Source organism: Parasteatoda tepidariorum, chromosome 1 (genome assembly GCF_982258835.1).
Source record: "Parasteatoda tepidariorum strain Cologne lab strain chromosome 1, Ptep-v5.0, whole genome shotgun sequence".
NCBI lineage: Eukaryota > Metazoa > Arthropoda > Arachnida > Araneae > Theridiidae > Parasteatoda > Parasteatoda tepidariorum.
Genome location: NC_141755.1, coordinates 107,702,051 through 107,846,229, shown reverse-complemented (window position 1 = coordinate 107,846,229; position 144,179 = coordinate 107,702,051). Strand labels below are relative to the sequence as shown.

Sequence of the window (144,179 nt, the reverse complement as noted above, 5' to 3'; positions counted from 1 at the left end):
TTTCTAAGTACCGAAAACGTCAGAAATTTTCTAAGTACTGAAAACTTCTGAGTCTTTTCAAAGTACCGAAAAAGGCAGAAATTTTCCATGTACCGAAATCAACAGAATTTTTCTAAGTACCGAATTCGACAGAATTTTTCTAAGTACCGAAATCAACAGAATTTTTTTAAGTACCGAATTCGACAAAATTTTTCTAAGTACCGAAAACTTCTGAGTCTTTTCAAAGTACCGAAAAAGGCAGAAATTTTCCATGTGCCGAAATAAACAGAATTTTTCTAAGTACCGAATTCGACAGAATTTTTCTAAGTACCGAAAACTTCTGAATGTTTTCTAAGTATCGAAAACTTCTGAATGTTTTCTAAGTACCGAAATCGTCAGAATTTTTCTAAGTACCGAAAAGGTCAGAAATTTTCCAAGTACCGAAATCGTCAGAATTTTGTAAGTACCGAAGTCGTCGGAATGTTTTCTAAGTACCGAAAACGTCTGAAATTTTCAAAGTACCGAAAAAGGCAGAAATTTTCTAAGTACCGAAATCAACAGAATTTTTAAAAGTACCGAAATCAACAGAATTTTTCTAAGTACCGAATTCGACAGAATTTTTCTAAGTACCGAAATCGTCTGAATTTTTCAAAGAACCGATTACGTCAGAAATTTTCTAAGTACCGAAAACCTCTGAATGTTTTCTAAGTTTCGAAAAAGGCAGAAATTTTCTATGTACAGAAATCAACAGATTTTTTCTAAGTACCGAAATCGACAGAATTTTTCTAAGTACCGAAATCGACAGAATTTTTCTAAGTACCGAAATCAACAGAATTTTTCTAAGTACTGAAATCGGAAGAATTTTTCTAAGTACCGAAAACGTCAGAAATTTTCTAAGTATCGAAAACTTCTGAATGTTTTCTAAGTACCGAAATCGTCGGAATTTTTCTAAGTAAAGAAATCGTCAGAATTTTTCTAAGTACCGAAATCAACAGAATTTTTCTAAGTACCGAAATCAACAGAATTTTTCTAAGTACCGAATTCGACAAAATTTTTCTAAGTACTGAAATCAACAGAATTTTTCTAAGCACCGAAATCAACAGAATTTTTCTAAGTTCCGAATTCGACAGAAATTTTCTAAGTACCGAAAACTTCTGAATGTTTTCTAAGTACCGATATCGAAGGAATTTTTCTAAGTACCGAAAACGTCAGAAATTTTCTAAGTACTGAAAACTTCTGAGTCTTTTCAAAGTTCCGAAAAAGGCAGAAATTTTCCCTGTACAGAAATCATCAGAATTTTTCTAAGTACCGAAATCGACAGAATTTTTCGAAGTACCGAAATCAACAGAATTTTTCTAAGTACTGAAATCGGAAGAATTTTTCTAAGTACCGAAATCGTCAGAATTTTTCTAAGTACCGAAAAGGTCAGAAATTTTCTAAGTACCGAAATCGTCAGAATTTTTCTAAGTACCGATAACGTCAGAAATTTTCTAAGTACCGAAAACTTCTGAATGTTTTCTAAGTTCCGAAAAAGGCAGAAATTTTCTAAGTACCGAAATCGTCGGAATATTTCTAAGTACCGAAATCGTCGGAATTTTTCTAAGTACCGAAATCGTTTGAAATTTTCTAAATACCGAAAAGGTCAGAAATTTTCTAAGTACCGAAATCATCAGAATTTTTCTAAGTACCGAAAACGTTAGAAATTTTCAAAGTACCGAAAACTTCTGAATGTTTTCTAAGTACCGAAATCGTCGGAATTTTTCTAAGTAAAGAAATCGTCAGAATTTTTCTAAGTAACAGAATTTTTCTAAGTACCGAAATCGACAGAATTTGTCTAAGTACCGAAATCAACAGAATTTTTCTAAGTACCGAATTCGACAAAATTTTTCTAAGTACCGAAATCAACAGAATTTTTCTAAGTACCGAAATCAACAGAATTTTTCTAAGTTCGGAATTCGACAGAATTTTTCTAAGTACCGAAAACTTCTGAATGTTTTCTAAGTACTGAAAAAGGCAGAAATTTTCTAAGTACTGAAAACTTCTGAGTCTTTTCAAAGTACCGAAAAAGGCAGAAATTTTCCATGTACCGAAATCAACAGAATTTTTCTAAGTACCGAATTCGACAGAATTTTTCTAAGTACCGAAATCAACAGAATTTTTTTAAGTACCGAATTCGACAAAATTTTTCTAAGTACCGAAAACTTCTGAGTCTTTTCAAAGTACCGAAAAAGGCAGAAATTTTCCATGTGCCGAAATAAACAGAATTTTTCTAAGTACCGAATTCGACAGAATTTTTCTAAGTACCGAAAACTTCTGAATGTTTTCTAAGTATCGAAAACTTCTGAATGTTTTCTAAGTACCGAAATCGTCAGAATTTTTCTAAGTACCGAAAAGGTCAGAATTTTTCTAAGTACCGAATTCGACAGAATTTTTCTAAGTACCGAAATCAACAGAATTTATCTAAGTACTGAAAACGGAAGAATTTTTCTAAGTACCGAAAACGTCAGAAATTTTCTAAGTATCGAAAACTTCTGAATGTTTTCTAAGTACCGAAATCGTCAGAATTTTTCTAAGTACCGAAAAGGTCAGAAATTTTCCAAGTACCGAAATCGTCAGAATTTTGTAAGTACCGAAGTCGTCGGAATGTTTTCTAAGTACCGAAAACGTCTGAAATTTTCAAAGTACCGAAAAAGGCAGAAATTTTCTAAGTACCGAAATCAACAGAATTTTTCTAAGTACCGAAATCGACAGAATTTTTCTAAGTACCGAAATCAACAGAATTTTTCTAAATACCGAATTCGACAGAATTTTTCTAAGTACCGAAATCGTCAGAATTTTTCTGAGTACCGAAAACCTCTGAATGTTTTCTAAGTTTCGAAAAAGGCAGAAATTTTCTATGTACCGAAATCGTCGGAATATTTCTAAGTACCGAAATCGTCTGAATTTTTCTAAGTACCGAAAAAGGTAGAAATTTTCTAAGATCCTAAATCATCAGAATTTTTCTAAGTACCGAAATCGACAGAATTTTTCTAAGTACCGAAATCAACAGAATTTTTCTAAGTACTGAAATCGGAAGAATTTTTCTAAGTACCGAAAACGTCAGAAATTTTCTAAGTATCGAAAACTTCTGAATGTTTTCTAAGTACCGAAATCGTCAGAATTTTTCTAAGTACCGAAATCGTCTGAATTTTTCTAAGTACCGAATTCGTTTGAAATTTTCTAAATACCGAAATGGTCAGAAATTTTCTTAGTACCGAAATCATCACAATTTTTCTAAGTTCCGAAAACGTCAGAAATTTTCAAAGTACCGAAAAAGGCAGAAATTTTCTAAGTACCGAAAAGGTCAGAAATTTTCCAAGTACCGAAATCGTCAGAATTTTTTAAGTACCGAAATCGTCGGAATGTTTTCTAAGTACCGAAAACGTCTGAAATTTTAAAAGTACCGAAAAAGGCAGAAATTTTCTAAGTACCGAAATCAACAGAATTTTTCTAAGTACCGAAATCGACAGAATTTTTCTAAGTACCGAAATCAACAGAATTTTTCTAAATACCGAATTCGACAGAATTTTTCTAAGTACCGAAATCGTCAGAATTTTTCTGAGTACCGATAACGTCAGAAATTTTCTAAGTACCGAAAACTTCTGAATGTTTTCTAAGTACCGATATCGAAGGAATTTTTCTAAGTACCGAAAACGTCTGAAATTTTCTAAGTACTGAAAACTTCTGAGTCTTTTCAAAGTACCGAAAAAGGCAGAAATTTTCCATGTACCGAAATCAACAGAATTTTTCTAAGTACCGAATTCGACAGAATTTTTCTAAGTACCGAAATCAACAGAATTTTTTTAAGTACCGAATTCGACAAAATTTTTCTAAGTACCGAAAACTTCTGAGTCTTTTCAAAGTACCGAAAAAGGCAGAAATTTTCCATGTGCCGAAATAAACAGAATTTTTCTAAGTACCGAATTCGACAGAATTTTTCTAAGTACCGAAAACTTCTGAATGTTTTCTAAGTTTCGAAAACTTCTGAATGTTTTCTAAGTACCGAAATCGTCAGAATTTTTCTAAGTACCGAAAAGGTCAGAATTTTTCTAAGTACCGAATTCGACAGAATTTTTCTAAGTACCGAAATCAACAGAATTTATCTAAGTACTGAAATCGGAAGAATTTTTCTAAGTACCGAAAACGTCAGAAATTTTCTAAGTATCGAAAACTTCTGAATGTTTTCTAAGTACCGAAATCGTCAGAATTTTTCTAAGTACCGAAAAGGTCAGAAATTTTCCAAGTACCGAAATCGTCAGAATTTTGTAAGTACCGAAGTCGTCGGAATGTTTTCTAAGTACCGAAAACGTCTGAAATTTTCAAAGTACCGAAAAAGGCAGAAATTTTCTAAGTACCGAAATCAACAGAATTTTTCTAAATACCGAATTCGACAGAATTTTTCTAAGTACCGAAATCGTCAGAATTTTTCTGAGTACCGATAACGTCAGAAATTTTCTAAGTACCGAAAACTTCTGAATGTTTTCTAAGTACCGATATCGAAGGAATTTTTCTAAGTACCGAAAACGTCAGAAATTTTCTAAGTACTGAAAACTTCTGAGTCTTTTCAAAGTACCGAAAAAGGCAGAAATTTTCCATGTACCGAAATCAACAGAATTTTTCTAAGTACCGAATTCGACAGAATTTTTCTAAGTACCGAAATCAACAGAATTTTTTTAAGTACCGAATTCGACAAAATTTTTCTAAGTACCGAAAACTTCTGAGTCTTTTCAAAGTACCGAAAAAGGCAGAAATTTTCCATGTGCCGAAATAAACAGAATTTTTCTAAGTACCGAATTCGACAGAATTTTTCTAAGTACCGAAAACTTCTGAATGTTTTCTAAGTTTCGAAAACTTCTGAATGTTTTCTAAGTACCGAAATCGTCAGAATTTTTCTAAGTACCGAAAAGGTCAGAATTTTTCTAAGTACCGAATTCGACAGAATTTTTCTAAGTACCGAAATCAACAGAATTTATCTAAGTACTGAAATCGGAAGAATTTTTCTAAGTACCGAAAACGTCAGAAATTTTCTAAGTATCGAAAACTTCTGAATGTTTTCTAAGTACCGAAATCGTCAGAATTTTTCTAAGTACCGAAAAGGTCAGAAATTTTCCAAGTACCGAAATCGTCAGAATTTTGTAAGTACCGAAGTCGTCGGAATGTTTTCTAAGTACCGAAAACGTCTGAAATTTTCAAAGTACCGAAAAAGGCAGAAATTTTCTAAGTACCGAAATCAACAGAATTTTTAAAAGTACCGAAATCAACAGAATGTTTCTAAGTACCGAATTCGACAGAATTTTTCTAAGTACCGAAATCGTCTGAATTTTTCAAAGAACCGATTACGTCAGAAATTTTCTAAGTACCGAAAACCTCTGAATGTTTTCTAAGTTTCGAAAAAGGCAGAAATTTTCTATGTACCGAAATCGTCGGAATATTTCTAAGTACCGAAATCGTCTGAATTTTTCTAAGTACCGAAAAAGGTAGAAATTTTCTAAGATCCTAAATCATCAGAATTTTTCTAAGTACCGAAATCGACAGAATTTTTCTAAGTACCGAAATCAACAGAATTTTTCTAAGTACTGAAATCGGAAGAATTTTTCTAAGTACCGAAAACGTCAGAAATTTTCTAAGTATCGAAAACTTCTGAATGTTTTCTAAGTACCGAAATCGTCAGAATTTTTCTAAGTACCAAAATCGTCTGAATTTTTCTAAGTACCGAATTCGTTTGAAATTTTCTAAATACCGAAATGGTCAGAAATTTTCTTAGTACCGAAATCATCACAATTTTTCTAAGTTCCGAAAACGTCAGAAATTTTCAAAGTACCGAAAAAGGCAGAAATTTTCTAAGTACCGAAAAGGTCAGAAATTTTCCAAGTACCGAAATCGTCAGAATTTTTTAAGTACCGAAATCGTCGGAATGTTTTCTAAGTACCGAAAACGTCTGAAATTTTAAAAGTACCGAAAAAGGCAGAAATTTTCTAAGTACCGAAATCAACAGAATTTTTCTAAGTACCGAAATCGACAGAATTTTTCTAAGTACCGAAATCAACAGAATTTTTCTAAGTACCGAATTCGACAGAATTTTTCTAAGTACCGAAATCGTCAGAATTTTTCTGAGTACCGATAACGTCAGAAATTTTCTAAGTACCGAAAACTTCTGAATGTTTTCTAAGTTCCGAAAAAGGCAGAAATTTTCTAAGTACCGAAATCGTCGGAATATTTCTAAGTACCGAAATCGTCGGAATTTTTCTAAGTACCGAAATCGTTTAAAATTTTCTAATTACCGAAAAGGTCAGAAATTTTCTAAGTACCGAAATCATCAGAATTTTTCTAAGTACCGAAAACGTCAGAAATTTTCAAAGTTCCGAAAAAGGCAGAAATTTTCTAAGTACCGAAATCAACAGAATTTTTCTAAGTTCCGAAATTGACAGAATTTTTCTAAGTACCGAAATCAACAGAATTTCTCTAAGTACCGAAATCGACAAAATTTTTCTAAGTACCGAAAACTTCTGAGTCGATGGGCAAAGTTAGCCGGGGCGTACATCCGCCCCTTTCGGGCGGAATACCCCGGCGACGAGGCCTGTTCGATTTGGAGCACTCTAGGGGGCGCCTAGACCGCGCGCTCTCGGCTCCGAGTTCAACCCTGTGGGTGTGATGCACGGGTGCCAAATCGTCTGTAGACGACTTAGGTACTAGTCTGGATGTTGTACGTAGTAGAGCAGCTACCATACTGCGATCTATTGAGACTCGTCCTCTGACTGGAAGGTTTGTAAAGCTTCATTCAAGCTTTAAAACCTTAAAAAAAAAAATTTTTTTTAAGACCTTATTTGATCGTGTGTGCGAATTTCGTACTTTGAATCGAGTCTTTCTAATCATTAAGTAAAATTTTTTTTTACTTTAAAAGACAATATTTGATCGTGTGTGCTGATTTTGAACGTTATTTGATCGTGTGTGCGAATTTCGAACGGTATTTGATCGTGTGTGCGAATTTCGAACGGTATTTGATCGTGTGTGCGAATTTCGAACGGTATTTGATCGTGTGTGCGAATTTCGAACATTGACGCTTTTGTGGAGTTTTGGGGGCCTTTGAATAATTTTGATTTCAAAAAGCAGTTCCTTTCTTGCACAAGTAAGTAAAAAAAAACTTTTTATTTCGTACACACAATATTTTTTTTTTTAAAAAAAAGGGGTTTGCTTATAAAACACTTTTGTGTTGGCAATGGATGGGTGATCGGGTAAAGCTAAGGGTAGTGGCGCTAGTGGTTAAATTGCTCTCGCAAGACTTCCGGGTTACTGCTTCCGATATATTTTTAAGCCGCAGATTGAAAAAACGCGCCATCATATTATTGCATCATATCTTTTGCAGTATTTCACATGTACCGAGTTCTTTCTTTCAGCCTTTAAACTTCAGCATTATCACATTAATATTATAATCATTAGAATATTTTCTAATTATGCTAACTTAAAAAGATATTTTTGGCGACATTTTATTGAAATGTAGCCAAATAAGAGATAAAATACAAAACATGGCAAACCTTAAGAATTATTCACAATGAGATATTAACTTTCCAAAAATTTTTTTTGCCTTACGACCTCTGAGAATCAATACATTTCTGACAGCTCTTATGAATGGTACAATTATGTTTAGATTTGAACCCAAATTACAATAACAAAACTGCATAGAATATTAAGCTTGTTCACACATCGCCTCGTAGTCATAACATAAGCGGAGGGATACACCGGAAATTTTCTAAATTTCTTCCGGTTTAAGGACGCTTGTTATTGTTTACATTAGCCGCCATCGCTTTCTTTGCAAAGCTTTTTGGGGTGGGGGGGGCGCTTTGACATCACGCATTCTTGACTCGATATTTTTAGCATTATTTAATTTTGAATAAATAGAAAGAAATTATTGATTAAATGCTTGGAATAGATCTTATTTAATGTAACTTTTTAATTCAATAAGTGTAAAACTTTAGTAAAGTATATATAAAACTTGGACTTAAGGATCACCGAAGCGCATCATCGGGCGCGGTCAGTATTTGGGAGGGTGACCGTCTTTTTCCATTCATTGGAGCTTTTCATTTTATTTATTAAATTAACTTAGGCAAGGATTATTATTTTATTGCTTCAAATTTGAATCTGTGTCATGTGCATTTTTAACAACAAATATTGTTGTTATTTAATTGTTATTAAATGATAGAACTCACTGAAAGTACAGTCGAAAAGCATAGTTTTTAAAAGTGGGCGAGGCTACAGGACACATTTTGAAAAGAGCTGAAAACCTTTTTTTTTTTAATTTCAATTTATTCAAAGTAAAACTATTCTTTCTTTGGTTTATTCTTTGTATTATTTAATTAGAAGATAAATCAATGGAAACATACAAAAATATAGATTATTACTCAATATTATACTCCTTAAGATGCCTAGCCGACTCTTCACTATAAATGAATTTGCACTCAGTGAAGCTAAACAAACATACAATTAAAATAAAGTACTCTTCACTAAAGTAACAGTAAAAGAGAGGTTTCTATCTATTTAATATGCCTTTGAAATAAACACTGAATTTTCACAACTGCTGATTGACATTTGAAAAAAGTATATTTTAAAATAAAGACAATTAGTTTCTAATTTAATAGCTAAATACACGAACTCTTTACTGAGAAAGAATTTGGATAATGTGGTTTCAGTTGCGAATTAACATATCTCGTGGTTTATTAGAAGTGTTGTAAGAGGCACAAAATTTTGATGACAAACTCCTTAAAAACCGAAGTCAAGCATCATCGGGCGCGGTCAGTACTTGGGAGGGTGACCGCCTATTAAATTCTCTTATTCTAAAGTGTTTAAACATAAAATTCAGGTATATAAATTCGTTAATGGATATTCGATAAAATATGATTTCTTTTTTAATACTTCGAGAATTTTTTGCACTCATGTTTAAAAAGTGTGCGTAACATTTATTCATAGTTAAATAATGCTTTAAATATAAAATGTTTGTTTTCAATTAAATTGCGCAGCATGTGCAACAAAAATATTTTTTAATTAACACAAAATCACTTGTTTCTTTTAGTTAAATGATTTTGTAATGCTTTATTTTAACTGTTTTAAATAAGTGATGAATAATTTCCACTTTTTATTACGAAATAAATAATTTGAAAAATTTTCAGTCGAAAATGCAATTTGCATACGTTCCCTTTGGTCGATTGTGCAAGTTGTATACGGTCCCTTTTAATAGTTACCCTTCTTTTCGCTACCCCTCTTTAACAAGTGCTGGCCTTAGCTGGCTTCCTATTGGTCGTCATCTACTCACCCTTCGCTCCTATTGGCCGTTGCTCAAAACCCTCTTAAAATATCTTAAAATGCTGATAGAAACCGCCTGATAGAAACTGCATTTTTTTCATTTTCATTTTCCTATAACCGAGCTCTCACAAGAAGCGATCCCGTAGCGGTTTTCTGTTATTATACAGGCTCCGCGAGAAGCGATCCTGCGTTGTTGAAGCAGACGTGCAGTTACTGAGAAGATTTTGGAGCCTCAGTGGTAAATATAATCAAGGATCTCATTTTTGAGATGGAGAGGAGAAGTAGCGAGAGTGGTAGCGGAAGAGTGGCCGGCGAGTGCGTCGGAAGCAGCGGTGGCTTGCCGCTGGGCTTCGCGGCGGTACCCGGTCTAGACGTAGCGGTTCACGCATCAGGGGCAAATGCGATGAACGGAGAGAGCGTTAGGCAATATTTAGAGGCTATCAAGAACGGCTGGTTACCTCCAATGAGTGGGAGTAACGTGAGTGTAGTTAAAAGTAGCAGTGATGGGGCACTGGCTAGTATGGTAGAAGAGTTGAAAGGGTGACGATAAAGGACAACGATAAGTAAGCCACTGAGAGAAATCCATATTAATGGATTTACAGGAAAAGTATTCGGGGATATTTTGAAACTAAATTTATCGTATGAAGATGACTATAGATGTGTTACTCGATATTTCAGAGAGATTAATGTAAAGTTTCAAACTGCAAACAGAAAAGCCGCTTAGGGTGGTCCTAAAAGACATCCCTGCGACCACAGAGGTAAGCGAAGTAGAAAGTGCTCTTATTGAACAAGGATTCACCTTACAAAAGGTAAAGCAAATGAAAAGTTTCAGAGATGGGGCTCTCAAGAAACTCCGACTTTTCATAGTGACGATGCCCAAGACAGAGAAAAGCAAAGAGATATTTGATCTAATTTTCCCCATGAACTTAAAGATCAAAGTTGAATCGTACAAAGGCAGGACCAACCATGTAACCCAGTGTTACAGATGCCAAGGATTCAATCACGTGAAGGATTCTTGCGATCAAGACATAAAATGTCTTAAGTGTGGAGAGAGGCACTTCACACACTTATGTGAAAAAAGTAAGAGTAGCCCAGCAAAATGTGCAAACTGTGGGGGCCAGCACCCCTCAAACTTTAGAAATTGTCCTAAATACCCAAAAGGACAAAACAAAGGACCCCGTATGGGGTACCAAAATCGGACCACAAATAGAGATCATGATACTGACAATCTGAACACCTTAGGTGATGCTCGACTAGTAATGACTGAGCTTAAACGCTTGGTAAATTCGATCAAAAAAGAAGGCTTAATTGACCTGTTAAAAACCCTGAAATCCATAACTCATGATGAGTAGTACAAACACAAGGAAAAGCCACTTGAATTTGTTCAACTGGAACGAAAACGGACTGAAAAATAAGTTAGTGGAGCTTAAAGAGTTTATAACAGAATACGATCCCGACGTATTTGTTATCACAGAAACTCACCTTAACAAACAGTAATATCAAAGTCCCTAATTACACAACATATAGATGTGACAGAAGATACAGAGGAGGTGGAGTAGCGATCCTAGCTAAGAACAGTCTGAATCATAATGAATATGATCAGATAAACGAAAATGGTATTGAGTATGTATCTATCCTATTAAACTACAACAATGATACAATTAAAATAGCGTGTCTTTACAACGCACCCACTCATACCATATCAGAGGCACAGCTAAAATGCATGTTTAAAGGTGGCTATGACACAATTGTAGCTGGCGACTACAATTCCAAACACACGATATGGGGCTGTAACAAGTCGAATGTAAATGGAATAAACTTAAAAAAGTTGGTCAATAAATACTCTCTCACAGTGGTAGCACCTTTAGAGCCCACATACTACCCAGTAATGAGAAATCAGATTCCCGACATATTAGACTTTGCTTTAACTAATATGAAAGTACCAATGGCTGCAAGTACGATAAATGATCTATCATCAGATCATCATCCTGTTTTAACCTCTGTTGGCGTAACAATTGAAAAAAGCCCAAGAATGATTAATAGTACTAACTGGAACCTTTATGAAAATATCCTAAAAAGAAACAAAATAGCAGAACAAAATCTAGATACAACTGACTGCATTGATAACGCAATAAGGCACTTTCAAACTTCCAAACAAGAGGCTCATACTGAAGCAAGTACCTCTAGAGAGTATAAGGTCAACTTCCTAGGGCTCCATCCAGAAATTAAATACCTTATCAAACAACGAAACTGGTGTAGGAAGAGATTTCAAACAACATCAGATCCTCAATTTAAGGAGGAATACATTGACCTTAATAGACAGATAAAGAGAATGTGCAAAAACTTTAAAACGAGGCAGTGGAACGAAAAAGTAGTAAGTCTATGTGTGAAGGACAATAGCATTTGGCAACTGGCGAAAGCACTGCGCACGGACCCTCAGAAAAATAAGCCACTAAGAACTGACAACGGCTTTGTATGCAGAGAAAGCTGAGGTATTTGCGGACTGTATGGAAGAACAGTTCTCATTAAATCAAAATTTTAATCCTCATAACGATAGGATAGTAAACGAAAGCGTTGATAAGTTTTTGAGTGAAAATAGAGAACCTCAGCTGATAGATAGCACTGACTTTCAAGAAGTAAAAGCAATAATAGTAAAACTGCATAATAGAAAAGCCCCTGGTTTAAATAATATAAAAAACAAAATGATCAAAGCCCTACCAGATCATTACATAGATTATCTAACCAAGATATTTAATGCATGTTTATTGTTAAATTACTTTCCGGCGATTTGGAAGACTGCAAATATTATTCTATTTCCTAAACCAAACAAAGATTTACTATCTCCGACTAGCTATCGACCTGTAAGTTTGCTATGCACTCTTGGGAAGATACTAGAAAGAATAGTATATTCTAGGCTCAAACCATACTTAAGTTGTTTACCGGACGAACAGTACGGGTTCAGGGCGAAACTCGATACTACTAAACAGTTGTTGCGCATAGTTGATTATGTTGGCAAAGGATTACATCTAAAACAGACTTCGGCTTTGTTGATGCTAGATATTAGTAAAGCGTTTGATAGAGTGTGGCACAAAGGCATTATTTACAAACTGATAGAACTAGAATTCCCGAAAGGCTTGATAAAATTTATTAACAGTTATTTGGCAGAGAGAAATTTTCAAATTAGAATGAAAAACGTATGCTCCACGGTGAGGAATATTAGAGCAGGCGTATCGCAAGGTAGCATACTCGGACCAATTTTGTATATCCTTTTTACACACGATTTTCCGTCCGCAGCGAATCTTCATCATCGAATAAAGAATACACATCTATTTATGGTGCTATTGAAACTATCATAGAGAACAGTGGAATTCCAAGGCGGTATTTTCCACTACCGACTTACTTCTCACTTGTGTCTCATATTATGAATCTTGAGAACTACCCACGTAGTCTGGACATATACAAAAGCGTTAGAGATGTGCCTCTAGATTTCAAAGATGACCCAGCTAAAAGAGTGCGGACTTACTTCAGTAATCTCTACGAGGCCTCATCCAAAGTTATAGAGGATAAAGAGAGACAAACCACAGAGCAAGAAGTCATCTTAAACACCATAGCTGAAAAGATACCCGAACCAGCACAAACGTCCGACTGTAATGCCTCAGTTCCAGCCATAGCTGAATCATCTGAAACACCAGAGACTGTACAGATAATGGAACAAGAAGAGACTCCGGTCTCTAACACGGAACCCCTATCTGACCCCCCAAGTGAACCGCCTAGGAAGAAGAAAAAGACTGACAATGATGCTAAAGACTACATGACTACTCCGAACCAAGACTGCTCTCCTTCAGAATCTTCCGCCCAGCCGGAAATCACGACTCCTACCTCATCGGAAACGGTGCCGGCAGATCCAGACCTAGCTCCCGCCATCCTAGCGGACCCAGTCTTGGCAGACCTCGAGGCGAAAGCCGCTTCTGTTGAAGCCACTCCCACCACAACTATGGGCACTCCCCCCAACAAAAAGCTGAAAACCCTCATCAGAGGACTACAAGCAGATACAGATATCCCAGTCTTGGAAAGATATCTCATCGAATTTGGACTTCAACCCGAGAAAATTATTCAGCTTAGAAGAAGAAGTGGGCAGGAGCTTAGGCCCCTCCCACTTTTCCTCATCATCCAAACTGACACGCCCACCAGCAGAAATATCTTCAACATTAGCTCCATGTTAGAGAAATCTGTTACAGTAGAAAGATTCAGAGGAGGACGATATCAAACACTGTGCTTTAAGTGTCAAAAATTTGGACACACCCAGCGTAACTGCCAAGCCACCGAACCAGCCTGCATGAAATGTGCTGAAGCGCACTATTCGTACATGTGTACGAAACCCAGATCCACTCCTGCTAAATGCATAAACTGTGATGGTGAGCACCCGGCCTGTTTTTCGGGCTGCTGTGCAAGAGCCTGGAAAGCGCCGAAACCAAGGAAATCTCATCCCGAGAAAGCTACCGACAAAGCCACCAGATTTTTACAGCTCTTCAAGGAGATGAAGGAACTTTTGAAGGACGAAGAGCTTCTTAAGCTTCTACGTTCCTTACTTCCAGAGTCCCAAAACTGATGAAGGACTCTTTTTGTCCCAGGATTTTATCTATCCTGACGTCACAGCCCTTGTCTTGTCTTGTTGGTTAGCCGAGGTGCCTGAGGCCGGAACGGCCCTTTACCCCTTCATCGTGAGATGAGTTCCTGGAGGTGTTTCCTTCTGGTGCTGTAAATCTGGTGCTCGTCCGGTAAACAACTTAAGTATGGTTTGAGCCTAGAATATACTATCCTTTCTAGTATCTTCCCAAGAGTGCATTGCAAACTTATAGGTCGATAGCTAGTCGGAGATAGTAAATCTTTGTTTGGTTTAGGAAGTAGAATAATATTTGCAGTCTTCCAAATCGCCGGAAAGTAGTTTAACAATAAACATGCATTAAATATCTTAGTTAGATATTCTATGTAATGATCTGGTATTGCTTTGATCATTTTGCTTTTTATATTATCTAAGCCAGGGGCTTTTCTATTATGCAGTTTTACTATTATTGCTCTTACTTCTTGAAAATCAGTACTATCTATCTGCTGAGGATCTCTATTTTCATTCAAAAAGTTATCAACGCTTTCTTTTACTATCCTATCGTTATGAGGATTAAAATTTTGATTTAATTAGAACTGATCTTCCATACAGTCCGCAAATACCTCAGCTTTCTCTCTTTCTCTGCATACAAAGCCATTGTCAGTTCTTAGTGGCTTATTTTTCTGAGGGTCCGTGCGCAGTGCTTTCGCCAGTTGCCAAATGCTATTGTCTTTCACACATAGACTTTCTACTTTTTCGTTCCACTGCCTCGTTTTAAAGTTTTTGCACATTTTCTTTATCTGTCTGTTAAGGTCAATATATTCCTCCTTAAATTGAGAATCTGATGTTGTTTGAAATCTCTTCCTACACCAGTTTCGTTGTTTGATAAGGTATTGAATTTCTGGTGGGAGCCTTAGGAAGTTGACCTTATACTCTCTAGAGGTACTTGCTTCGGTATGAGCCTCTTGTATGGAAGTTTGGTAGTGCCTTATTGCGTTATCAATGCAGTCAGTTGTATCTAGATTTTGTTCTGCTATTTTGTTTCTTTTTAGGATATTTTCATAAAGGTTCCAGTTAGTACTGTTAATCATTCTTGGGCTTTTTTCAATTGTTACGCCAACAGAGGTTAAAACAGGATGATGATCTGATGAAAGATCATTTATCGTACTTGCAGCCATTGGTACTTTCATATTAGTTAAAGCAAAGTCTGATATGTCGGGAATCTGATTTCTCATTACTGGGTAGTATGTGGGCTCTAAAGGTGCTACCACTGTGAGAGAGTATTTATTGACCAACTTTTTTAAGTTTATTCCATTTACATTCGACTTGTTACAGCCCCAGATCGTGTGTTTGGAATTGTAGTCGCCAGCTACAATTGTGTCATAACCGCCTTCAAACATACTCTTTAGCTGTGCCTCTGATATGGTATGAGTGGGTGCGTTGAAAAGACCCGCTATTTTAATTGTATCATTGTTGTAGTTTAATAGGATAGATACATACTCAATACCATTTTCGTTTATCTGATCATACTCATTATGATTCAGACTGTTCTTAGCTAGGATCGCTACTCCTCCACCTCTGTATCTTCTGTCACATCTATATGTTGTGTAATTAGGGACTTTAATATTACACTGTTTGTTTAGGTGAGTTTCCGTGATAACAAATACGTCGGGATCGTATTCTGTTATAAACTCTTTTAGCTCCACTAACTTATTTTTCAGTCCGTTTGCGTTCCAGTTGAACAAATTCAAGTGGCTTTTCCTTGTGTTTGTTCTATTCATCATGAGCTATGGATTTCAAGGTTTTTAACAGGTCAATCAAGCCTTCTTTTTTAATCGAATTAACCAGATTGTCAGTATCATACTCTCTTTTTGTGGTCCCCTCTCCACACTTAAGACATTTTATGTCTTGATTGCAAGAATCCTGCACGTGATTGAATCCTTGGCATCTGTAACACTGGGTTACATGATTGGTCCTGCCTTTGTACGATTCAACTTTGATCTTTAAGTTCATGAGGAAGATTAGATCAAATATCTCTTTACTTTTCTCTGTCTTGGCCATCGTCACTATGAAAAGTGGGAGTTTCTTGAGTGCCCCATCTCTGAAACTTTTCATTTGCTTAACCTTTTGTAAGGTGAATCCTTGTTCAATAAGTGCACTCTCAACTTCGCTTATCTCTGTGGTCGCAGGGATGTCTTTTAGGACCACCCTAAGCGGTTTTTCTGTTTGCAGTTTGAATGTGTGAAACTTTACGTTAATCTCTCTGAAATATCGGGTAACCATCGATAGTCATCTTCACATGATAAATTTAGTTTCAAAGTGTCCCCGAATACTTTTCCGGTAAATCCATTAATATGGATTTCTCTAAGTATCTTACTTATCGTTGTCCAGGTTTGGCTGTTATCGTTTATTATTATCGGAGGGACTTTCCGTTTTTTGTTCTTTTGAAGTTGGAAATTGCTTTCCAACTCCATATCTTCCAAATCACTTTCTGAGGCCGCTTCCTCACCTTCCACCTCTTTCTCTAACACTTCCACAACCTCTTTTGCTACTACTTTAGGTTTCTTTGTCTGATTACTATGTTTGTCATCGCTATCAGACGATACCGTGTTTACTTTCTTATCATCACCATTTAAGCCAACTTTTCTGCTATTGTTAGCCTTTTTCCTCTTTTTTGAGGCAACGTTTGCATAGGTTTCTTTTGCATTAGCCGTCGTTTCTTTGACCGGTTCTGTCATTTTCTCTTTTACAGTAGGAGTGGGCATCTCCTCTCTCTGAGTCAACGCTTTTGGCAAATGTCTATTCTCTTGTCTCAACTTCTCATTCTCTGCCGTGAGATTATCAATCTTGCGATTTAACTCAGCCATTACTTCTCGCAACCCTTACAACTCTTCTACCATACTAGCCAGTGCCCCATCACTGCTACTTTTACTTACACTCACGTTACCCCCGCGTTTTCATTCTCATTCAATGATATTTTTTTTACTTACCAAGTTTAATTTTTGGCATTACAAAAAAAGAAACCAAGTTTTCTGATGAAAAATTGCATGGTTTAAATAAAGTATGGTCTGGATTTTGTTGAAATTTACCTGATATACCTGAAAATGTCAGTGAATTTTTTTTTCTGAGATTGAGTGGGAACCCTGTATAATTTTAGATTGATCATGTTTTGTACTAGGTTTATTATTCATTACTCAATTTTAAAGAACCTTCCATTATTTTGGCACATCTCCCTCCCCCATGTCAGGGCCATCCTCCTTTTTACAGCCCAGTACAAGCTAGCTTTTGTTTAATTTTTCTCAAGAGTTGAAACATGTTTTTCAAAGGGGGGTCAACTGTCAAAGGGTAACTTTGGCTGAATTCTCTGCTGCTATGGCGGGTGATTAGAATATTTACACTGTTCATTTATTTTAGCAAATAAGATGTGTAATATTTCATATTGTTCTTTGGTTTCTTTTCAGTTAAATTTTTCTTGAATTTGCAATTAGTGGATATTTGAAATTTATTTCTTCATTTCAGGATGAGAAAACACCAACTGCCCTTTTATCTGAACCAGTTAATGAGTGGAATGCTGAGCAAGTAGCTCTTTGGCTGCAAGCACTTGGTTTTGATCATCATGTTCCCCAATTTTTAGCCTCTGACATAACAGGCCAAATTTTGCTGCAGATTGATAGTTCACGATTAAAAGTAAGTTTTAAATATCTTATTGATGCATTAATTTGTTCTAAAAATAACCCTTAGAGAAGATTTAACAATTATATTGCTGGACACACACTCTAAATATTCTGAATGGGCATGCATTTTTTTATTCTTTTATGCCTGGCTAGGAGTAAATATTTAGTCAGAATTGCCTCAGAAAACACCAATTTAGTGCCTTTTTCAGAGTATTTTATAAATGAAAATGTATGAAATTAAATTATCTTATTTTTTATTTATTATCTTAATTATTATTTTTTTTTATTAAGCAAAATAAACCCTAATTGCTGCAAATAAAAAATAATTTATATAAAAGTTGAAATATGAAAGCAAAAAGGAGAGTGTTATAATAATTCTAACTAAATATCTGCATCAAATCTTTTATGAAATTCAACAATGATTCTTTTTACTTGTAAAATCATGATTAAAATCCGTTCCTACTTAATTTCGCATTTCCTTTTACTGTTTTGTCTTTCTGGTAAGTAGGAAGTAATTGCAATAAGTTTCTTAAAATGAACAGTAACATTTATGTTTTTATTAAAAAGCATTCTCTTTTCAGCCTTGCTATTTTCGAGTTTTTCAAATTGTTAAATAAGAAAATATAGAGGGCATTATGTCATTATTCTTATGATATACTTGTTTTAATAATAAGCTATATTTATCTGAATTGTTAAATTTGGGCTGATTTAAATTTTTAAAAATTTAATTAAAAATTGAAGCATTCTACTAAAAGTTCCGTTTATTGTAAAAAAAATGTATAATTATCCTTAAAACTACATAAAATTATGGCGAAGTAGTTTTTATGTAAGTTTAGGTGAGAAAAAGTAGTATAATGGCAAACAATATAACGTGTTTTAAAACTAATGTACTGTACAATAAAAACATTTTAAATTACCCTAGAACAAGTATTAAAGACATATACAGGGTTGCCACAGACTACTAAAATGCGACTATTTGCTATATTTTCGACCTTAGACGACTATGGCGACTTTTTTACTCTTAGCGAAGTTTTTTCGCAAAAATGAACGTTACTTTTCAGTCCCCCACTAACACATACTTATTGCCGCCTACCACGTGCGCAGTGCAGTTAAAACAAATAATTTTTTTAAAAAGTAAATAAAGAGTTTAGTAATGTTTTGACGCTTTTTTATAATTTAACATTAGTACTTGAAGTATTTTTTTTTTTAAATTTTTTATTAAAATTCTTTCAATACTTGTTTGTTTTATAATTTTTTAGATTATCAGTATCATTTTTAAACAAATAAATCTTTAGTCGATTTTATTTTCAAAAAAAGAAAATAATAAAGAAAAAATATTTTTGTATTTATTAAGTTCAGAATTTGACCATTAGTCAATACTACTTTTTATTATTTCAAATAATTAAAAAAGAAGAGGGTCTAATGATGTTTCAAAAGCATAATTTTTTTTCAACAAATAATTTAAAAAACATTTTTTTTTTCTAAAGTGAACATTTCTTTGGTTTGTTTTCTACTTTCGTTTCTTTCTTTTAATTTTCAATTTATTTATGTAAAATATTTTGTTACAGTATTATTATTTTTAAACCAGTAAATCTTAAATCATTTTTAATTTAAGAATAATGAAGTAAAACTGGGGTTTGCTTTTACTTTGACTTCTTTATTATTTTAATTGAAAATATTAAGCAATGATATTGATGTCATAGTGGAATATGTTTAGAGTTAGTATTTTCTTTTGTAATAGATTTATTTCTTTTTGATTGATTTAAAGACTTGCCATAGGTAATTTTTGAACATATGCTAAATTGCGATACATCGTTATATCGCGATGTATCACGATTTAAAATTTCTGACATCACCCAGTCCTAATCATAGTATATGACAAATAAGCTATAATTTTAGTTAGTTAGCTACTATTTTTGATAAATTTTTGACCCTGTTCAAGCAACTATTTTCGTAGTTTTAGGCAACTATTTTTCTTCTTGAGGCTACTAAAAGCAACTATTTTTGCTCCTTTTTTGCTGTGGCAACCCTGCAAAAAGACGTTTCAATGCCAGATCAGTTGTTACACGAAAAAAAGGCAGGCCGAATTTGAGATGGATAGATGGCTTAAAAAAAGACCTTTTGGTCTTAAAAACTAAGGACCAGAAAACGGTAGCAGGAAAAAGGTTAGCCTGGAAAAAAACTTCGTCAGTAGGCCAAGGCCCACGTTGGGGTGTCGAGCCATTTGTGATGACGATGAACGTGATCATTAAGGAAAAGTGGTAGTACAATGATGTCGTTGGATAACCCAATAGGTCACAAAGTGTGAGGTTTGGATAAAGTGGTATCACCAAATTTGGAATAAGGTGAAAACTAAAAATAATCAAGAACGTAGATAAATAAGACAATGCCCTGCTATATCCAGATACAAGCTCATCATTTAACATGGTGAGATGTTTTCAAAGGGAAGTAAAACAGGTATTCAAAACAATTACATAAAGTACTCACCGCATAAAAAAAATAATAAAAACCATCACCAAAAATAATAAAAACCATTACCAAATAAAAAAAATAATAATAAAAACCATCACCAAAATTAACACAAATAAAATGGTATATTCACACAATCTTTTCATTCAGCACAGCATTTATATAGAACAAACTCTCAATTTTACCAGTAAAACATATCTTTTGATACAATTTTAACAGAAGGATCATTAAAATTAAAGGCAAAGAAAAATGATGTTAAAAAAAAAAAGAGTAAATTCTATCGATACGGACCGAAAGTGTTAAATCTTTTTTTAAAAATTCGTTAATTGGTATAGGCTCGGAAAAGGGATAGACTACTAAATTTAAAGAGAGGAGAGTTTGCAAATCGGACTAATCAAATTGGTTAAGCCCCCCTTAAGAAATAAATGAAGAAAAAAAAAAGCGTGATAGAGGGGTACCTCTCTCGCCCCAGGAAGTGCAACGACCAGTGAAGAGGGGAGAACAGAAAATTAATATTCTTTATAATAAGAAAAGTGAAATTTTGCCAAACAAGATATTTAAAAAAAATATTTAATATTTTATTTATTTAATTGTATTTAAATTGAGAAGACAAAACCCTAATTAAAATCAGTTGGAAAATTTCGCTTAAAATAAATTTACATTGTTATATAAAAAAAAAGGAAATAAAGGTTTCAAAAAATTGAAAGATAATATTTAAATAAAAGAGTAAATTGTTAACATTTAACAAAGTGTTAATGTGACAGTAGGTGACACATATTCATCGACTGAAATTATTTATAATATTTCTTTTTCTCCATTTCTTAACTTTGTTAGGCGTTATTCAATGCAGTACGCTAACGGGTTCGACCGTCTTTCTGAATACTTTTGGATGCCATTTGTGGCGCGTGTTATCTACATCTGTATCAAGAACATTAAATATTTTTATGGCCAAAATAAGTTTAGTGCCTTTCTGAAAGTGAAAATGAACTTTAAATTGGACTTCAAGCACGGTGGCTCAGTAGGTAGAGCGCTCGTCGCGTATTAAAGTGAACTGGGTTCAAATCCCAGCTGTCTAAAGTCTGTCTTATTCGAGTTCAGCACCAGTCTCGCACCAACCATATTGCTGACGTAAAATATCCTCCGTGATAGACGGATCATGGGTTAGAGTCCCCTTGCCGTCAGGCTAACTGTGAGTGGCCTTCGTGGTTTTCCTTTTTATGTAACGCAAATGAGGGTTAGTTTCATCAAAAAGTTCTCAACGAAGGCAAATTTCTCCCAATACTCCATCCAGGAGTTCCCCTGTCTTCTGGATTGGGTTTAAAATTACAAGGCTACGGAGTTAACGGAGGATAACAGAGTTACAAGGCTATGGAACCTTGGTAGCCTTAAACAGAAAATTCGGTCGGCTGTTCAACGACGGTAATAATATAAAATAAAAATATAAAGAAATTGGACATTGTGTTCAAATTGTAGCTCATTGTAGGAAATAGTTAGTGTACCCACCAATTATTTCCAACAATGGTCCACCAATACTTTGTTATATCGGCTAAAAATAACGGTGGATGCAGTTTCTTGTTAACTTTTTTGTTAAGTAAAAATCCACGATTTTCAAAGTGAAATTTCAAATTCAACGTAATTAGCCCATATCAGTGTACCGTAAACCTACGTTTGGCACCAAAAACTTTCATTAGCTAACCAACTTAAAAAAATTTCTGTTTAAAACAATTTTTTTTTAATATGCCACGATATGCAGATGTCACTGCGATAATGTTGAGAAGAATTAGCTTAGGCGTTTACTCGGAGCCCACCAAGTCCAAATTAATTTGCACCAACTTGTCTGCAATGTAAAGAGTGGTAATAGGTTGCCACTCTACAGGTCAAAACCTGGAAAATACAGGAAATTTAAAAATCACCTAAAATAACGGGGAAAAGGCAGGGAATTTTGAGTTTTTCCTTAAAAACTGGGAAGATACAGGGGATTTTGTTTCTTATTTTTGTCTTTTAATAAGTGGTGACCACTGAATGCGCATTTTATGGCATATTTAAGGATGACATTTCTGCTATACTAAACTATTTCATTTACTATAGCATTATTTGTTTTAAATTGGTTAAACTGTTCCGTATTTCTTTAAATTTTTCCAGTAATTGAAACTAGTATAGTTAGACTAATATAGATTAGATAAGAGCAGAGTGATTGTGAGTTTTCTCTTAATATATTGTGTATAATGCGCACAGGGGGAACACGAAAATATATTTTTTTTTTCAGATTTGAGTGTCGTTGCATTAGTCGCGAAATTGTAGATCCTTAATCTCTATGTGCCAAGGGTCACACGGGAATGCTTGATTTTAACCTACCTTTTTTAAAAAAAAATGACATGATAACCACGGGAATGCTTAACCTTTTTTAGCCAAAGCAATTTTTAGCTGAATAAGCTAATTTTTTAATCAAAATTCTTCAGTGTTAGTTTGTTAGAAATTACTATTTTATCTTAACCCACCAAAATTTTCATTAAGCCACCCATTAAAAATAAAAAATACCGCAGCAAAAAGAGGTTTTAACTGGGTTAAAAAAATAGTTTAAATATTGTATTTTAAAGTAATTTATTGTAGATAATTGCTAAGCCACCCGCCAAAAACAGTTATTGTCAAATTAAGATATATTTTATAATTTTATTACTGTCGTTGAACAGCGGACCCAATTTTTTGGGTCCGCTGTTCGACTATTATTGTTCAACTACGTTATTACCCAATTACGACTATTATTGTTCAACTACGTCAACTTGTAATTTTGAACCAAATCCAGAAGGCAAGGGAACTCCTTCATGAAGTATTGGGAGAAATTTGTCGTCGTGGAGAACTTTCCCGATGGAACTAACCCGCATTTGCTTTACATGGATAAGAAACCTCCCACAGTTAACCTGATGGCAAGGGAACACTAACCCATGATCTGTCTACCACTGAGGATAATTTATGTCAGCACTGTGGTCTGTGCGATCCAGGATCGTAATTCATATAGACAAGCCTTCGCTAAGATTTGAACCTAGTTCACCTCACTGATAAGCAAACGCTCTATCTCCTGAACCACCACATTGTTCAACTACGTCAACTTGTAATTTTGAACCCAATCCAGAAGGCAAGGGAACTCCTGCATGAAGTATTGGGAGAAATTTGTCGTCGTGGAGAACTTTCCAGATGGAACTAACCCGCATTTGCTTTACATGGATAAGAATATCTCCCACAGTTAGCCTGATGGCAAGGGAACACTAACCCATGATCTGTCTACCACTGAGGATAATTTATGTCAGCACTGTGGTCTGTGCGATCCAGGATCGTAATTCATATAGACAAGCCTTCGCTAAGATTTGAACCTAGTTCACCTCACTGATAAGCAAACGCTCTATCTCCTGAACCACCACATTGTTCAACTACGTCAACTTGTAATTTTGAACCCAATCCAGAAGGCAAGAGAACTCCTACATGAAGTATTGGGAGAAATTTGTCGTCGTGGAGAACTTTCCAGATGGAACTAACCCGCATTTGCTTTACATGGATAAGAAAATCTCCCACAGTTAGCCTGATGGCAAGGGAACACTAACCCATGATCTGTCTACCACTGAGGATAATTTATGTCAGCACTGTGGTCTGTGCGATCCAGGATCGTAATTCATATAGACAAGCCTTCGCTAAGATTTGAACCTAGTTCACCTCACTGATAAGCAAACGCTCTATCTCCTGAACCACCACATTGTTCAACTACGTCAACTTGTAATTTTGAACCCAATCCAGAAGGCAAGAGAACTCCTACATGAAGTATTGGGAGAAATTTGTCGTCGTGGAGAACTTTCCAGATGGAACTAACCCGCATTTGCTTTACATGGATAAGAAAATCTCCCACAGTTAGCCTGATGGCAAGGGAACACTAACCCATGATCTGTCTACCACTGAGGATAATTTATGTCAGCACTGTGGTCTGTGCGATCCAGGATCGTAATTCATATAGACAAGCCTTCGCTAAGATTTGAACCTAGTTCACCTCACTGATAAGCAAACGCTCTATCTCCTGAACCACCACATTGTTCAACTACGTCAACTTGTAATTTTGAACCCAATCCAGAAGGCAAGAGAACTCCTTCATGAAGTATTGGGAGAAATTTGTCGTCGTGGAGAACTTTCCCGATGGAACTAACCCGCATTTGCTTTACATGGATAAGAAAATCTCCCACAGTTAGCCTGATGGCAAGGGAACACTAACCCATGATCTTTCTACCACTGAGGATATTTTATGTCAGCACTGTGGTCTGTGCGAGCGTAATTCGTATAGACTAGCCTTCGCTGAGATTTGAACCCAGTTCACCTCACTGATAAGCAAACGCTCTATCTCCAGAGCCACCACTTCTCAAATTAAGATACAGTTAAATTATTATCTTCCATATCTAAATTTATTTCACCAGCAGCATTTTCTGATTTGATCAAAAGTTTTAATTCTGTTTCCAAACGTTGGCACATCGTAGAAAATTATAGCCAAAACATCTTTTAGCTTATTTCTGATCTAGAAAACACAAGTTTGAATTTTACTTCAAACGAAGATCCATTTTAAGAAATCTTTACCTTATGCGCCTTATTGTTATAAATCTAAACAAATTTTTGCCGACTTCTGATGTATTAAAAGGTAAACAATAGTGAAGGCCAATAGTAGGCAGCTGCAGGAAATAATTATCCAACGTTTGCCCACGAAGGTTTTGTTGGCATTTCGTTAGCTCACTTTAGCGGGGGAAAAATCTTCATTAACCGAACCAGCAAAAAAGTTAATCAAATGCATTTTATAGCTAATTTCTGACCCACTAACCACAAGAATGAATGACGTTTCATAACGTTAGAACATTTGCGGAAATATTCACCCAGGTTCACCAATCGAAACTTTTTGTTGAAATTGTGAGAAAATTTTTTTTATTTTGGGAATACTTATTTTTAGGTCATTCACAAAAACAATTTTTCAAGCAAGATTGAGTGAATAATAAATTTTTGATGACAGTTCTTTTCACTTTCAGTCCTAACAAAATTCGTTATAGAAATAAAAGTAGCAATGAAAAACATTTCAGATGTCATAAATAACTTCCTTTATTCTCGAATGAGCTGCAAATTGTGTACAAAATTATTTATAATCTTCAAAAATCTTCTTAATCTTCAAAAACCAAATACATGGGACTAAAAATGAAACAAATGTGAAAATAAATGAATGAAAATACATATTATATTCAACAGAAAAACTTCACACTTTAAGAATAAAATTTGCAAAATTTTGAATAAAATTGTTTAACATCAATAGAATTGTGGGGAGAATCATATTGCTAATGTATTGTCAGTATTCATCTATGAGAAGGTATCACAACATGGAAACGAGTTACTTATATACTAGTGAATTCAAATTGTATTTTGTAGTGGTAAACATACTACGGTACTAATTCTCCCCCACCAGAGTTTTATCTGTGGTATAATTCAATTAACACATACCACTAGTTGTTTCTTTCCGTTTCGTGAGAAGCCTTGAGAGTTGTAATAAGGTCACCGTACTTTTGAGGGCTGATCGTGAGAGCTGTAATAAGTTCACTCTCCTGTATTGCCATTTGAAGTAAAGTATGCACAGACCGACGTTGTGTGTGATCGAGACAGAGTAGCAACAGCGCGAGAAAAGTTAATAATGTCGCAGTCACAAGTAGCAAGTCAACTGTTCAATGTAGACGATCCTTGCGAAGAAGGCGTGTTCAGAACAAAGTGGTAGTTTCTGTGACGAACAGGTCACCAATGTGGGGAGAGTGATATCGACAATGTCAACATCCATTTATGAAAAGGTACCCCAACATACAGTACTAGCTCTGTCGGTTGGTCGGGGTGCCCGAGGCCGGAGTGGCCCTTTACCTCATGAATTGAAGGATCATTGTGGTGGTTCCTTACGGTCCTCGGAGCCTAAAAATAAAATTAGAAATCATATCGAGAAAATCATAGAAGCCAACATAGAATCGAGTTAATATTTCTTACATACCAGTGAATTGGAATTGCTGTTTTGTATTGGTAGACGCACTGCGGTATCGCAAACATAGGTGGCAGCTAAATGACATTTTTTTTACTTACAAGAGCACAATAAACATTATTAATCTTGAATGAAAAAATGATTCTGGACTGAAGATAAAGAAATATTACCCCTCGAAAATTCGAAGAGTAGTTTTATCATTCAGATGTAAAGATTAGCTAAATTTAAATTTCCACTTGAGTAAGTTTAAAAGTTTAGTCCGAAGAAGTTTGAAAGCGAAAGAATCGCCTCCAAGTCTAAGACGTGTCTCAGATTTAAAAAAAAAAATTTATATTCAGGCCTACAGTTCAATTTTTCTTCCACTTAATCTCTTCATATTTATAGATTTAGCAAAATGTTTCATCAGCAGATAAGAAAACCCTGGGCAGTGCATAAAGTTACGTATTGTATATCCTATAAGTCATCTCCATAAAAATTGACAGCCTGTCTCTTTTTTTTTTTCTGAAGAATCTGACTAAAACGAAATATAAGTAAGAGAAATCAAACATTTAGCAAAATTACTATATAAAAAGTCACATGCATTGGACCAAGATCCAAAGAAAGAGCATCGTGATGAATGCGATATTCGATACACAAAATTATCACCGGAAAAATTTTTTTTTTTTAAATATTTGAAAAAAATCATTTGAAAAAGTAAGTAAAAGACACAATTGTACCATCTTTTTAAACTGTTTTGATGTCCCTCACACGCGTAAAATATTAACCTTCGATAACTCAAAAACTGAAAGAATAACTTTTGTTGTGGAAACAATGAATTTGCATCAACAACAGACCATTCTGCTTTCATTCAAATCTAGCAGCTCATACCTTGATAAACATCTGTTCTAATAATCGGAATTATGAAAACTAATAAGTGTCGGTCTTAACAGCTCATAAGGGTGAACGCTAACTAATCAGTGCTAACTATTGACAAATTAATATATATTAATATATATTAATTAATTATGTTATGAATCAAGCATAACACACTCTTTCAGAACTTTTGTTAACTTTCGTCAAATTTTAATTATGTTTTTTATAACAACCAACAGTTTCTAAACAACTATCTCATGGTGCGTAGCATTTTTAGAAAGTGCTTAAATGTGCTTATATTCGATTTTCGTTTTTCAAAAGCCCTTAAAGGTGTTTTTTTCATTGGGTGTCTTTAAAAAATGCTTGATATTCCCTTTTCGAAAATAGATTTTTATCTTTACAATGTCTATTTTCGGCACGTATTATGCAAGAGCATAGTTTTCGCATTGTTCTGTACAACGTTTTAACAATTCATTTTACCACAATCCATTCCAATCAGTAGCATATAAAAGCAGCTATCATTTTACATATTTGATGAAATACTTGCGAGTCCGCATGTGCGTCTGCTGAGATGAGTTTTGAAAAATTTTAGCACTCTCATGTGTTGCATTTTGCTCGATATTCTCAATTTCAGGCTTCATTTTCCATCCTCATTTTTCGAACCGAAAAACCTATTAATCTTTTTATGGTGGCTAATATAATCAACAAAAATAGTTCTTTGTCAGAAACTTGTTATTTTACAATGATCATGTAAAGTCATGAAAAGTACAGATTCATGATTTATTTATTTTTATCTTTAAGATTGTATTGTATTCCCGTGTGTATACACCTCCCAGCTGGACAGTGGGAGCAGCAAACTAACACATCATAAGCATATTATTTACAACTGTCTTTCCAAAACTGATGTATGATTGTATAAAATTCAAATTAAATTTATACAAAAAGTTTTTGCAAAACTTTAATTACATTTAATATTTTCAAATTCTGCTAATTATATGTTAGATAAATCTTAGTTTTCCCAACAGTCACTGCTTGAATGCAGTAAAGTCACAGGAAAATTTGAACTTTTGAAAACAGTTGTAAAGGAATTTGAAAACTTTTTATTTACCACTTTGTACTAAAATTGAAGTACAAAGTGGTAAATAAAAGCAGTCAGCCAAAGTAGAAAAAAAGGAAAGGAAGGTTAGCAGATTATGAAAGCATGACTGCACATGGGAAAAGTGCAAAGTTTCAGAACAAAACGAGATTAGACATTTTGCAAATGGATATTTAATGTACAAATAATGACAGGTAATGAAACGGAAGATTTTTGTGTGATATAACATGCAGTATCTGCAAAACTAGGGGTGCACAGCTTAAGAAAATGAGATCCTAAACAAAATGAAATTTTCAAAAAATTATTCAAAAAAAAAAAAAAAAGAGAATGTGTAAAATTTTAAATCGCACTTTTGAGTCATCACTTTTTGACGCCCTTAATTTTCACAGATTTTATAGTAACTCTATGTCATTCCTAAAATCGCATTTTCAGCAGTTATTGTATGGAATTTCACAAGGTTTAAAGAAACCCAATGTTTTAATACGATAATGATATGCTAATTTAAAATTTTGGTGATCAGTTTTTGAGACCAGCTTTATTTTTACCAATTTCATCATAAATCAACGAGACCTTTCGATCTTACAAATACCGATATGTGGAGTTTTTCTTTAAAATGTTGATAGTATGAATACGAAAATATTATGAATTTCGAAGTTGAATCACAAATTTAAATAATCACATTAAACGCACTTTCTTTAAGCCAATTTTATCGGAAATCCAAAAAAAAAATTTAAACATGTAATGCCTGGTTTGCCCGAAAGAGGGAGCTAGGGAAAACTTCACCCATGATCCTCTCGGATTCTTCTGTAGAACGTTTTGTTTACAAGTAGATGTGTATATGTAGTACGAAAATGTTGTTTGATATTTGTTAGTGTTGTGTTTGTATTTTTTATATTAATTAAAATGTTATAAAAATAACATAGAGAGCTAGCCTGGTTTATTATAGTGGCGGCCCACCTATGGGGCCCGAAGTCGTCATTTTTATGCCTTCGGTCAAGAACCGAAAATAGTGATGTAGTGCAAATTTGCATCGCTTTCGTTTTCGTCATGATTCGTTTTCAAAATAGTTTTCGTCGAAATACCAAAGATAGGTAAACGTATACCTAAATCTGTTGCTCTTATGAAGTTCTACAATGTGAATATGTTCAATAAGTTAGATATTTCCGAATTAGAAATCCGAAGCGGAGATTTCGAAAATAATGATGCAGAATCAAACCTACAATTATTAAAATATGCAAGTAATGTTAAATATTTAAATTTTGGGCCGGCCGGCCAAACCAAAGTAAAGTAAAAAAAAAAAAAAAGGTTTTGTTCAATGAGTATTTAGTTTCATAAGTTTGTGTTTAAATTGTAAAGCAAAGCGCTTGTCATAGTTTTCAGCAAACATTGAAAAATGGTTTATAATATTGTTCTATAAATATTTTGTTTCATACTTTATATGTTCTAGATAAAAGAAGTGTATGTTAAATTTAGAAATATTTTGTGAAGTATTTTCAATATTTTATGTGAATGCTATTCTGAAGATTGTTTTTCTTTAGTTACATACCGAAATTTAAATTTTCTGTTTGAGTGTATAAGTAGTAATTAATTCCTCTCGAAAAGGAAGTGTGTAATTTGATTCTGGTATTTATTGCCTTAAATACATGGCGTCGTATTCTATTTCTTTCAAATCGAAAGTGCGGTAGATTTTAATTTATTGCTGAAATGAATATTCTTTTTGATTCTTTTGATGTTCTTAACGATTTATTATTCTTATTTTGATAAGTAGTATATATATATAAATAAAAAAAAGGAAGATAGGTTCTTTTTTTTTCAGGAGAAAAGAAAGAAGAAATATCTATTAAATAAAAATTTGCGGTTTGTTCTTTTGAATGATGACGTAATGTTTTTGATGCTTTGTTTTGAATATTTAAAAGAACACTAATTTTAAAGGAAATTTATTTTGTAGATTATTGTTATTGATTCTATTGATATTGTTGCTTTGATATTATTGGTATTATTTTGTAGATGACTGGTATTTATATTGTTGGTATTGATATTATTGGTATTATATTTGTTCATTATTGGTATTGATATTTTAATTTCTTTAAGAATTAATTTTATTATGGGTACTGTTTATTGCTATATAGTAGCATTTAGTTGTTTATTATCTCATGATAAAAGTGTGAACTGTTATATAATGCACAAAATTATAAATTTTATATGGTAATTAATATTTAAATGAATATTAATTAAGGTGTTAATTTAAAATTTTGTTAAATATCTTAATGAGTGGTATAAATTTCACCTTTTATTAGTAAAAAGTAAATAATATTTTAAGCACTGAATGTTTTATATCATGTATTGAAATAGTTAACGAAGCTCATGGGTGAAGGTAAGTTTTAACGAATTTTTAGTCTTTTTCTCATGTTGTTGTTAGAGGATTTTTAGGGAAAATATTTTTTTTTGTCAAAATGTCTGAGATTGACAAGGCGCGTAAGGATATTTTATATCAAGTAGCACTTGAGATGGAATTGGACGTTCAACCAACCATGAAAGTTGCAAAATTGCGTGAGCTTATAAAATCCTCCCCTCTGTTTAAAGACGAGGTCTTCGTAAATTCACTGGTCAAAAATATAGTTGAATTACGTGAGGAAGAACAACGTAAGGCAGACACCGAATTGGAAGAGAAACGTAGACAACAAGAATTCGAGTTAGAAAAACAAAAGATGGAAATGAATTTTGAGTTGGAAAAACTCAAACTGCAAGCTTCAGAACCTAAAGGTGCGGAGACTGGAAGCGTAGTACATCCGACATCTTATTCTGAGACCAGAGTAGATATTCAAAAGTTACTGCCTCCATTTAAAGCCGAAACTGATGATATTACCCTATTTCTGATATTGCTGGAAAGGCAGCTAAAGTTAGCGAAAGTGCCTGAGCAACTTTGGGTTTCCCACCTGTTAAGTCTGATACCAAGTTCGATTTCTACCCTCATAGCCCGTGAGTCTGAAGAAAATGCTTCAAATTTTAACTATGTAAAAGATTTGCTTCTCAAGCGTTTCAAATTGAGTTCCGAGAAATTTAGGCAATTATTTTTTGCTCATCGCAAGCAAAAAGAAAGCACCTGGCGTGATCATTATTTTGAACTGAGAGCTTATTTCGAGAATTGGTTGAATGAGCTGAATGTTACCACTTTTAAGGATCTTCAGAATCTGATCATTGCGGATCAAATAAAAAGAAGAGTTCCTCCTGATTGCAAGGAACATCTGTTGGATGAGTGGGAACAATTAAACTCGCCAGATACTTTAGCTGATAAGCTTGACGCCTACGACAACCTTAGATCCACTTATGTAAGGAAGGATACTGCTGTTAAAAGTAAGAGAGAAATCTTATCTCAGGATAGTTACTCGAAATTAAATAAGCCTAATTATGCAGTAAAAAGAAACGAGTTTTCCTCGAATAAAGAATCGAAGATATCTTGTTATGGTTGTGGAAAACCAGGGTTTATAAGAAAGAAACGCCCTAATTGTTCCGTTGCAGAACAGAAAGAAACTGTTGAAGCAAGGAAGGTAATGCTCTATAGTTGTAATACTTCGACCGGGTCAACTCCGAATATACCTATTACGATCTGCAATAAGGAGGTATATGTCTGTGCAGACACAGGAGCAAACCGTTGTATTGCAGGTGAACGCATGTTTGAACTATTCAAGGAAAATCAAGTAGCATTGAAAAAGCACACTCATAATGTTACATTAGCTGATGGTGTGACCCAATCTAGAGAAACTTTGTCAGCTGTACTGCCAGTAACTATTGAGGGTAAAATTATTGAAACAGAATTTATAGTTTTACCTGAAGCTAAAGGTAACAGAACCTTGATGGGTATAAATTTTTTAAAGAAGGCTAATATAGTATTAGCAGCATCAACCAAGTCTTGGTATTTTGGTGATAATCCTAAGAAAAGGTATTCACTAGTTGAGGATTGCGAATCCACTGAACGCATTCCTGTAGCGAAGGTTGAAGTTAACCAATTTGCTTTGCGTAAAGATGAAGGAAAAGGTCTTACGCCTGATCAGAGAAATCAAATTAATGCTCTTCTTAAAAAGTATGAAAGATGCTTTCAACTAGGGGGAGAAGTTACTCCATTCGCCGAACATCATATTGAGACGGGAAATAATCCTCCTGTTGCAACGCCACCATACAGAATGACGCCTGTTAAAAAGGAAATTCTCAGGAAAGAACTAGACAATCTCTTGGCTCAAGGTGTCATTGAAGAATGCGAGTCACCGTACGCTTCACCTGTGGTTCTTGTGCCTAAACCGGATGGTAGCATGAGGTTATGTATCGATTACCGCAAACTTAATTCCCTCACTGTACCAGATACATATCCTTTACCATTAATGGATGAATTATTGCATGAGGCTAAGCATACACCTTATATGTCAACATTAGACCTTAGATCTGGTTATCATCAAATTGCAGTTTATCCACCAGATCAGGATAAAACAGCATTTGTTTGTCCCTATGGAACTTTCCGGTACTTAAGGATGCCGTTTGGTCTACGAAATGCTCCAGCCACATTCCAAAGGTTGATTGATCGTTTCAGAAGAGGCTTGAAGGATATATTAGCTTTATCTTATCTTGATGACATCTTTGTTTTGTCGGACACTTTTGAGAACCATCTCTCCGATCTTCAAGCAGTGTTTGAGAGGCTCATCGAATTTAAACTGAATGCTAAACGAGAGAAATGTCACTTTGCTTGTGAAAAAGTAAAGTACTTGGGACACTGGATAACGCCTAAGGGATTAGAACTTGATCCTGCTAAAGTGGAAGCTATAAACAATATACCCCAACCGAAAAATGTAAAGCAAGTGCAATCCTTTTTACAATCTTGCTCGTGGTATCGACGTTTTATCCCGAACTTTGCTGATATTTCGCGGCCACTCAGTAATCTAACAAAGAAGAGAGCCATTTGGAATTGGGGAAAAGCAGAACAACAAGCTTTTGAAACTCTCAAGAAATGTCTTGTTACTCCTCCAGTATTAAAACAAGCTGATTGTAAGAAACCATTCACCTTAAGAACTGATGCTAGTAACTATGCCTTAGGAGCGGTGCTTTTACAAGGAGAGGATAAGACAAATGAACATCCTATAGAATATGCCAGTCGACTTCTCACAGCAGCTGAAAGAAATTACTCAACCACAGAAAGAGAAGCATTAGCTGTCGTGTGGGCGCTTGATAAATTCCGCGGTTATATAGAAGGCCAAGAAATCACTGTGGCGACGGACCATCAACCATTAAAGTGGTTGATGAATCTGAAGTCACCGTCTGGAAGATTAGCCCGCTGGTCTTTGAAAATTCAATCTTATAACCTAAAGATCGAATATTTTCCTGGAAAATCGAATGTAGTAGCTGATATGTTGTCTCGACCTGTCTGTGATACTAAAGTAAACAATACAGAAATCTGTAATTTTGTGAGCGTAGATATGCCATCTAGAAGTCCTGCTAGCATTCGTGATGCTCAGCTAAAGGATGAAAATATTAAGAAAATAATCGAATGTTTTGAAAATAATAAGAAGGATAAAGATTTTGTGAACTGGTCAGATAAAGGATATTTGATGAATCAAGGGATACTCTATAGATATGCCCCAGACTCCGATGCAGAAGAAGCTCAACTTGTAATACCTTCCCAAGAAAGAGAAACTATCATGAAATTGCATCACGATTCTCCTACTGCTGGTCATTTTGGAGAGAAAGGAACTTACCAACGTATTTCTCAGAGATACTATTGGACCGGCATGAGATCTTATATTGAAAATTATGTCAAGAAATGTCCTGAATGCTGTCGTTTCAAAGCAACCAATCAAAAACCTGCTGGACTCTTAAGAACTCCAGCGTACGCTCAACGATTCGAGACTTTGAGTATAGATTTATTTGGACCGTTACCAGAAAGTAAAGAAGGCCACAAGTGGATCTTTATTATTGAAGATTGCGCAACTAAATGGGTGGAACTGTTTTCTCTTGTCTCAGCCACTGCACATGAGTGTGCAACTAAACTTATTGAAGAAGTTTTCCTGAGGTACGGAATCCCAAGGAAATTAATTAGTGATAATGGCCCACAATTTGTTAGTGCTGTGCTGCAACAGGTTTGTTGTACACTGGACATTGATCAAATCCTAACTCCACTTTACCATCCACAAGCAAATCCAGTCGAAAGAAAAAATCGAGACTTAAAACCTCGTCTTGCTATTCTTGTGGGAGATTCACATGATTCTTGGTCTGAAAAACTACCAAGCATTCGTTTCGCTCTTAATTCTTCTAAATCAGATACAACTGGACATACTGCTGCATATTTGCAGTTTGAGCGTGAATTGAGGACAATTGATGATGTAGCCTACGATCTAAAAGCTGTTCTTGACAATGATAACTTTGTTCCGGAAATTACGCCGTACTTGAAGAGATTGGCCTCAATCTCTAAGACTGTTAAGGAACGCGTTGAAATGAAACAGGACCAGAGAAAGACGTATTATGACCGGAACCGTAAAAAACTGTATTTTACTCCTGGCCAAAAGGTTTGGGTTGCTTTACATCCAATTAGCAGAGCTCACAACAAAAAAACAGCAAAATTTATGCCAAAACGCGACGGCCCTTATGTGATCCTAACTCAAAGATCACCAGTTTCATACGAGGTGGCCAGTTTGGACAGTCCTAACACACCTATAGGAACTTACCATGTTTCGGCATTAAGTCCGTTCGTTGAAATGGAGACTACTCCAATTGCTCCTCTGCGAAAAAGAGGAAGACCGAAGAAAAATGCTGTTTTAAAAGCGAGACGCTAATTAAAACAGAGGGGGAGGATGTAATGCCTGGTTTGCCCGAAAGAGGGAGCTAGGGAAAACTTCACCCATGATCCTCTCGGATTCTTCTGTAGAACGTTTTGTTTACAAGTAGATGTGTATATGTAGTACGAAAATGTTGTTTGATATTTGTTAGTGTTGTGTTTGTATTTTTTATATTAATTAAAATGTTATAAAAATAACATAGAGAGCTAGCCTGGTTTATTATAAACAGTAATTTCTAAACTTTTCCACATGATTTGAAAATCCTGTATTTTTACGTAGATATTATTACGCCAGTTGAGATTCAAATTGCACATTTAAGTAATAAATTTTTGATGTACTATATTTGTGCTAATTTCCTCGAAAATCCCTAGTTATTTTTCAGCAGTGAAAACATCGTATTTTCATAAAGTTATGAAAATCTTGATATTTTTAATGTGATATGAATCTTGAAGTTGAATCCCAACATTAAATAATCTCCTTTTTACACGTTTTGTGCCGATGTTAATGAAAACCTAAATGATTTTTTAAGCAGTTATTTTCGTTTTTCGAGTTGAGATATCACGTATTTCAAATTCTAATATCACGTATTTTTATTACAATATTATTACCATATGCGAATTTCAAATCTCCTATTTAAATAATAATTTTTTGACACACATTTTTAATGCCGACTTCATTGTAAATCTAAGTAATTCTTTATGTTTTATTGCAATTATTTCTTTCTATTTTTCAAAAATTTTTTGGGGCAATTGTGCTATGCATTCCCACGTAGTTTTAAAAATTCAAAAATTTTTAATACAGCATTCAAATTTTTTATCGTCCTTTTGACACGCTTAACTTGTGCTTATTTCATTCTAAATTTAAGTTTTTTTCTTCTTCTTTTTTACATAATTATTTCTATGTTTTTCCTCATGATTTTGATCCTATTATTTTTACTACTATGTTATTACGACATATGAATTTCTAAGCGTGCATTTATATAAAAGCAGCATAGCAAAATCAGCACATCACATCCTATACGAATGTGATGCCCTCGCCCTTACGCGCCTCACTACCTTAGGCAATCCATATCCTAAAGAGCTTCACCTTAATTCCATTAAGGGACTGTCAGACTATATTAATAAAGTAGGCGACCCGAGACAATGGAACTAGGAAAAATTGGGCTTGGAGTATGGTACAAAATGCAACATGTGCAGAGGTGCCACATATCTGACAAGCTCAAGCAAGAAGAAGAAGAAGAAGAGCATAGCATCATTTAAACCGCAATTTCAATGCTAAAAATAATATTTCCGGAAAAACCTATTTATGAAACAAAGTTAAAAATAAAGCCTATCAGAAACTCTATTAAGAATGCTGTGCTATCATAAAAACACCAATAAAACTAAATATAATATATGAAAGCGAAATAGAGAAAATAAAAATCTATCTTAATTCTCAAAAGGGAATTTTAAAGTAGAAAATCTCAGTTTTCCGATTTTCGAGAAAAAATGTTAATGAAAATCTAATGCCGAAAAACTTAACTTTTTCACATTGCCACATTTTTAGAAAAAAAGAAATTGCTACAAAATAAAGTTTATTGGAAACGCTCTTTAAAAAATGCTGTGTCATAATAAAAATGCTGTTAAATGAAAATAAATTAGAAAGAACAAAAGAAAAAAATAGGAAAACAATTATTCTTAGTTCCCAAAACAAACATTAAAAATCACAGTTTTCTATGTTACCGTTTTATATACATTACAGTACAGGAAAAAACTGACAATAAACAAATAGTCTAACTGAAACGTTCCGTTAAAATGCCACACTATAATAAAACATGCAAGATGAAACAAAAAAAAAAAACATCTCAATTATTTGAACTAAAAGTGTCTAAAAAATGACGAAATTGACTATAGTTAGAAAATGGGGAAGAAGTACGAAAAAGTATGGTTTAACATAAAGTAATCTAGTTTCAATCCTTCAAATTTCATTTTTCTATTAATCTTCCAGAAAAATTTACAAGCACATTAATTTTAAAACTTTACAAATATGTGAAAAAACTACTATGTCTAATAGAGTTAAAAATACGATTTCAGATTTTTTATTATGTCTACACAAATTCCAAAAAAAAGAACTTAATAGAAAAATACTTTTCCAAAAAATACTCTGCTGAATATTCGGCCAATCATTCTTGCAATTACATTTTTGACAAAAGAGCATAATATTTGTTACATCCCTAGCTATATTACAATATTATTACTAAGTTGAAGGATACAATATTATAATACAATATTATCGCAAAGTGGAAGAAAACGTGAATTTTAACTGCTCACTGTTTGTAATTTTGATCTCAATTTATTGTTGCTTAAATGATTTTATAAGGGAAAAAAATAAAATATTTACTGCATAAAAAATCTAATCATTCAATAGAAAGAAATAATAACTAAAGTTTATTACCAAATGATTATTGAATCTTATTTTGAACAATAAAGTTTTGTTTTTATTTTAGGCTTTAGCTTAAACCTTATGAACTTTCTTCAATTAAGATTACGCAATATGTATTTAATTTTTTTATACTTTCCATTTGTGAGCATTTTTTGTTATTAGAATTAATTTTAAATTGAGCTTTTGTATTGCGTGATAAAATAATATAAAAAAATTTTTAAACAAACATTTTTCTTTAATGCTTATTTTTTTTAATTTTATTTATTTATTTATTTTTGATAAATCTATTTTTGATATAAAAATTATTTTTTTAAAAAAAAGGTATTAATTTTTTTTGGAACAAATTTTAATAATTAAAAGCATTTAATTTTCTGCAAATATATTACTCAATTTACTGTGGGATGGAGAGAGGTCGCACCCCGAGAGGTTCCACTGAACATAAAAGAATACATTGTTATTACCAGCATTGTTTGCAGTAACAGAGTGATCTGAAACTGAGACATCTGATGAGTTGCCTTGAGATTTGACAGATGGATTTTGTTGACTAGATGTAGAATACAATGATGACTGTGAATGAGAAACTTCACGACTAAAGGTTGTTTCTACTTTTGTATAACTTTCAAATGAAGATTGAGATATTACTTCGCAAGACTGTGATGTCATTACTTGGGCGTGGTTAAAATCAAGTTGATCAAACATGCATATGTCATCTGAAGAAGCACTTTGATTTACTAAAACATACAAAAGAAATGCATATAAAAATCATTTGTTTAAAAAGAAAATATTAATATTAGCTAGTAAAAAATTTAACATTTTAGCAAATAATGCATTTTAAATTTGTTTTTATCAGGATTGGACGGGTTAAACTGAATAAAATTTGTCAACAAAAAAAAAATCTCGGCAGATTTTATAGAATTTTCTGATTTTTGTATTATAAGATTTATAACATAATTTTTCAGTTAGGCCTTATTCTTAAACATAAAATATTATACTGCCATTTAAGATTGAAAATAAAAAATGTTTTTTACAAATCCAATTTTTTTGGAAAAAAATATCAAGCCTTAAGGCACCTCAAACATATATTTGTTCATTTTCCAAGAAATTTTGGGCATTTCAGTTGAATATACTGACATTTATCCTAATTTTACACAATGATAAAATTCCTTGACTTATTTCTTTTTGGTGGTGACCCGGGAAAAAATTACCATAATTTTACCCCACAAGTTAAATATTTTTTGAAATAATAATAAGAAGAATGCTGATAAGAAACTATAGAAATGTTTTTTAAAACAAATTCACTAGTTTGTAAATATTATTCAGTCCTACATCATTTTCTACTAACTGAATCAGTAGGCAGTTTTTTGATATTCTTATGTGTCTAAGATGCTGAGCTAAATTGCCCTAAAATGATGACAAAAATCTTTCAAAAATTTATAAAATCCTAAATTGCCAGAAAGACTGTGAAGGCAAAACACTAATTAATTTGATTGATCATTATTATTTAAGAAACTTCTTTAACTATAAGTTGAATGGAATTATTATTAAAATTTTAAAACTAAGTAAAAATGGTGTAAAATTAAAAAAAAAACCTAGTTTTTAAAAAATACTTTTTTTGTAAATTATATATGTTATACTTTAAATTGCAGTTTGTATAAATTTTAATTTAAAAAATTGAATTTCAGAATCTTGAAAATACAATGCAAGTGCGAAAATATCCATTTCATAAAAATTAACTTGAGCTTAATAACATATTTAAAAATCATATTTAGACAGCGGTTTGGCTACTGATCATATTGTTTAAAGAAATAATATAGTGAATTTTCTCAGAAAAAAATTCTAAAACTTTTACAATTTTCATTTTACTATTTAAGATAATAAGGTTTGACTTTTACATGAACAAAATACGACTATAAATACTTTTTAGTTAAATAAAGATAAGGAACATAACAGTGGCCTCATGAACACTTTTCACCACTAATGCTTGAACTTTTTTTCTTTCATGAAAATATTTCATGAAAAATATTTTGACACTATCCAAGGGAAGGTTATATATTGAGAAAAGAGAATGTCACATTAACAGACATATAAAATATATAATAACTATATTAAAACCATAATAAAAAAAACCTACAGTTTTAAAATACAGGCTGAAAGGTGTGATTGATGACGCTGTTGCAGAATGATTCAGTGGTGAATGGGTGCATTAATTAAAGAAACCATATTTAATAACAAACAAATTTAATAATAGTAACAATAAAAAATATATGATACGAAAAGGGGCTCTCCAATGAGCCATCCAAATCAATCCATTGCCTGCCACATAAGTGTTTACAGAATTATAATGAGTTAGTGATTACAACGCCCTCTTCTGGTCAAGCAGAAATTTGTAACACTCCCCACCTGAACTCTTTTGAGTTCACTTACCATAAATTTGCAAAACAAATTTTTTTCAAGAACAATATTAGTTGAAATATAAAAAATTTATCCTTAGCAGAAATTCTCAATAATAATAATTAAATGAATGTTCAATAATAAAGATAACAATATAAAACAATCAATTATAACATATGCATATAATCAAAATATATATTTTACACATTGCAATAAACATTTTGTTTAAGGGTTAATTTCTAAATTACTTACAAGTTGAACTGAGCGTCTTATATCTCCTTTAGGGGTTTTTATCAAAAGAGATCGAATGTTCCCATCTCGCCCCTGATACACTTCCAAAATTCTTCCCAGCATCCACATATTTCTGGGATAACGCTCATCATTGATTAAAACAATATCATTTACCTTAAATGATGTTATCTTACCTGGTGGTGAAGAAATATAAGCAGATCTTAGATGCAGTAAATATTCCTTCCTCCACCGATTCCAGAAATGATCCAATAGTGTTTGTTGGTATTTATACCTTTTAGTTAATGAATCTCTATTTACAATCAAATCATTTGGTTTATACTTAACAACAGGTAAAGACATCAATCTTTTACCAACTAAAAAATGAGAAGGTGTAAGTGGAGAAGGTTCTAAGGGTTCGTTATATAGATACGTAATAGGCCTTGAATTTATAATGGCTTCAATTTCCAAAAAGACAGTTTCTAATTCTTTAAGAGTTAGAGAAGATTTACCAATAATTTTCTTTAAACAAGTTTTAACAGTACGTATCTGTCGTTCCCAGAAACCTCCCCACCATGGACTTTTTTCTACAATAAATTTCCAAACAATATTTTTAGATGCAGACATATTTTTTACCTGAGGATCATTAATTTGATTCCACCATTTTTTCAGTTCATTATTTGCCTTTTTAAAGGCTTTTGCATTATCTGAATACAAAATCGAACACAATCCTCTACGAGAAATAAATCTTCTAAATCCCAATAAAAAAGAATCAGTATTCATATTAATAACTAGCTCTAAATGCACAGCTCTAGTAACTGCACAGGTAAAAATTAACAAATAACACTTATTATTAGAGTCAGTAACAAAAAAAGGTCCAGCAAAATCTACACCAGAAATATCAAAGGGAGGTTGTTCTTTAATTCTGTCAGGTGGTAACGGAGCTACCACTTGAGTACCAGGTTTTACCTTATATCGTCTGCATATTAAACAGTTTCTCAAAACCTTTTTGACAAATTGTTTACCTTTGATTATCCAATATTGTTCCCTTAAGTGAGTTAAAGTAGAATCTACACCTAAATGACCTATTTTAACATGAGCATCTAATATAACTAATTCAACAAATTTATCATTAGAAGGAAGTAGTACAGGATGTTTTGTTTTCACATCATCGCTTGAGAACTGCAAACGTCCCTGTAAAAATAAAAGATTATCATCATTAAGTTTACAATAGAGATTGAAAATTCGTGAATGTTTACTCAAAGTATTTTGAGAGAGGAGTTGTTGGATTTCACTCTCGTAATGCAAGAGTTTAACAGTTTTAATCTAGGAATGCAAAGCATTCTGAAGTTCAAAAGCACTAATAGGTCCTTTCAACTTCGAAGAATTTGGCTTGGCATTATGGGCAAACCTTTTTACTCAAGCTGTTACTCTCAAAAGTCTAGTAAGATAGCTGTACTTGTTAATATCAATAAACTTTGTAAGAGAAATGTCAAAAGTCTTGTTTTGAGTCAAAGCGTTCACCACAACAGCTCGTTGTTCTTTCTTGACCACATCACTGGCATCAGGCTGGTTGCAAAACTCTACTGCAGGCCACAAGTTGACCGGATGGGATAACCAAACTGGACCGGACCACCACAGGGAACTCGACACGATTTTAACTGCAGATTCTCCCCTTGTAATGAAATCAGCAGGATTTTCTACACCGCTGCAATGGTTCCAACACTCTGGAAGCGTAAGTGTCTGCACTTCTGCCACTCGATTAGACACAAATGGTTTCCAAAGCTTTGAAGATCCTTTTATCCAGTGGATAACAATTTTAGAGTCACTCCAATAGTATATTTGTTGAGTGAAATTAGGAAAAACGTTTCGTAAATATTTCCCTAACCTAGCACCGACGAGAGCTGCCATCAGTTCCAATCTAGCCAAAGTCAAAGTTTTTAATGGAGCAACCTTGCACTTAGAAATAATGAATTTAACTTCAATATGTCCTTCAATTGGTGTATAACGAAGGTATGCCACGGCTCCGTAAGCCTTAGGACTTGCGTCAACAAATATGTGAAGAGAAACATCACTAATATCCGCCGTTGAACATAGTTTTCGTTCTATTATAACATAATTGTCCAAATCAGCAATTTCAGAACACCATTTCTTCCACTTTTTTACCAAATCGCTAGGTAAGTCTTCGTCCCATTTTAGACCTCGCTCCCAAATTTCCTGCATAATTATTTTAGCTCTAACTACAAATGGACTAATGAATCCACATGGATCAAAAATTTTAGAAATTATTCTCAACACTTGTCTTTTGGTGGTTCCTGATTCCAAGGAAAACCTTAACTCCTTTAAATCTAATTTAATTTTATCTTCAATAGGATCCCACTTTAATCCTAAGAAACCTGCTCCTTGCCCAAAATCAGTGTTTTCCTCATATCCGTTTTTACGCCAAAGTTCATTTAGTTCCATACAATTAGTTTTTAATTTCCTTAAATTAAATCCGGTGGCGCGTAATATTTCAATTGCCGACGAAGATAATTGATACGCATCCTGAATAGTTTTAGCACCATAATACAAATCATCTACGTATAGAGAATTCAACATTTCATAACAATTCGGTTGATCTACCTTAAATTTCCTAATATGAAATTTTAATACGCAAGCAAGAACAAATGATGACGTAGTTAATCCGAAAGGAAGGCGATTAAATTGAAGTATTCTTTTTGAATTATCTGTTTCATCCGAAACCCATAAAAATTTTAGATAATTTCTATCCTCTTCCGCAATTTCTATCATATGATAGGCCTTTTCCAAATCTCCGCAAAATGCGACTTGATTTTCTCGAAATTTAAGAATTATATCCAATAAATTTGGATAAAGATTAATTCCCGATTCAAGAGAATCATTCAAAGATTTTTTATTTTCATTTGCCTTACTACTACAATCGTAAACAATACGAACGCGACTTGTTTCTTTGTCATTCCTAATTACTGCACAATGAGGCATAAAATATCCTGAATTTAAGTTTTCATTTACACTATTCCCAACAATATTGCATTTTATTTGTTCGGAAACAATTTGTTTATACTGATCTAAAATTTCGGGATTTTTATTTAATTTATTCTCTAACGAATCAAAACGCCTTTTTGCAACCTCATAATTAGAGTCCATTTCCAAAGGAGGGCCTAAATTATCCTTCCACATTAATTTACATACGTAACGTTCTCCATTAAATCGCAAAGAATCCTCGAAATTTTTTATCAATAGATTATCCTTTTCTGAAAGACATATTTTTTCATTCGGAAACTCTTCTATTTCCCAAAATAGCTTAAGATAAAATAAAATAGAAGTAGAGTCCATAGTTAAGCATACATTCTCACAACTTTCGGCTGAGTCATGACCCAATTTATTATACCCAGAAAGTAACCATCCGAAATGGGAATTAATTAAACTTACATCTTCGTTTAATTTCATCCTTTCATTATAAACAATTCTCCAAAAAATACCACTCCCTATCAATAAATCGCAATTCGTGGTGTGAAATGAGTCAGCGAGTTCATATCCTTTAGTTTTTAACTCATTCATTAAGAGCACATCTGGCTTGTTCAAAGTTAGATTCGTAATAAAATTTGTTACTATGCAATCGATTTCGATCCACTTAGAACTATCACTTTTATTTATGAGCTTTAAGGAGATTATAGGATATTCTTTTTCACAAGCTTTAGTTTGGCCGAAAGAATAAATTGCTATTTTTTCATATCGTACGGGTTTTAATTTTAATTCCTTAGTTAATTTCGAGCTTATAAAATTCCTATGTGACGCATTATCCAGAATGGCGTTTGCCAAAATCGAATTTTTATCCGAACAAGCTAATACAGAACATGTTTGTAGAAAAGCTTTATCTTTGCAAAATATATTATTGTGTGAAACGGAAATATTCTCTACATTGATTTTTGAGTCAGACTGATATTTATTAGAGTTAGTATCGTTCTCCGAATCTTTCGTTTTTGTTTCATTAGCTCTATTTACATAATTTTGTGGTTTAAAAGTTTTCCTACAAACTGATTCGTGATGGTATTTAGAATTACATATTTTACATACAATTCCAGATCTACATAATTTACTGTAATGGTTTCTTTTGAAACAAACCCAACATCGTCCGTCAGACATAAGTTTACCAATTTTTGTTTCAACATCCAATTTTTTACAATCAACAGAATCATGCGAATTTATCAAACCACAAAAAATACAAATATTTTTTGACTGAGTATGCAAAGTTGAGGCTGTTGCTACGTTTTTAGGTTTAGAGTAATTCTTTTGATAAGTTTGTCCGCTTTGATAATTTTGAAAGGGGGTACGTTTAGATTCGTAATTTTTGGGGCTACTCATTACAGATTCACAAATTTCTCTAGACTCGACCTCGTTCCTTAAAAATGTCATTATTTCCGAAACTTCACAATTTTTGTTTTTATCACGTTTCCTATGAAATTCGAAAACTAATTCTTGGGGCAATAATTTCAATAACAATGGGTTTAATAAATGACCATATGATCCCTCGGTAACATTTAAAGCGCGTAAATTTCTTATGTTTACCTCTATTTCATCATATAGTTTACGCAAACCTTTAACGTAAGATGAGTTTCTAACCGGCTCCAAATTTAGTAATTTAGTCATATATGAATTTATAATGAAATCTGTTCTACCATAACGCTGTTTTAATAGTTCAATGCAAGAATCGTAATTTTTATCGTTTAATTCGAATCCAGCAACAACATTATAGGCGGGGGGAGAAAGAAGGGATTTTAGGTACTGAAATTTTTCAATTTTAGAAAGGGAATCATTTGTACCTATCGCGCTATTAAAGCAGTTAAGGAACTCCGTGAAATTGGAATCACCAGGAAAACGAGGAATTTCTAATTTAGGTAATTTAAGGGCCGAAAAGGTGTGTTCTACAGTTTCAGTAGAAGTATTATGACTTAATTCAGCTACATGATTTATTTCCTTGTTCATTTCTTTAATTTTACTTTTTAGCTTTATTTTAGTTGAAAGAATTTTTTCATCGTACTCTTCTGATACCTTAATTTCAGTTTTAAATTTTTCTGGATCCGTAATGAGGTCTTCTATATCCGAATCATGTTTTTTAAGAATTTGTTCTTTAGTTTCTAAAAGTTCTAGCAGTTCTGCAAGTGGCGTATCAGTTTCCGCTTGCTCTTCCAAATTTATTCTTTTAATTAATTTCGTTATACCGCTTCTTATTTCTGTAAGTTTATTAATCTTATCCATTTTCAAATAGTAATATATATAATATATAAGTGATAAAGTCTCCTATCTTGCAATCCAAATCCAAATAATGTGCCAAATTCAATAATGCAATAGTCCAATTATGCAATAATGTCCCAGTTTTGCAAGATCGGGAGTAGTTATACACCGATATTATAATTCCTCTTTGTACTAACAACCTTTTGTCGTACAGTCCAATTTTTATTTTAGCGATATTCCCGGCCGATGCACCATGTTGCAGAATGATTCAGTGGTGAATGGGTGCATTAATTAAAGAAACCATATTTAATAACAAACAAATTTAATAATAGTAACAATAAAAAATATATGATACGAAAAGGGGCTCTCCAATGAGCCATCCAAATCAATCCATTGCCTGCCACATAAGTGTTTACAGAATTATAATGAGTGAGTGATTACAACGCCCTCTTCTGGTCAAGCAGAAATTTGTAACAGACGCTATACCCCTGCCACACCTGCTTCTTTTCAACCTACTTTTGTTTGATTATCTTGTGCAAACTTGCTTTCTCTACCCTGCTAATCCACTCCTTTGTTTCTTGTTATAACATGTTTGAGATTTTCTGCTGCATCTCAGTGTTTCTTTCATTCTGTGTCTAACACCGAGTAAGTACAGTATGCCTGTTAGTGGCATATTATTTGTGATATTTTCAAGTAGTTTAAACTTCATCCATTTAACAATATATTTTAGTTTCAAATTACTTGTGAGAAAGTATAAATATAACATTTAAAAAAATTGTTTTATTCTAACACAATTTAAAAACTCAATTTTCAACTAATTATGATTTAAAAAAAGCCAATAAAAAAGAATTTAAGAAAATTTAAATAAAGAGTAAGTATAAAAAAATATTCTTAAATATTTCAAAATAAGAAAGTAATAGTTTTCCAACAAAAAAAAGAATTTAAGAAAATTTAAATAAAGAGTAAGTATAATAAGAGTAGTAATATTTCAAAATAAGAAAGTAATAGTTTTCCAACAAAAACTTTGAATAACATTTAATGTGTTAAAAAACTTTTTCTAAAGTCATAGATTTAAATTTATAAATTTCAAATAATAAATAAAAATACAAAGATATGTGTGTAAACAACTAGCATTTCCTAATATAATTAAATCCATTGAAAATTTTTCAATTGAAAATATTTCACTGGGAATGATTTTAAGTTAATCAACAAATAATATGGACAAAATTTCATAAATCCGCAGTAATTTATGTAATGAATAAATCCTTAAAAAATCAATATCTTTTTTTATTAAGTGTAGAGGTAGTTTAGTGGTTAAATATAGTATGTGGAGGGGGGAATTCAAATTTTGAAAATACTGAAATCCTAAGAATAGGTTAGAATTTACTTTTAACAGTTTTCAGTAAAAAAAAAAAGATTTGTAACCAGGTTTTAGAAATTTCCATGCAATATTAAAATGCTTTTTATAAATCATATAAAATGTCACAAAATGATTTTTACAAGGCTTGTTCCTCAAAAACAACAGGTAGCATTACAACAAATGATTAAGTTGACTTCGATATAAAAAAAAAAACTTTCTAATTTGTCACATAAAAGTGTAGAGTTAATTTAATTACATAAATACGATATATTCTCAATAATAAACTGGCAAAATTATATTCGTAAGCATAAACTGTCTGCCATACAAAATTAAATTATTAAAAAATAGATCAAAGTAGCTTAAAAATTAAAGGTAAAATATAAGTTACAGTAGATTTTTTAATAATCTCCTAAATAAAATAAGTAATTAATGTGGTAAATCATAAATTAATATAACCAAATCGTGTGTTTATAAGCTGTTATATTATCATACATTGATTTCGTTTCACGCAATCCAATTATATTAAATAATAATCCCAAGAAACTGAAGCGGTAAGATATTGCTTGATTAAAAACCTCATTCACTTCAGAAATAAAAGATATGAATAACTGACAAGTCCTGAAAATTGACACCTTTTTTTGAGCACTTAAAAATGTCGAATATTATCCCCAATTTGTATACTTTTGAAGTGAAGTTTTTAATCAAGTAAAATCCAATTATGCGTTTGATATTGTTATTTTGTTGAAAAATGTGACAATTATAAGATATTACTAGCTTGTTAATTATTTTTATCAAGGAATATGGAATAAAACTAATGATTTTAATATTCTAAGAATGAATTAAAAATAGTGGATTTAATGCAAAAATAGTAATTTAAACTTTAAAATTTTTTTTAAGGAATCTCAAAATCTAAATTAATGAGAAATGCCTTATCTGAAAATATTGAAATAAATAAATGCAAAAAGTTGTGAAAATGCAAAATAATTACTCAAACATTAAATTTATAAAAGTTAATTTTTTTTAAAATACAAAAAAAAAAAACAAAAAAAAATTTTTTTTTATAATACAAAAAAAAAAACAACAAATTAATGGTATTTTTCTGATATACGTGTTGCTTGTAATAATTTTTCATGTTGCTTGAAATAATTATTAAATGTTAATTATGATAGTAATATTCTAAGAATGAATTAAAAATAGTGGATTTAATGCAAAAATAGTAATTTAAACTTTTAAAAATTTTTTTAAGGAATCTCAAAATCAAAATTAATGAGAAATGCCTAATATGAAAATATTGAAATAAATAAATGCAAAAAGTTGTGAAAATGCAAAATAATTACTCAAACATTAAATTTATAAAAGTCAATTTTTTTAAAAATATTTATACAAAAAAAAAAACAAATTAATGGTATTTTTCTGATATACGTGTTGCTTGAAATAATTTTTCATGTTGATTGAAATAATTATTAAATGTTAATTATAATAATTATTATAGAAATATAATGTTATTAAAATCATAAACATTATTAACTAAATTTGAATTCAGAAGACTACAGGAATTATTATTTGTTTAAATATGTTATAGTTTACTTGTTTTATGATATACAAAAAAATCTAAGTACTACTACTATTAGAATAAGTTTATTATTGTATACAACAAGAAGGTTGTACTAGTTTCCATTCCTTTCATTAATTTTTATTTTTTTCAGTATGTGCTGCCTTTAAGTGTGCTTTTTGTGTGAATCTAAAGTTTAATATATGAAGCAAAACTTTTACTTACTGGAAACTTTCTTAAGGATTGATGAAGATATCATAGACAGAATTTCTATCAGGCGACTGGAAAAAATAAATCATAAAATGCAAAAATAATTATTTTAAAAAATATTAAAGAATAATTTAAAGCAAATATAAAGTAAAGTGAACTCTAAGATGGATCATGTTACAGAAGTTTAACAAGATATACTTAGTATGCAGTGCACAAAAACAAAAGAAAACAGACCACCATGAATAACTTCAACTAAATGACTTCACATTCTGGGACTTAATCTTATTGGTTCTAGGGGGTGACTTCAAATATGATAATTATTTAGTGCAGACGATATTTTTATGTTGCAAAATCAGACACAAAAACTTACTTTCTCTGAATAAATATACTTTTTTTTAAAACAAATTTGGATATCTAATCCAAAAAATGCAGGGGTAGCCGCACTCTGGAAAATATGGTCCTAATAGTTTAGTCAGAACAGCGGTCCAAACTTTTGACCCCTTAATGTTAATTTAACTTTTTGCATATTCCGCCATATCACGAGAATTTTTTAAAGGTATTGAAACATTTTTGGATACAGTTATAAAATCTGTTCATCTAAAGATAATCCCATGCAATATTTTTCACTATTTTATTTAATAATAGTCAAAAAAAATTTGAATTGTAATGTATAAAATTTTTTACACCATTATAAAGTATCTAATTTTAGTTGGCAAAATACAAAATTGAGCGAAATCTCAGGAATTATTGAAACGATTGTGCTCAAATTTTGTAGTTTGCCATGTAAAATCAGATATTTTAAAATGATGTAAAAAATTTTAAACCTTACACTTCAAATTTTTTTTGACTACTTTTAAATAAAATATTAAAAAATAATAAATATTTACTAAATTAATTTTTTGCATGGATTATCTTTAGTTAAATTAATTTTATAATTGTTTGCAAAAATCTTTCAATTTAATTTCTCGAGAAATGGCGAAATACGCAATAAATAAAATGAACAGTAGGGGATCCAGACTTTGAATCACTCTCCTGACCAAACTATTAGGACCTCATTTCCCAGAATGTGGCTACCCCTTTTATTTGGGAGGGTGGCAGAATACTAAATCTGCGAGAAAAAAAAATAGGTTTATTCAGAGGAAATACATTTTTGTGCCTGATTTCGTAACTGAAAATATCATCTTCACTAAATGATAGTATATTTGAAATCATCCCTTGAACCACTAAGATAGAGTCTAAGAACGCGAAGATCTGATCATTAGATCAAAAGTTATTCAGTGTAGCCGGGTTGATTTTCTTTCTTTGGCACACTATACAAAAAATGAGCAAAGTATCCTCCAGAAAAATAGAAATTTGATAAATTAAGTATGAACAATTATGAATAATGAAATATATTTCAAAAACAAAATAATTATTTAAAATACTGATTACAGACGTAACTTACAGAATTAGACAATGATTGCTTCTTAATAGACGGGGACTGTCTGTTAGCTAAACTGCCTTTGTTTGCCAATTCAGCCTTTGCTTTAGCTGCACTTGTATCAAGTAGCTTAGTGTGAGGAACAGCTGTATCAAATAAAATTTCACAATCTGGTCGTCTTTCTAATGTGGCACGTTTATCACAATACTCATCATCCGGACTAAATGGGGACTACAATTCACAATCTGATGTTTCACCATCAGACAGATCAAAGCACTGAACTTCTAAAAAAATAATCAATCCTTCTGAAATCAGATGTAAATTTCATTTTAGTAATTATTAAAATCATTCACAAGAAAAATATACATATAAAGTATTGCTTCTTTAAACTGGATATTTTTTTCAATAACGTTTAAATAGTTTGCTAAATACGGCGGTATTATTTAGCCTACCTCAGACTGCATCTCTTCATGTTAGTATTAAAAGGCAGTTGCAACATTTATTTCACACTAATTACACAAAAGTTAATACTATATTGTACCTCTATTCTGATTAAGTATAATTTCAATTACCATAGAATAATTCTTGTATAATTCTCAATTATGCCATATTTTTAATATGATTCATAATAGTTCGTTATTCTAAACTAGTATACTGAAATAAGTTATTTAATGTTTTTTTTTCCTTCATTCCTTAAATAATAATTTTTAGAATTCAAAATTTAACCTCCTACATCAAAAGAAACACATTGTTATATAACTGCAACTATGTTACAGAGTGAATCATAACTGAGCTGAACTTTTAGCTATAACATTCTAACAGAACTATAACATTCTAAAACACATTATAAAACATTAGCTAAGTACATTAATTTCAAAAATTTTATTGCAAAAAATTATTTTAACATATATAAAAAAAATTTCTCACTATTTCCAGTAATAAAAATAGAATAAAATTGATTGCAAAAATAAAAAATTGAAAAAAGATGGACGATATTTTATTTTTTGAAGAACATGTCATGCTATAGTTATTATCGAATTATTTCAAAATCAAAGGGAAAAAATTAGTCTTTTCTAACTAAAAATGTCTAACTGTGATGAGCAAATAACCTCAAAATAATACATATAATAAGTGCTTTAGAATAATCATTAAATATACTAGAGACTACAATTCTAATTCATTTGAACATTTTACTAAATTTTCCACAGGATAATTGGGTTGCCTTGCATAGTTTTTTCCCTATTTTGATGTAAAATATAATCTATTAAAATTAAATAAAAGTTTAATATAACAAGAAAAACACATTAAACGAAGTCTACTATTAAGACAAATTTTCAAGTCATTGTCAAAATTATAATATTAAAAATACAAAATTGGAAAGTTTTTAAGAAATTAAAAATTACTAGCCTTCCCATGACAAATTTTTTAGGGAAATCTATTTTTATGTTTAAACGAGAAATATAATACCAAAAAGTTTAAATAGAAGAAAACTTAATTATTTCCAGTATTGATAGAGAAAAGTGAAAAGCTTCTTTCTTACAATCTTAACCCCTTATTTTCATAAGGCAACCATGCACTAGAAAGGAAAGTTACTTCTTTTATCACATATCTATAATGCCCCTTTTTTCTCTTCTTGCCAGCTTACTATTAAAATCAACATTTACTTATATCACTAACATTAAAACTGTTTGTGTATTTCATTTTATTTTCACTTTGCAAAAACTTGAGGCAGTTTTCAAAAGGTACAATTATATTACTAAAATTTATATTCTGTTGTTCAAACAATCCTGTGGTATACATTCCTGCCCTTTCCAAAATGCAAAGCAGTGTCATTCAGAATACAGTCTATATGCAAAAACAGTCTACTCTAGATACATATTTTAAATCTACATTGTTCAAAACAAAAAAAAAGAGGTTAATATGTCTAATTCATTTTAATTGCTATTTTAAAATTAAATATATGTATTTGGTTATAACAAGGATTTCAGCTACTTTTCTGAATTGTTCATAGAACAGACTTTTACTATACATTAAAAATATCTTTTGATGTCGAAATTCCTATCATAGCTTTATGATTACGCAATACTACAAGATCATATTACTTGCACTACAGTGAAAATACTATGGTGGGGAGAAAAATACAGCAGTACGAGGAATGAAAGATTAATTATAAAGTGAAAAGAGAAAACTGAAAAATTTGCTTAAAAATTTAGGTGGGCTGACAAGATTTCTACATTGTGGAGTGATCTGCTTTAAAGGTGTATTATAAGGAAGACCAGTTGGAAAACCTGCTTGCTTTTGAGTCCCCACAAGAGTCTGTTCAAGCAATATTACCTGAAAAATATTTTAAATTTCTTTTAAAATTTAACAACAAATTTATAATAAAAAAAAAGATTTTTTAATACCTAAATACAGAAACAAAGCAGTAAGATCTTATTCCATAAAAAATTATAATAAATCAAAATTCTAGTACGACAGAAGTAAATAACTAAAGTAAGCTTTATAACAATAAAATACAACTAATTTATCACTTTAAATATTTTAAAAGTAAAATAAGCTATCTACGTGATAAATAAGTAAATAATTTTAAATTGAATTAAGTGTCATTATAAAAATTTATATATTATTGATTATAGTTTTAAGCAATGTAAATCATACCCTGTCCTTTAGAGCTTTTACCAAAGCATTATATTCTTGATTTTTCTCTTGCAGTTGTTGAACATGATACTCTTGCCACTGAATAAGCTCTTTTTCTCTGTAAAAATAATTAATAAGCACTGAGCACGTCGTGTATAAAAATTATTAATAATGCCTTTAAAATAGACTTTTATTTTCTGAGGAGAATAGACCTTAACAACTAGGACATTTCAAAATAAAGAAGAAAACTATTTTTATTCTAAGACTTAAGCACTAAATGCAAGGAAAAAAATAATGTTTTTTTACCAATTCTTTCTGAAAAAATTATCAGAACTAAATAATTCACTCTACATAAAATAGTAAAATAATTAATACATTAATAAAAACTATAGTCAAAATTAGAGTTTAATTAAAAAAAGCTAAACCATTACTTATTTTAAAAAAATCCATAAAAAAAACACAGCTAAAATGGATATTTAACAAGATGGTCACAAATTTCTTTAAAAAAGAAAAGAAAAACCTTTATTGAATTTAGCATAAAAAGTATATTTTTATAAATGTTAATAGTGAATGCTATATGTTTAATCATAAAAAAATTAACAAATATAAATTTAAAATTTTAAAAAAGAATAATTTTAAAAAATTCTGTAAACTTTACCTTTTTTGAAACTCTTTTATATATTTCTTGGCTCTGCTGTATTTCTTTTCAAGTGTTGAATATTTGCATTGTAATGCATCTAAGTCACTTTTGCTTTGCAACAACTCTTGTTCAATATTCTGTAAACTAAGACTTAGTTCTTCAACTTGACATTGAGCCATGTCTAACCATTTTATGTAGTCACACTCCATGTGCTCCATTGCTTGTAGCTTTAACAAAAAAGTATTTAAGAATATTAAATTTCAAAAACTTTAATGGCAAGGAATACCCTAGAAGTTTCTCAGATCATAGCGAAATTCATTGCAAGAAAACAAATGAAAAAATTACTTAAAAGTGATGAACAGCAATTTAATTCAAAACAATGAAAACTTTCAGATAATACAATATCATTTTTATTTATTTATGTGTTAGTTCATTTTTAAAACATAGTTCTCCAAAAGACTAAAAAATATTCTTGAAATTTTTATTACTCAAAATTCTCAGATTTTCTTTAAAACCCCAAATCACTACAAACCTATAAGTCACATATCATATAATCACCTTTCAATGTGAGTGTTCGTTAACAAAGATTTAAGCAACTAACAAATTTGCTTGAGTTACCCAGCACTTAAAAACCTAGCCATGTGACTAACATTGTTACTATATCAAGAAAAATATATTGCAAAAGCATAAAACTGACAAACCTGAAAATTGTATTATACAGTAGTTATTTGCAAAGAAATAATTACTAGATGTAAAATATAATTTTAACTTAAAAATGTAGCTGTAGCATTTTTTTTTAAATAGTTTTTTTTTTTTTTTTTTTTGTCTGGTTAAATTTTTACGAATCTTGAATAGAACTTTGATAATCAGAAACAAAAATGTAGATTTGTAACTCAAATGTGTTGAAAAATATATCCAATAGATTTGCCTTTTTGTAATGCAGTTTATGTAGTTCAATCTTACCTTTTCATTTGCTTTTTTCAGTTCATTTTATGTAATCACACTAATAAAATGGGCCTAAAAAGTACTGAATCAGTTTGATAAAATAATATAACTGATATTAAATTATAAAGACAGAAACTATTTTTTAACAAAGTCAGTTTTGAAATGAACGTAAAAATTTTATTTCGCACATAAAAAATCAATGCATTTAAGGAGGGACATTTTGTTTTTCCTAACTACACAATAAAGAGAGTACTAAATTAATAACTAAAATTACATTCTAAAGCACTGAACTTACGGAACTTACCGAGTTTTAATACTAAACTTATAAAGTCTAACTTATAAGAATTAAACTTATACAGTCTGAAAAATAAGTACGATGAGGGGTTCCTCATAAGTTCTATAAGTAGCAAATAGTTGTATAACTAATAAGCTAATAACAAAGTAGCTAATAAGCACTAGTGAGTAGATAATATTTTTTTTTAACAAAATCCATTTTAAACGAAACATAAAAAATTTATTTTGCATACAAATTTTTTTTTATAAAATCAATATATTTAATGGGCCATTTTGTTTTTCTTAATAATTCAATAAAGAGAGTACTAAATGAATTACTAAATTTAGAATATAAAGCACTGAACTCACTAAATTTACCAAGTTTTAGAACTAAACTTATAAAGTCTAAACTTCTTATAAGTACTAAACTTATATAGTCTAAAAAATAAATGTGATGATGGGTTTGTCATAAGTAGCTAATAGTTATATAAAGGTTAAATACGACAAAATTGTAAATAGTTAGATAAAATATGAATATAAACTGAAAATAAGTATTCTGTATAAAATAATAAAATTAATTTGTAACGAGCGTAACTTTAACCGACTTTGTAACTTTAACCGAAACTGTTTGAGCCACCCCATGAACTCTTCAGTTCGCGGAATGATACAGTCAGAATGGGATGTTAAGTTTTTCTCAAATCTTTTAATTTCTCTCTAAAATTTGTTTTCCTTTTTATAAATATTCCAACTAACTTATTTTTTTTGTTTAAGTTTTAATTAAATATATTTTGTCCATTAAATAAATTTGTTAATTAACTGCAGTAGAATTGTTTCTGCTTCTTTCTTCTTCTTTTTTTTTTTTTGTGCCTCTTTAAACTTAAGTCACCAAAGCAGGCACAAATTCACATAGAATATCCTTTTTTTCCATTTCATCGTTAAGACAAGAGTTAAATCATATATATCTATGAAAAATATCAGAGAGAATTAAATTGTTTCATTCAATGAATACTAAAAAGTATCTTTAAAATGATGTTTAGTGGGATTCCCAATCACCTTGAAAATTAAGTAAAATAATGTTATTTAGTACTACCTCTTTCATCTAATTCGAGCTTGTGAATTAAATAGGAAGTATTTTAAACTTGAAATAAAATCATTAGCCGAAAATGGGATCCCTAGATAACAACAGACAAGGAGATAAGAAAAAAATTTGCTTAAAGAAAAGAAATGCAGTCTACCTGATATCAAATGAAATATGAGGAAATAGCATTGATAAACTGAAAACAAAATTTATACAATATTATTCTAATATGTCATTCAGAGAACATACATTATAAAATTCATTAAAAATGAGATATGAAAGAGTGAGTATAAAATTAAAATAAGAATTTTTAAAAAATTAAAAATTAAATGAACAAGATCAATATATAAATTTGTATACAATAAAAAAAGTATATTAATTGAACATGATAAAAAATATATCAATTTCATAAATAGAAAAGATATGTTTCTTTCTATCAAAATAAGGCAAGAACAGAATTTTTTTCCTTCTTTTAATTAAGATTTAGAATAATGAAGAATTTTCAGTAAAATATGATAAAACTAACATAGAGGGGGAAATGAAAGTTGAGCGTTAAAATAATTGCTACATGTGCATCTTACCTTGCATACTACATTTTATCTTGTTGATAATTTTTCTTTATATTTAACTAAATATAAATATAAACACAAAACTTTTTTTTTCATTGAAATAAAGCACTGTTTTTTAGAAGAAAATTTTTTTTAAAAATCGAGGCAGTAACATTAAATTAAAGACTTGCGATTATTAAAAATCGAAGAAACAAAAATAACTCCTCACTAAAATCAATAAATGTATATTAAATTCTGAATAATAAATTGCGCAGTGAAACTAAAAACTATACTCACTCTATTATCAAAAGCAAAGTCACTACTGGGCCGTTCAGTTTCTCCTTCACGGTCAGCTACCAGAGATTGAGAAATTAACTGTGTAATTTCACTTTGAATTCCATCTTTTTCACGTCCAATAACAAATTTAAACTAAAAGGGAAATTTAAACTAAATAAAATTAAAAAGAGACATCAATTGCAATAATTTTTAATAAAAAGAGGCAAAAAGGATAAAAGGTTAAACTATAAATTTTAAAAGTAATTATCTCTTTTTTTTCTTGGAATATAACAATAGAATTTTAATATTGCAATTGCTCTTATTTAAACCTTTCACTAAATAATTATAGATAAGTTTATACACAAATATTTTTCATTCATTAACAAAGAGCCTGAGGAAATTGATAAAACATCCAAAAGCAGTGTTTACTAATATTTAATAAACGTTTGGACCATAAGTGAACTAAAAAAAAACAAACTAACAAGCAATAACTTCAGAAAGAAATAAAATAGCTTGCAAGAATGCCTTTTTTTCCAGAATAAATCAATGATATGTGAAAACATGTCAAAATAAATGAAATACACAAGAAAAGTGTTTAGGTAAATAAAAGATCATTTATTAGGGTTGCATAAGGAGGCTACATAACACAGCTATCTTTTTAAATGCTGTTGGATGCTATAGTTTGTTAAATAATTCTCACCATACGTCCTGGAAGTGTCTATAGAAAGTTCCCATTTTTGTATAATTTTTAGGAATCAAAATAAATGTTTTTCTGGTCACTCCCCACACCAAAAAATTCCAATTTTTTTTTATTTACCATCTGTAAATATTTAATATGCAAGAGTAAGAAAAAAAAACAATTTTCTTGCTGTGTTTAGGACAGCTAAACATTTATGCAGCTGTAATAGGCACACTTAAAGGTTTTTGAAAACTGAAGAGTAGAAGGAAAAAGCAAAACGTCAGTGAGAGATATAAACTATGAATATTAATGAAGGTAAACATTAATACTATTTTTAAAATAGTATTAATGTTTACCTTCAATAAAGGCAATAGGCTTTATTTTTTTTGTTTTTTTTAATTATTAAAAATGAAAACCATTTAAAAAAAAAAACTTTATTTAATTCTATTGCTTATTCAATGTGTTTTTCATTAAATAGGATAACTTAATTTAATTGTTTTCTAATATTTTTATCAGAATATCTTTGCTTCGAATTCTTCATATGAAATGTTTTTATTCCAGAAAAAAGGAAGCTTCAACTTAAAATTCTGCTTGCGTTTTACCTCTTTATTTTAATCAATGGCTTTTATTTATTCTTTAGATGATGAAATCTAATTTTAACCAATAACTAAACAAAATATTAAAACTGAATTTCGCTATTTTTTATTTCACTGACACATTTTATTAAATGATGCATGATGTGAGCTTTTTATATCTTTTATAAGGAAAAATCCATTGCCAGGACTTGCCATAGACCGAATGACTAATGATACAGGACAATCCACTGCGCGATTAAATTTGAACTACAGTTTGCTTTCTATTATATTTTGCCTTAAAATATAGAATTTATCAATTTACCCAAAATAGCACCGCTTTCCTCAAGGAATGTCAACCGTCGACCCAAAATTTTTAAAAGGAAGCGATTAGGCATGAGCCTATTCACAGTCCATGATAATTAAATTCTAGACTAGTAAGAAGAGTATAATCTTTCTTTGAAGTAGGAACGTAAAGAATATTTGACCACTATTCGGTATTCGACTTATTCGGCCCGTTTGCTGAATATTCGGCTGACCGAATGTTTGGCCAAATATTCAGTAAATTATTTCTAGGAAAAGAATTTTTTGACAGTTCTTTTAGAAATAAGAAAGATTAAAAAATTATATAAAATAGTCTTTTTACTTTACATAATCAGAAATAGTTTTTACACAAATTTATTGAGTTTTAAAATTTATGAGCTTGCAAATTTATATTCTAGAAGACAAATGGAAAAGGAAAATTTCAAAAAATGAAACTAGATTACTTTATACTGAACCACATGTTTTGTATGGCTGATTTTTTAAAAAATTATATTCAAGCAGGTCAATTTTATTGCTTTTTCAAGACCTTTAGTTTTATGACTTTTTTTGCTGTTTTTCTGTTTTTTTTTATAGCTCAGCATTTAATCAGAACATTTCTGATAGATTTTATTCATTTCTTGTTACTCTTTCTTGTTTTGAAAGACAGATAGCAGGTAACAAAAAAGCCGTGATTTTCAACGTTAAAGTTATATTTTAAAAAATAAGAAAATTTTTTATTTGTTTCTCTTTTGCTTTTTATTAACTTTTTTTAGCAACGTTTTTATTATGACAGCAGTTTTTAAAGAGCGTTTCTAAAGAGCGTTTCTAATGTATGTTATTCTTTTATTGTCACTTCTTAAAAAAATATGGCAATATGAAAAAGTTAACTTGAGAGTTTTAATATTAAATTGTCTGTTCAAAAACTAAGAATTAATTTTGTTTTGGTTCTTATCTTGCTTTTTCTTTTTTCAAAAATCAACGCTTTTATTAAGACGCAGTAATTAAAAAGGGTTTCTATTAGACTTAATTCTTTTCTTTCTTTTTTTTTTCACTTTTTCTTGAGAATACTATAATTAGAAAACAGATGTCCAACTTTAAAATTTTCATTAGATTTAAGATTTGATTTTTATTTTTTCTTTCACTGTTTATATAAACTTTTTCTTTGGGCATTTTTATTATAGCGTAGCATTTCTAAAAACGTTTCTAATATACTATATTTCTTTCAACGTTCCATGGATACTTTGTTTTCCGGAAAAAAAATATTTTTAACATTCAAGTTTTGTCTTAATTAAAAGGATTTTTGTTTCTATTTCTCTTTTTCTTTTTTCAACTTCATTTTTTTCATAGCTGTTAGTCAGTTTTTTATTTATCCTAAATATTTTTAATTAATAACTATTATAGCTTTTTTTTACCCCAAACCAGTAATATAGCTAAGTTTGATTAATTTCAAAGTTATTTATAGATAAAAAAATTTTTATTAATTAATTTTTTTAAAAACAAAATGTTGCTATTTGGCCGCTTAATATTCAGTAGGCCGATTTTTTTTTGGTCAAATATTTGGTATTCTGCCAAATTACTATTCCTTATATCCTTACTTTGGAGAAAACATTCTAAGGTCAAAAAATAACAATAGAAATAGAAATAAATAAAAAATATCAACCACTGAATAACACAAAACAAAATGTACCTCACTGGTCCTGAAGTATTTCTTAATACAGTGGCTGCATAAGCTTGAGTTACACCAACAAGGGATTTTTAAACTTCAAAAGTAGTTTTATTGTAATACTCCCTATCTGCATTTTTTAAAAACCAAAGCACATTTTATTAGAAAGTTATAGTAAGATATTGGAAAAAACTCTTTTGATTATCTCGGGCGATTTTCCAGAAACCACATTTTTTTAAATTTGACTAACACATGTAATTAACACATAAATCAATTCATATGAAATTTTATTATGTTGTTATCAAACATTCTTATGTGAATTGGTATCCAGTTGATAGCTTCATTAAATGAAGCACATTTCTAATTAAAACTGACAATACATGCTAAATAAAATAGAAAAAAAAGTGCCAAAACAATCTATATAAAATAACAAGCAAATCATATTTTACATCAGCTTAACTTGACTGTGCTCAGGGCCGGATTAAGAGCATGCGGGGCCATTCTTAGATTACATTTTTTTTCTCGTATATTTTTTTTATTCAAATATAAATGTATCTATATATCTCTTCAATTAAGAAAGCATATTTAAAATTAAAATAAATAATAATAAATTAGGTTTTACTTCATTTCGCTACATTAGAAGTAAAAAAATTATCGTATTTTATTAATGTATAATTGAAATTGATTTTTTTAAAGAAAATTTTTTTAAGGGGGCCTCAGGCCATAGCCTAGTCTGGCCTAATGGGTAATCTGGCCCTGTTAAAAGCCTTACACGTGTTAATCAGGAATGTCTATTTAAATATATGTTGTAATTTGTTAAAATTAAAAGGACTATCAATAAAGATTAAAAAAAAAACCTATTTGGATGAAAATTAACAATTTTTTATCTCACTTTCAACTTAATGATAAATATCTGGTATTATTTAGCATCATTTAAGAAGAAATTTGACCCACAATTATCAAAATCAATAGAATTCATATTTTTAAAACTAAATCTCTTTTTAACAGACATTGCAGCAAGACTGAAAAATTTTAATACACTTTACAAAACTTATTTCAAGGACATAACCTTTCACATCTTTGAGATTTTATTCTGAAATTAGAGCTGCAAGGTGAACTTAGGGTAACTGAACAAAATGAAGTGCTTTATTTCTATGCTCGAACCAAAGTATTTTTAATAGAAACTATTGTAAGAACATCTCTATGGAAAGAAGTACCTTCCATCTCTATCAGCATTTGGAGTAACTGTTTTCACAAATATACCAAGTTTTTCCACTCCGGCATCAGCTCCAACACCTATTCCAATAATACTTAACCCTAAACCTTCTGGACCTAATATAAAAATTAAGAATTAAAATTTTAGTTTCAAATAAAATAGTTTTATTTCAAAACAATTTAGTAAATAAACGATATAAACACCCTGCACAAGTTGAACCAGTATTTATATTATTTTAAAGTTATGTGACGGGCGTAACTTTCAAATAATAAACTGATTAGCAACTGGTTGGTTTGAATAACAAACTGATTAGTATTAACAATAAACGAAGAGAAATAAGAATCTGATTAAAATAATAATTAGAAGAAATGCAAGAATCTGATTTTAGGAAAAATGACAACATACCTAAACTTTGAAATAAATACCATTTTACTATATATGAATAAAAATATTTAAACTAATTAGAATTTTAAGTAATACTACTTTTCTGCTATAAGCATAGATAACCATATCTTGAATTAACAGAGGGATTTTTATATAGGGTATTTCATATTGACAACCCTAAACAGATATAACAAAACTTCTATAAGAAATCGTCTTTATACATCTTCTTCATTCTGACACTGATTTTTTAAACTATCAATTTAATGTTTAAAAGTCTTCTAGAAGAATTAAGAGTTTAGTCTTCTAGAAATTGTATTGTCTTTCGAAACAGTAAAGTAAACAAAGACAAATTCCAACTCACTTAGAGGAGCGAGTTTAGTCTTCTAGAAATTGTATTGTCTTTCGAAACAGTAAAGTAAACAAAGACAAATTCTAACTCACTTAGAGGAGCTTTTATTCACATTTTCAGCAACTGACCTTTAACTACAGCTAGTTTAAAGTGTTTACTTACCTTCTTCATACCTAGTGGCACATAAAGCAATCATAACTGGTGCAAGAAGAAGACAATATTATCACTGGGGCAATAAATAACAATTACGGTACAAGAGTCTGATGAAAATAAGATATACACTAATTTTAGTGCTTATTATTATTGCAAAGTTTAACTATTAATTTGAATACATTATTTGGCTAAACTTTTATCAAGAGGTGAAAATTCTAGAAATGATCTGTTATCTTAATGACCAATTTTGCACACAACAGTGAAAGGTAACTAGATGTTTCCCTGTCTTTTTAGAATCATTGTCAAAAAAAATTTACGTAGACTTTGGAGACTCCAAAGTGGTATTAAAATGGAAAAAAAGCAAAAAACCAATCAAAATCTGCCTAATAACTAATAAGAAAAGTAGAGTAAAAAATATAAAAATAAATTTGATTGCTAAATAAAACTTAGAGATGTTTCTAAAAGACACCATTTATTTCCATTTCCCTCTGACAATCAAACAGTAAGACAAATACAAGATTACAATTTAAATTTAAACTAAAAAACTTTGCATTAACAAAATAAATAAAAAATTCATAAAATAAAAAAATATCATTTAAAACTATTTGTTTCACAAAAAGACATTAATTGAAAAATTACCTTTAATAACATAAACAGGAAAAACATCAATTTTTTCAATTCTTTTCTCTAACTCATATTCAGCAGATGCAGATATCGGATCAACGTCTTCATTCCGTCTATCATAGTCTTCCATAGAATGAGTGCTATAAACCTAGAAATAACAATACCTTTAAAATTAAAACTGATATGGGAATATACAATGTTAAGGGCAATAGTTATGACATCAAGAAAAGTCTATTAAGAGTTTAAAATGTATAATATGTAATTTTTCTGTGAACAATTGCTACATTCATTACACATAATCTAAAACCTAACTGAATATTTTACATCATTTATATCATTTAATAATCACCACTTGGAGATGGATACTATTCAAAAAAGGAAAGTCAGCTAATTGGCCAAGTCCATAGGTTAACTGGTCAAGCCATAATTAATTAACCCTTTATGTACTGACAGGACTTTTAAGTCCCACTAATAATGTTCTCTTACAACAATGCAACAGAACAAAATATTGCATTAAAACTCGTCTGTACCTGTAATATGACTTTTCATTTAACATTATTAGTTGCAAACACATGATTATTAGAAGTTGAACATCAACAAGGTACTATTTAGTTTTTGATATCGTGTTTGAGGATGCCATTTTATAACTTCTCAGTTCTCTATCTTGATCAATTCCATAAATCTTTCATACTTTTTCATTGATTCATTAAAATTTAAAACTAGTTATAAAACAAAGTGTTAAATGTTTCACTTTAATTAAAATTTTATATTCATTATATTTATTATTTAGCATGTTAATCTTATATTTTTTTTAAAAATATTCGTCAAAAGTGCAAAATAATAATTAATTTTCAGCTAGACAAACCAAATTCTATATTGCTTTCCAAACTGAATCCCTAATCTAACAAATAAGCAATTTAATTCAGACAATAATGTGAAAAATGAACATGTTCTGACAGAATTAAAACTTAATCCTAACCAATTTTATTTTAGAAAGTTAAAAATGATGTATATATTGGATAGAAAACATCAGAAACCTTAAGTTAGTTTGAAAGAAGGTTGAAAAAACCCATTCTATATTAAATTAAAGGTGTGATATGCAATTATACTAAAGTATTTCAACTAATAACAGGTACCATTACCAGCTTAAAGTTAGTTGCATAATATGCAGAACAATACAGTGCACTTTTGGAGCCTTGCCTAATATTTCAAATTTTAAAAGGAAATTCTAGTTATGCTTTGTTATATGGTTTATTACAACATTTCTTCCATTTCCATTACTGTTTCATTTAAACAGTAATTAGCAAACTTTACATCTAAGCTACTTAAATGAACTCAGAATACTTAAAAAGCATTAGAAAAATGATTAGACAATTTTTACACAGAAAGTTTTAAATAAAACTCATAAGTTAGAAATTAATCGTAAGTTATCTTTTGCCATATAATTTTTTTCCATAAAAATTTATAGCTTCTTTTTAAAATTTATTTTATCAATATTATTCTTGCTATATTAAAACCTATTAATCTGTGACTCAAACAAAGATGAATTTTTAAATAAGAAAATTTTATAAATATATATATTCACTACACATAGCAATAGCTATAGTAAAAATGGGTAGGTACCAGGGCTTGAAAATTACATAGCATGGCATATCTCAGGCATTCTGATTGGGCATATATCCTTTTTTTTACAAGCCGGGCATGTAAATATTTTATCAATAATTTGCTAAGACAGTGATTATGGGTCCCTAAAAGTTTTATTATGAATAAGAATTTATGTGAGAGCAAAAATAGGAATGATATCATTATAAGAACTCTCAACTTAACATCTACTTTAAATCTTTAACCAATTTTGCATTGCGCCCTCTTTTTTAATATGAACAAAAGTTTCCAAAGAAGTTCGAAAATTCCCTACATAACAGATAAAAGTAACCAATTAACAGAAGAAAAAAGGAAATTACTTTAATTGGATTCGTGCTAAATGATATTTTTGTAGTTCGACGAATTGGGTGTTCAGGATCAGGTACGTCATTCACAGGTTCTAGTAGGCAATTATCTTCGATCTCTGGAGGAGATAAACCAGGACATTCGAAATAGTAGTGGCCATCTTCAAGAAAATGATATTCTGTACCATCATGTATGAGCGTATAATGAAATTCGCCTTGAGTGAATGTGGCATTCAATACCTCCTTCTTGCAATTATCATTTAATGTTTCTTAAGCCACATCTTAATGACTTTCATCAGATCTAGATAAAAGTAATACTACTTCTCTTGCCTCCTCATCACTTAACAATGCCGGATGTTCCCTAGATAAAAAAAAGACAGTTAAAAATATCTTAAAGAAAACAAAAATGAAAATTTATCAAGATGGGATAAAAAGTGCAAAGACTAGATTAACGTATACATTATTAAAAGTAAGTTAAAATTAGATATACAAAAAGCTGTTAATTGACTTTTTTACGTAAAAACAGTGTTTTATTTGCTACTTAATAACTCAGCAGCTCCATCTTTAGTCAGTAACAACAAAAAATAAATTTACATACTTAACTACAAAAACTAGATTAAAATATACAGCTTAAAATTAAGCTAAAATTAGATATAATAAGCAGTTAATTGACTTTTTTAGAAAAAAAACAAGGCTTTACCTGCTACTTAATAACTTAGCAGCTTCATTTTCAGTCATTAGCTCTATATATCCAAGATTGCTATTTTTTGTTGAGCTGGTATCCAAAGGCTATAAAACATTTATTGAATTTCATTATTAGAGAAGAAATATAATTTGTAAGTAATGGCTGTTTATACTCTTAAGTTTTTAAAACTTCAGGCATTTAATCCGGAAAAAAAAAATTCCAATAAATATAAGGTTTTAAATATTACAATGAAGTACCACCTTTTAAAAATGGTATTCTTTACAAACAATCAAAAACTCTTAATAAGTTTAGATATTATAAAATAAAAATATTATTTCAACTTCAAAAAAGATATTTAAACTTTCTGAAAGGGATAAAAAGGAAAGTTTAAGCTTTAAAATGAATTGATTTTATAAACAAGTAATATAAAAAAAAATTAAGTAAATAACTTCATCTCTTGCAAAGCTGACAAACAATTAAAAGAAAATTGTTACAAATTACAAACCTGGTTTATTTAATTTTGATTTAAAAAAGTTGAATTTAAAATAACAACTAATAAAGAGAACACTTACTTGTCAAATTCATTTTCACACCAGTCAGGCTCTCTAAGTTTTTGTTCATGCTACGGATAAAAAACCACATCTAAATCCCTGCCAAGAAAAAAAAAGAGAATAAAAAAATTCATTTCATTTATCATTACTTTGAAGAAATAATTTAGCTCAAAACACAAATATTTCCAAATGCTGTGAAAAGACTAAAATATCTTATAATACAAAATACAAAAAAAAAAAAAATTTAAAAATTAAATTCAATAACTTTTTAAGGACTACAAGTTGCACTACTCTGGTACAAAGTTTTCTTTTTATAGAATTGATGGTAATGTAAAAAATTATTAAAGATTATAAATTTTTAAAAAAGAAATATTAAGTTCATAACATCTATCATGCCTTCTGCAATATAAAAGTTGATGCATTTGTATACAGTACGTAAAACAATAACTAACTGTCATTAGAAGCATTTTTTGTCCTGAAAGCACAAAATGATTGCCACTTGTTAAGGCAGTGACGCTAACTTGGCCCCTGGCCTGCAGGCTGGTAGAGCCTCATAGACATGTAGTCAAGTGCAATCTTTTAGTCAATGGTCCTTTAAATCAGTAACTAAATACTCTTAATTTTTCTTCTTCTAAAGAATTTAGACTAATATTAGTAGCTTTATATAAAAAGCTACAGTATAGTGTGCAAAATAAAAGAATGAGCACCTCAATATCTTTTGGCCTAATTATTTTATCTTCATGTGCTAAGATGCTAAATTAATAGAATTATTAAGATAACATCTTAGTGTAGTGGTGCACAACCTGCGGCCCTTCGACTACTGAAGTGCGGCCCGCGAGAGCTTCCAAACACAATAAAAAAAATTTAAAAAATGGCAATTTTTAGTCGCACTTTTAAGTCATCACGTTTTGACACAATCAATTTTAACAGATTCTTTAGTAAATGTACGTTTAACGCGCTTACTTTAAGCCGATTTTATTTAAAATATAAATTATTTTTTTAAAACAGTTATTTCTACTTTTCTACGTGATTTCAAAAATCCTGAATTTTAATTACGACGCAAGTTTCAGATCACCCATTTAATTAATCACTTTTTGGTGCACTTTATTTGTGACGATTTCATCTTAAATCTAAGTGATTTTTAATCCCTTTTTTTCAATCAATTCTTTCTGTTTTTCAACAATTTTTATCGGCAGTTATTGCTATGAGTTCCCAGGTATTATAAAAAATTCCAATTATTCTATTACGACATGCAAATTTTAAATCGTGCATTTGACACGCTTTATTCATGTTGAGATCAGCATAAATATAAGTAATTTTTTTCTCCCATTATTTCCATTTATTATGATGTTATTACGACACGTGATTGTTAATCGCGTAATTAAATAATCACTTTTTGATACGGTATTTCGGTTCAGTTTTATCGTAAATCCTAGTTATTTTCTCTTCGTTTTTTTTCCGCAACGAACATGATTTGGTCGAATGTGGTAATGAATTGTGATTTGGTCAAAAACCAAATATTCGGCAAAAAAAAAGAAAGAAAATCAACTGAACACCGTACACTTGGGGCCAAATAGCAAAATCTTTTAGCAGCATAGCAACACTAAAACTAAAATTTCAATGCTCAGAATAATATTTCCTGGAAAAACGTATTCATAAATTAACTCTAAAAAATAAGGCCAATCAAGAACGATTTTGAAAATGCCGAAAAGCGAAACAGAGAACATAAAAATCAATCTTAATTTTTGAAAGAAAATTTTGAAGCTGAACATCTCAGTTTTCCTATTACCAGAAAAAGCCAAGAAAAAAGAATTAAGTCAACAGAAATGCTATTAGAAATTACTGCGTAATAATAAAAACGTCTAAATAAAGTTTTTTTTATTTAAAGAAAATAAAACGTTAGAAAAAACGTTCTTAATTTTTTAAATGAAAATCTTATGCTGAAAATCTCAATTTCAATTTGTCTCATTGCCATAATTTTCGAAGAAAAAAACTTGCTATAAAAGAAATTTTATTAGTAACTTTATTTTTAAAAAAAATGCTGAGTCATAATAAAAATAACTAAAAAAAGAAAAAACAAATTTTTCTTAGTTCCTGAAACAAAACTTTAATACTGAAAATCACACTTTTCTATGTTACTGGTTGTTTATATTACAGTACCGGGAAAGAGTGATAATAAATCAATAGTATGAGACGTTCTGTTAAAATGCTGGATTATAGTAAAAACAGCAAAAAAATGGAAAAAAATCCTTCTCAATTCTCAAAGTATCGAAAAAATGACAAAATTGACTTGTCTGATTATAATTTAAAAAACAAAGTAATATCTATAAAAATTCAAAAATTAAAAAAAAACTGAAAAATGCATTTCTAAAAAATATTCTGCCGAATATTTGACTGATCATTCAACCAACTGAATTTTTTACAGAAGGGCCAAATACTCGTTGCATCCTTAATTTAAATGCAATGTTATTGCAACTTGAGAATTCATAAAATGGCGGAAAACGAGAATTTTTATGCTGCTCACTGTTTGTAGTTTAGATTTAAATTTTTTGCTGCTTAAGTGATCTTTTTCGTTAAAAAAGAAGGAAAATGCTTACGATATAAAAAAAGTCGAATGATTTATAAAATGAAATAATAAAATACATTACAAAATAAGCATTGAATTTTATTTTGAATTATCACAGTTTTGTGTTTATTTTAGGCTTTTGTTTAAAACCTATAAATTTTCCTCAATTAAAATATTTAATTTGAATTTATATTACTTAATTATGACTAAATTTTTTCCTACTTTCATTCTGTGGGCATTGCAATTTTTTTTTATTAGAATTTAATTCTAAAATGAATTTTCGTATTGCATGATATGGAAAAAAAAACATTTACTTTCTTCAATGTTTATTTATTTTGATAAATCTATTGTTCATATGATAAAATCAGCAATTTTTTTTTGTAAAAAAAAGTATACGTTTTTATTATTTTTGAATGAATTCTAATAATGGAACACGTTTAATCTTTTACAAATATATTACTAAGCTCATTGATAAAAAAATAGAAAGCTACTGTTTAAATAAACATCACTACATTTGTCATTAACATGTCTAAATACATGTGCGGCCCTTCCTTATCCAACCTGCTGTGCAAAGTGGCTCTTCACTCAAAAAGGTTGCGCACTCCTATCTTAGTGCATGAAAGATTATAAAGGTGCTCGCTTCCTTATTTTGCATATTGTGTATAACACACTATTGAAAAACAAATTAATAAGTATTTAATCTATAAATTTATGAAGGATTCACAATAGGAACTCACTTGTAATTTTTACTTTTTTTTAAGGAACTTAGACTAATGCTTGCAGCCTCATTCCTAAAAAAACAATATTAAGAAACCAAACACTTCAATATTTTTTGACTTAAAGATTGGATCTTCATTTACTAAGATGCTATCTTAATTCGATAGCCTCTTAGAGATTATCTTAATGACTTGATTATGATTGCTACTTAGAGCATGAAAATCCAGCTGTTAGATCAAATGTTATAAAGGTACTTGCTTCTTTGTATTGCACAAATTACACAGAACACTGTATTAACAAACATTTAATCTATAAATTTATGAGGGATTCACAATAGGTACTTACTTGTAAAGAGGTAACAGAGACTGGTAATCGGAAGGTGAAGTGGTCTCAGGAAAATAACTGCGTATTCCCAGGCGGTGGGACAGTGTTTCTGCTCCCATATAAGTGAAAAGCGTTGCTACCGCTTCCCAATTAGAGTGAAAAGCAAACTGAATGGTCGCTTCCAGGTCACACTGGGCTCGGAATTGTTTGAAAAACTTGGGATCAAAACGCTATTGTGCTGTCACAGTACCACCTAGAATTATCTAGAGCGAAAAAAATTACTTAAACAAAGTTAAAAGCTTGACGATGCTCACATACATTAATTAAAATAATAAACCACAGCAGCATCTTGCAAATTTTAGCTAAAAATTTGAAGCACCCTTAATTGATATTTTATTGTATTCTGATTGATTCCTAGGTGGTATTCCTCGGTCAGGTAAATCCTAGGTTTATGGTATTCTTAGTCTAATATATTTACATACCTAGACATACATTTTCTACTTAAATGAAAAAAAAATTCAAAATTAAAATTTTATTAAATAATAAATTTTTTTTTGAAATCTAGAATATCCAGGGCAATATAATTTTTAATTCTTGAGGCCCATGCTCATAAGATATTCAGGAGTTGTTGGATGGTACAGGGCAAAATTAGGAAACTTTAGCAACAGCCAGTTGTAGCATTTTTTTTTTAACAGTAGAAACTTTTTCAAAAACAGAAAATTTTAAATGGTTAAAAATTGTCAAAAAATAATAATATGAGGCATTTCTTTTGAAGCTTCTCTCAAAATAGGGTAAATGCTACAATTGTAAAATGAAGAAAAATTTTAAAAAACAACTGTGAAATAAAATAATTTCCTAAGTGTTATGACATATTCATATTAATTCCATATTTATTTAACAAGAAAACCAATAATAAAGTGCACATGTTTCATATTTTTAATGAAAGGTGGCGACTGACAAACAAGTTTTTAATCACTATTTGTAATAGTTAGCCACCCTGTGGCGATCCTTAATTTTGACGTAAGTCCTAACTCATAATCAAAGATAAAATATTATTGGCTTAATAGTTGTTAAATTTTGATTAATGAAAAAATTTGAATGAGACATCGATTGAGAACATAGTGAATATTTTATCTTGCATTATAACAGCGTTGAACAGCGGACCCAATTTTGGGTTTACAATTACCAATGTTCCGTAGCCCTGTAATTTTGATCACAATCCAGAAGACAAGGGAACTCCGGGATCAAGTATTGGGAGAAATTTGCCCGGAGAACTTTTTTTGATTGAATTAACCTGAATTTGCATTACATGAGGAGAAAAACCACAAAATCTCCCACGGTTAGCCTGACAGCAAAGGGACTATAACCCATGATCCATCTATCACTGAGGATATTTTACATAAGCACTGTGGTCGGCGTGAGCAGGGTGCAGAATTTGCATTGACCAGCCATTACTGGGATTCAAACCGGGTTCACCTCATTGGGAAGTGAGCTCTCTATTCCCTGAGTCACTGTGGCTATCTTGAGGTGCAATATTCTAAACAATAAGTGCTGAAAATATTTTAAATTGCAATATCAAACACTAAAGGGTTACAAACCAAGATTAAACATTTCTCTATGACATACAATGATGCCATCTTTGTATCATCATTATATCATAAGATATTCAAGGTGAGTAGTTTTTGTGCTCCGTACTTGAGCTTTATATTATTTCAGAGAACTAATTTTGCCCTTTCTTAAACTTTAAGTTGCCCATATTCTCTCAAGAACTAAATTGTCTGTACATTATTTATCAAAGTAAAGCAGGAAACAATATGTATGGCTTTGATTGGAATATTGAAGCTTAGAGGCTCAAAATGAAAATGACCAGTAAAACAAAGGATAATAGAGGAATATTTTATACAAAATTTGCTGAAACATTTTTAGTCATTTACATTTTTGCAGTAAATAAAAAAAATTTAACTTGATTCCTCTATTCTCGAAAGGAATAAATATACATAACTCAGCTACTGTAAATATAGCTAAATCCTATAAGGGATTGGCAAGTGAAGAGTACAAATTCTTTTTATTTACTTCTTACGCTATTTTCATAGCAGTCGTATAACTAACAATAACACTTAATTAACAATTGCATTCAAAAGTATATTTCAATATTAAATTTTGATAAAATGTAATGTCTTTCAGTAGAAAAGGGCTCAATTTTATTGATCAGAGCAATCAAACAATTCAAATTTAAAAGTCAAACTAGAAAAGTTATATCATTCAACTTTGTAGTGCTAATTAAAAGATTTTTTCAAGAATTTTAAATCCTTAGTTTATTTATTTTAAAATATTGACATTGATTATTCTTGCATTAGGCTCTAGGCATAACATGTATGAGTATAAATATTAGTTTAAAAAAGCAGAAATAATATGCTTTGAGTAATGTAAACATGTGTTTAATTGCCTTTAAACTACAAAGAAAAAGATAGAAAAAATGCTAAATGAAAACAATAAAATTTTATTTTAATCAAACATTAAATGAAACTTTAAAATTTATGAAACTCTTTACTTCTTTAGAAATACATAATTTAAGAGACAAAACATAATGAGAAAAAATTTAAGAATAAATGTAGAAATAAAAGAAAACTAATGCTACCTCATATGTAGTTAGCCTGTCAACATAATTTAGAAGCTTCTCCCCCAGATTAAGTCTGAAAATTAATAATAGATATTTTGCTACACACTGATTATGTGTGGACCCTGTTGTAAAAAGTCATAATAGTTTAGATATAAAGCAGATTTTCCTAAAATATATATTTATTATAACATATTTCTGCAAGGAAAGCTTAATTGCTTAGAAATTGCAGAACATTACTTGAGCAAAATGGATTAATCACTTTTTAACCTATGAGGTCTTCATCTAATCAATTTATGTTATTTTATAGTAATTTTGAAAAATGTGAGCAAGCAAAGTTTTACCATGATTACTTCTACACCTTTTCAAAAATATAGCTTCGATAATTTTTTATATTGTTTTAGTTAAAATGGTTACAAAATAGTAAGGATTTAAATTTTTTTTTATTTATTTAAAATTGGGCATAATAAATTTTAATGGTTTGCTTTTAAGTAAAGCAGAATATTATAAACCATTAATTACAATACAATTGTTTAAAATTTTAATGAATACTATTTTTAACTAAAACATGCAAATTTCCTCATAATGAAAATTTTAGTAGATATTAACTAATGTTACACAAAAAAGAAAACTTCAACAATCTTGTGAATTAAAAACAAATTCCTTAACTATGCCAATACAATAGTATATATTTATACAACCTATTTTTCGCACTAATTTTACTATAAACATAATTTACATTAAGCTATAATCTAAATATCAATCTTACTATCAATTCTAGCATACATCATTTTAATCAATCCAAATATGAATTATCATATATCAATTGCTATAAGAAAGGTATGCGGAGTTAAGAGCTATAATTACTTTGTAAAAATAACCTCTTTCAATAACTCAGCTCTCTTTTTCTGCTATTTTATCCTTCTCGTCTCATAAATCTCACCAGCATCTTAATTGATGTCATAAGCAAAATTGACCATGTATTCATTTTCAAACTCATCATAAAATGATAAGATAAACCTAGAACTATTTAAATGTACTTAATATATTCAACAAAGCAAACAGCAAGGGAAATTTTTTCAACTAACTCATAACAATAAGCTATATATACAATAGATATAAACTAATGTGGCATGTGTCCTTCTCAATAAGTGATTTATGAAGGGGAGTTTGCCTAACTGCTTGAATCAAGTCTTCTCTTGTCTTCTGAGTTTTCTTCAAAATTAAAAGTCTATTAGATCCGCTATAGATTTGTTATTTAATGTCAAATACAAAATATAAAATATATGCTTTTCCTAAAAATTGTCTCAAAAATTTTTAATGCTTGACTTGTCCAAGTTAAGGAGTTAAAAGTTCCGAACATGGCAATATTTTTTATACTTATATGCCGACCAGGAAAGAAAAAATTTATTCTGGAATTGCGCAAACTTTAATACCGAATTACTACCCCTTCCAATTTGACAAAAAATTGCAAAGATGCTGAATAAACTGTACCAAAGAAAAGGAGAGAAATCTATTGCATATAATAAAACCTAAAAGTTACTTAACAACTTAATTATATAAATGAGAAATTATAAAGTTTCTCTTTTTATTCTGCTAGTCGTGCTTATTTTTATTACAACAGTCAATCACCGTGCATAAAAAAATAATAAATATACAAGTTAAAATTGAAATGTGAAAGGAAGCATATGCATCTTGAGACAAGTAAAAATTTCTTTTGGGTATGTATTTTGTACACTAACAAACTTAGAAAGGTAAGTAAATATTTTGAGATTTTACAAACCCCAGAGAAAATTGATATACCCTGTGATCTATAGAAGGGTAAGTAAATATTTTGAGGTCTTACAAACCCCAAAGAAAAGTGACATACTATGCGATTTATACAAAGGAAAGGAAATATTTTGAGATGTTACAAACCTCATAGAAAAGTGACATACTCTGTGATTTATAGAAAGGTAAGTAAATATTTTGAGGTTTTACAAACCCCATAGAAAAGTGACATACTATATAGTAATTTATGGGAAGGCAAGTAAATATTTTGAGGATTTTACAAACCCCAGATAAAAGTGACATATTATGTAATTCATAGAAAGGTAATAAATATTTTGAGATTTTGCAATCCCTAAAGAAAAGTCACATGCTATGTGATTTAAAGTAGAATTAATACCTTCCTTGATCCTCGCCTCTACCAACGGCAACGAGTGGTTTTACATCTGTGCCTCCTCTCATACCATAGTCAATAAGTTCTTTGGCAGCTTCAAAATTCTCCGACACTTTTTCTAGGCATTCATGGAGAACCCAGGATCGCTTTTTGATTTTACTCTAAAAAATTAATAAAACAATGATAACAATGATGAATAAACAATGATAAATAAAACAATGATGCCAAAACTCTGTGTTTAAAGAAATCTTTTTTTATTTAAAAACTGTTGTAGGAGATGTAACAATATTTTTTTTTATAAAATTATCTAACATTCTCAACAAAAATTTATTTTTAGAACAGTTAAAATGCAAAAGATTTTAACCTAAATTTATTAACAGTAACAGTATTTGAAAACATTTTTCAAATTCAAAGTAAATAATTTACTTGCCAAAGCATATAATATTAAATAATATATGCTTATCAATACACTGTTTTTGTTCATTAAAAACTTAGAAAACTAACAAATTTTGAAATATGATAAAGATAAAGCATTTATTAACCTCTCTTTAACTATCTAAAATTTAATCATGCATTATAAATTGCAAGCTTCAAGAAAAGTCAGGAGAACGAAGAACAATAATACCAAATTTTTTAATTATTATAGCTCAATCAAAATTTTAATGACATTACAGTTCAACTTAACATATAAAAATTTGATATCAAAGTATTATATTAATAATGTATATAAAAGAATGAGTTCTTCATGTGAGTCAGTTTGATGAAAATGTCACTCTTGAACATTACTAATTAAGCATTATTAATTAATTATTAAGTGCATTTTAACGATTTATTGCTCAATAAGCATAATTAATTATTATTAACGTCTTATTAGCATAAATATTAAATACTGAAGCAATAAATAAGTTTTAGCACTGATGATTTAATAATAAATAAAGAATAAACTACTTTTTTGAAAATTATTTTTAACACAATCAAGCTTTAACCATAACAATGCTTATAAATAATGCTAATATTATGCATTAGTGCTAATATTAAAAAATATATGCTGGTAATATAAATTGATTTGAAATATTTTTCAATCTTCCAGAATTAACTTTTTTATATAAGCATTGTATTTTGAAAACATTAGAATCATAAATAAAATAATACAGTATACATACAATAAAAATTTGTTTACACTGGTAACAGAAAAATTTTTAAAAAATCTGTAAAATAAAAAACATAAAATTCGGAAAAGGACCTCTTTCCCTTGGATTGTAGAATACAAATGAGTTATTAACAAAAGTGAAACAAAATTTAACTCATTCTATAATTACATTTCCTAAATAATTTTAAAAACTATCAGAACATGCAGTTGTTCATGGTCTGTATTATTTTAAGTATTTTTAGAAGCATTGTGACTTAGTTTTAAATTTACACACAAACATTTATTTTATAAATATATTTTTGTAGTAGAGCAATAAAAGGAAGAATTAAGAAATCACAATTGTTCATTAAACTTATATTAGCAATAAGCTCATTATAAAATTTATTTTTGGAATACTTACTACTTTTTCATTAGATGAAATTTAAATTAAAGTATTTTCATGAGTAATAGAAAATTAAGTTACTTATATTATCACTTATTTTAAATTATTTCTATAAAAAAAATTATCTTGGTTTCATTTAAAAAAAGTTGGGTTCAAACTGTGGTTTGAAAAACAGCTAACCCTGATAGAGTCACTGAGCAGGGGAAACAGTATAAAAGTTGCATAGATTTTGTGCTGCAACTGTTCGACTCGTCAACAGTCAGTTAAAATGCGCAATTTTAGCATATAACATTAATGTCTTCACTAATTCTATTTTCTAGCATAACCTCAAGCTGTTATGATCCAATGAAAAACTTTCTTCTGCGCTCTTTAAAACTTTTTAACCGATCAAGTTTTCTGAAAGAGAGAAAGCTGATATACATCCTTAGAAGAGTACCTAGTACTGAAATGTTAGATTTATACATTCTAGATTAAAAAACTTATTGTTCAACGACGATTCCTGTAAAACATAATGATAAATACTTTATAACGTGTTAAATAGTGAAACAATTTGAAGGTAAATAATACCAGTCTTACCAAATAATTATTAATAGTCTCAACAGTAGCTGCCATTTTTCTCCACTGACGCTGGTACACAAGATCAGTATCTAAATTATAGGCCTGAGCAAGAGCCAATGCTTCTCCATATTCTTCGTTATTAATCTTTGAAAAAAGATAAATGAAGAAAATTAAGAAAATCCAGCTTGCAAGTTAGAATGCATTGGAAATACGGTATTATCACAAGAATACAAAAACTTTAAATTTAAACTAGAAATAAAATAGTTTTTTTAATTACAATATCAATAAATTTAAACATTTGAAAACTTAGAAATATTCAAATATTTTTTAATGGTTCACGTTTACAAGCATAAATGCTAAATATAAATAATTCTATTTAAACTAAAACACTTCAGCATAGTCAGTAAAATTTGTGTTTCAAAAATAAATAAGCATAAAAATCAAATGATCATCAAAATCTTAAGGATGAGGAAGCCATTTATTAGTCCATAAAGTTTTCTTTTATGTATACAGTGTTCGCCTCTAAGCCTTTTTTTAGAAGGGCACCCTGGCCTACCTATCCTTTCATGTGCCCTCTTTCACCTTTTATAATAATAAGCCACCATCGCTTAAAAACACTGTCCACAGTTTAAACCATAATTTTACACAGGTGAAATTATCTGTATACATAGGTTTAATTCTGATTACTTTTGTCAGGATAATTTGTAACTGGTTACATTTTTATAAGTTTCTCTTTTTTTGGCGAGTATAATTGATGAATTTTTAAACGAATTTTAAAGTTATTTTTTCAATACCTTTTTTTCAAAAAAAAGGTATTGAAAAAATTTTGAAACAGAAAAAGGTTTCGTTAAATATTTATTTCCTCGTAATTTTCAGCTTGAATTATAGAAAAAAGTTGTTAATCAAAAGTTTTTTTCAAGTTGTTTATAAATAATCATTTAGTTTTTAGTTTGTTTTAAAAAAAAATGCACAGTGATTTTTTTTAGCATGCCTTTAATTAATGATTTTCTTTATAAACTACAAATGTTTTTCTCATTTTGATAAGGAGTGAGAATTACTTTTTAAAAATGCATACACACAAAATAGTATAAGAGGGTAAATTTTTTAAATAGTAAAAGAGAAAAATTGTTGAGGATCAAATTCAGTTCCTACATAATATTACACATTTTTACAGTGCTAAGTGAGTGCCTTTTCAAAACTCTAAGCACTTTTCTGTGTGAATGCACCCTGACCTTTGTTATTCCTAGGGAGAACTCTGTGTATAATACTTTCACAAATGATTTTTATAAAATAATGATGTAAATTTAAAAGTATGAAGCAAATAATAATAACAACACTAAAAACTAAAGTTAAGTATGAATAAGGGAAAAGTTTGACAAAAATTACTTTCATGTCACCATTTTCAAACATTTCTGAAAATCAGCAAAAATTCCTTAGGAATATTTTTCTTAAGCTGTGTAAAATCTATTGAAATGCCTAGTTATTTTAGTTTTAGCAAAGTTACATTGTTTATTTAAGCCCAAAATTAGATTACTTCAGGAAAAGTCAAAATTAGAACCAGGTGGTGCGTTGTTACTTTATTACGTAATCATAAGAGTTTTTTATTTTTGGCGAGGAGGAAAGAGAGGGTGTCCAAAGTTAAGAAAAAATACATACTTTATTTGTACGTCTCCATATAAATCGAAGCATTTTTTTAAATTTTTCTAAAGATAACTTTTTCTAAGGATAGGAACTAATTTTAGTTCATTCGTAAATGAGCAGAGTAGAATTTTAATAGATGGATGATACTAATAATGCAAAATACCTATTAAAAATTTTTAACGTTAAAAATATTAAATTTCACTTAGCAAGCTCATATTGTATTAACATTTATTTTTAATAAAATGCTGTTCTTTTTTATAATTTTTCGTTGCTTCTGTACTATGTTTATTCAAACTATTTATATCTAAACAAATGTGTCAAACATTTCAAGGAAGGAATTATTTAAAACAATTAAAAAGTTTAAAACTAATGCATTTCATCTTATTTGCTGAATTCATGACTTTAGCATATCATTTAAAGCTTACTCTTAATTATTATTTAAAATAGCTAAATATTTTCTTGAATTATGAAAATAATTAATTTTCATTTACATTATTTAAAGTTCAAACTAAAATTTGTTCATTTTCTCAATATGGCCTAAAAGGAAAATATAAAAAACGAAAACGTCTTAGATACTTCTTAAATATTTTGGAACACGGCATTTTTTTTTCTTTTTTGAAAACCGATAAAGATCATTTCTGAATTAGAAGACCTTTATCATTTTTTGAAGAACAAATTCTTGTGCTCTTCTTTGTTAAAATTTTATAACCTTATAGTAATCACGAAACTAATTAGTAACTCTTATGTGGGATTATTAGTTAATAACACTTTGCAGTATGAAAACATTTATATCAAAACTAGTAAACAATTTACAAAAAAGAACTCAAATACGTTTATTAAGAGGGAGTTTATTTTTTGCTTTGCTAAGTGACTGGAAGGGAACCAAAGATCTGAATTACTAAGATCTTATCTATTGAGCATTTTTTTTCTCTCCTGTTGGCTTTTGCACTTTTCCAACTCTAAGCACTAGCAAAGTGCAGTTTTATACTTAATTATTACTCACAGTTCCAGTTATTCATGACGTGTGTTAATATGTTACTATTAAAAAAATGAAAAGGAAATTGCACAATTGGTATGCAATATGTAAAGCATAGCTTTCATGAGGCGAACCAGGTTCGAATTCCTGCAATGACTGGTCGATTCCGCAACCGGCTCGCATCTACACTAGTGCTGGCGTCCTCAGTGGCAGACGGATCATGGGATAGAGTCCCCATCAGATTAACAGTGGGAGGTTTTACTCTCCGTGTAGTGCGGATTAGTTCTATAAAAAAAGTCCTATATTAAGGCAAATTTTTTCGCAATACAGGAGTTCCCTTGTCTTCTAGATAGGGTTCAAAATTACGAGGCTTTGTAGTTGAACATTGGTAGACGTAAATCAAAAATTGGGTCAATGACGGTTATAAAATAAAATTGTTAAGGAGACATAACGTTGGCTCAGCGGAAAAAGAATTCCCTTACCAATGAGGTGTCCTGGGTTCGATAACTGGTCTATATGGGTTCTACTCCCAGCTGGCATGGACGTTAAGCGAAAGATCATTACTGCAAATGGGTCGCAGATTAAACTCCCTTTACCGTTGGGCTAATCATGTAAGGTTTTCGTGATTTTTCTCTCGATGCCGTTTTCTGTCTAAGTGAAAAGATATATTTGACATTTATTGTCATTTAATGGAATTGCGGGAAACATGTAGAAAATATCTTTCGAAACAGTTAAGAGGAATAGCAAAAATATCACATTTGGTACAAAAAGTTACTTATTACTATATTGTGCAAAACCCTTTCCTTATAAAATGCTAAACATATAAACGGCAATTTAATAAATTCTTCAAACCTCTGGTCGAAAATATAATGACATTCTATTAACAGTTCTGTAAATCTATTACTATAATAAACAAATATTTAATGTATGAAGTTTAATTTTCTCATTTGTAATGTATACCAATGTTATGGAGTTTTAAAAATAGTTTTACTTTTACATAAAATTCTCAATTTGTTAAAATTTTTACAAATAATTTCAATCTTAAGCTTAATATTTCAATTTTTTAAATAATGGCAACTATGCAATATTTTTTTCTAAGAAGAATATAAAAATTGTTGGGATAGGTTTCGGTATTCAAAGTACAAATCGAATAGTTAAATAAGTCAAAGCTATAGAACCTATACCATTTAAGATCCAAAAACAACAAATTTATATTTTTCTTTCGAATGAAAGGCCGGGGAGGGGTTAATTGCTAAAATGGTTATTATCAAAATAAGCTTTATGTTTTATTGGTCAAAATTTATAGAAGGTAATATTTTACCTTTAAACAACAGCTCATTTTATTTTATTCCCGTCGTAGAGCATTGATACCGTAGCCAATGTCAGCTCCAATATCCTTTCAAGCATTGGGACAAACTAGCTTTGGTGAAAGACTTTTTGATGGAACTAACCCACATTTGTGTTAGATGGAGAAGAAAACCGCGAAAACCTCAAAGGGTCAGCCCGGCAGCAGGAGTACAACATTAACACATTGTTGTAAGTCGTTAGTCCGTATAAATGAAGGGAAATTTAGTATCTTTCATAAGCATATCTTATTACCTTCCTCCCCTTTTGCCTGAAAAAATAAGCTTAGGAGATTTCGTTATATTTTCAAAAACCCGAAATTTCATGTAGCATGAAGTTGAATATGATGTATTGTATAACAAAAGACCGATCAGATCTATGACGTTACTTAATCTCATCATAAAAGCAATATATTTCGTAAAATGCAAAGGAAACAATTAGATTTCAAAGGAAATTATTATTTAAAAAGGTTCTTTAGATGAAAAAAGTATTAATAAATTTAGTGCCGTTAATTTGCATCATGAATATTCGTCTGCCTGCATAATTAAACCAGTATCAGCCAAATTTTGGTTATAGAAAAAGAAAGCGTAAGATAAGGTTCGAACCCTAGCGATGGCTGATCAATACGAATTTCGCATCCGGCTCGCACCGATCACAGTGCTGACGCAAAATATCCTCAGTGGTAGATGGATCATGGGTTAGACCCTTGCCGACAGTCTAACCGTGGGAGGTTTTCGTCTTTTCCTCTCTATGAAACGAAATGCGGGTTAGTTAAATCAAAAAGTACTTCACGAAGAAAATTTCTCCCAATACTTGATCCAGGAGTTCCCTTGTCTTCTGGATTGGGTTCAAAATTACAGGACTACGGAGTTGAACATTAGTAGTCGTAAACCCCTAAAATTGGGTCGAATGTCCAACGACGGTTATAAAATGAAATTTACAAAGGGGTAGGAGTTAAATCAATTCTACAGATTCGGAAAAAACTTTTTCAAAGAGATTTTCACAACTGATTAAATGGTAGTTAATTAACATATACTTTGTTCTTTGATGGACATTGGACAGGGGGACATCTAATGACCAGCGTGTAAAAATACGTACTTTTTACTTTCGTTAAAAGTAACGGAAGTAAGAAAATTGCCATGCATGCATAAAAGCGAAAAATTTTCTTGATGGTATTTTTCCACTAACTATTTGGATAAAAAAAGCTCTTTTTAAGTTAAGGAAAATGAAAAAGATTGTGTACATCAAAATTTAAGTTTATTGGAATCAAAGTTTAGGAAAATATGCATCTTGTGTTCTGAAATCTGCTGTTTTGAGCGGAAAAAGAAAGCTTGCAAAAGGAACCGGTAGCAACGTTACTAAGGGTTTTAAATAGAAGTATAAATAGTATTACTCTAACTGGAATAAAAGCTAAAATTGCTTTTGAATCTTAATTTAGAAGTTAAAATTGAATTTATAATGGAAACAGGTTCAGATCTTAAAATTCATAAAACATGAGAATGAAATTCTTACCTGAATTAGGGAGTATCACATTATCAGAAAAGCAGGCTGCAACTTGTTCTGTAAAAATTGCAAATAAAATAATGTATAAATATGGTAATAGGCATTTCAAACCATAAAATTCAATAAAAAATTCATTAAAAAATTAATGATGCTCATATTTTACAAAATGCATGTGTGCACGGTGCAAAAGATCATAAGAGCAGGGAAAAACGAGACAGTATTTTATAGTTTGTCTATTTAAAGAACTCCCCTTAGGACAAAGTCTAAAACCGTCTACTGCTATGGAAATTAGAAAACAGCAGAAATAGTTTATCACAAGAGGGTACTTTTATTAACGTCAATGTTTCATTAAATTTGGTAATAAGCACTGCTGGTATTATGATAGTTTAAATTGGTGTAGTTTTAATAGGTAGCAAAATTACTAATGACGCAGTGTATTTTATTAGTCTATTTGGTACCTATTAAAACTGCATCAATTCTGTGCAATTTTATAATAGATACTGTTATTACAGGTTTGTATCACTAATGTGAATTATTTTTGTACCCAATTCCTTCTAAAGGGTCAAGTTTAAGAAGTAATCTAACCACACTATAGATCTGATTGAAAGGAAATTATAAGTAAATCAATCAAGCAATTTATTTCTGATTATTAGTCGTAAGTAAATTATACTTTTACAAGCTTTTAACTAATGTACTTTTTTATACATACATATACCTATAAATTAATTACATGTTTTACACTCAAATAATCATCTCATTTTGAAGAAAGTTGAACTCAAACATTCAAACTACTCATTTCTTTCCTACGGCATTCAAACATGTTTTGATTTTTGAGTTAGTGCCATCTTCAATTTTGATAGATTTTTTTCTCTTCTCTGAAATATTAGTTAATGTTGCATACTATTTTGCTTAAAGTTTAAGAAGAATTATAGTAAAAAATATATAAGAAGTAATCGTTATAGAAATTACTAATAAATTACTAATAGAATTTATATGGAGTTCACAAATTCTGATTTGTGATCATTTTAAAAAATAATTTCTTCTTGGAAAAGAAGACGAGGGGGGGGGGTGAAAATCCTTTTGCGCTAAGGCTAATTTGCGCATGATGCTTTTAAGGAGAGCGTTTAGCATTCTTTTTGGAGATCTTAAGAAAGTTAGAATCTCCAATAAGTTATTAAAAAAACTGTTGCATGACTGGTGAGTAAAATTACAAATTTATAACTGTTAATGATAATTTGTATAAGAAATGGTACAACTTTGGAGCCCCTGGGTTTAGACAATTAAAAAAATTAAGATTATTAGTGATAATAAAACGTTGCGTGAAATTTTGAAACTAAATAACAAAAATATATTAAAAACTTAGCTAGCTTTTTCTGTTTGAAATATTGAAATTCGTTAAAAAAATTCTCGAGATATAGAATAAGAATCAACAAATAAAATTAATATTAAGGGGCTCAAGATTTTGAGAACTTCCCTGAGCAAACTATATGAACCATATATCCTAGATAATGACTACCCCCTATATATAGGGGGACAGAAATACAAATCCGTCGAAAAAAAGGAACATGTTTTCTCAGTGAAAGTATATTTTGTTGACTGATTTCGTAACTTAAGGTATATTTTGAGCTAATTTAATACCGTATTTCAGGTCACTCCCTTGAACCATTAAGATTGAGTTTTAGAAAGTGAAGATTTGATTATTAGATTAAAAGTTATTCATGGTGGTATGCTTTTTTTAAAAGATAAATTATTTTTTTAAGATAAATTATTTAAGATAAATTATTTTTTTTTAAAAATAATTTATCTTAGAATTCTGAATTTTTCACGATTGTTAAACAAAAGTACAATTCATCGTAGAATTCTAAATTTTTCACGATAGTTAAACAAAAGTACAAAAATGATTTAAGTGCAAAGATTTTCGTGATACATCGATTTTTTATAAATTAATTTTCTTTAGATTTAAATGGGTTACAGTAGTTTTGCTGTAACTTAAGATATTTTTTTATACTTGGGTTAAATTGCTCAGGATAAAACAGGTTATAACACGTATATTTCTTCTCAGAAAATCGAAACTTTGGTAAGGAAAAATCCTCGCGATCCCTTAAGGGTGCATGATAGATGTGTGGTAAACAAAAGGTGCCTTCTTTTGAAGAACATGCAGAAATTTTAGGAATAACAGTAGAATTTCTTAGTTATGCATTGTTTTATACGTTAAACGAGTTCCTATAACGGGTTACGTTTTAAGGCGAAATTCAATTTTGCATTTGTCTATTTCGCAGTTAAGCAAAAAATATATTTTACTGAATATTATTTGGAAGATAGGTTTCACGGATTTTTTTGGTGGTTTAAGGGGATTTCTTACAGTAAACTTAAATTTGACGGCAGACAATGTTGTTGGTTGGATGGTTTATGGTGTTTCAGATTTGAAGAGGATAAGTTAGTTAAAACTTAATTTGACCATAACTCTTTTTGAGGGGTAATCTAACAATCATTTAATGATTACTGAGAAATCGAATTTTGAAAAGGTCATATTTTTAAAATTCGATTTTTCAAGAACTATTCGGCCACTTTTGCTCAAAATTTGTATTTTGCAAGTAAAATTACATCCTTTAAAGAAGTGTAAAAAATTATACACTTTACAATTCAAAACGTTTCAGACTTATGTTAAATAAATTAATATAAAATGCTAAATATTTACAAAAAGTTATTTTCTTAATGGATAGAACTGTATACGAGCAGTAACTGCGAAACCGAAACCGGTACGAGCTGTAACCGAACGAGCTGTAACCGAAAAGTGGCGAAATACGCAAAAAAGTAAAATTAACATTAAGGTAGGGGAGCACAGCCTGCGGCCCGCGGGGCAAATGCGCCCCTCCGACTAAGGAAGTGCGGTCCGCGAGAGCTTCTAAACACAATAAAAAATAAACAAAAATTTCAAAAATAATCAAAAAATTTCGAAAATTTTTAATCGCACTTTTGAGTCATCACGTTTTGACACACTCAATTTTTACAGATTCTATAGTAAATGCTATAGAACGCTTGCTTTAAGCCGATTTTATCGTAAATCTAGATGATTATTTAAGCAGTATTAACGCTTTTCAACGTAATTTCGAAAATCCCGTTATTATTACGACATTACTACATTATTACGACACGCGAGTTTCAGATCGTCCATTTAAATAAACTCTTTTGGCTCACTGTATTTTTGTCAATTTCGTTGTAAAGTGACTTTTTATCTTTCTTTTTTTCGGCAGCTATTACTATGCATTTCCACATAGTATAAAAAATTCCGATGATTTTTATACGACATGCGAATTTTCAATCGCACATTTGACTAGCTTTATTCAGCATAAATTTAAGTGATTTTTTTGAAAATTATTTTATACTTTTCCACGTGATTTTGACTATCCCGTGATTTAATTACGATGTTATTACGACACGCGAATTTCTAATCGGGCGATACTTTATTTCGGTACAGTTTTATCGTAAATCCTAATTATTTTTCTCTCGTTTCTTCGGCAACGAATTTGATTTGGTTGAATGTCGTAATGAATGGTGATTTGGTCGAATACCGAATATTCGGCGGGAAAAAAAATCGGCCGAATACTGTATATTCTAAGCCAAATAGCGACATTTTTTAGCAGCATAGCAACATCGAAACCAAAATTCCATTTCTAAGTATAATATTTTCTGGAAAAACGTATTCAGAAAACAAAGCTAAAAAATAAGGCCTATCAAAAACGCTTTTGAGAATGCCGCACTCATCATAAAAACTGTATACAAAAGGGAAGCAAAGAAAATAAAAATTGATTTTAATTTTCGAAGAAAAATTTTAAGGCTGAACATCTCAGTTTTCCAGTTACCAGAAAAAGTACAGAAAAAAGACTAAGTCTAACAGAAATGCTGTTAAAAATTGCCACGTTTTGATAAAAACGTCCATAAAAAGATTTTTCTTCAAAAAGAGAAAAACAAATGCTAGATAGGAACAAAAACATAAAGTGTTCAAATGTCGAAAAACATAAAATTTTTCAAGTGAAAATTTTTGAAATCAATTTTTAGAACTAAAAGTATCGATAAAAATGACGAAATTGACCTATCTGAATATATTTTTTTAAAGAAAAAGCAGAAGTGCAAAAACTTGAGTTCACTATAAAGTAATCTAGTTTCAATTCTCCAAATTTTGTTTTTCCACTTGTCATCTAGAAGATAAATTTACAAGCCATGTTCAGAAACATGGATATTAAAATTTAACAAACTTGTATAAAAATTATTTCGAATAATAAACAATACACTTACGTAGTATATAGTTAAAAATAAGATTTTATATTATTCTTTATCATATCTATACAAATTCAAAAAAAAAAGCTAGAAAAATACTTTTCTGAAAAATACTGTGTTGAATATTTTGCCGATCATTTGACCAACTAAAAGTTTGACAAAAGGGCCAAATACTCATTACTTTAAATGCACTAATTTATTGCAGCCTGAGAAATTCACAAAGTGGTGGAAAATGGGAACTGCTCACTGTTTGTAATTTTGATTTTAATTTCTTGTTCCTTTTTGTGATCTTTTCTGGTAAAAGAAAGAAAACGTTTACTATATAAAAAAAATCTAATATTCAATAAAAAAAATAAAGTACAATAAGTATTGAATTTTATTTTGAACTATAAAAGTTATGCTTTTATTTTAGGCTTTTGTTTAAACCTTATAAATTTTCCTCAATTGAAATGTTTAATTCAAATTTGCATCACTTAATACAGGGTGCGTAGCCAAATTATTCAACAAAAGCTATTTTAAGCACTTTTCAAGCACTCAAAAAATATTTTTAAGCACTTTAAAAAATACCATAACTAGGCAGAATTGGAAAGTTTTTGACAATTGACGATTTTATCTTGTTTTAACCATCGTGTCAAAAAAAAAACCTTTTGGCATTGTTCTTGACAACTGTCAAAAATCAATGAAATTTTGAATCACGTAAAACGAATGGCGTTTTCAAACGCTACGGACTGACAATACGCCGAAATAGATTGGGATTGAATGAATTGTAAAAACGTAAAACAATGTGAATTGTGTCTTTTTGCATAATTCGAAGCGAAAATCACCATAGTAAAGGAAAAATCTCATTTTGAAAAGGGGAAAATTAAGCACTTTCTAAAAACCTCCAATGAAAAGAGCACCTTTAAGGGCTTTTAAAAAACGAAAATTGAAAATAAGCACCTTTAAGCACTTTTTAAAAACGCTACGCACTCACACTGTAGTATAGACAATATATTAAGAGGAAACACACAATCACTGTTTGACTATATTAGTCTAGCTATACTAGTTTTAATTGCTAGAAAAAGTTAAGGAAATAAGGAACAGCTTGACATATTGAAATCAAATAATGCCATAATAAATGAAATAGTTTATCATAGCTGAAATATCATCCTTAAATATCCTCATAGATAGAGCTTTGAGAGGTCACCACTTAGAAAATAAGAAATCCCGCATTTTCCCTGTTATTTTTAAATTCCCTCTATTTTCCAGGTTTTGTTTATTCTTTTTGTGGAGTGGCAACCCTGCTAAATAGCTCTAAAAAAGTACCCTCTCAAGGATAAACAGAAAATAAAGCACAGGAAAAATTTTACGCAATTCATATGCAAATGCATATTATTTTCAAAATTAATGAGCAGACAATGATTAATTTGAAGTTTAGGAGGTTTCTTTTTTATTGGGATACGGTTATCTGATTGTTTACGTAAAGGAAATTTTCCTGTTTTAAACTTTGTAACTAAAAGATTATGACTCTTAAGACGATCAAAAAATTTTAGAATTTCTAAAAATTAAACATATTAGACTATGACATAATTGTATGCAAATAATGCTTTTTCATAGATTGAATTTTTTTTTAAATGTTTTAAAATAAAACATTATCATTTTTGTTAATATTAATAACCTAAGCCAAAGATTAACTCCCTGAGGGACTACTTTTAATTAATACATTAGATAGGATAATATTTATTTCCATATATAATATATCAATTTAATGAAGCAATAATTATTTTAAAATTGATTACAGATAAATTATTTATAATTAAAAATATAAAATACTAAAAACTCCATTGAGTAAATTTAAATTTTGCATACTCAATAATTTTCTAAATCGTTTTAATTACATTCAAATAAATATTTAATTGCATGACATTTGGATTCAATTGGTTAAATTAATTAGTAGTTCAATTAATAAAATTTTTGAAGTAAAACCAACAAATATTTTACGTGTCAGGTTTACAAAGCTACCACAATAATCTTACTTTTCTTTCAAATAAATAACTGTTATAAACAAATGTTACTATGGTGGAATAGGAAAATACATATAAAAAAATGAATATTTATTTTCACTTTCTTAAGAAAATTATTATTTTACATTTAATAAAAAGACGATTTTAGTAAAGAGAAATTTCTCTAAAAACTATATTAATATGAAATGTTCAATCAGTTAAACAAAACGACCTAAATCAACAAATCAAATATGATTTTGCTTAAAAAAAGAAAATACGTTTTTTTCCAACTTCTTTCTTCTAAAACATATTTTGAAAATTCGTTTGCTTAAAATAAAACAAATGATTTTACTGGAAAAAAAAAGAATTACTAAATCATAATTTTGGTTGATCATTTTAAATTTAGTTATCAGTAGTAACCTTTTAAGATGGTTTTAATAATGAATTAAGAATCGATTTTAAAATATGTTGGTTTTCTCTTACAAATTCTCAATATATTAGAAAGCATTAACAATAGCTAACTTTTAAAATAATAATAATAACTTTTAATAATAATAATAACTTTTAAGATTTTCTAAAACTTCCCAAATTAAAAAAATCTTTATGAATAACATATAGGTTAAAACTTTAAAAGCAAAAAAAAAATTAAATAGTAAAAAATATAATAGTTCACAATATAATAGTTTTCAGGAATCTAAAATTTCATACAAATTTCTTATAAACTTTTCAAGAATTCTTGATGAAATCAAAAGCTTAGAAAAAGTGGCAAAACCAAGTTGAGTTACCAGCTATATTAATAAAAAATTTTACAGTATTTTTACATAAGCTTTCCAATTTTAAGGATTTTATTTTTATTTTTCCAAAATTAAAAAAATTTTTTTTTATTAAATCAAAAGCCGATAAAAAACTAGCGATTCTATTAGAATTTACATCTATGCTCAAGCTTCTAATCAATAGAAAACCCAGTGAGGTCTAAAACTTTTTTGACGTAGGAACTATAAAACCACTTAAGCAAATAAGCTAATAATATTACAGCCTCTAAAGCAAAACAGTATGAATTACTACTTAGCAAAAGTTCTAATATAAATCATTTAAGCATAAAATGTTTTATCCTTTACCTGTTTCTTCAGAAGTCATGGCTTTTTTATTATCACTGATTTCTTAACCTAGCTATACTGTGAAGTTTTAGGTGTAATAATGTGCTTCTGAAACAGAACCACTTGCTCCTTTTCTTATCCATGTTTTGAGCAAGTTCATCTGCAAATAATGATTTCTATTAGCCCAAAGCTGTTTCATTGGTTGAACTTGTTATGTGAAATTGTAATTGAAAAGTAAAATTGAAAAGTATTAGAGTAAAAAAAAGTGGTAAAAGGGTTGAAAAAAAGATTTAAAAAAAAAAAAAAAAACAGAAAACAGGTAGTTAAAAACAAATTAGTTTACTACTTCAAATATATTTTGATTTCAATAATTTTCTCAAAATGATAGTTCGGACAAATAATTACTGACAATTATGACAATAACATGTTTTGTAAAATTTAAATTGAAAAGTTTAGGGTTGAAAAAGTGATAAAAGGGTTTAAAAAAATTAGAAAACAAGTAGCTAAAAACATATCAGTTAGCTACTTCAAATATATTTTGATTTTAATAATTTTTTTCAAAATGATAGTTTTGATTTTAAATGATAGTTCAGACAAATGATTAATGACAATAACATGTTATGTAAAATTTGAATTGAAAAGTTTGGGGTTAAAAAAAGTGATGAAAGGGTAAAAAAAAAATTAAAAAGATGAAAGAAAACTAAAAAACATGAAGTTAAAAACAAAACAGTTAGCTGCTTCAAATATATTTTGATTTTGATCATTTTCTCAAAATGATAGTTCTGACAAATGATTCAAGACATTAACATGTTATGTAAAATTTTAACTGAAAAGATTGACGTTAAATAAGGTGATAAAAGGGTTAAAAAAATTTAAAAGATTAAAAAAAAACTAAAAAAAATATGAAGTTAAAACACATCAGTTAGCTGCTTCAAATATATTTTTGTTCTAATCATTTTCTTAAAATGATAGTACTGATTTTTAAATGAAAATTCTGACAAATGATTAATGAAAATTTTCTTCAATTTACTCTCAGGCGTTGCTTCATCTGCGGGTTCAACAATTCCAGCTTCTCCAGTAACTTTCAAGAAAACCTATTTAATGAAAAAGAGATTGTGAATTCAAAGACTGCCACTAATAAAATCAGCCACTTTTTTAAATGTATAAAACATGTAAAAATCATCCTTTAATAAAAACTCGATTTCTGTTTAATGAAATCAAAGCAGAAAAATTATTGAATACCCATCCACATTCACTAATCATCACTCACTCACTGACTGAGAAATATTGAAGCAGCTGTGGTCCGGGTCACCAATTAAAAAGGTAACTCGAGACAGAATTGAGTCAACACGTCTTATATACTAGTAAACTGATGTTTAATAATTGTAGTGATAGTTACCCTACGATAATTCCTCACCAGAATTTTATCAGGGATTAAATTAGATGAATGAATACCACTAGTTACCGTATTTGCGAAAGACCGGAACTCTTATTAAGTTCACCGAATTTCGAGTGTTTGCCGTGAGAGCTGTATTAAGTTCACGGTTGCGTGTGTGTGGTCTCTCCTGTGCTGCTACTAGCAGTCGAGTTTGTACAGCATCTCGTTGTGTGTACATGAGATGAGAAGCCACAATGTGAGGACGACCATGACACAGTCACAAATAGCAAGTCAACAGTTCAATGTGAACCATTCATTGAAGTAGGCATGAAAATATCACATCCGGGTCACCAATGTGGGGATGGTGTTATCGATAATGTCAACCTTCATCTATTAAAAAGTACCCCAAGATACCGTATTTGCGAAAGACCGGAACTCTTATTAAGTTCACCGAATTTCGAGCGTTTGCCGTGAGAGCTGTATTAAGTTCACGGTTGTGTGCGTGTGGTCTCTCCTGTGCTGCTACTAGCAGTCGAGTTTGTACAGCATCTCGTTGTGTGTACATGAGATGAGAAGCCACAATGTGAGGACGGCCATGACACAGTCACAAATAGCAAGTCAACAGTTCAATGTGAACCATACATTGAAGTAGGCATGAAAATATCACACCCGGGTCACCAATGTGGGGATGGTGTTATCGATAATGTCAACCTTCATCTATTAAAAAGTACCCCAAGATACCGTATTTGTGAAAGACCGGAACTCTTATTAAGTTCACCGAATTTCGAGCGTTTGCCGTGAGAGCTGTATTAAGTTCACGGTTGTGTGTGTGTGGTCTCTCCTGTGCTGCTACTAGCAGTCGAGTTTGTACAGCATCTCGTTGTGTGTACATGAGATGAGAAGCCACAATGTGAGGACGACCATGACACAGTCACAAATAGCAAGTCAACAGTTCAATGTGAACCATACATTGAAGTAGGCATGAAAATATCACACCCGGGTCACCAATGTGGGGATGGTGTTATCGATAATGTCAACCTTCATCTATTAAAAAGTACCCCAAGATACCGTATTTGTGAAAGACCGGAACTCTTATTAAGTTCACCGAATTTCGAGCGTTTGCCGTGAGAGCTGTATTAAGTTCACGGTTGTGTGTGTGTGGTCTCTCCTGTGCTGCTACTAGCAGTCGAGTTTGTACAGCATCTCGTTGTGTGTACATGAGATGAGAAGCCACAATGTGAGGACGACCATGACACAGTCACAAATAGCAAGTCAACAGTTCAATGTGAACCATACATTGAAGTAGGCATGAAAATATCACATCCGGGTCACCAATGTGGGGATGGTGTTATCGATAATGTCAACCTTCATCTATTAAAAAGTACCCCAAGATAGAATCGAGTTAATGTGTTTTATATACTAGTGAATTGATGCTTAATAACCGTAGTTACGCTACACAACCACAGCAAGTTTCAAAAGAAATTCAAATGTAAATAAATTAAAGAACAGATTGAACATCTTGCAAATTTAATGAAGTAAAGCTCAACTGAAGGGTACCTACTTCGTAAGCTATTTTTATTAAACTAAAAAGAAGTGAGCTAGACGAATAATTTTAAACTGCATAAAAAAAGAGATTTATTTGAATGACGTAATGAAAGTCTACCTCTTCGAGTGAAGTGTCGGATATGCCGTAACTGCTGATATGTAATTCGTCCAGATTACCGTCCATTGCTTTGAAAAGTCTCTGCAACTCTCCAGATCTCTGCGCAGAGGGAGGTATGAGATAAAACACTTCAGAGCCAACATCTTCCACCAAATTTACATCTGGTACGTGGTTATGAATGAACCGTATCACTTGTGATATGGTACAAGAGCCACCTAAGAAAATTTAAAAAAATAACACAATGCTGCATTTTACACATTTTAGGGCAATAGTTAATCACTATCTAGATTTTTTTCAGTACATATGAAATGCTTAAACTTTTGCTTGTGGCACCTGTAACACCTGTAATTCTGATTCATAATTTGTACCAGCCATAAGAAAATGGTATATGAAAATATTTTACAGATATATTTTAGTAAGATTTACATCTGGAGGTAAAAACAATATTTTTTATTAATTAGGTTTACAAATTCACAATAATCAAATTTTATAAAATCATCAAAAAACTTTGACTTTAAGGAGATATAATTATTGACTTTGCCAATCTTCATCAATCAAAAGGTACCTCAAGACTAATATACTAGTGAATTGGTATTTAATAATTTTAGTGGTATACATGCCACATTACTCCCCTTCCAGAATTTTATCAGTGATAGAATTCAATGAACGAATGACTAATTGATGCTATTTATTTGTTCTTTTCACGCATAATTTTTTTTACTTTATTTATTTATTGTCTGGGAGAGTAGTATTTACTTCAAAAGATTTTTGAGTGCTATTTTACGATCAAACCAACTACTCACGATTACGATCAAACTATTACGATCAAACCAACTGAACTAACTCTAACCGCGAATGATAAAATTGAATAATACTTGGTTGGGTTAAAATGAATGATTAAGTACTGAGCAAAAGATCGAAATAAAAATAAAAGGGAGCTTTAAAGAGTGTTTAAACACTTTTGAATTGCTTGAAAAATAATAAATAAAAGAAACACTGAACTAAAACATGAATTGATAAGAAATTAGATGCTTACCCCAAGGAGAACTGAACGTGGAATTAAATCCATTGTCAGATAGAACATTGTTTTCAGATAAATCTGATTTTGAATCAACTGTAGACATATCTGCTACACCCTTCTCCGTCATTTCCTAGAAAAGAAGATGCATGTCCAAGTCATGCCACATTGGTAAGGGTTACAATGAACTGGAAACTAAGTAATCTGTTAGTGTAAATTATTTTTTAAATTATATTTCCTACAAAAGTAGATCTGTTTTATGGAAAATATTGAAGTCTGATTTAATACAAATGCCAATACAATGAAATAAGGCTATAAGCCTCCTTACAATTGCAGAGTTCGTGGTTATTGCATGGAAACTGGCTGCATGCTGGTAACAATTTGTGATTAGCTAAAAGCTAAAATTTACAAAAAGGAACTAAACAAAAATTTTCCCATAGGATTAATATGAAATGCATTGACAAGGTCTGGAAAAAACCTGAAATGTTATGTTTTCATTTTCTTGCGAAAAATGAATTCCAAATGAATTTTAACTAATTTCTAAAATGAAATTTTGCAATTGAAAGTATCTATTAAACACAATAATATATTTTGTAAAATACAGCTGGAGTATTTTTTTTTTGTTAAATAACTAATATTGTAAAATACCCTGATTTAATTCAACTCTAATCTGAATAATTTTAAAGCTGCTTAATAGTTTATGGTGTTTTGGGTAATAGAACTACTATGTCACAGCAGTGTGTGCAGCATATTTAGCTTTGCCATGGAAACAAAAATTTGTAAATAAAAATATTATAATAAAAATATCACAGACTTAGAATTTTTCCATTGTATTGCTGATCAATACAGAGGTTACTGCTATTGGTGTAATGCTTAATGTATCCTCCAAATTTTCCAAACAAGTTTGAAATTTCTGTAGAATTACAGCACTAGTATAGAATTTATATACAGGTGGTTATCAAAATAATGGAAACACCCTAGATTTTGAAGGCTTGGGAATTGCTGTTCTGCCGTAAATGTTCTCTTTATGAAGGTATCTCCTAACTGTAATTGTTGACACTGGAGAATCCAGATGCGGATTGAGCTCTGTGGTCACTGTGGCTGCAGTTGTTTTCCTTTTAGACATTACAATCCGCTTCAATACCCGTCGGTCTCTTTCACTCAGCTTCTACTTCCGTTCACTATTTTGCTTTGTTAAACTTGTCTTTCCGAGCTGTGTGTATGCTGTAATGAATTTAGACACCGTACCTCTAGAAACGCCTAAAAGCTGGGATGTTTCGGTCAGTGTTGCTCCAACTAGTCGGGCTCCTACAATTTGGCCTCTCTGAAAATCTGTGAGGTCTGACATTTTACGCTTCTGACAAAAAATCAAAACGTAGGTAACTCCGCTAAAGCTCTCTCATACCACCTAATATATGTACTTTTTATATTAAAAAAAACTGGTAGCTAAGATTATATTTTAATGCTTATGAAGCGAATTCTTAAATGACCCTTTTATTCACAAGTGTTTCCATTATTTTGATAATCACCTGTATGTAAGTAATTTCTTGCCCTTATAGTTTTTTATCAATACGAGGGACGCGGCACAATCAGAATTTTTGCTCTCTCCCAAATATGGGTGACACGTCAGTGAACGTGTTAAACGGTGTTCAATGGTTGAAAAAAATATCGTACATATTTTTCGACGGAGTTCTACTTACACTAGTGCTTTTGGTGGTGGAGTTATCTTTCACTGTACTCGAAGATCCCCTGCTGTTTCTCTGAGGGAGATTGTAATCGCAAGACTTCACCAGAGTCAGGTAGTATCCGTTGCCAAACCGGGTTTTCAAAAACAAAGAGGATCCACAACACCGCAACTTCCCGTTGCTTATAACCACTATTCGATCACCCAGTAAATCGGCTTCATCCATGTGGTGAGTAGTTAATATGACTGTACAACCTGTATAAGAGAATTAGCAAATTTAAGGATTTGTTCAAAATAATTAACTGCGTTTATATGTATTTTAAAATATTCTAATAAGGAGAAAAAAACAGCAGTAAACTTATTTATGAAGAAAAACATTTGTATAGTGAGCAAAATAAAAAATGGACCACACTGAATAACTTTTGATCTAATGATCGGAAGATCACTGAATAACTTTTGATCAAAAAAAATAATTGTAGAAACACGCAAAAAACTTAAAATTCTTTAGAAAAAATGACATATCACATAAAAATTTTATTTCTGTTTTTCAAACTAATTTCAGGGAACTTGGAAAAAGTAATTTGCAGCATCCACAATGTAGAGGCATTAATTTAAAGTGTCTCGATAAAAATCTTTCAGCATTTTGAATTTTTTATGGAAAATTTTATTTCTCCAAAAACATAAGAAAAAGTTTTAATGATTCATTAAAAAATGCAAGTTATTCATATACAGTAATAACATTACAATAATTAAATTATCGACAGAGAAAGTTAATAAGGTGTAAAAATTAAATTTTTTAAAAAGAATGAAATGTAAAAAACGTTAAATTGTTTTCCATTTAAAATTTTTATCCATACACAGTTAGAGATTTCGATTATGTCAACCTTCATCCATCAAAAGGTACCTCAAGATTGAATTGAGTTCATCATCATCATAGTTGGCCAGACAGCCCAAGGTGAGCCAATGCCTTCCTCTGAATATTTCTCCATGACGACTTCCGATTTATCTTTGATCTCCAATTTTTTTCATTAATTGCGAGAAAATCAGACTCCACTGACAAGGGAAACTAGGGAAGTGTGACTCGCCAATTTTGAAATAAACTAGTGGGATGTATGCCTTATGAGGAACAGTTTTAGGGGGCAACATTCGTTTCGGCCCATAGAAGGTCTTGTGAGAGATAAAAAATAATTCAATATATGGAAAAATCGGTATTTTATTAGTTCAATGCAGACTATTAGTTATTGTAATTGTCTCATAATCCAATTAATTAGTAATTAATTGGATAATTAATTAATTTTTTAATTAGTAAATTAATCAGAAATTATTAATTAATTAATTGATTTGCAATTACATACTCCAATTAATTTGGAAAGTTTTTTGAAAAAAAAAATTAAAAAAATTTGATGTCAATTTTTTTTTTTCAAATTAACCTAACAGGTTTTTCTGAAAATCTGCAGATACATAAATTTTTCAAAATTAATTTTAACAATAAATATGCATTATATAGTACGTGAAAGTAATTAATTATCCAATTAATTACAAAGTAATTGGAGTATGAGACAATTACAATAACTAATAGTCTGCACTGAAGTAATAGAATACTGATTTTTCCATATATTGAATTATTTTTTTATCTCTCACAAGACCTTCTATGGGCCGAAACGAATGTTGCCCCCTAAAATTATTCCTCATAAGGCATACATCCCACTAGTTTATTTCAAAATTAGCGAGTCACACTTCGCTAGTTTCCCTTGTGAGTCAGCCCATCTCAACCGCGGCCTTCCCCGCTTTCTTTTCCCAGTGGGTCTATAAAGCAGTATCTTTTTTATTGTGTTGTCGTCACTCATTCGAATCACGTGGGCGATCTAATTCATTCTATTTATTTTAATGTATTTAATAATATCAGGTTGTTTATAAATCTTGCACAGTTCAAAGTTAAATCTCCAGTTATTGTTTTCATTTACACCACCAAGTATACCCCGCAATATCTCTCTCTCAAATATTGCGATACAATTTTCTTCCAATTTTGTCATTGTCCAAGCTTCAGAAGCGTGATTGAATTGAGTTAAGACGTCTTATATACTAGTGAATTTATGTTTAATAATCATAGTGGTAGTTATGCCACACAGTAAAGCACTGACTATCCAGATAAATAAGAGCTACAGGATTAAAGAAAACTCTGGATAAACTGTTAACAATGGTTGAGGTAATATTTTTTAAAATAACTTCGCTTCACAGCTTTTCCAGGTTCATGACTGACAATTATAGTGCCACACTCGGTTATAGAAGCTAATGTTTAACTTGGAATGCCTGTTGGAAGTTGTTATGGAGAAATCTTCAGAGGAAGGCATTGGCCCACATTGGGCTGTCTGGTCAACTATGATGATTATGATGAGAATGCCAGTTGAGTTCACTTTCCTTAGCATCTGAAATGAACTCTTCATCAAAATTTTTGGGTTCATTTGAATCTTTAAATTCTGAAATAAATTTTTCTGGGTTTCCATTGTATAATAGTTCTCTAGGTCAGGTCTTAAAAGTGATGATTAAATAGGGAAAAATTTTAAACACTAAACTACTTTTAACTATAGTTAATGTATAACACCATAAGCTAAGTATGGGCACTATTTATTTTTTAAAAATTAGAATTTGAACTGCATTTTTAATTTTATACAGATATAGCCATTTTTTTTTATCAGTCACTTATTTTTTTTTTTTAGTTTCAGAAAAACGTAAAAATGTAATTTCAGTAATTGTCACACCCCTTGACTTAATGGCTTACGACAACAACAGATAATGGTGCTTTAAAATGCTTTGTCTTGTTTAAAAAATATGTTATTATCATTAATAAAACAAACTTCCTAAATAAATAGTTAGAGATTAATAAAAAAAATACATTAAGCTAAAAAATCATACAATGCATTACCTGAGTTGTATTTCAAAAGCAATTCCCAAATGGATCTCCTGGCATAAGGATCTACACCAGCTGTAGGCTCATCTAAAATAAAGGTTTGAGATCCACCCACAAACGCTATACCAATAGACAATTTTCTTTGCACGCCACCTGAAAATTAAGATAAAATACCGCAGTTTCAGTTATGCACATTATAACTATTACTCAAATAATTGACACCAAGAAAAATAATAAGTTAGAAAAGTTTGATTGGTTTAATAATTGGTCTCACATAAAAGTTCTTACGTTTGCATTGCTGCAAAAACATGGAAAAAATCCAGTAGATTTTACAAAATAAAATGCAAATTTCATGAATACATAGTAATACAGAAATAAAAAATTTAAAAAAAATAGATACATGCATACCAGAGAGATTTTTTGAGTATTTCATTCGTTTTTGGTTTCAGATTCATGTCCTTAATCATTTCTTCCTCCGAAACTTCGTCGTCTCCTTTCAACCGAACCACAAATGCTCAAGAACAGTCAAACTAGTGAATTGTAAAGAAATATCATATTTTAATTTTGATTCACATGACAATTATATTTAAATTTTATTTCAAGCATATTATTCATACGAGAACAGACACACAAGTTTCTAATACAAAATCTGGCTAATGTTAAACAAATAATACTGTATTATTTTTCAAGAAGAAACCTCATTTAACTACAAAAAGAATTAAACGTAAGTTTGAAGAAAAATATTGGATGTTTTCATTCAAAATTAAAACAGAATTATTGGTATGAACAAGAAAAATAATAATTTGAAGTCAAGAAGATATATTATGAGAAACAAAACAAGAGAAAGTAGAAATTTTGTTTTGAATCCTGAGTTAAATTGTTTGCACGTAACATAGGATATCAAATCAGAATATCTGGTAAAGTTCTGCATGGAAATTTACTGCCTTTTCCATGTTTTCCAGATTTATATGCAAATCTACCAAATTTCATATTTTCTTAACTGATAATTTCTTAGATATACTAGTTAGTCGAGTAAAAAACAGTAAAAAAAAATTTAACTTTAAAAGCACACTTTTCCTACCTTTTCACTTACAACACAAAATTTAAAGTATAATTTAAATATTTACGCATAGAAGAAATGTAGTAAAATTAAACATATCTAAAGTAAAATAAGTAAACTACAGAGGTAATGAATATTAAAAGTTGTAAATTTTATTTTAACATGAAGTAGTTTTTTTTCTATTTTCTCTTTATCATCTACTAACATATAATATCTCTCTTTTTTTACTAAATATACACAAATTGAAAAAAAAATTACATTTTGACTAAATCTGTTTTTCTTATTACAAGCCCCATTAATTAAATTAGAGCAATTTCTAGTTTATAAGTAAAAGCAAAAGCGAAAAAAAAAACGTATTGCATTGTTTTACATATTTTGCATGAAGTGATTTTAAAGAGGAAAACATTGTTTCAGTTTAATATTTTTAAAGTAATAATAGGGTAATTTTTAACATTTTTCAAGTCATTTTTTGTATTTTTAAGAACATTTATAGGGATTTTTTAGATAATCAAAATCTGGGATCTAGTTATATGAAAATATTGGAGGGCACAAAAATAAAAATTAATACATTTTCTCTTGGTGTTAAGAAAAAATGCAAGAAATAAAATTGCATTATGAAAATAAAAATTTCTTTGAGTTAGAAATTTCTCCTGATACATTTTGTATTAATTATATACAATCATTTACAATTGAGCAAAATTTAAGTTCAAAGAAGAATGATAAAATTTAAAATCAGAGAAAGAATATTTAAAATGTGTACAGAAAGCCCGATGAAAATTAATACAATCATGCGTTTTAATCAAAACATTTATGTCAGATAAAAATTATAATATGACCAAGCCTAAATTCCAGTACTCTCAATTATATTAGAGGCACAATCCTTTTTAGAAAAAAATATTCAAATACAATTTTAAAGCAAAATTTTTAGCTGTTTTATGAAGACTTCTATAAATTCATAACTATTGCCTAATTTGGTTTATTATTTAACAATTAAAACTGAATATTTTTAATTAAACTGTTAAAATTATTTTAGATTAAACTACACAATTTGAATAAGTTTTTCTGATTATAAATTGCTAATTGGATTAAAAATAGTTTTAAATAACTGGTCGAAAGAGATTGACTCAAAACTATCATATAATAGATTTTAATTATGCTTACAAAAATAGCAAGTAAGTAGACCGCACTTGGATAAAGTGATATTATTTGCCCTTAGGAAATTTCATAACAAAGTTTTATCCAGCAATTATTTTTATTATTATTCAAGTTTCCAAAACATTCTAAAGCAACAAATAGGGTAGAACAATACTTTTTGCCGTTCATTAGTTCAAATGTTAAACACTTTTGGAGTAAAGAATTATTAATCCAGATTTTGACTAAAATCAGGCAGCAGAGAAAATTCTGCAGAACCTGAGAAAAATCTGATCTGAAAATCCAGAGTTTTCACTTGATATCCCCTCAGTTACAAAATAGATAGAGTCAACCCTCATAAAACAGTTAAGTTTGCATAAAAATAAAGAAAAATGTCTTACTCCTCAAATAGAACATTAAGCTGAGGGCATGTTCCTAAACTTCGTCGAATACAATCCATGTCTGTACGAATATCATGGCCATAAATCACAGCAGTTGCAGTCGTAGCAGGAAACATCCCAGTCAATATTAATCTTAAAGTAAAAAATAGCCTCAATTAAATAAAATTCATAATTTAAAGAAAGCAATTTTTTTAATCTTTAGAAACTATTATATATCTTTCTAGTTATTTTATAACACTTTACTTTCAACTGTTGATCATATTTTTTATAATGGATAACTTTAAAATACACACATCAGCATGATTATTCCAACATCACTATTTCTTTCATCAATTATCAAACAAATTGAACATCATTTCATCAGCCATCAAACAAATTAAGCACTCAGATGTAAATGAATTAGATAGTTAAAAGCCTTCAGTATGAAGTTTTTAAATAAATATATTGCAATATAAATACAAATTAAACACTCAGTTGTGAGTGAATTATAGATTTTTTTGAGTAAAATCATTAATGACCCATTTCAAAAAATTAATGCTTTTTTTAAATTTAAATCATTGATATTTTCAAAACAAGAAGCTCTAAATAAATTATATTCAGCATAATTTCAGTGAACAATTATGTATTAGTTTACTTTTACCTCTAATCACATTTATTATCCCACCAGAAAAAATATTTACAAATGTAAGAGATGCCAAGTACAAATTCTCGTTCTAATATTTTTTTTAAATAAAATATACGAGAATATTTATACATAAATGCGATCGACGATTTCTTGAAACTTCTGAACAGTGGATTTCCAGAAACTTCTGGATCGCAATTAATGAAAAATCTCGAAATCCGGATTTTTTCTGGAGCTCAATCATCTCTGAATATAAATACAAATCAAACATTCAGTAGTGAATGAATTAAAGATTTTAAAGCCTTTAGTATGAAATTTTCAAATTAATATATTACAATATAAAGGGGTTAGTGAAAAAGTGACTACAACTTACTATATCAACTAGCTACAACTTACATGGTTGTTGTCTTTCCTTCTCCATTGTGTCCCAAAAATGATGTGATCTGACCTTCGTAGAAATTCACACTAAGGTCATCCACTGCCAGCTTCTTGTTGGAATATATTTTGGTCAAATGATGGATGGACACACCCAGTTTCAGGTCATTCGGTTCTTGTTCAAAATCTACATTCCCACCTAGAAGAAAAAGAAATTACTAGTTATTATAGTTTAAAAAAATAAAATATGGTAGTATGGCATCCTGCCATAAAGTATGTAAATAAATAAAGTATGGCGAAATAAAGTATGGCGTCCTGTATGTTTTATGTAAATTTTTATAACTAAATAAAAAATCCATAAAAGAAGTACTAGATAGCTATTAATGATAAAATGTCCATGCACTAAGATACAATCTTAATAGTCCAACGCATATATTTTAAACGTAATAAATAATTAGTGTTGCTTTGACAATAGTAAAATCAAGCATCCTGTTTTTTTAGAAATTTTGATATTTGACTTTCACATATTTTATTTTATTTTATAACCGACGTTGAACAGGCGACCCAATTTTCGCGTTTACGACTACTAATGTTCAACGCTGCAGTTTGTCAATTTTAATCCAATCCAGAAGACAAGGGAACTACTAGTTCAAGTATTGGAAGAAATTTGCCTTCATGGAGGACTTTTTCATTGAACTAGCCCACATTTGCATTACATGGTAAGAAAAAACTCTCACGATTAGCCTAACATAGTGAAAGCAGTCATGTTCAGGAAAGTTTAGTCAGATGAACCGATTGAGGTAAATATTTAGATTTTGGCATGATTTTGCATATTTCTAGAAATACACAGAAACCTTTTTACAAGCAATTATAAAACTTGTTCAACTGAAGATAATTCCATCCAAATACAATTTCTGACAATTATTAATTATTATTAATTTGTTATTTCGTAATCCTCAGAGTATTTAAATTTCTTGAGTTCAACTTAGACAAGTCGTTAACGTGACAGGTTTCCCTGCTCATGACTTTTTCTACACTTTCACAGAGCAATTATCTGTGTAAAATATCAACAGAATTTATACTGCAAAATTTACTGTAAAGAAGACAAATCAGAATTTAATAAAGACACGTTAATTATTAAAAGTTAAAACTTTAAAGTTTTGACTTAAAGAAAGAGTAGATCCTTTAATTTATAAAAAGTGAAAATTGACTTCTTTTTCAGGGTGCGTAGCCAAATCTTTCAACAAAAAACAAGCACCTTTATGTATTTTTTAAGCATGGAAAAAATATTTTTAAGCACTATATACAATAACAAAATGCAAACATGATTTTACATGATCATGATGAAATGATCATGTAAAATCTTGTCCTTTCATGTAAAATCTTTTCCCGATTATATTAGCCATCATAAAATGATCAAGAGATTTTTCGGTTAGATATCAGGGGGTAGAAATGAGACTATCATGCAAAATGCAGCAGAGTTGCACGTGAGAGTGCAATAATCTCTAGGAACCCAGTTCAGTATATGCACACGCAGAGTCACAAGTATTTCATCAAACATGCAAAATGATTGGCGTTTTTATATGATATGGACAAAGGGTACGCCGAAACAGATTTTGGTTCAATGAATTGTGAATAACATTAAAGTAGAACAATGTGAAAAGCACGTTTTTGCATAATACACATAGTAAAGAAAATCGACATAGTAAAGAAAAAAAATCTCATTTTCAAAAAGGGAAAATGAAGCACTTTTTAAAAACACCCAATGAAAAAAGCACCCTTAAGGGCTTTTAAAAACTGAAAATAAGCACCTTTCAAAAAGCGCTACGCATCATATTTTTTTAATAATTAGTAAATAAAATAACATTTCTATATTTTCTTCTAAAACAAAGACTATTTATTATGTAAACTTACTAAAGTTTCTTGCTTCTATATCTGTCACTGGTGCTTCTTTCAATTCTGTACCACACCAATAAGATTTAGTGACAAAGAAATACCATGGTTTTGGAACGCCCTACTGACCTGAAAAATTAAAATTTCATTTACTAATTGATTCTCTTAAAATGAAAAGGTATGAATATAGAATCTATTTAATGATTTGCATAGTAACAGCTCCTGCCAGTTATTACAATTATCACCCAAAATTACTTATCAACTCTGTGGATCCTCACATTGTTTCTCTATCTAAGTACTGTAGCCAACTCAGTAGCCTTGTAATTTTGAACCCAATCCTGAAGACAAGGGAACTCCTGGCTCAAGTATTGGGAGAAGTTTGACCTTCTTGGAGGACTGTATGATGGAACTAACACATATTTGCATTATATGGAGCGGAAAACAATGAAAATCTCCCTGTTAGCCTGACTGGAAGGAGACTCTAACCCATGATCCGTCTACCACTGAGGATATTTCACGTCAACACTGTGGTCTGTGCAAGCCGGATGTGGAATTTGTATCGACTGGGATTCGAACCCGGTTAGCCTCATTGGAAGGCGAACGCTCTATCCCTTTAGCAACCATGGCTCTCTGAGAGATGCATTATCTAGAAAGTTCACTTACATGTCAAAGATCGTACTTCCAACCACAAAACTAGGAAAATCACTAGCCAGATCCATTTTAGATAGGTGTAAGGCTATCAGCCAGAATTGACTTTAGATCATTGCTTCTCAACGGGGACGGTGGGAGTATGCTGAGGGGCAGTGAACTTGTTTTGGGCTGTAGGGGGGCGTTGGATATGCTATGGGCGGTAGGGGGGCGATGAGCATGGTTAGTCATTCAAATTTAGTTTTAAAACTCCCAAATAAAATTATTTTATTAAGATTAATTTAATAAGCAAAATAAATCATAATTTAATATTAAATGAAAAAATAAGAATATTCGATGCATCATTTGTGCCAGCAATAGGACGAACTTGTACGACACCTTTTCTCCGTTTCGAACCAGTATTGCACAGCGCATGAGTCATATTTTTGCTTCTGACTTTTTCAAACCATTTGGCGTATGGTTCTAACTTATTTAAGCAGTTTGGTGGAAAATTTGATTAATAAATTTCTTATTTCTGGGAACGGCTTATTTATTTTGAATAAAACTTCTTTTCTTTTCTTTTCTTTTCTTTACTATTGAGCAATAAATTTGCGGTTTTATTTTCATCAAATTTAGACTGGAAGAGCAGCGCAGACCTCTCTATCTAATGAATCTCTCTATTTAATGAATATGAGTTACATATTCATTAGATCAATTTTTAGATTTTAGGGCGGGGTGACTACTGTGTTCTGAACTATTGGACGGATAGGTGTCAATTTGATATTCATATTCGCTCATTAATTTTAAATCGAAAGTGTTATGCTGTTTAGTTTTTTTTAGGGTAAAATCATTATTAGAACGAGAGGAAATTATTATTTTTTTAAAATTCGAGTGTATTCAATTTTTCCTTTTCAGGGATCCTCAAAAGTATTAGGGGGGTTATTAAATCACAATAAAGATTTTGGCAGGGAGCAGCCGTTACTGTTATCGGATTTTCTAAGACTGTCTCCAATAGCTGTGACTCATTCAAGCCATTTGGCGAAAATTGAACTCTTTTAGTATGAATATTTGATTTGATCAGTATTTCTTATGATAGTTTTCATTCACTCCTTTCAGTTTTTTCCCAGGTTTCGATTCGATTTCATTGTTTCTTTGGCCAGGTACGTGTTTTTATAGTATATTATTTATTAATTTTAAGAAATAGTTGATTTTCTTTCATCTTTTGCATTTTGCTGCCGCCAACAATGTCGTTTAACAAAAAGAAGGGTCGTCAATACAATGCCACTTACTTGAAGTTTGGATTTGTTCAATCACCATCAAACTCTCAACTACCTATGTGTTTACTTTGTAACAAAGTTTTATCGAATGAGGCCAAGAAACCTTCTCGTTTGCAGGAGCATTTGCAAAAAATTCACCCTGACAAACAGAATAAAGACTTGTCATTTTTCAAGAACATCAAGGACAAGTTTCTGAAGGCACCTTCGGTCTCAGGCTTACTAGCAACCTCGTCCCAAAAATGCGACGATGGTTTGATAGCCTCTTATAACATATCAAAATTAATTGCCAAATCTGGGAAAGCTCATACCATCGGCGAAGAGTTGATACTGCCGTCTGTTAAGGAAGTCTTAGAAACTGTTTTACACCATCCAGCAGCATCTAATGTAATAAAAAATATCCCATTAAGCAACGATACAGTTCGGCGACGAATTGATGAGATGGCGGAAGATGTTGAGGAGTCCTTATGCAAACTTTTGATATCGAATGAATTTTCCCTGCAAGTTGATGAATGAACCTTGCCAAGTAATGAGGCTTTATTGTTGGCGTACGTCCGGTTTGTTAAGGAAGGAAAAATTGTTCAAGAGATGCTTTTTGCTCGAAGCTTGATTATAGATACCAAAGGAGAATCCATTTAACACTGTCAAAGATTATTTGAAAGAGAAAAACATACCTCTTACAAATATTATGTCTGTTGCCACTGATGGAGCTCCTGCAATGGTGGGTCGACATCGTGGGTTTATCGCATTTTTGAAGAGGGAGGTACCAGATATTTTAGCTGTTCACTGCGTAATTCACAGACAGCATTTAGTTGAAAAAAATCTCAGTGACCGCTTGCATCAGTCATTGCAATACGTTATCTCTGCTGTGAACAAAATTCGCTGTGATGCTTTCAACGATCGATTATTCAGACAGCTATGCAAGATAAACGATGAAGAATTCAATCGTTTGCTACTACACACTGAAATTCGCTGACTTTCCAAAGGCGCCTGTCTCAATAGGTTTGGGAATCTTTTCGACTCTGTGCTTGAGTTCCTGGAAGACAAAGATGTAGCTCTGAGAGACAGATTGCTAGAATTTAAGATAGACGTTGCCTACATGACGGATTTATTTGCAAAATTTAATGGTGTTAATTTACAACTTCAGGGCGACGAACTCAATTTGATCACTTCAAAATCAGTTATTTCTGCCTTTCTAAAAAAACTCATTTTGTGGAAGCAGAATTTTGATATGAATGAGTTTAGCCAATTTCCGATCTTATCGGATCTTAAAAAGAATGGTGAAATTTCCTGTGATGATACACAAGAATATTGTCAACATCTTGAGTCTTTGCACATGGACTTTTCTAATCGTTTTAAAAATGTGCTGACCCTGGAAGTCCCTCAATGGGTTATGAACCCTTACGTGAATATTGAAACAGCAGAGGTTCATATTCAGGAGGAATTGGTTGAACTTTCAACTAATGAAACTTTGAAAGCTTGCTTCCAGAATGGTGATCGTCTCACAGAATTTTGGCTTCAAGATAACATAAGTCGCCTCTACCCTGGACTGTGGGCTATCGTCAAAAAATTTTTAATTGCCTTCTCTACCTCCTACCTTGTCGAGCGAGGATTCAGTGCTGTGACGGATCTAGTCACAAAAAAGAGAAATCGACTCGAAATCGTGCAACGAGGGGACTTGCGTCTTCACCTCACTAAAAATATTGAACCGAATGTTAAGAAACTAGCTCTGAACCATCAAGCACAATCCTCCCACTGACATAGTTACTTGATTGCTTCGTTGATTCTACGTTTTAGTGTAAAAAATTATTTTTGATGTTTTTTTAATTATCTAATTAAGTTTAAATAACTCTTTTTAGCATAGATTTCTTTGTTTGTTTTCGCATTACCGTATTTATTTTGATTATAACAAAAAGATTGCGATTACCTGCCGGGAGAAAAGTATCGAGTTAACGTTCACACTATTTTTTTTAAAAAAACCAAACAAAGTTAACGCGTAAGAATATTGCTTAAAAATGTTACCTCTTATAATTCAGCTCAAATTGTGCTCCAAATAACTGAATTTTCACAAAGGGGGCGTTTAAACTCTTTTTCGCTCCTTAAGGGGGCGGCAGCGTTAAAAAGGTTGAGAACCTATGCTTTAGATAGTATGCTAAAGTCTATTCTCAAATCGTAACCACCTCTATTTTATATTGCAAAGCAGGATTTTTAGAAAAATTGGGTTTCTATAGACATAGATGCTGCTAAACACAATAATTAAAGTAGATCAGTATTAATTTAAAAAGGATCAAATTACCAGGCCACACAGCTTCTATATACCATGTGAGGACTCCATAAATAAAGCCATCAAAGAGTAGCATTATCATGACCTGTAACATACTGTAATCATCACCAGGAATGGGACTTTCGTGGATATTGGATCACTGAGCCCCGACACCCTCTTCTTCATAATGGCTGATGTAACTGCAACCGAACCCAAAAGCAACATTGGAAGACAGACTCTAAAATCACAAAATTGAAATGATCACTTCCAATATATAAAAATAATGAAAACAATTAGGATTCGTAGTGCATAAAAAGTGAGTTCTTACATTGGCTAGTTTTTTGCCGAGCGACATCTGATCCTCCCACATGACTAGAAAGGGATATGGAATGTATATGATAAAGAAGAGCATGCCACCTGCTGCTGCAGCCAGGTTAGCTCTGGAGAACAGTGTACTAAACAGAAATGATAACATAATTGTGGATACAGACTAGCACAAAAGAATCACAAATATCACACCAGGATCACTGTTCTCCATCACTTTTCCAAACCAAAAAATAAAACACTATAGTAAGTTTGAAGTCAAAAACACATTTTTGCTATAGTTTGTCTACGGTAAGAACTCCCCCTGCCACAAAAATTATTTTTTTCTATCGTTTAAAGTTCTTAATTTATAAACATAAAATCAATAAAATTCAAAAACTTTTACATAATCATGATAAAATAACTAGTTTCTGATAAATACTGCAGAAACTTGTGAAATCATGTATTTTTTGTCACTTAGAACGACAATTGACAAGGCAAAAAAAAGAAATAATAATCTTTTTTTAAAAGACAGAAAATTCAGCACTTTCTCAAACCCAGAACAAAAAAAGCCCCTTTAAAGGCTTTTAAAAAATGTAAATCCATTAAACATACATACATAAAATGAACATCACGAGAAGAATCATTTTTTAACATAAATATATATCTTAAAGTACATCTTACAAAGAAATTGCAATAACTATACAGTTGGACTTCTATTTAACGAACTTCCATTTTGTGATTATTTTCGAGGAACCAAGAACATTTTGGAAATTTCTTCGTAAAATAACTTCCAAATAATGAAGTGAATTTTCAATTTAACGAATCTTTATTTGAGATCCACTATTCCCAAAATATTTTGGAACATTTCAAACTTGTTAACATATTTTATGAGGGAAATGACCTTGAGTTGATTTTCAAAACCACTTAACTTTTAGAGAAAGCAGTAAAATCCTTTCCTTTTTTTTGTTTGCATTTCAAATGAAAAACTCACACAAAATTGAGGGATAATATCTATAGTCATTAAACTTATGAACGAATGTGGTAATGTATGTTTAAAATTACTTTTATAATAAATGCATCTATAATTTAATACATAATTTAGCTTATTTTTTAACTGAAAATGTAAGTAGCATGATAGCGTAACACTTGATAATGTGTTGCTCTATTCTTGCTTCTCCATGCTGATTTCTTTTATGGTTAAGATTAATAAAATAAATAGTAGATACTAGTTTCCAAGATAACGGTGTATCAATTGCTGTTTTAATTATGTCTAGTGTTGATGAATTTAAAACCTGTTTTGTGTTGTTTAAGTATTTCAAAAAGTTATTTCCTATTTAACAAATTTTAAATATAACGAACTTATTATCATGATTTAGCAACTTTGTTAAATAGAGGTGTTGATCTGCATGACGGTGTTGATCGCCATTACTAATATTTTAGTGGTAGCTGAAATATCATCATTGATTTTTGGCCGTTACATATACATCGTAATTTGGATGTAATAAAATGGTAATTGCCTCAGTGAAATGAATGAAATCTTTTAAGAAAATCTGATTTATTAAATATGAAAATGGCCATAATTCAAAAATAATAAAGAAAAGAAATCCCTTAAAAGGATAAAACATTCTCTTACACTGAGATTTTGGTTAGCATGAATTTTCAGTTGAGATAGATATTCAACGGTTGGGACTGGGAGGCCCAAAAGGGCACACCCAGTCACCACATTTTTGAAATTGAAAGTGAATGAATTTGTTCCCATTGAATAGAACAATGTAAAAAGCACGCTTTTGCCTAATACATGGCGAAAATCGCCATGGTGAAGGAAAGAAAATCTCTTTTAAAAAACACTACCCACCATGTTAAATGAAATTATTAACATTTGTGAGCTCATTTTAATCTGTTTGGTACATAAATGCAGCACATAATATGTATTAATAGTACGTAATAAATTATTTTCATAATGTATCGAATAAGATGAAATCTGGTAAGCACAAATAATTATTATAGTACCACCGATTTCACATTAACGAGGTTCGGTTCGACTGTGTACATAGAATATCTAAATTACAAAATTAGAAAATCAGGAAAATGCATTTCTAATGGAGCCTTACTGATCAAATATGTAGCATGGATATGGAAATTGCTGCAAGTAAATTCCAGTTTCCTGTGTTCTTCCTGTCTGTTCTCTGATGATTGCATGCTCAATCATGTCTTGCAGATAAGCAAATCCAAATGTGATATACTTCATGTCAATCCCTGGTCTTCTTCTTGGTCCAGGCGTATGAAACCTGTGTCATAATAAAAATTATATCAGAAACTGCAGGCAAAAAATATTTGTAATTAAATTTTATACAGGTTTCTAAACAAAGAAAAAATACAATACCATGCAATTTTTTTCAAATAAAAAAAGAATAGTCATTTATCAATCATAAAAATATCAAGTAATTATACTTATTTCTTGATTGACTGCAAACAGTCTTAACAGACATGATTAATTCTTTAAATTATGTTGGTTTTAGTCTCATAAATATGAAAATTGAGTAATTCAAGCATGAATATTTATTGAACCTATTAAAAATGCAAAAAAAAGAATTCCTTTATATACCACCAATGCAGTCTTAAAAGTAATAAATAAAAATAGCTATTTACATTTGTTTGCTTTTTTAATTTTGCTTAAAAAATTGAGTTTACAAATGTACTGCATCAAAAAAAACATGCATTTAATGTATAATGAAAAGGATGAAAATTATAACATTTTTAATAAATTCAGTTTTTGTGCACATAAAGAGCATGAGGCATTGTAGCAATAACCATACTTAAAACAAAAGGTGAATTTTTTTATACACATCAGGCTGTTCATTAGAATTGTTTCCAGATACTCAATGAGTGTCTGAAGTGTCAACCATATAACAGCATAACACACAAAAATATTTTATTAGCTACATGGAAGTGAGGGTGCTTAATGCTTTAATGAACTATTTAGAAATGTGGTTTATTTAACCCAATCCCTTTTTACAGTTTTGAATACAATCCAAAGTCAGAAAAAAATATTAAAATACTCATTAATGAAAATACATATGAGATTTATTTAATTTTTTTGAATTATAATTCCATTACTTTTTAGTTTTACATACCACTACAACTTTTTTAATCTATCACTATTTCATAATAAGTTCTTCTACATTAAATTTTCACTACACAATAAAAAAAAAATTTAAAAAATTAAAGTCAATTCCTACTTAGAGGTCAACAAAGAAAAGTTTTATTTTAGTTACTTTTTATTAAATAATAAAAAAAAATTTCCCCTGTATGAAATTAAAATTTACTAATTAAATTTAATGAGTGAATTAATATTTGAAAAAATTGTATTACCATCATGCGTTAATCACTACAAGTTTAAAATTAATGAATGAGTCAAAGTATGTTTAATGGTTGAATAAAAAGTATTTTATTAACAATTGAAAATTTGAACACGATATATAAATATATATAGGGAGAGTATGAACTAATAGAAGGAATTTTAAAAAAAAGGCGCGTGTTATCAGACGACTATAAAAAGTATACATTTGGTGACGTGGACCACACGTCATGTTCTTTATTGAATTTATCTGACACAACGAATATAAAATAATTAAATATTTAAATGTGTACAATAAACTATCTTTTTGTTCAAATAGAGCTATAAGTTAGAAATTATTACAGGTGTTATTTTTAAAATATGTGAAAAACTGAATCGCTTATTGTAAAATTTAAAACAATGACTAACCCATCAGAAAATTCCATTTCGTTTTTCGCTCATTCCTTTCTTAATGAATGAATTAAATATTTGAAAAAACTGTATTAACATGCAAGTGTCATCGATTACAAGTATAAAAAAAATTTATTTGAACTTGAGTGGATGAATAAAAAAGTATTTTATGAACGATTAAAAATTTGAACGAGTTATTGGGAGAGTGTGAACTAATTGTAGGAATTGAATAAAAAGTGAATTTACTGAAATAAATGCAACCATATTTAAATAAAAATAGTAAATGGAATTAGATCATAACCAAACACTTGACAAACCTGTCCACTTTACTGGCTGCCATTCTTATTTTATACTGTATGAAATGAGGCAGTTGATCTCGATTTTCTATATCGTTGAACACAACATCAGCCCAAAGTTTGTTATCTTTAATAAGATCCAATTCAGTCATCACAATGTCCTGTAAAGTTTAAAAATATTAAAGAATTTATAAAAGCAGACGATTGTAAAGTCTAAAAATATTAAAGAAATAATGGGTTTGCAAAATCATAATTAAAATAAAGTAAACGCATAAAGAGATAAACTTAAAATAAAAGCAGACGATTAAATTAGAAGTCAATATTTAGAACGACAGAGTTGTTGATTCTTTTTAGATTAGTTTTATTGTGGAATTTGAGTTTCCTTATATCCCGTTACGGGTTTTCTAGTTGTTTATGATGTTTTCACTATCCCGTTACGGGTATTGCATATTTCTTAATGTTTGTGTTTGTTAATAAAATTTTTATTTAAAAGAAAAACTGAATAGTTCTTGATATAGCTTATGATACGTTACAGTCCTTCTCTGTATTCAGCGCAACAAAACGATTCAATTCAAAACACTGCAAAGGGAAAAGAATATTTTTAATCAGTTAGTGTTGGAGGAAAAAAATTACATACTACAGAGATGCTAATTCAAATAGATTGCTCAGCCTTTCTTGCAAAATAAGCAAAAACCCATAAGTTTATGCTTTTTTTCCCCTTCTAAGGGAGAAAATAAAGATCAGTAGAAACAACAAATTAATTGTAATTAAAGTACTCCAATTCTTCTCATACCTGAACTATAGCTCAATGTTAGGAATTGAGTATGGGAATTAAGAACTATGTAAATTTTATTTTTCATTCAGAGTCCTATTTTTTTGCTTTCCTAAAAGTTGTAGAAAAATAACTGTAACGCCTGGCTTTCATACAAATAACTACACCAGATTTTAAAACAATAAATTTAACTTTATACAAAAACAAAAGAAACTAGGCATTATATTTGACTCAGAGCCTCCAGCTCTTACATAACCAAGGGAGACCCTCTCCCGTCCAAGACAAACAAACAACTACCTTGATTTCTAACATACCTTCGAGGAGGTGACAAAGTGCACCCCAACGATCGCCAAACATTTCAATAACAATAAAATTAAACTAATTTATTTCAGTGATATATTATTAATAAATTGGAACTATATTGGAAATATATTTATCTGTTTTGTTATTACTTCATTTTCACTAACTCATAATGAAATGTAGTAGGTCTTGTAAAAAATATTTATAACACTATATTTCAGTAGCCTTCTTATATGGAAATTGTTGGAGTAGGTCAAACTTTATTTTCTTACGAAATTGGTTTTAATAAACTTATTTTTAGTAATATTTAGAATAAATATTCTTTTTACATTTGATTAACTTGCTTTTACTTTTAAAAGTAATAATGATTTGTGAAAACAATTTCGACCTACCCCTAAGTAATCCCTGACCTCCTCAATCACACTGTTTATTTTATTTAACCATGCAGTTGAATTTGAGAGAATTTCTTTGGCTATTTCATTCATGGTTTCTATCACAATCAACAAGGTCTCATTTGTTTTTCCTGTAACAGTCACATTAGACAACAGCTCCTCCAACAAATCTTGAAATGGCAAGGTATCAGGCTGCAATAATTCATAGAAAAAAAAGTAGATTTGAAAATTGTTATGAGCATGCATTTGAGATTAAATTAAATCATGAATGATTGTTTAATTTTAAGAAGAGATTGATACGGATTGTTGATACAGTTTAATAATGTGTTAAGAGGTAAGTTATTTATTTTGTGATCATGATTGTTTAAGTAATGATTGATACTGATTGTTGATACAGTTTAATAATGTGTTTAATTTTAAGCAAAGATTGATACTGATTGTTGACATAGTTTAATAATATGTTCAGACGTAAGCTATTTATTCTGAAACTCGCCAGAGTCAAACTTATTTAATAGGTAATGTTGTTGGAAAAAAATGCCAAGAAATTTTTTGCAAGCTTTGTTTCAACAAATTGTAAATAATTTAAAAATTACAATAATTTTGTAACTGGTTGTAGAGAAAAAATATTTTGCTTCATATTAGGGTAGGTACTTTAATTCCGTCACACTAGAGCTGCACAATGGGGTATTAGCGACGATCAGGAAAATATCACAGATCATGATCTTAAGACCTGTCATCGCAATTTTGATCCTCTGCAGCGGAGATAGCTCCCCTGCTTTGGTAGCCTGACGATCCGAAAGGTGAAGTTGAGCACTTTACAGTAGAACAGTTAAACGAGGACCGATAATGTGCATCTTCGGTTTCTACACAGGCTGATCAAAGTGGTCACCCACCCCGCTTACTGACTGCTGCCAGTAATGGTTGACTTCGGTGTTCTAACGGGTCTTTACGACCAGTCCACTTTGGGACTCATATTTTTAAGAAATGCATTTAAGTTAAATCTAATTTGTTTTAAAAAAGTGAAATACATAATTACTTCAATAATAGCTCATTGATCATGGCTTTTGTTCAATGCTTCAGATATTTTAACAGACCAGGTGTCAAGCCACTGGTTGCTCAACTCAACGGCATTTACAAGGGGAGAAAAGGTTTCATTCACCTGCAAAGTAAAAAAGTTTCAAATTTTTGAAATGCTTATTACAAATTACATATTTGTACAATTAATGAGAAAAACAACTTACTCTGGTTAAAATTTTGAAAGCGGCTTTGCTGTTGGGTGAATAAATAATTTTCCCTCTCACAAATGGTTTCATTTGACTCTATAGCATAAGAGTTAGTCTATTTTGTTTTAAAGTTCGAAACAGGCTGTTGCATTTGGCAGCTGAAAATAAAATTGCAATAAATAATTACAAAATATGGCATTTGGCAGCTAAAAATATAATTGCAATCATTACAAAATAAGGCATTTGGCAGCTGAAAAATAAAACTGCAATCATTACAAAATAAGGCATTTGGCAGCTGAAAAATAAAACTGCAATCATTACTAAATATGACACTTGGCAGCTAAAAATAAATTTGCAATCATTACAAAACATGCCACTTGGTAGCTGAACATAAAATTACCATCATAACAAAATATTAATAATTCAATGATGCAATTATTATAGTACATTAGTATTATTATATTAACAAACTATTATTATTATATTAACAAACTATATACTTACTCGTTATTAACAAACTATATACTTACTCGTCGTAAACATATTTAAAATCATCATTCTTTGCAGAAATGTTTCTGTCACTCTTCATCTGCTGACGTAATTCTTCAAAATGACGAGCTGTACCACCGCTGTCTCTATCAAAGAGCGTAGACATGTTTCGACCACAGGTAAACAATTGAATTAATTGACTTGTTTTGTTCTCGTCATCTGAGTCAAAAACTTCTACAAGTCTTTGCCAGGTGGTGTTTAAGTTCATCAATATATAATACAAATTGTTCATGCTCGTGATCTGACAATAAAATAACAAAAGCGACATTAATTTCATTAGAGATAAAACCAGATTAATCAATTACATTGGTGCTTTTGCATTTCTAATAGTAAGAAATTCTGATGAAATGGTGACTTTAATGAAAATAACGCTTAAAAACTTTAATTAATCTGACAACTGTACATCTTTGTTTTAAGATAAGGTGTGATAATTCGCGCGATTGCAGCATTTTTACATTGAATATAAACTGATTGTTCATTTAATTCAAAATAAAAACTTCATGATTAAAAATGTTAAGCAAACAAAAGTCTCGAATTTACACAGGATTTTCCAAAACAAATTTACCAAAATCAATGCATGGTAAAGAAAGGCATGTTTTACCACATTTGTTTAGGCAACCAGACTTGTATTCTAATCAAGTTTTAAAATTAGTTAAAGTACGTCAACATATAGGAGCTGCTGAATAAAAAAAATCGTTACGCATGTTTATCATCTGGCATAACATCGGCTATTGATAAATCATCAAATATGAAAGAGGCTGTAACTCAGTTCAGGGTACTCCAATCACCTTCAGAGCTGATTGTGATCGCAAGTCAAAATTCAGGAAAATTTCTTAAGATAAAAAAAAAGCAGTTTAAATTGATAAATCAGAAAGGAAATTTAAACAAAGTTTTTTTTTTCCATTATCTCAATATTTCTTTGTTTACTTAAAATATATTTAAAATTTTACACATACCTATGATGACCTGGAGAAGTAATTAAAATTTACAAATATGTCTTTCTTTCTTGAGTTTATGATTATAACAACTATTTACTGATAAAAAATGAATATTAATCATGAATATAAACTTATAAAGTATCTTTTTGGATCTCCCTTACAAACAAATAAAATAAACTGTGTTTTTAAGTTCCACCTTTGAAAATTTGATTTCTGGAAACTTCTGTGATCAATGATTTTTTTAAACGTCTGGACCTTTGATCTCCGGAAACCTCCGGATCACTGTTAGTGAAAATTCCGGAAATCTGGATTTTTTTCCAGAGCTCAATCAGCCCTGCACTCAGTGCAATGCATAATATAAAGCATAAATAAAGCATAATATAAAGCATAATTAAAGCTAATAAAAAGCTATTATAGCCGTAATTTTATTTTTATTTTGGTTCAAAAAAAAATTCTGGTTAACGAGTTTTTTAAGGTTAATAATCATCTACAAGGGTTCAGCGTTTCGAGGCAAAACTCAAACTTGAAGTTTCTAGGTCAAATATTAGCTAACACTTGCCATAAAATTGTTACTAACAATTTTTTTATAGTTTAACGTATGGATTAACGATGTATTAAAAAGGCTATAAATATGGAGTCAAAATTCAAACTTGTGGTTTTTATTGTTAGAAATTAGATAGAACTTGTGCTTTTCAGGAAATTTTTTTGTTTTTTGGGGATGCAATTTTTTTCAGATGATTTAACGTAGAAGTGCCAACAAACGACTCTCGAAAGTAGTAAGGTGGCAGGCGGACCCATGTAAATATTAAAATTTTAAAATTTATGTTAGTTTTTCCTATTTAAAAAATCCCTTGTCAGAGATGCCAACTGCTCCGGACACGCCAAAATAATTAAAAAAACGGTAAATAACTACAAAGTTAATTTTTTCAAATATTTGACTATTTTTGCTTGCTTTTAAAAAGGTATAGCATGACATAAGTAATACAAAGTGGTGAATTATATAAGCCTGCGAATTATTTATAAATAGTGGTGGATAAAAATCTACTAAATTGAATTTATTAAACAAAGAATTACAAATGATAAACTACCACTTTAAAATATATATTTGCTGTCCGGAGCAAGTTGGCATCTCTGACTTGTACAAGAGTTAAATACAAGAATTAAATCTCAAATACATCTTTCTTAAAATTTCATATAGCATACAATTGTATTCAAGCATTTATATTAAAATGAAATAAGATAACTTTTCTTTCTTTATTTTTGAATTAGTGAAAAATATAACTATTTTGATGCACTGTGAAATCGAATTCAGAAACTAACTCTCGTTTTTTTTTTAAACTCACTGTACTTCTGTACAAACTGTAAATAAATAAAGACTCTAAACTATTTGCAACTAGAACTGTCTGCAGGTCTTAAAATGAGTGAATGTTGTAAAAATGAGCTAGTAATAATGTAAAAATAAACTTCAAAAAATGCACTGAACTAGCAGAAGCGTCTAAAAATAAAAAACATGGCTCGTGTTGGCTCAGGGGATAGAGAGCTCGCCTTCCAATTAGGTAGACCGGGTTCGAATCCCAGCGATGGTAGATCGTAGGCAAGTTTCGCCCCCAGCTTGCGCCAACCACACTGCTGACTTAAAATATTTGCAGTGTTCGATCGTGTCTGGTTAACCGTGGGAGGTTTTCGTGGCTCTCCTCGCCATGTTATGCAAATGCGGGTTAGTTCCATCAAAATGTCCTCTACGAAGACAAATTTCGCTCAATACTTGATTTTGATCAATACTTCGCTCAATATTTACAATATCCAATGCAATAATCATGGTAAAAGTGTCATTAATAACAGTACTTGTCGAAAGAGTCATGGAGGCTCAGGGGGAGAGAGAGAGTTCGCCTTCCAATGAGGTGAACCGCTTCCGAATCCCAGTGATGGGTGGTTGATACGAACTCCGGCCACAGTGCTGACGTGAAAAAACATCAGTGGTAGACGAATCATGGGTTTGATTCCCCTACCCGTTAAGTTAACCGTGGGGGGTGTTCATGGTTTTCCTCTCCATGTAACGCAAATGCGGGTTAGTTCTATCAAAAAGTCCTCCGCGACGACACATTTCATCCAATACTTGATCCAGAAGTTCCCTTGGCTTCCGGATTGGGTTCAAAACTTGAAGGCTATGGAATTGAACATCAGTAGTCGCAAACTTGGGTCGTCTGTTCAACGACGGTAAAGTAAAATAAAAATGTAAAGAAAAAGAAAAAAAATGCCGATCTCATCAAAATTCGGGCTTTACTCATATGTTATGTAAACTTTGTTTAAAACCAATTTCGCTGAATGATGAGCAGCTTAAAAAAACTGTCGATAATTTCAGATTCCCAAAAGTGGTCATAAATAGATGTGGTCGCTACATAGATGTGATCTTTCCTGGATGTTTCACTTTTCTTGTTAAAATAAGCACAACAAATATATTTTTCTAAAGCATTAGTTTAACAAACAAATGTTACCCAATCAAGAATGAGTATCTTCTCAAGCTTCAGCTTTTCTCTTAGCTGTTTCGCTGCAATTGCTACAGAATTAAAGAAGCAGAAACCCCTGTAATATTAAAGAATGTTGGTGTAAAAATTTTATCTTAGTTTTTAGAGAAGATTCATTCTGCTTTAATAATATAGAAATATATTAAAAATTTTGAAGGGCAATGTAAATGAAAATGTTTTAATTACTATTATTTATTTATTTTTTTAAAAATGCTATAACTAGGCTATAGATTTTTTAGAAATGCTTTAGCTTTGTGAAAGAAAATATTAAAACAATTTCCACAAATATATCCTAGACAGTTTTGAGAATATTTAAATTTAGTAAAACATTGAAAATAGATTGATAAACTAATTAAAATATTGTAATACATTTTTGAACTTATTATGAGGGCATTAATTTATTTTGCTAAATTTAAAAATTATTTTTGTAGTTACATACTGGATAAAAAAAGTGCAAGAAACAAAACATGATGAACTCTCAAAACTATTTACAAAGTAAAGTATTTCAAGATTAATATGAGCTATTTTTAAAAAGTCCACCAGTATCTAGAATTTGTTGACAATTACTATATTGCTAGTTGAAGTCATAGTCTTGTATGAAATTGCCTTTTTTTTATTTCCTAGAAGGTTTGAGAAACATTTCTGTAAGAAATTCTTTTCGTGAAACAATCTGTTTTTCCTATCTTGAATAGAAGGCTCCATGTGAAAATGAGAATTGCTCTCTTACCCTAATCCCCCTAATTAATTTATTCCCACTTAAATTCAAATTATATTCCCCTTATAATTTTAATTTATGAATTATCCCTTTATTTTAATAGCATTTTTTTAAGTTAGAGACCAAACCCTTGATTTTTCATGCATAGCATAACTTATTTTTTTTCTATCGCTCTGATACCTTTCTCTCTCTCTGGCACTCTTTCTGATACTTTAAGACGATAATTTTAAAATAATTATAAATATCAAAGGTTATTTTATTGTATAGAAAATATGTAACGCGATAAATTATCTTTGTTAGTGTGATGACTGTATTATTGCTACAGGTTAATTAGATATCTGCATATAAATGTATAATGCAATTGATTTTGGTTAATGATAAATGCAATTTATTTCAGTTAAAATATATCTTTATTGTAATTTATATATTGTTATATGATATATTTATACGTTATTATTATACGATATGCATATATATTTCAATAAAAAACATTGAAGGAAAAACGTACATTGCCTGTTAATGTTCCGCATGATGTCCAGGAGGACGGACGATAGCAAAACCATTCTACAAATAAATAGAATATTTTATTGAAAAAAAAGTAGACTATTTGTAGATTTATGTACAAATCTTGTAAAAAAAACTAAACAAAAAATGTACTTGGAAAAAACATTAATTGATTTTCGAAGTTTCTTATACAAATTATTTTAAAATATCAAAATAAGTATTTCATTTAAAAAGTGCTGTTACCGTTAAATCTGTTACTCTTTTTTCCCAAACTGTTTTAACCAACGTTTTGGGGCTTTTTCCCCTTAGTTAAAATATGTAATGCTGAAATTATTTGTGTTACTGCATTTTATTTCTAAAGTCTTCAACTCCTCAGTAAGTTTTGTCCTTTAGTGACTTAAAGTATCCCTAAAAACTTTAGTCTTGGAAAAAAGTAATGTTTGAAGGAAAACGAAATTAAATATGCAAAGAAACAATGTAAGAAAAACAAAATTATTCTTATAGAAGTAATGAACAAATTAGTTAGTTGATTTAAAAGATGTAGCAAAGCAAAAAATTTTCAAGTTTATTTATATACTAACATTTTTCTGTATGATGATTGATAATAAGCTTATCATTGTATTGTATAACTATCAAGCATTAAAATATAGATATTAATAATATCTCTATTTCATCTGTTGCTACTTTCATGGCCAATTCAACAACACATCCAGCAGCCATTCTTGCAGCACTTGCTGTGTGTAGATCATTCCAGGTTGTGTCTGAATCTACACCAATGCCACCACAAGGCAACATCACAAAATTCTTCATTGGAAGATCAGCTACAGTTGATTAAATATTAAACTTTTATTTTTAATTACTATTATCATTAAATTATAAACTTATAAAAGTTATTTGAAGTAAACGAAAAGTTTCAAATAACATTAAAATTAGATTTAAATTTTTTTTTTAAATTTCCATTTTAAATTAAAAGGGTTACAAACAATAATTTCAATAAAATAAAATAATTATATTATTCAGTTTCTCGAATTAAAAATCTTTAATTTTATACCTATTTAAACTGAAAAATGTATTTCCATGCAGTTAGAGGTTAAGTTGTTCTTTATTAAAAAAAAGAAAAGATTTATATTTTAAACTCATATAGTTTGCCGATACAGAATGTTATTAGAGAAGTAAAACAGTGCTTAAATAATTAAGTTCCAACTTCATGATTATCTTTCATTCAATTTTTTATCTTGTTAAGTTAATTAAAATTAAATATGAACAAGAAATTGCTTGAAACAGACAAAAGAATTGGATGATTTAGTTCTTTTTATTTTAAAATTTAAACTTAATGTATATCTCGGTGAAATTTAAAAACTGATAAAAAAAAGTATTTACAACAATGAACTGTTTAGTTTCACCATATATTGTAATCTAGTCTTAATATAACGTAAAATTTTTTTTCAACCTTTGTATGAATGAATAATCATAAAACTGTTATCAAAACAAAAACCATTTTAATACCTAATTTGCTGGCATCAAGTTTCGGTCGATTCAAAGGATTGGCCCCAAATAAGAGAGTATATGATTCACTAAACAAGCAAATAAAAAGAAAATGTAATATTTTAATAAACTGTAAATTTAGGATTCAATATAAGTTATAAAAATGCACATTAAAAGTTTTTTCGAAGCATACCTATGACAAGACTGGATTTCTTCTAGGGTTGCTTTCCTGGATCTGACTCTCTGGAACGAATAAAACAAAGGTGTCATTTAAAAGTTTTTAAACACTGAGAATGAATATGAATTTATTTTATAACATAAAATATTTCCAATTAGAATATATGTCATTAAGTATTACAGAAATTTAATTACATGTAATTGCCTATATTTTGCCTACTTTCATAAATTTACTATGTGATTGAATTCTTTTAAAATAAACTTGTTAAACTTATAACCTCTGTAGTTCTAATGATCTTTCATTCCAGTCTTCTTTAAATCACAATAACATCCTTTTTTGAAATAATTAAAAATTTATATGATTACATACCTCAGCAATTCTATTTCATTTAGGCAAAGGAAAATGTTATTTATAAATGACTGGTTATTGCAGTAATTTAATAATTAGCTTATAATTAAAAGAAATTAACATGACAGTTTATGTATCATATAGCGAGATATAAGATTTTAGAGATATAAAAATAACATATTTTAAAATATAGCTATCAAATTTCGTTCAAGAATGCTTTAGTATATTTTTCATCGAAGTTGCTAAAAAAGCTTAAGCTCTTCAGCATCTTGCAAAAGTGAAACTGTTTTCGGAAGCATTAGAATATATAAAATGAATAATTACATTTCCCCCTCCCAAAAATGGGATACATTTGTTAATATTTTTCTATTTATTAAGTTAATACTTTTCTATTTGTTTCTATATACTAAGTTATAAGGATACTTTTGAGGAATTAAAATATGGTTAACTGTAATAATTAGAATGCAATTCAAAATATCCAAATACAAAACTCTTCAATAAAGGCAATTTTTTAAATATGACCAGTATTTTGTTCATAGGAGTCTATTTTTTATGACACTCAGTCAATTTGAGTTCTATCACAGAACATTTTATCTTTCTTAATATATTACCTCCTAATATATGTGGATTCTCCTTAAGGTAAGACTTTTTTTTACATTTTTATCTACACTAGAAATTTCTCTTGAGCTAATTTGATTGATTAGATATCCAATGAGTTTACTTTTGTATTTTTGGCAATGATAGGATTTGTTTAGTATAGACAAAGGCTATTAAAAACACCAAATGAAAATAAATGCAAATATTGTGAACATGACAAAAAATTAAGTTGAGATCTTTTGACTATTTTGAGCCATGGGATTTGGTTATCTGTATTTGTTGCACCATTTAATTTTACATCGAATCATTAAATAATTGCATAATTATGAAAATGTGGCATTGTAAGATTATGAAAATGTTAATGGACAAAAATAAGAATTATGTATTTATTTGTTTTATATAAATGAGATTTCTTTAATATTCGAAATTGCCTCTTACCTCGCATCTATTAAGAAGACTGGTTTCCTGTAACCTTGCCCATATACTTTGTAGGCGACAACCATGTTCAGGATGATGAGCATTGCTACCACAAACACATTGATGTTTTAACATTAAACTGTCGTACACAACACCTGTTAAAAAGTTAAATTTAGTATTTTTTTTAAAAAAAGCAGAGCTCAAACTATTAAACAATAAGGGGTCGCAAATAAATACTTAAATGATTAAAAACAAATTTGTAATCAAATCATTTACAAAGTCAATCAGAATGAAGGAGGGATTAAAATCATCAAAAGCCAGTTTAAATAGAGTTACTGGAATGTACTTGCCCTTCATTAATAACCAGCTTTCAGCTTCAATCTTAAATAACCAAGGTTTTTTTTATAATTTTAATCCACCCTTGATCTAATTCGTTAATAATTCATCTGATTTCAATAGCTTGTTTTTCTTTCTTTTAAGTATTACTCTGCAGTAGCCAGAATGTTTTTAATATAATTTTTATAAAGTTATTCTTTGAAGAAAGAGGTTTGCACCTAATGAGGAGAAGGAGCTTGCGTTTCCTGAAGACTTCCAATCGGACTAAGAGCAGCAACAAGAGGTTCGAGACAGAGGCCTTCCCAAATGATGCCTGATGTATAGGTACCTATAAATGATCAACTAAAATCAGCTTTTTTACGCATATACAGGGTAACAAAAAATTATAGGGATCACTTTTGTGGTTATCTACCACTAAAGTTTTAAAACCTTTTTACATATATAGCATACTGATCTAAAGCTCTACTATTTGACTTTCAATTGCAATACTATTTCATAAAATCACAAAAATGCTTTTGAAGAAATTTGACAAAAAGCTAATTGGTCAAGTACAAGCATTTTTAGAACTTCGATGGAGCCACAAGATTATAGAAACCCATTTTAAAAAGAAAGGTATTGCGATTTCACTCAGCCATATCAGTTGCATCAAGAATTCAAAACTTGGATCGATGCAAAATAATGCAAAAACAAAAAGAAGTGGACGGTCAAGCAAATTGAAGAAATCAGATTTGCAGAAGCTTGATAAGATGACATCAAAACCGGATCCTCCAACACAGACAAGCATGGCTAAAGCTCTTAACGGGAGTCAGCAAGTTGTAAGCTATCAACTAAAACAAAAGTTGAAGAAAAAATGCCATAAAAAACATAAATGTCATCATTTAAGTGAGAGATCGGTGCAGATTAGGAGGCAACGCTTATGGCCTCTCTACAAGCTTCTCTGTAAGGACAGATGGCGAAAGTTCATTACAACTGATGAAGCTTGGATCTATCTATCTGATACCAATGCTAAATCTAAAGTTCAATATCTTAGCCGTGGACAGAACAGGCGAGACTTGACACCATCAACCACGGTGTCTCATGTCAAAGGCGTAATGGTTTGGATGGGCATATCCGCCCATGGTGTGACCAAACCTCGGTTTGTGAAACCTTGGGCCCAAAATAAATTTTGAGTATTCCATACAGAAGATATTAAAGCCCTTTTTTAAGGATGATTACTGCAGATTGTACTCTAATAGTGATGCTGTGTTCCATCAGTACTCTGCCCCATCGCATGCACCTAAGGTCACCCAGAAATTCCTAACAGATCAGCAAGTGAAATTCCTGAGACCAGAACAATGCATTCCAAACCGTCCTGATGCTTCCCCATGCGACTATTTCCTATGGGGACATCTGAAAAACAAACTAAATAAGAAACGATTTTCTACATTGAGAGGCCTTCAAAGAGCTATTAGAGAAGAGGTGAAGAAAACCCCCCAGGAAATCATTTTGCGGGCTTTAAAAGCATGGCCAAAGCGTTGTAGACAAATCTATTATGCCGGAGGTCGACATATTGGGAAACATCGCTGAATTTATGTAATAAATTTTGGAAATAAAAACATTCAAAAATGATCCCTATAATTTTTTGTTACCCTGTATATTGAAGTATGTATTTCTTTAATTATAAAATTTTTGTTTTTATTTGTTTTCAATTCATGAAGTTAAATAATAGAAACATTGGAGTCATCTAGTTGTGAAACCGGAAAAATTATGAATTAAACATATCAATTAGCTTCAATAGGAATATGCTCTCATTTCTAAACTTTTTAAAAAATTTTTAATACAGCAGATATATTCTTCATGCTTTGTATTAAAAGCAGCAGGTTTTGCATCTAGAGCAGTGTTTCCAAAACGTGGGGCCCACGCCCCACTGGGGGGTAATTTGATTGTTAAGGGGGGCAGTTCGAAAATGGACTCGACAAGAGTTTAACCTATTTGCTCCGGGCCATTTAAATACAATGCTAGATTTCGGTGCCAACATTGTAAGAAAAAAAGCAAATTCTTAAATAATTGCGGTCAATGAGTATTATAAACTCGTTTGATGAGACCAAAATATCAACTGGGTTTTTGGCGTCGTCAAGTTAACTAACCTCCCTGCGGCATATGGCAGGCTCTGCGTAGACCCCTTGGCGCTTTAAAATTTCGCTAAACAATGCAGTCGTTCGCATCTGAATGGCCCGTCGCAACTTCTGTAGTGTTTCGCAACATTCAGTGATAGAAATCAATACCATACTATGTCTTTTATGCCTGCAATGCAACAGTCAAGTCTTTATTTACTGCTCACACTTCAACCCATAATTGTATTCTTGAGGCTAGTTATGAAATTTCTTTATTCATCGCTAAACTTGGAAAAAATCATACTATAGGAGAGAATTAAATAAAACCGTCAATATCAGCATTTCTTAAAACGGTTCTTGAAAAAAGATGTAAAAGCTATGCCACTCAATAACAATACTGTTAGCAGAAGAATAGACGAAATGAGTGAAGATATTGAAAAAAAACTTGTTGACAAGCTAAAAACAAGAAAATTCTCAGTGAAAATGGATGAATCAACTTTGATAGACAGTGCGGCAGTATTGATAACTTACGTAAAATATATTGATAAAAGGCATTTTGCTGAAGAAATGTTGATATGTAAAAGATTAGAAAGCACCACTACCTCCAAAGATATTATATAATAAGCTAAAATGATATTATATAATAAGCTAATATGATGGGCAAGAAAAATTGCTACTTAAAATTGATGAAAGATGAGAATCCAGAAATGATTCTTGTGCATTGTGGAATAAAGTTGTGCATAGGGAAAACTTGGTAGCTTAAAACATCTCGCCTGCTCTAAATGAAGTACTTACATTCAGTAATAAAGTGTATCGATGCTATTAAAGCTAATGCCAAATGTGAGCTCCTCTTCAAGCTGTTTTGTAAAGAACAAAATGCAGACCATGTGAGACTTTTACTTCACTCTGAACTAAGATGGCTCACTAAAGGGAACTGCTTGAAAAGATTCATGAAACTGCTTGATACTCTTAGTGATTTTTTAAGCGACAAACCTGATATGAAGTATCTGTTAATAGTCGAAGGAATTTGTGAGTTATTTAGCCGATATCTCTGAAAAACTAAATATATTAAATAAGCAACTTCAAGGAACAAATAAAACTCTTGTTGATACAAAAACGAAGATATTTGGTTTCATTACCCTTATTGAGTTAAGTCTGAAAACAAAAACTTGGATCAGTTTAATTGTCCCCAAAAATTAAAAGTAAATGATGCCGTTTTACTTGTTATTGTCGATCATCTGAAAATTCTTTATGAAGTATGCAGTATCAAGAAGAACTCTCAGAAATGCAAAATGATAAATCAGTTAGAACTATTTATTTTATAAAAGGAGTGATGGCATGGCTTTGTGAGGAAACAGAAATCAAGTACCCAAATTCAACCAAATATGCAAAAAAACTATTGTTACCGTTTCCATCTTCATATTTAACTGAATGTGGATTTAGTGCTGTAAATGATTTACTGGTAAAAAAAAAGGAAATCGCCTGGATATAACACAGTGGGGAGACTTGAGGCTTTAAGTTTCTTATATGAACAATTCAATTCCTTAATATTAAAAATTATGTGTATGTCACATAGGGGGGCATAAGAATTTTAGAAAGGCTTGAGTGGGGCACAGAACAAAAAGGGTTGGGAAACACTGATCTAGAGTATTTATCAATAATTTTTTGGGAAAGATTTCTGTATCGTGATCAATGAAAGAAAATTCGCCAAGTCTTGACAATTTTCAAGTAGTGGCCCACAAGAAACTGAAAAAAAAGCAGAAAGGGGGACCAACTCAAAGGGTATCGCTCGTAACCAACCTCTACATGTTTTTTGAAAAAAATTTGCAAGTTTAAAATCATTTGGCCCCTTGGAAATTGTAATTGAGGTGACAGATTACATACAAAATATTCCCATTCTTTATATACCAATGTGTTCTGTATGGAGAATAATTTTAAATCATTATAACATTTTTACCTAAATACATAATACATAAAGACAAATGTTATCGACAATGTCAACTTTCATCCATGCAATGGTGTCCCAACATAGAATTGAGTTAACATGTCTTATATACTAGTAAACTGCAATTAAATAATTGTAGTGGTAGACACACTACATTACCCCTTCACCAGAATTTTTTCTGTGATAGAATCGATGAACAATACCACTAGTTGATTCATTGCTGTTTTGTGTATAGACTGGAGAGCTGTATTAAGTTCACTGGATTTTGATCGCTGGCCATGCCAGTTACATTGAGATCATGCATAGCTCCTGCGTTGTCATTAGCAGTTGAGTGTATACAGAGAAATATTGTGTAATTGAGACTGAATAGCAACAGCGTGATGATGACGGATGACTAATCTAAGTTTGGGACAGAAATAATTTAGAAATGATTTCTTTATTTAGAGAGGGATAACGACATAAAAACTACACTCTTAAAAATTTAACTATTTGGAAGAAAAGAAAAGCATCAAAAGCATTTTTTTTCTTTCTTGATATTCCATAACCTGTTAATAGTAGTATATATTTTATAAATTCAAGTTAGATTTTACTTAGAAAAAGAAGAACAATTTTAAAAAGTTCCAAAAGTATTTATTTTGGAACAAAAAATAAAAAAACTGATAAGGAATGAACAAAAGTTTTAGACAAAAAATATTTTAATTCCTGAAGTTGTAAATTAAATCAATCAGAAGACCTCTTACTTGTTTGAGTAGATTATGTTGCTGCTGCTCACAGAGTCTCTTTTCGCGAGCATATTGTTCATTTTGTTGAGGTGATAAAAGTATGGCTTGTGATTGTAGCATTGGATGACCAAGAGGTAGTGAAGCTGACTGTGTTCTCCCAAGAGAACTTTGAATGGTTCTAGAATTGAAATAGAGGTAGATTGTTTAATAAACTCATGAAACTAACAGATTGAAATACATTCCAGTTCATTGAAATATCTCAACAAAAAATAAGCACCTTTAAAGTACTTTTTAAGCATTCAAAAAAAGTTTAAGCACTATTACATTAACAAAATGCAAAATAAATTTCAAAGACTTTATATGATCATGATAAAATAACTAGTTACTGACAAAGAACTCTTTTCTTGATTATATTAGCCACCATGAAAAGATAGAGAGATTTTTTGGTTCGATTTCAGTAGGTGTAAAATGAAGCCTGAAATTGCAAAATGCAGCAGAGTTGCATTTGAGAGTGCAAGAATCTCATCGAACCCAACTCAGTAGTCAGTCCCAAGTATTTCATCAAACATGTAACATGTTTGGCGCTATTATACGTTACGGGTCAACGGCATGGATGATGGTTGAATTAATTGTGAAAACTCTGAATAGAACAACGTGAAAACCACACTTTTGCATAATACACAGCAAAAATCGACAATATCTCATTTTCGAAAAGTGAAAATTAAGCAAGAGCTTTTAAAAAACAAAAATAAGCACTTTTAAGGTCTTTTTAAAAACGCTATGAACCATGAACTCTAAGTTAATCCAGTGATTATACAAACATACCTATGTAATCTTTGTGCATCAGTGATTGTGGTAGGATACTTGTGATGCCAGTCCAGTATTTGGATACTTGTTGTAGGTGTGAAGTCTCACTGTAAAAGACATTTTTATTTATAAAAATAAATATTTTAAAAAAATTAAAAAATACATAAATTTATTAATTTAGATGCTTGAATATATCTATTTTTATTTCTATAAACAAAAATGTTAGAAGAATATATATTATAAAGTTTAAACAGAGTAACTAAAAATTCAACTAACCAATTCAGAGGGATAATAAAAGACACTAATAGAATAAAAACTGATTGTAGAACATGGTGCAGCAAAACGATATTCAGAGGATTGAAATCGTGAATGGGGCAAACGTGACCTGTTTCTCAGTCCATGCTATTTTTTCCTATGAAGTCAAATTAAATCACTAGTTTAAGCAAGACTTGTGGACACACTAGAGAATAGTACGGTTTGTCATTGGTTTGGCAGACTTCAAAAGCATAGGTGTCATCTCCATGTGCATTTGAGAATCGTTTTTATGACGTTGTAGACTGTAAAATCCCATTTCCCTCTTAACGTGGTTGGTAACCCCTTGTTCTGCGTTACGTTTTTATCCTTTTCATATCTAATATCACCCCTATGAATTTGTGAGTCAAATTTTGTAACATGCTGTATATTAAAGCATTTGTAAATAATAAATTAAATTTATTAATGTATTTTTATTTATGCAAGAATTATAAACAGATTAAATTTAACAAAAAAAAATAAAATAAATATAGAAATTTTAACGTACATTAATATATTTATTATAATTTAAAAGCATACTATACATCGATTTGAACGAAGTATTTTTGCATTTAAGTTAACAAAGAATCAAAGTTATTGTAAAACAAAGCAATAGTTTGAGGCTGATATATTTTCAATTTGACTTAAAATTAAAAATTTATTACGTTTAAAAAAATTTTTATGATTAATTGCTACTTGGACAACTAGATTTTTAAGAATAAGAGAGTGTACCTGGTAATCCTGGGTAATATGTTAAAGACTGTAAGATATTTGATGCAAGAGGCATTCATAGTCTTATGGTGGAAATATCTCTTTCCTGTACTTCAGAACCAGCTGGTACAGCACTTTTACCAATTTCCTGTAGAGTGGATAAAAATATTCAAGATTCAGTAAAGAATATAATAAAAATAGAAGTTGCTTTAAAATAAAATTGAAAGAAAGCTCATTATTTAAATTAACTTAAAATTTAATTTACCATTGTATTGCCCTTAGCAGAAGAGACATATGCCTAAAGTGAGAGTTTTACAGAAGTGAACAAGAACTGTGTACTGTTGACCTCTTTAAGTAATGTTTACAACTTAGCGCCTAAAGAACTTGGAGGGTATGTTATAAGTATTGGTGTATATTATTTTTCTGTTCATTTTTCGATGCATTAAAAATGACATTTCTATATAAAAGTCAATCAAAGAAATTTAAGATTTAGATAATTTCTTTTTAGGAGAAGTTGCTTCACTTGCTCAGAATTTCAAAGATTAAAAGAAGAAGAAGGATTGCAACATAAATTCTAATAAGAATCATTGATTATTTCATTTCATTTCTAAAGGCTTAAAAAACAACAAGATATTATTTTAACATAATAAATGTAACCTGCACTAGAATGCACGTTACAGATATTTGAAGAAAGCATTACATTAAAAATATTAACCCCAATTTATTTAAGAGGCATAATTATTTGGGCCCACAAATGCAAAGGATGTTGCAAAAATTGAAATCATCGAATCACTACTGAAGAAAGCAGGACGAAAAACTTTTTTTTCAAATCCACTGTTTCCTCTGGCAATCAACCAGGTTTCGATGATCTCAATAGTGATTTGTTATATAGTGTTTTTATTTCTAGTTTATATATTAATTAGCATCTGGTAATGTATGCAATTTTTTGAACTTCATTTTAGGAAAGCAATTCTAAAAATGCTTATTAAGAGGATCATGGAAAACTTCGTATATTGAGAATTTTTAAATATCAAAAGCTTGAAATTCCTTCACTTAAAAGTTGTGTATTCAAGCATTCAAAAAGTAAAATTTGTGCCAAAGTAAAACTTGGTAATATACAGGGTGTTCCAAAATTATCTTTACAACTTACCTTACAAATTATCTTACAGACTGGAAGTGCTTGGGGCCACCAATGGTGCGCACGTTGAAGTGTACTATACAAAACTTTATTAGTTGCAGTAATACATGCTAAAGACAGAATATAAATAACTTGTTTATTTTCGAAGTTATGAATTTTTGAAGTTGTAAAGAGAATTTTGGAACACCCTATATAATAATTCAATGTTAAAAAATTTTTTCATAATTTTAATTATCGATTTACTCTTCTAAAACACAAAAAATTTCAAAATTGTGACTGAAGCTAGATTTCATAAGATATTTATAAAAGCATTGAATTTAAAATGTCAAACAAAAATAGAAAAAAAAAATTTTCTAAGCATTTTGAACATAGGAGAAATAAATAATTCACAAGCAAGAGAAAGATAAAATTCGAAGTAAGTACATTTTTTTAATAGAACAAAATATATTTTCCTATGACAGTTCCAAAATAAACTTACAGCAGATGTAAGTACAGGAGGTCTCCCCAATGATATATTTGGCAAAGATGGTGATGAATACAATGTGAAATCATTGATACTACCTGGACTGTTGACTGAATTATATAAGGATGTAGGACACTCCTAAAAAAAGTAATGATAATATAGTTGAAGATTGTTTTACTATTTCAAATGCTAATTTGGTATGCTAAACAGTTTCAAGTGTTAAATGAAATTAACATTCTGTTAAAATATAATATTTCATTAATTTTAAGTAATATACAAGGTACTTACTGAAGCAAAAGTGGTGTCTATGTATTGTAAAGTGACTATACATAACGAAAAGGTAATGTGCAAAGCGCTATTTCTGAATGCTGAACCAACCTAAATGCTGAAATGCTTACCATTTCTATCTCAAAAACGATATGAGATATTGGTGATAAATTTGAATTAAAAAGTCTTAGATAGATTTAACACAAATTCAAAGATACCTTGTTGAATTTAATGCTAACAAAGAACTTTTAAAACAGTGAACAACATTTTCTATATTATTATTCAACATTATAGTTATTTTCAAACAGAAAAATAAATGTGCCATTATTTTTAAAAGCGGAATAAGTCCATTTTTTCAAATTATTTTTTTCCCTCCATTTTCTAAGGGTTAGTCTTTGATAAAGATTAATCTATTTGGATGATGTTTTTAACACTACAATTTGATGAAACATCAAAATGCAGCTGTGATTATTAAAATCGTAAGAGAATAAATAAACAACAGGTTCTTTAGCTTCAAATGGACCTACCACGTTAAAAAATAAATGCTCAATTTTGCGACAAACCTTTATTTTCGATGTCTAAACTTCTCTTAGCGTTATTCATTAGAAATAAATGTGTCTCATGTTAGTTAACTAGACATTTTCCCCTAGATCGTCTCATTACGTCCTATTGTTTAAAGTCTGAAACATAAATGAGCATTTTCCTTTTTTAATGCGATGATGTTTACAAAGCGTATATTCTTTTAAAATCAATGCACTTTATAGACTATTTCCTCCCTTATTGTAACGCTTTCGTGATAGGAATGCTAACACTGCAATATTCCACCAGGTGATGCTGTTGTAAGCATTCACATCTTTTAGCGCACAGCCACTTTATTATACATAGGCACGATTTGTATAACTATAGCTGCAACCGTTCGGAAGTTTGGCTACAATGGATATGTGATACCAATATAAAATTCAATACCAAAAATACATATTTATCACATTCTTATTCAGGGTGGGTAGCCAAACTATTCAACAAAAAATTAGCACCTTTTAAGCACTTTTCGAGCTCTCAAAAAATATTTTTAAGCACTTTAAAAAATATCATATTCAGGCAGAGCTGGAAAGTTTTTGACAATTGGCGGTTTTATCTTGTTTTAACCGTCATGTCAAAAAAAAAAACTTTTGGCAATTGGATTGGCAAAACTTTTGGATTTTGACAATTGTCAAAAATCATGAAATTTTGAATCATGTAAAACGAATGGCGTTTTCATACGCTACGGACTGACAATACGCCAAAATAGATAGGGGTTGAATTAATTGTGAAAACGTTGAATAGAACAATGTGAACTGTGTCTTTTTGTATAATTCGAAATGAAAATCAACATAGTAAAGGAAAAAAACTAATTTTGAAAAAGGGAAAATTAAGCACTTTAAAAATACCTATAAAAAATAAATATGAAAAAAGCACCTTTAAGGGCTTTTAAAAAAAGGTAAGAACCCTGTTATACACATAGTTTTTACTATAATAGTTATTCTGATAAGCAGTTAAGAGCTAATTCTATTCTGCTAACTTTTAAAACATTATATATTTGCATTTTAAGCAGTATATTTCATATTGAAGATCTATGTGGCAATATATTTTAAAGATCTATTTCAGCGATCTCTAAACAAAAGTCATGCATTTAGAATACAGTAAGAAAAATAATAATTAAAATAGAGGGAGATGCTAGGATTTTTATAATGGAAGGCAGGAAGTCCCCAACAAAGGGGCATCTTTGAGTTCAACATAATTTTTTTTTAAAAATTTGCGGCGACTCAACTAAATCGTAACCACGACAGTTATGATCAGTAATTTTAACTCTAACTTCTCATTCGTCAGAAGATTCCTAACTGTCTCTGTTGCACGACACACACGTGCTGTACTCATCTATATTACTGTTCTTTATACTTAATATTTTAAATGCAAATTAATATAAACTTTATCAATTATTCTCCTGAACCAGTGGGGGATCCAGCAAGGGGGGGTCATAGGGTTCATGACCCTATGAAATGCGTAAATTGAAAAATAAAATAAAAATAATAATTTTTTTAATAGTTTACAAAAGAAATAAAATATTTTAAAAATTATTTAAGAGGGCATACACACCTAGGAAGGTCGGAAAAATCGATTCCCCCCCCCCCATCTAATTATGTTCTTCACTGTTTCAAGAATCATAATCCAAAAGATTAAAACGAAATTCGTCATAGTTATGTAATGTTCATTATGAAAAAAATAAATGAGAAGACCAGTATTAAAAACCCTAGGTTTTTTTTCCAAAAATAATATTTTTTAAAAATTAGTTGTGGAGGGGGAATCTGAGTCTATGACCCCCCCTCCCAGGAAAAATTTCTGGATCCACCCCTGGCCTGAACACAACCAACCACCACATATTTAAATGAATTTGTTTTATTTTTCGATTAAAAAATTTAATAAATGTCCTTAATAGAAGAGGATATCTGATGCTGCCTGAGGGGATGATTAACGTAAAAAAAATAACGATTTTCTCCTGTCTCGAAATTGTAATTCTATTAGAGACAATCGCTTACCCACTTCTTTTCTTCTTTAAAAGATCTAACCAATAGAAATTATTGGAAATGTGTTTGAAATAAGCCAGATTTTTAAAAAATTTATTGCCAATGGCACGTTATAGATTCGATGTGAGTAAATTCCATCATTTTTGGCAAGGTTTCAAAATTTTTATGTTAAGAGTAGTGATTGCAGAACAATGTGTATTTTAATTGGAATGCTTGAAAAACTTGTATACATAATTATAGATTAATATTTGGGAACTATATCCAGACTTTTAAATTAAATAAACTCTTTTCATATTTTTATTAGAGTAATAGATTTCTTTACGACTTTAATGTAAGAAGGGAGAAAAAAACTATATTTTCATGCTATACATGTTAATTTTAATAGTAGTTTTAAATTATTACTTCAGCTTTTATTTTTATTAACTAATGCTGGTTAAAAAAACATTCCCGCAACATAAATGCTAAAGCTTCACAATTTCGTTACCAATTTCATGATTATGGTTATGTGGTTAGGATTGGGCATAGGCCACCTTTACTTCGTAGACAAACTGGTACTCCTCCATTTGAAGCTGGGTATGTTTCACGCCGCCACTAGGGATTGAATCCCGGTTCATCACTTTGACAGCCTTAACCACTGAACCATTGCAGTATTACTAGTTTTGATTAGCGCTAAATTTAAACCCATTATGCATATTCATTTTTTAATTATTTGATAATAAATAAAACATTAAATTATTAAGATTTAGAAATCATTTAAAAAATTTTACGAAAACAATGGCATATTCGAAACATTCACATACTTGTTTACCATTGTCACGGATTTAAATGATCAAAATAGTGTGATACTGCCCTTAATTTATACTTCTGAACTCCTTGTTAAAAACGAGGGCAATGAGCATACACATTAGCAGCCTCAAATTAATATTTATGCATGTAAAAAACAAAAACGTCATCAAAATCAGAAAAATACTCTCTAATCTACTGACAAATCTAATACCGAGGAACGGAAAATTCAAAACAACAAAATCTGTTTAAAAAACAGATAAAATTTGTTGGTGTTTCTATGAATAAGCTGCCTTTCAAATTTTTTCAGCAATCGAACAAGTTTTGATGTCAATAGTCTCTATTTCCTAGTTAATGATTTTCCCTTTTTCGATACCATTTCTATTTTTTTTCTCGCTTTTCTATTTTTAATTGACGTCCCTAAATTTGTATGCTTTTTCAAAGTTCATTTTTGACAAGACGTCAAAAATGTATACACCCTTTACTATTACACGAAAGTTCAACAATTTGTTAAGGATTAAAAAGCAATATACGCATTAGAAATTACTTTTACGTTAACAGTAATTTCATAATAAAAATAATATTTTAACCCTAAAGCAATTACTGTCTAAGATTTATTAAGAAAACAAATTTTTCTTAGTCATTTTCACCGAGTTCTCTAACCTACTAATGTGCTATGTTAACCTCACTAAAACGGGTGGAGTTCATATGAAATTACGATATAGTAGAAAGTTGAGCAAGATTTACGTGATGTGATTAAAATAAAATTTTAATAAGAGGGCGTATTTCTTATGAATTATATTTTGCGATACTTTAATTTGTCATGATATTAACCCTGAATATCGAAATTGATATGATATTAGTTACACGTTGTTCAAAAAAAGAAACATGAGTAACTAATTGCTAAACGTTGACTCATACGTGTTATAGAAAGCTAAAAGGTCGTTTGATTGGACCTTGATTTATCGATATGCAATTTTTATTACTTTAATCCTAACAGTAACCACCAAATGTTGGCAACTAATTACCAAATGTTGACTCATACGTGATCTTGAAAATTAAAAGGTCGTTTTATTAGCCCTTGATTTAATAATCTTGATTTGATTCATCTTATTACTTTTTCAAAGCAAAAACATATTAGCATGAAATTAAGCAGTTTTATTATTTCTTTAAATTGCCTTAGAATATCTAGGGTGTTTGGTAACGACCGATGTTAATATAAATATTTAAGATGATTGTAAAAAAGTATACACATTAGAGGTCGTGAATTAACAATTAATCTGGGGGAAAAACAAAAACGCTATCGATATCCGACGAATCCCAACTGAAGAGAGTGGGACTGAGAACATAAAAACCTGTTTGATTGCCGAAGGAAATTAAAAAGGCTGAACGAGCGATAACTAGAAACACGATAGTTTCATTAGGCAAGAAAACTGCTTTTAACCTTCTTCATCTCACCTTCCTCCCTAGTGATTCGTCTTTGATAAGTATTTTATTAATATGTATTTCAGGCTGCAATTATTGAACACCAAAGAGTTATAAACACATAAAGTACGAAAATGCCCGGTTAATTTCATGTATCGCTGCAGATTACTTAACAAGAAGAAGAGTTATTAAAGAGTTATTAACTTTTTGATGGGTTAAGGATTTTTAACAAAGGGCGTACCAATTTTAATCTATAACAATAATAATCTTAATTTAGGAGCGACTCTTAGATGTGAGCAGTTTATATAAGACGAATTCCGGTTGCCAGCACTCTTGAGAAAGAACATTCCATCAACTATTGTTAAAATAAAGTGTAAGAACTGAGGTATTTAACAATAATCAAGCAATCTGAAATGAATTGCAAAAGCATTTAATTCTGGGGTTTAGGAAGCGATAGCTAGTGAGGGTATATTTTGCGAAAATGAAAAAGAAGTCTTAACTTTGCTTAAATTTCTAATGAATTTCGGATCATCTATTTTGTAGCTGCTGAATCTCCTTATTTTTGAGGCAGATGTTTTTCAGTATCTAGAGTATTATCAAAATGTCTACCTTAATATTTTCTCATAATTTAACAAAGTTAATTTATAAAAAAATTTTCCACCATTGCTTACAAATAATTGAAAAATAAATTAAAATACTAACGTTAACCGTTTGCGGAGATAATATAATCCTTGCTTTTGATTGTATAATTCTTGCTTTCATTTCGTTACCACTACAAAGAATCTTAATCAGTAGAGATTAGAGAGGCAGATATATTTTATTACCGTCGCTAAACAGTAGACCCAATTTTTTGGGTTTACAACTACCAATGTTCCACACCTTAACCTTGTGATTTTGAACCCAATCCAGAGGACAAGGGAACTTCTGGATCAAACATTGGGAGAAGTTAGCCTTCGTGGAGGACTTTTTAATTAAACTAACTCGTATTTGCGTTACATGGAGAGGAAAACCACGATAATCTCTCACGTTTAGGCTGACTGGAAGGGGACTCTAACCCGTGATCTATCTACCACTGAGGAATTCATATCGAAAAACCATTGCTGGGATTTGAACTCTGTTTACCTCATTGGAAGTTGAATGCTTTATCCCCTGAGCCACTACGGCTCTGCAGATATGATACTGTTAAGTTTCTTACTTATTATTGCTGCATTTAGCTAATGGACAAGATTTTTATTTTCTTAATGATTACGTTGATCTACAGAAACTCAGCGAAAATATTTATGCTTTTTACTTCAAAAAATATATTAAAAATTTCACACTTTAAATCGCTTCCGCTTTTAGAACAACAATCTCGGAATAAATAAGCACTGCATTGCGTCAACTGTTAGAAAAAGTTTTTTTTTGTCACCTAAAATTAATAGTTTTCATTTGTCAAAATTTTTAAGCAAATGTGTAGAATTTGATTTAAATTGGAAAATACTAGTCTATTTAAAATATTTTTAATTTTTTGAATAGATGAAAAATCACTTTTTTCATTGATGAAACTCAAATAATTTTCACACATTTTCACTTTGTCTGACACTTGTATAACAATAATTTAAAAACGTTTTTGTTTTAATCTCAGCATCAGATTAGGCAGGCGAACCTTAGTTATTTCGCTTCAGCCAACAGACAATTTATTCAAAATAGTATGCAACTTGATCTCTGTAATGGCGATCATAAACTTTTTATGCATTAGACTAGCACATAAAAAATTTAAATTTGTGTAAATTAAAAAAAGTTAAAGTGAATATTTTTGCAGCATAAAGTCTAAAAGTAGATTTCCCTAATTTTAAAATAGGTTACAGTTATTTTAATTGCATTACAATAATTATTATTTAAAAGTGATTAACTTACAAGGCAGGCAAGAGAAGCGTCATTCATTGATAGTCAAATATTAACCTCTTTTAGAAATATAATTATTACCAGGATTGGGATTTTGACAGGAAGAATGTGGAAAAACTGGCAGAAATGGAAGAAACTAAAAGTGACTAATATAATTGTTTAACACTAACCAATAAATAATGCAAAAGTAAAATTTTTAACGATTAATTTTTATTTTTATTTTTCATAAAATTACTATTTTTATATTATTTATTTTAGTTTTAAATAGAATTTTAAACCCTTATAACCTATTATAATAATTTACTTTGTGTTTTAATTTGGGTTATCCTTATGTTCCTAAAAAGAGTTTATTTATATCTAGACTGTGTACTTATATTATTTTCAGTCTACAGAAAATTTTTTTGAGGGGGGCCTAGGATTATTTTAATCTCATCAAAAACGCATGATAGTACTTTTTTTTTAACTTGTTACAAATTATCTAAAATTGTACTCAGGATTCTGAGTTTTTTTCAAGACTTTAACATAGGCGCAGGTATTATTTAAATATAAACACTTTTGCGATACATCACAAAGAACTTTTACAATTTAATTTTCTTCAGACTTAAAAGTTACAGGAAAAATAAAAGAGATAGTGTGGCATATTGCGCATACGATAGAAGTCATAAAAATCTTATTAATAACTTTTAATAGACAGTAAAATATCTTTCAAAAACCATACTAGCTCCAAAAAATTGAAAAATAAGAAGCTTTTCTTTTCAAATAAATTTTTTTCTTCTTTTAAAGCACCATGCTATCATGAATCTAATTACCAAGTTTAAACTTAATTGATCTAGTAGAAGTGGAGAAATCTTGTACGCAAAATTGAAAATCTCGAATTGTGAAAACCCGATTTAAAGACATAACTTTAAATACTTTTGAAAAAAATAAGTGAGTTTGCATACGATTCCTATTCAGAAAACTGGTGTGATATATTTATTGCTTTCATGAATGGGTTTCAGAATTTTTGCTGTAACTTTGGAAGTTATTTAGATATTATCTTATACTTTGTGTCTAACTGCTCAGAATAAAAAAGTTATAATATTCTTTTTTCTTTTGAAAAAAAAAATCGAATTTTTTTAGAAAAAGCTGTCTAGTCCTATAGAGTTAGGATCCCTTACAGATAGAATTATCTGAGAAATGAAAAACTAATATTGTTTAACAATAAATTACTTTTCGCACAATTATAACATTAGTAAATCAAGTAAAAATTACCCAAAATTTGAAAATTTGGTTGGTCGGGGTGCCTGAGACAGAAGTGGCCCTTTACTACTTCATCTTGTGATGGTGGATCCTTGTGATATTACCTTGAGCTCCTTGTATCCTAAAAATGAAAGTAGAGAATTAATATTGAGCACATTGCTCAAGTGATATTATAAAATGATACATTTTCACAATAAGTAGATAAAAAAGAATAAACGAAATATACTTCTTGTAAGACGTTTGTTAAAAATTTAATTGTACATCTCAGGTACAATACACTTTCTCTCTCTCACAGTTCACTAATTACTAAAGCATAGTCAAGTTTGTTACAAATCAAGTTGATTTGAGTCAACGCTTTCATACAATTACATGTCCGTTTCCTTCTTTTTGCATTTTTTCTTAATATATATATGATATATGGTTTAATATATATTTATTAAGGCCATTTTGAGATATTGCCATAAAATAATTTTCCACTATATTCGTGAATACTCAGATGGTCAGTGTTAAGAAAAGTGAGCTACTGGCCTCAGGGTGGCATTTTCAGCTAAGTTTTCGAACTCAAAAATTGAGTCAAAATTTGCGGCTTTGCAGTCTAACGCTTTCTTAAAAAAGTTTCGATTTAGTTTGTTAAAGTGGTGATCAAAACTGTCAATCTCTAGGTTCGTGTGTATGTCTACATTTCTCTGATACCACTGAGCACCAGTTATCTTTCATAAAATCTTGTTCTGCCTTCTTCTGAGTTTCCCAAACTCACTTTCTGAAACGTTACACCATGCTGGCGAGGCATAGGTCATGATTGGTCTGTCTAATCATGGAGGTGAAAAGTAACCTCTTCAGTTTAAACTCAGTTTTTCACTGTACATTATTGATTGCAGTTCTAAAGTTGCAGCATTGGCTTTAACTTTGACGTTTTTCTCACGATCCGATCAAGTCCGTCTGTTGTGAATGACCTAAGTATGTTGCTTTAGTTACTCCTGGTATCACTTGGTTTAAGAGTACTGGTTCATTATGCTCTCTAATTGGTTTCCTGTTGTTATGGATCAGTTAGGACTTTTGAGCATTTATTTCAACCTTCCAATCTAAGCACCATTCCTCGTTATCGTATATCTTATCCTGCAGTATTTCTATAATCCTGTTCAGGTTACCTGATCTTATTATGACACCTGTATCATCTGCATAAAATGCAGGTAAGCTGTTCCAATTACTCCTGTCGATTGGGAAATCGTGTGTAAAACGGATATATAAAATTAGTCCGAGTATGCTACCTTGTGGTACGCCTGCTCTTATACTGCTCACCGTGGAGCATACGTTTTTCATTCTAATCTGAAAGTTTCTTTGTGCCAAATAACTGTAAACAAATTTTATTATTCCCTTTGGGAATTCAAGCTCAAGTAATTTATAAATTATTCCTTTGTTCCAATACTCTATTAAACGCTTTACTAATATCAAGTATCAACAAGTCGAAGTCTGCTTTAAGTGTAATCCTCTGCCAACATAATCAACTAAACGTAGCAACTGTTTTATTGTATCCAGTTTCGCCCTGAATCCATGCTATTCATCTGGCAAACAACTGAAAAATGGTTTGAGCCTAGTGCATGCTATTCTTTTCAGTATCTTACCAAGAGTGCAAAGCAAAATTATAGGTCGAAAACTGTTCAGAGATAGCAAATCTTTGTTTGGTATAGGAAATAGAATTATATTTGCAATTTTACATATTTCAGGAAGGAAGTTCAACGACAGACATGCATTAAATATCTTGGTTAAATACTCTACATAATGATCTGATAGGGTTTTGATTGTTTTGTTCTTTATATTGTCTAAAAGATAATTTTTTTTTAATTATTATTTATAATATTTTAAACTATAAGCACTCAACTTACTGTAGTACTAGCAATAGTACCATCTGTTGAGGAATAGGAGAAGTATTTTTGCCATTAGCGGATGTTTTATTGCCGAATTGTTTTTTAATTTATTCAACAAATACGGAGAAATTTAGAATGTACAGGTAAACAGGAGATAGACGTAAATTACAGGAGTCCTTGTTAAAAAACAGCAAATTTGGCAGGCATATATCATACATGAAATTCAAATTATGTAAAACCTAATTTCAATGATGCATAGTAGAGCATTTAGAAAACTAAATCAAGTTAATTGCAATTTATACTTTAATCTTAAGTAAATAGCATAAATTTAGATTTTTTTTTCTGATATTTCCTGGGAAAAAATAACAATATAACCATACGTTTAAAAAACAATAAACCAACATTGCTCAGTACTAAATATCCATCTGCATTAGCTGGTCGAAATAATGAATAATTGGTAACCGCAGTAACGTACATCTCTAATTTAAACATAATTTCAGCAAACTATAATTTATCTTTCCCACAATACCCTAAACATGACTTTCTTTCTGTAACCCTTTATAATTAAAAATAAACATGCAATTATCGTGCACACCAGGGTAAAACATCAACAGGTAAATATTTCTAAAAAGAAATAGATAAATAAAAGCTGAGCATAAAATATAGTGCTCAAAAAAGCAAGGCAGACAACAATGGACTGGTGTGAAGAAAAGTCATGACATTCCTCACATCTGTAGCAACCTGTCCAGGGGGGGGGGGAATACTTTGTGTGAAGTGTGGAATTCGCACTAGTATTTTACCCAAAAAATAAGCACTATAAACTTTGAAATATTCCATTCCTTATTAATTATCTCAAGTAAAGATTTTATAGTATGAACAACTTACTAAAATTTCTTAGAAAGCATGCGTTAATTTCATTAGGAACAAAGCATGAACATAAATATTGAATATTTTTTTAAATATAATTTTAAATTTGTGCTATTTATGAAATTGTATTTAATAAATAGCATAAGTTTCTTTCTCTCAAATTAAGATATAACACAAATTTTGCTAGTATGAAAATAGCCAAATCAACAAACAAATAAAATGTTTGAATAATTGTGGCAGCTATAAAATTCTTAGAATGATCTTTATAAAAACTTTCTTTACGTCAAAAATTTAAAAAAAATAATGTTCTACTATAAGTAAACCTTTTAATTTATGAATAAGGAAACTTCATACTTAAAGTGTTATTTTAAATTATATATAATGGACTTATGCCCTTTTTTTAATCTAAACATTAGAGGAGATAAAATATCGATTTTTTTAGTGTCTATCATTTGAGCTAATTTTTGAAGCCAAATATTGCTACATACCTCCTTGTAACTTAGATATGGTAGAGTTTTTGCTGGTTTGTTGTTGAATAAGGGGGGGGGGGTTGGTTTATGAGGTAGCCCTGTACATAGCCATGACCCATAGATGGCACCCATTTTCATTGTCTATCACCTTCCTTGACCGAATTGAAAAACAAAACCTCCCACGTTCAAGATCTGAAATTTAAAGTAGCATTAAACAAAGCAGGAAAAGAGAAATAATAAATTAATACCTGTAAGTACAGAGAGATTTTATTCAAACAAAAGTAGTTGTTGGTTCAGAGATGCCATCGTTTTTCTGCACTAACTGAAGTTGCCCTAAATGCTCAATTTGCTTCATTCTTTTTCTTTAATTTCAATAAGATTAATAAAAATATTACAGCAGCAGATTTTCTCCAGTTAACAGTAACAGATTTCAGAAGACAATTAAATGAAAAGGAAGCAAAACTAGTTAGAACACCATTAACTACGAGTAATTTTTGAAAACCACTATCACATTAATGAAGATTAATTTTATTATGAAACATTAACTGGTGATTCATCTCAGATCGTGGAGCCAATGAGACAAAAACAATCTGAACAATAAATTACTTCATTACATGCTGAACGAAACCACAATCAAATTGCACTCTAGAGAACGACAATTTATACCAAAGGCCAGGATAGCCTGGTTGGTAGGACACTTGGCCCATGTACCGGAGGTTATGGGTTCGATCTCCGCGAGCCGAATACTCCCCGTGTAACAAATAGTGACTGATGCACGTTAAATCCGTCGAATCACAAAGTCCTTCATGTTCCCATAACAAATCATAACTCTGGGGGGTACGGATTTAGGAGTTTCTTGTCTTCTGGATTGGTTCAAAATTACAAGGCTATAGAGCTGAATATTAGCAGTCGTGAACCCAAAAACTTGGGTCAGCTGTTCAACGATGGTTATAAAAAAATTTATACCAATCTTATTAGTTTAAATCAAATTTCACAATATACAAAACTAATGTCAATTTTTTTAATTACAAAATGGTGCAGATTTCATATCAGTAAAAAAAAAATTATTTCAGTAAGTAAAAAATTCAATACAGTTTACATATAGGACATTTGCTATAAATAAAATGTTTCTAAAAAAAAAACAACTTTATCCTAGCTGGCCCAAAACAATTTTGTTTTATACTAGAATACATATTTGTTAAGCTACACGAGGACCACCATTCCACTGTGTGTGCAGTTCAGCGCTATTTTGCACTGATTATTTGTAAAACTCTATATTCAAAATAGACGAGAATAAGAAAAGTTAATCAAGAAGTATGTTAAGTTGAGTTTTAATCGCTAAAGCTTAAAATTCTGCCATTTGTTGAATTGACTTGTTAATTATTTCTGATTAGTTGCTTAGTGTAATAATCATGTATTTGCTCTTTTTTTTCTTTTCAGTTGAAGGTCTATCAAACAAATTATTTAAAATAATTTGTAAAAATATAAAAGTTTAGTTATTGGAGTTTATGCATATAAATTAAATACAAACTAGAAAACTAAGTAAATAAAGTTAAAAATAGAAAATTTAATACCAAGCACTGGTTCAACATAATCTACAGTATATCCTGCATCATTTCTGTAGGTTCCAATTTCTTTTCTTTGTAACTGCACTCTGTTTACCTCATTGGATTTGAACTCTGTTTACCTCATTGGAAGTTGAATGCTTTATCCCCTGAGCCACTACGGCTCTGCAGATATGATACTGTTAAGTTTCTTACTTATTATTGCTGCATTTAGCTAATGGACAAGATTTTTATTTTCTTAATGATTACGTTGATCTACAGAAACTCAGCGAAAATATTTATGCTTTTTACTTCAAAAAATATATTAAAAATTTCACACTTTAAATCGCTTCCGCTTTTAGAACAACAATCTCGGAATAAATAAGCACTGCATTGCGTCAACTGTTAGAAAAAGTTTTTTTTTGTCACCTAAAATTAATAGTTTTCATTTGTCAAAATTTTTAAGCAAATGTGTAGAATTTGATTTAAATTGGAAAATACTAGTCTATTTAAAATATTTTTAATTTTTTGAATAGATGAAAAATCACTTTTTTCATTGATGAAACTCAAATAATTTTCACACATTTTCACTTTGTCTGACACTTGTATAACAATAATTTAAAAACGTTTTTGTTTTAATCTCAGCATCAGATTAGGCAGGCGAACCTTAGTT

At 30.3% G+C, this 144,179-nt stretch overlaps 5 protein-coding genes across 7 annotated transcripts; all 5 read right to left on the bottom strand.

Moving 5' to 3' along the window:
* Positions 1 to 25,158: 25,158 nt before the first annotated feature.
* On the bottom strand, positions 25,159 to 49,851 carry LOC147816690 (uncharacterized). 2 transcript variants are annotated; one of them, XM_087150336.1, is made up of 4 exons: positions 49,712 to 49,851; positions 48,283 to 48,338; positions 37,735 to 38,004; positions 25,159 to 26,022 (listed from the first exon to the last, which is right to left on the bottom strand). In XM_087150336.1, the coding sequence occupies exons 2-4, from the start codon at positions 48,314 to 48,316 to the stop codon at positions 25,991 to 25,993; spliced, it is 336 nt and encodes a 111-aa protein (XP_087006462.1). In that variant the 5' UTR covers positions 48,317 to 48,338; positions 49,712 to 49,851; the 3' UTR covers positions 25,159 to 25,990. The 2 variants fall into 2 exon arrangements, with proteins under 2 accessions (XP_087006462.1, XP_087006461.1); XM_087150335.1 differs by lacking the exons at positions 25,159 to 26,022; positions 48,283 to 48,338; positions 49,712 to 49,851 and adding an exon at positions 39,405 to 43,895 and having other exon boundaries at positions 37,894 to 38,004.
* Positions 49,852 to 63,992: 14,141 nt separating this feature from the next.
* LOC107447749 (phospholipid-transporting ATPase ABCA1) lies at positions 63,993 to 113,929 on the bottom strand. Its single transcript, XM_087157203.1, is given in 24 exon segments — positions 63,993 to 64,334; positions 64,674 to 64,762; positions 65,231 to 65,308; positions 68,838 to 69,079; positions 73,601 to 73,755; positions 75,703 to 75,828; positions 81,158 to 81,205; positions 88,527 to 88,665; positions 89,536 to 89,599; positions 91,547 to 91,761; positions 92,583 to 92,697; positions 94,265 to 94,503; positions 97,172 to 97,309; positions 97,565 to 97,580; positions 97,582 to 97,658; positions 97,661 to 97,686; positions 99,749 to 99,880; positions 100,767 to 100,944; positions 102,660 to 102,759; positions 104,851 to 105,037; positions 109,220 to 109,396; positions 111,174 to 111,313; positions 112,617 to 112,808; positions 113,858 to 113,929. Coding segments are annotated over 17 exon segments (2,175 nt in total). The 3' UTR covers positions 63,993 to 64,334; positions 64,674 to 64,762; positions 65,231 to 65,308; positions 68,838 to 69,079; positions 73,601 to 73,755; positions 75,703 to 75,828; positions 81,158 to 81,205; positions 88,527 to 88,558.
* LOC147816689 (phospholipid-transporting ATPase ABCA1-like) lies at positions 106,881 to 107,343 on the bottom strand. The gene is made up of 2 exons (XM_087150344.1): positions 107,131 to 107,343; positions 106,881 to 107,040 (listed from the first exon to the last, which is right to left on the bottom strand). The coding sequence occupies exons 1-2, from the start codon at positions 107,275 to 107,277 to the stop codon at positions 106,960 to 106,962; spliced, it is 228 nt and encodes a 75-aa protein (XP_087006470.1). The 5' UTR covers positions 107,278 to 107,343; the 3' UTR covers positions 106,881 to 106,959.
* On the bottom strand, positions 111,686 to 119,133 carry LOC147816688 (uncharacterized). Of its 2 annotated transcripts, XM_087150337.1 has the most exons (7): positions 119,075 to 119,133; positions 117,822 to 117,909; positions 114,370 to 114,629; positions 113,858 to 113,997; positions 113,653 to 113,775; positions 112,617 to 112,808; positions 111,687 to 111,731 (listed from the first exon to the last, which is right to left on the bottom strand). In XM_087150337.1, coding segments are annotated over exons 1-4 (393 nt in total). In that variant the 5' UTR covers positions 119,077 to 119,133; the 3' UTR covers positions 111,687 to 111,731; positions 112,617 to 112,808; positions 113,653 to 113,775; positions 113,858 to 113,954. The 2 variants fall into 2 exon arrangements, with proteins under 2 accessions (XP_087006464.1, XP_087006463.1); XM_087150338.1 differs by lacking the exon at positions 112,617 to 112,808 and having other exon boundaries at positions 111,686 to 111,731.
* A 576-nt stretch (positions 119,134 to 119,709) lies between these two features.
* LOC147816687 (histone deacetylase 4-like) lies at positions 119,710 to 122,759 on the bottom strand. Its single transcript, XM_087157200.1, has 5 exons — positions 122,650 to 122,759; positions 122,117 to 122,250; positions 120,749 to 120,798; positions 120,577 to 120,644; positions 119,710 to 119,891 (listed from the first exon to the last, which is right to left on the bottom strand). Exons 2-5 carry the CDS (start codon positions 122,228 to 122,230, stop codon positions 119,710 to 119,712), a joined length of 414 nt encoding a protein of 137 aa, XP_087013326.1. The 5' UTR covers positions 122,231 to 122,250; positions 122,650 to 122,759.
* Positions 122,760 to 144,179: the final 21,420 nt, after the last annotated feature.

Bases quoted from the DNA above. Each gene is read 5' to 3' on its own strand.
- LOC147816688 (XM_087150338.1), bottom strand. The intron at 114,630-117,821 runs GTAACATTTGTT...TTTTATTGTCAG, and splicing joins AGATACTCATTCTTGATTGG to ATCACGAGCATGAACAATTT. The intron at 113,998-114,369 runs GTAAGTATATAG...TTTTATTTTCAG, and splicing joins TTTAAATATGTTTACGACGA to CTGCCAAATGCAACAGCCTG.
- LOC147816689 (XM_087150344.1), bottom strand. From the start codon at position 107,277: ATGTTATCATTTCTGTTTAGTACACTGTTCTCCAGAGCTAACCTGGCT. The intron at 107,041-107,130 runs GTAAGAACTCAC...TTGTGATTTTAG, and splicing joins TCGGCAAAAAACTAGCCAAT to AGTCTGTCTTCCAATGTTGC.
- LOC147816690 (XM_087150335.1), bottom strand. From the start codon at position 43,471: ATGAATGAGTTAAAAACTAAAGGATATGAACTCGCTGACTCATTTCAC.
- LOC147816687 (XM_087157200.1), bottom strand. From the start codon at position 122,230: ATGTTAAAACATCAATGTGTTTGTGGTAGCAATGCTCATCATCCTGAA. The intron at 120,645-120,748 runs GTATGCTTCGAA...TTGCTTGTTTAG, and splicing joins GAAATCCAGTCTTGTCATAG to TGAATCATATACTCTCTTAT. The intron at 119,892-120,576 runs GTATTAAAATGG...AATCAACTGTAG, and splicing joins ACTTGATGCCAGCAAATTAG to CTGATCTTCCAATGAAGAAT.